Raw genomic sequence first — 143,474 nt, 5'->3', positions numbered from 1 at the left:
ACACACACAGACACACACACACACAGACACACACACAGACACACACACAGAGACACACACACACACACACACACACAGACACACACACACAGACACACACACAGAGACACAGACACACACACAGAGACACAGACACACACACACACAGACACACACACAGACACAGACACACACACACACACAGACACAGACACACACACACACAGACACACACACACAGATACACACACACAGACACACACACACAGACGCACACACACACACAGACACACACACAGACACACACACACAGACACACACACACAGACACACAGACAGACACACACACACAGACACACACACACAGACACACACACAGACACACACAGACACACACACACACAGACACACACACACACACACAACAGACACACACACACAGACACACACACACACAGACACACACACAGACACACACACACAGAGACACACACACACACAGACACACACACACAGACACACACACAGACACACACACACAGACACACACACAGACACACACACACACAGACACACACACACACAGACACACACACCCAGACACACACACAGACACAGACACACACACAGACACAGACACACACACACACACAGACACACACACACACACGTACTTGTCCCGAGTCTCGTGAGTCTGAGCCTGTTCTGACTCCAAAGCCAGAAGCTAAGAGCCTCTAAGGCACTGCGGCTCTGCCATGAGGAACCACAGTTGCCTTCCCATCGGCTCGAAGGGGAAGGGGCAGGGGCAGTGTGCTCTCCCGCTCTCGGCTCCGCAGGACACGTGGAAACACAAACCAGCACGGAGGCATGCCTCTGCCTCTCCCGGTTTCCTGTATAATTTGACTACGAAGCCGAAGTAACCGTGAACGACTGGGTTGGTTTTTGTCGGTAAGGGTTTCCTGGTGACGACCAAATAATCTAGTTCTCTTTTGATCAGGGCTTCCCTGGTAGCTCTAGGGTAAAGAATCCGCCTGCCCATGCAGGAGGCGTGGGTTCGATCCCTGGGTCGAGAAGATTCCCTGAAGAAGGAAATAGCAACCCACTCCAGTATTTTTGCCTGGGAATTCCCATGGTCTGGGGAGCCTGGTGTGGCCGCAAAGAGTCGGATACGAGTGAGTGATTCCACAACAAGAGACAACCGAATAATCGAGTTTCCTTTTATCAGTGGTTCCTAATTGGGGGCAACCTTGCCCCTGGAGAGACCCCTGGCAACGTCTGGAGACACTTCTGGTCATCACAGCCCACGGGTGGAGGTATGGCCAGAGCCCAGCAGGCCGAGGTCAGGGCTGCTGCCCCGACCAGCAAGCCCGGGGCAGCCCCCAACAGGGACCGTCCTGCCCCCAGCATCAGCGCTGCCGGGGCCAGGGGAGTCGTCTGCCGACAGCACCGCTTCTAGTGCGCTCTCCGATCTCATCCAAGACACGGAAGGAAACCAGGCCCTTGGCTTTAGTGACAGAGGTGGTTGCTTACAGAAAAGTTCTGTCTCTACATTTTATGAGCTGCAGTGTGGAAATATAATTGGTTGTTTCTTGTTTCAGGACAAAAGTTGGTCTTGGGCACATATGTGAGGGGTGGCTCTGGGGAGCTGGATATTGTTGTCGGGACAGAACTTGGCCTGGAGCACGCAGCCTGGGTCCTGGCTCTGCACGCACCTGCCGCGTGTCCCTGGGAGTGCTTGTCTCCTCGGGGTGGAAATAAGCACCCTCAGCTCTTTTCTGGCCCTGACAGCTTTTATTCTCTAACAAGTCTGTGCACGAGTAGGTGTGGAGCTGCTGAGGCATAGCAGGAATAAGGAAGAAGAAACCGCGGCGCTCCGCCTTCCACGCCCAGTCGTGCTCCCCGCATGCATGCGTGCCTGGCTTCCCATCCCCACAAACTGAGAAGCGGCTGCCGAGCAGGGCGCGGGGAGACGGGAAGGCTGGCCAGGGCGAGGCCTCCATTTCCCGGCAGAGTAACGCTGCAGAACTTGCTTCCACTCTGGGATCAGCGGAGTTGTGTCGTTGTTGTGGTTCAGTTGCTCAGCTGTGTCCGAGTCTGTGACCCCGTGAGCTGCAGCACGCCTTGCTGTCCTTCAGCCTCTCCCGGAGCTTACTCAAACTCATGTCCGTTGACTTGGTGATGCCATCCAACCTTCTCATCCTCTGTCTCCCCCTCAGGGGAGCTGTGGGTTGCCAGTTATCCTCATGAAAGAAATGATGACGGACCCTGGCATTTTTGATCCCATTCTTTGAGAAGTTTTTTTTTTTTTTCCTGGGAGGGATGATAGCTCCCTTTTTTCCCTTTGATATTCATGAAAGAGGTTTGAGTTGTTTTGTTTGTTTTATTTTGCTTTCTGAAACAATTGAGAATAGGTGATTGTAAAAATACAGATTTCGTTGTCTTTGTTCCATCGCCAAGTTGTGTCCAACTCTTTTTGACCCTATGGACTGCAAGGAGCCAGGCTTCCCTGTCCTTCAGCCCCTGAGGTCACAAAGAGTCAGACAGGGTCTTCCCTGGTGGCTCAGTCGGTAAAGAATCGTCCTGTAATTCAGGAGACCTGGGTTCGACCCCTGGGTTTGGGAAGATCCCCTGGAGGAGGGCAATGGCTACCCACCCCAGTATTCTGGCCTGGAGAATCCCATGGACAGAGGAGCCTGGCAGGCTACGGTCCATGGGGTCACAAAGAGGTGGACACGACTCAGCGACTAAACACACACAAAACTATAGATAACAGACCTGTTTTCTAGATCCTGTAGACACATGCTAAGACATTTAAGTACGAAAAGGGGTGTACAGTGAAAAATAAGCTCTGGGATAGATGTCCCCTCTTTTCTTCTCAAAATGCTCTCGGAGGAACTGGAGAAGTTGGGGACTTGTAGCTTTAGGGGAGCAAACACCAAACTTTGGGGCTCATGTGACAGCCAAGGAAAGAAAGCCAGAGGGGCCAGTGTCCAGGAAGATGACAGAGTTCTGGGCAGACATCCACAGCGAGAGCGGCCACTGCACGCGACTTAGATGGTTGCCTGCTGCTGTGTTGATAGAAGAAGGGGAAAAAAATCAACGCGCAGGAACAAGGCAAAAAATTGCGACTTTCAGAGTTACAGGCTTGAGTTCTACTGGTTTCCTTCTGGAATAATCCACACCGGTGTGTTAAGCCAGCCACTTCTGTTTTTCCGTCCATGTCATTTTCAGAGTAAGTGCTTGGCTGATGCAGGGAAGTAACACGAGTGAGAGAATAGGACAGAGTTTCTTGGGCTTCCGTGCTTTTGTAGAACTCTGCGGTCTTCCTGTGTTTAAAGCCAGTTCCAGTTTGGATGGAATCATGTCCTCTAGGGGCTGACTGCACCCCCAGCTACTCAGGGCAGGTGTATTATGCTTGAATCCCAGGGGACTCCCGGGTGTGTGTGCCCCCCGGGATTCTGTGTTCATGACGTCAGGGGTAAGGGCCTGTGAATGGGGCTGCAGGGAAGGGAGGACCCCGCATTGCACACTCCTCCTCTGCTCACATGCACGTCTCATTGTCCCTAGGACTCCACTCACAAAACCCAAATTCATGCTTTATGTTTTTTTTTGTTTGTTTGGTTTTTTTTTGGCACCAAGGCATGTGGGATCTTAGCTCCCCAATCAGGGATCGAACCAGCACTCCCTACATTGAAAGGCGAAGAAGTCTTAACCACCAGACCACAGGGAAGTCCCTCAAAACCCAAATTCAAAGGCAAAAGTACTGAAGATTTCACGATGGTGACAGCAAAGCCTGAAGCCCAGTGCGGGGCCCTGTGAAACGGCACAGGCTGACGACCCGTGAGGCCGTCCTGCAGGTCTGGGTGTGGACCCAGGACCACTAAGGACTCTGGAAACCGTGAGAAAAGGCGCCTGAGCCCGAGGATGGGAGCACCCAGAGCTAGAAGGGACCTGGGTTCCTGATGACTTAGAAACACGTTTTAGGCGAAGCAGCTTGTGGGAACGTAGTCCCCTGACCAGGGGTCAAACCCACACGCCCTGCACTGAGAGTGGAGTCTTAAACGCTGGACCACCGGGGAAGTCCCAGTTGGGCAATCTTGTTGTCAACATTCTCAAGTGCCTGCAATCCTGAGACTCACAGAAGTTTACGGCTGGAAAAATCCCGCAGAAGTTTAAGCCTGGTCTAGCCCTACCCGGGAGGTCAGTGAAGCACAGGCACGATCTGCTCGAGGTCAGTACTCAATGCAGACCCGGACGAGGAGTTTGATCTCCTGCCCCCTCCCCTCACCCCCGGTGGCTCACACTAATTTATCGCAGGTCCTATTCCTGCAGCCTCCGCTGATTGGTTTATGTTCACTGGACACTCTTTTCGGGATAAGGGTACATTATTTTCTCGTATTTCTTTTTCCTATGCTCTCCCCTCCCCCAAAGCTGCTGAGTCTCCAACTGAGATCAGTTAATTAATAGGAATTCACTTCCAAGTGGCTTCTCCCGGGTGACAGATGTGCAGAGCTGGATATGGAAGGGCGTCTGGTCTTCTTCTTCCTGATACGTGTTACACATCAGCCTTGAGCTGAGGCTCAGAAATGAGCCCAAGTGATCCGGAAAACACTTAGAGCTGCAGAATGTCAGATTTAGAACATAGCCTTGCAGTTCTCTAAATATGCTCCAGGGAACCCCAGGGGCTGCCTTCGGCTTGACCATCAAGAGCAGGTGGGCTGGGAAACTGAGCAGACCTTCGTTCCCTCCCCTGAGTTTTTTTTTAATTCAATCGGGCCTCTGGGAAGGATTTCTCATGAGGAAAGTCTTCAATATTACAAAATGGTTTATGACGATGGATGTGGTTCATCTAGAATATGATGAGATGGCTGGATCTGGAGAGCTATCTGGGGCCATGAGACAGCAGCTGTCTGGGAAGGGTGATGAAGCCACAAATTAAGACAAACTCAAACCCTGCTGATCATCGACTGTCCAGGTTCATGGAGAGAAGCTCAACGTCTAACTAAATATGGGGAAGTGGAGGGTCAGCAGGAGAGGAGAGGGACTGTAACCTCCCCATACCAAGCTGCCCCAACAGCTAGAGACACAGCAGGGCTGGAAACCTGGTCTGCAGATGCCCCCGGAGTCACCTCGTGCAGGGGACCTGGTGTCTCTGAGAAGCAATGTGTGGGGCTTGGCTGAGAGGTGGAGCTGATGGAACCAGTTCTACAGTGGCTACTCACCTGGGGAAAGAGGGGGACAGGACCAACACGTACCGAGTGACCACGGGGTGACGGACACAGAAGACGTATCTGTGCCCTGGCCCCAAGCAGGCTCCGCCAGAGCCTCCCCTGGGGCAGGACCACCCCGCCTGCCTCTCCTCTGAGCCTCAGACAGCAGCAGGAGCAGCCACAGCCGCAGCTTGTCCCCAAGGTGAAGGCCTGGAGAGGGTGAGGGACTAGGGGCCACGTCCGAACCCACATCTCCCGAACCCCACACCACGCGCCAAGACTCTTCTTATTTTGTTTAAGGCTCAGGAAGTCAGCAGCTGCCAGAGGCACATAAGCCCTCCAAATACTTGAAACCCAGTAAAAAAAAAAAAAAAACAATTTGGAGTTTCCCCTGGTCTCTTTGGGAGGTGGCCAGCCTCCCCTGGTGACGCTAGTGGTAAAGAACCCTCCTACCAAGGCAAGTAGACATAACAGACTCGGGTTCGATCCCTGGGTCGGGAAGATCCCCGGAGGAGGAAATGGGAACCCACTCCAGTCTTCTTGCCTGGAGAATCCCCATGGACAGAGGAGCCTGGCGGACTCAGGAAGATCTCCTGGAGGAGGAAATGCAACCTGCTCCAGAATTCTTGCCTGGAAAATTCCAAGGACAGAGGAGCCTGGCAGAGGCTGTGGTCCACAGGGTCGCAAACAGGACTGACGCGGCGGAGGACACATGCATGCTTGCAGAGCTTCCCCTCCACGCCCGTTCTCACGGGGACACGGCTTCACGAAGGGGATCTGGGTCCCATCTCCCCACCCAGAGGCTTCCGTGAGTCACCACACGCAGCCCAGCCCGGCTGGAAACCACTGCTCATCCCACCTCAGCCGCGGGCGGGTCTGGGAGCGGCCATTCCTCAGGACACACGGGGCCTGTGAACCAGCGAGGGGCAGATAGCAGTCGTGTGGGTGCAGGGCGAAGCGTGCGTGAGAGGCCTATCTGCTGCCGGGCAAGGAGTCTCCAACTGTCTCTCAGGAGACGGCGTGTCTCCATAGCATGCCGGTGACTTCCGGAGCTAGTTCAGTCCAGTTTGTTCTCCACGTGTGAGGCTTCTTCCTGCTGGACCCTGGCCAGCCTCCTGATCCTCTAAACATTCTCCGCAGACCCTGGGAATCATTTGAACAAATGGGCGTGATGGGGGTGCTGGGCGGGGAGGGATGATGGGAGGAAGGATGGGTGTGTGCAGACTCTCCTGGGATGTGTGACGGTTGCGTCTGAACACTGGCCTTTTCAGCCCCCAGACCCACCGACTTTGTTCCCTGCTTTTACGGGATTTTTTTTTTTTTTTTTCCTGGACCACACATCATGTGGAACCTTAGTTTCCCAACCAGGGATTGAACCCAAGCCCCCTGCCTTGGAAGTGAGGAGCCTTAACCACTCAACCACCAGGAAATCCCTGGGATGTTGTTGAAAAGTTGGTGGTACTGATGGTCTAACGGGAACTTGGGCCTGGCCGTGGAGTTTGAATATTAAGGCTTGAACTTGAGGTTTGCTTTGCCAGTTCTAGAGGTAAACACACTGTCCTTCAATTTAAAAAATTAAACCATAAATCTTTGTGAAGACATTCGAACTTAAAGGAGAAGCTGAACGAATTATTCCAAGGGAGCACAAAAACGTACAAAGAAATTCAAACCACAGCCTCCTTTCTTCAATTTTTATCTAGTTACTAATTTACGATCATCTCTCTCCCAGTGGAAAGAGATTAGTTTTTGGACATTGCTTCTAAAGAAGCAGCTTCCCTGAGGCAGTTCAATTTGAATGTTCCTTTTTAAATTTTTTTCAGCTCCTCCTCAGCAAAGGGCAGGGCAATTCTCAGCAAAGTACCTCTGGGCAGATGAACACTCAAACTGAGGACTGGGAAGTGGGTGGGCGGCCCTGGGCCCTGGGTAGCTGGAACGGCTGCGGGCTGGGCTGCAGAACTGGCCGCTGCCTGCCCCGCCCTGCCCTCTCCTTACAGGGACGAACACCTATGAGTCCGTCCCTGCTCCCCGGCCCTGGGCCGGGCTCCAGGACTGCGGGGCTCATTCCTGGGGTCGGGGGTGGGGGGCTCTGGTCTCCTGGTTTTGCGATCTGAGGGGAGGGGTGGGGGTGTCCGTTGTGGAAACAGTGTTCTCTGATGCTTTCTGACCTGCAGGGCTTCCCGCCTGCCTGTTCTTGGTGGAGGATTCGGGTCAAGGGCTGACGAGGCGAGTGCAGACGGCCTGCCCCGGGCAGCCTGCGTGCTCAGGGAGCCCCTCGCTGCTTGGGATGGCTGTGATCACGAGCACTGGGCCAGCAGGTCACCAGGGCCGGCCGCGACTCAGGCCGTGTTACCCGCGGGAGGCTTGCCTTCGTTTGCTTGTGATGAGCGGACACCTCTAGCCCCAACTGTGTGCTTCTTTACCTCGCCCACCATTGATCCCCCTGTCTCAGAGCTGATTCGGGTCACAGGACACTCAGAAGCACCAGGAATGGGCCAGGCTGGACTTCTTGTCGGGGGGGACATTCTCTCTCAAGAGCTTGGAGATTCGGGGACAGCAGGTGGGGTTTTCAGGGTTTAGTGACCAGCCAGCGTCTGAGCTCCAGGAACAGCCTTCTTTAGGATTGCGGTTAAAGGGGCCAGGAAGCTGCTGCAGGAGGGAAATGAACCATCCTTGGTCGCAGACAGCCGCCAAGTGGACACCATTGAAAGACTCCGCCAACAGTCCAGAGGGTCCCATGGAACGGCCTCGGGACAGCTTTCAGAGGATGGTGTCTTCTCCAACTGCTGGGCCTCTGCCCGCATGTCAGCCAGAATCTGTGAACACTGCAGTGCTGGGACGCCTGGGGCGAGGCTGGTGGCCATGGCAACAGGATAGAGAGGTCCCCGGGGCTGAGACAGCGATGAGCGCCAGGCAGTGGAGGTGAAGGTCGGCCGGCCTGCAGCACGGAGCCACCTTCCTGCCACGGATGAAGTCCTGGAAAGTCCATCACAGACGTGGACTTGGGTCAGACTCCGAGCAGCGGGTGCAGCTCAAGCCGGGAGCTGCGAGACCCCAGCCTAGAATGGACCCACCGGGCCCATCAACAGTGAATCAGCAGCAACGGTGCTGGTCACGTGCTGCCTGCCTGCAGAGGGCGGACCCTTGCTGAGATATTTACATGGGAGGTGCTCTCCAAAGACACAGCGTCTGATGAGAGAGTGAGTGTTAACTCGCCCCACCTTAGGTCTCAGCCTCACACATTCACAGCCTCAGCCTGTGAATGAGAAAGCAGAACCCACCCTGTGGAGAGGGGTGGCCTGTGCGAGGGAAGCCTGCCCCCCGGAGCCCTGGGCTCAGCGCAAAGCTGCGGGTTCCAGGCCCAGCGAGGCCGTGACCCCTCACGTGACTTCTCTGTGCCCCGGTCTCTTCACGCATAAAATGGGAGCAGTGAGGTGGTCAGGGTCCCTCCGGCTCTGAATTTCCGTGTGACTGTGGGTGGTGGAGTAACAGACTGCGTGGCACTTTTACTGGTTCTGTCTTCATTTCTCTTTCTGTCTCCTGAAGCCATCGGCCGGAGTCGAGGACAAGCTTCACAATTTGATGGCTTTCATTGTCTTCTCTCCCTCCCCCATCCCCTTCTTCTCCCTTCTTTTCTGCCTTTCTTCCTTTTTTTAAATTTAATTGTATTTTATACTGGTGGTTTCCCTGGTGGCTCAGATGGTAAAGCGTCTGCCTGCAGTGCAGGAGACCTGGGTTCGATCCCTGGGTTAGGAAGATCCCCTGGAGAAGGGAATGTCAACCCACTCCAGTACTCCTGTCTGGAAAATCCTACAGACAGAGGAGCCTGGTAGGCTACAGTCCACGGGGTCCCAAAGAGTTGGACACGACTGAGTCACTTCACTTTCAATTTTATATTAGATAAAATATAAATATTTATATTTTCAATTTCATAGTAGAGCATCTGTTGTGGCCGTTCAGTGGCTCAGTCGTGTCCAGCTCTTTATGACCCCATGGACGCCAGGCTTCCCTGTCCCTCACTGTGATAACAGAGCATGGTGACTGAGTGTTGTGTTCATTTCAGGTGTACTGTGAAGGAATGCAGTTACACATATGCAGGTATCCATTCCTTCCTGACTTTCTTCCTAACTCTTGCACGTGTCATCAGCTGCAGAACTTGGTGGGCATTTTGCTAAGGTAGACAGTTGAAAAAGTCGCCGTGTCTCCTCACCTGCTGCATGACCCCTACCCTCCTTCAGGCTAAGCTCCCCCGGCTCACTTCCCTATCCACGCTCCCAGCGCAGGCGCCCATCTGAATTCCAAGCTGCTGGTCCCACGCCTTCTGTTGTCCCAACCCTGACACTGAAGCATCTGAAATTGTTTATCTGAGGCACTAACTGTCAATCCTAGGAAATGGAAAAAAAAAAAATCAGTGCCTGGAGATTCAGATGCAATTGACCTTCACTGACATTTTTAATGTTCCCCACATGATGCAAAAGTAGAATCGCGACGAAATGAAAGCAGAAGTGTCAGCCCCTCACTTTGCGACCCCATGGACTCGAGTCCTCCAGGCTCCTCGGTCGTGGAATTCTCCAGGTCAGAACACTAGAGAAACGAGAGAATACTAGAAGAAATGGGTTGGCATTTCTTCTCCAGGGGATTGTCCCGATCCAGGGATCAAACCTGCAGCCCTTCCTAGAGATCCAGACTCGGAACGTCGGCCATAATTGTAGAGATTCCTCAGCAGAGCGTGCATACTCTTCCTCCCACACCAAACCACAGAGGGACGTGAACCTGGGGTGGAGCCTGAGGCAGCCAGGAGAAAGGCGTTTGAAGTCTTTTTTAAATTAAAAAAATTTACTATTTCAAGTGAATCAATGGAATGTGTTTATTACAATATAAAAACAATCTCCTCCCCAAGTATCTGTGTACAGCTGCAGCCTCAGGAAGGTGTCCTGGGACTGCTGGGGGACCTGGGAACACGCCCCACCCCACCCAGGGGCGCTGCCCCCGCTCCGGCTCCCACGGCGCCCGACCCCGAAACCCCACCTCCTGCTCAGACCCTCCTGCTTCCCTCACGCTCACTCACTTCCGGTCTTGACCTGTTCCCGCCACTGTTCCTCTCTCACCATCAGCTGTCTCCTGCCTTTATTTTGGTCTCTGCCAAGTGTGGGTCCAAGGTCAAGGGCTGCAACTGTGCTCAAGGTCCCCCCACCCCATACCCAGGACCTCCCACCACACCCTCATCTGTAGACCCCACCCTCCGGGATGGACCCCACCCTCCTGGGTAGACTCCACCCTCCTAGAAAGACCCCACCCTCCGGCATGGACTCCACCCTCCTGGAAAGACCCCACCCTCCGGCATGGACCCCACCCTCTGGGTAGACCCACCCTCCTGGGTAGGCTCCACCCTGCTGGGCAGATGCCACCCATAACATACAGTCCCACCACCAGCCTTCTCCCTGCAGGCTTTTGGGCAGTGGTGTTTTGGAGTGAAAAGGATGCCAAAGGGTCCCCTCAGTTTCCTGTCGTCTAGCCTCTCCTGGGCTCTGGAGTCAGCACTTGTTTAATCCCCTCTTCCTGCAAACTTGTCCCACTGATCCAGGATCCCCCACCGCCTACCTGCTGCGACACAACACCCTTCATCACCCCCTTTCTTGCACATTCGGTCTTTCCCTCACCAAAGGATCGTTTTGTGTTGTTCTTAGAACTGGGCTTACGGTCTTCTGCTCCCTACACCCTTCAGAACCTCGGCTTCTTCCTCCAGCTCCCAGAGCAGCCCCACCCCCCTCTTTCCCTGGAGGGTCTCATCTTCCCCGGCCCCAGCCCTCTCCCCTCTCCCGGTCTGGTTACATGCGGCACCTGCATGGCACTTTGGCAAGGTGTTTGCCAGCCCCGGATGGCTCAGACGGTGAAGAATCGCCTGCAGTGCAGGAGACCCAGCTTCGATCCCTGGGTGGGGAAGATCCCCTGGAGAAGGAAATGGCAACCCACTCCAGTATTCTTGCCTGAAGAATCCCATGGCCAGAGGAGCCTAGCAGGCAGTCCACGGGGTCGCAAAGACTTGGACATGACTGAGCTACTTCATTTCCTTTCTTTCTTTCTTGCAAGCCCCTGCTTGAGCCGGGCAGGGGAGATCGTGGACAGAGAGGCGGAGGCCACCCACTTCCCCCTGGACCCAGCAGGGCCTGGGATTTTCTTTCCCTGCCCAGCTGCTCTGATCCGAGCCTCTGCCCCTTGGGACTGCCTGCAAACACAGGGCCTATCTCATATGGATAACCACAGAGAACCCACGGAAATGGAGATCAATCACTGCCTTGTGGCTCGGAGAATGGGAAGCTGCAGAGACCCAAAGGTCTCTGCACAGACTGTGGTGGAGGTCCCCGGAGAAGATCCCCGAGAGGCCAGGGAACATCTGGGCCAGACACCACCTCCGAACTCAGCACCCAGCACTCCTTTCACTCCCACCGACTTGGTCAGCAATTTTTGTTGGACTTAAAAAATAATAATTCATTGAGGTGAAACTCACATAACATCAACTTCACCAAAGTAGCAGTCTCGTGGCATTTAGCGCATTCACAATGGCGTGCAAAAACCACCCCTGGCTGGGTCCAAAATGTTTTCATCACCCTAGGAGTTTCCCCCGGTCTCCCTCCCAGCCCCAGCAACCACTGAGCTGATTTCTGTCCCTGTGGATTCATCTATTCTTGAGGTTTCCTATAAATGGAATCAGACCATATGTGACCTTTGTGACTGGTTTTTTTTTTTCCCTTTAGCATCATGTTTTCACGGGTCATCCATGCCATGGTGTGTATCAGTACATGCTTCATCCCTTTGTTCTCTTTAAAAATTTTCCATTGTGGTCAAATATGCATAACATAAAATTTGCCATCAGATTTATTTTCAGCGTACAGTTCAGTGGTAAATATTAAATACATGTGCTTTGTGCAAGCATCACCTCTGTCGTCTCCAGAACGCTTCATCTTTCTCAGCTGAATCTCTGTCTCCATCAAACACTATTTCCCACCCACCCCCAAGCCCCTGCTCCTGGCATCTCCTGCCATGTGTGTCTCTATGATTTCTACTCATGTCTCATTTGAGTGGAATGAGAGGCAATTTCTTTTTTTTAGTTAAAACAATCTTTTGGCCGCTCTGGGTCTCTGTGTCTGCAGGCAGGTTTCCCGTGGTTGTGGCGAGCAGGGGCTGCGCTCCAGGTGCCGAGCTGGGGCTCCTCGCGGTGCTGGCTTCTCTTGTCCCGGAGCACCGGCTGGAGAGCGCGCGGGTGTCCTTTGTTGTGGCCTGCGGGCTGCAGAGCGCAGGCTCAGAGGTTGCGGCGTGCGGGCTTAGTCTCCCGACCTGGGATTGAACCTGTGCCCCGTGCATTGGCAGGTGGATTCTTCTCCACCGGACCACCATGGAAGTCCTGAGAGACCCTTCTTAGAGTAAAAACGGGCTTTCATCAGGCCTCTGTCTCCTCACACAGCCCTGAAGCTCAGGACTCCCTGCGTGTTGCCTGCTGGCGAGGATCCTGTGGGGCTTGTACAACAAAAGACAGCATGCGGACTGGAAATCCCACATCACTGGAGACTCGGGCCGATGCTGCTCGGGAACCAAAGGAAAACCCGGGAGGAAGCAGTGCCTTCCTGTCTCCTCCTGGAAGACCTTCATCTCTGGGTAGCACTTTCACTGTGGCTGTTAGCGAGTCCAAGCCTGTACTGTCTCTTAGCGACAGGTCAAAATATCAAGAGAGGAGTTGTGCGGTAAGAAGAGTGACTATGTGGAAAGGCAGTAGATAGAGATGATGGTGGACTCATGTCCCGAAGAACCATCTGTCTGAGTTAGAATTCAAGCTTTTTGATACTCAAAGGGGAGGGAATAAAGTCAAACATTTCCTGGTTCTTTTCAGCTTCCAGAGGGAATGTGCTAATTTCTTCCTTCCTGCAGTAGTTCACAAGTAGGCCTGATCGGGATGTTTCCTGTGAGCTGAACAAAGGTATTTTAGCCTAATGCTCATTACCTGGCAGGCAGGGTCCCCAGAGATGAGCCATTATGTATAATTTAAGCTTAAAGGCAACATCCCTTTAGTGGTTAACTTGCAGTCTTATCCCACCGCTGACACCTCCAGCCTCATGGGTCCATCAGATCATTTGGCTCCCGGGGTGGGTGTATGTAAACTGAAGTTTGGACCTCCTGAAGGTGCCACTCGGAGTTAATGTCCTCTGTACCACCCAGTGCATGGGCTGGAGCAGTATTTCTAGGTGTAGAATGTTTTGCCTTCAGGATCAAACGAGGCATAGCCAGCACTGTTTCATTCTTTGTGGGAAGGGATATAAGATGCAGAAGTTTGTATTTTACCTTGGAGGGTACATTCAGGCATTCTGTAGCCACTGGACTCCTGAAAATATCAATGACATGTAAGCCCCGAATCTTCATGGGATCTATCTGCCATCCTCTCTAATGCATGTATTTTACCAAGGTGAACCTGTTATTTCTTCTGTCCAGTCTCCATGATGTCATCATTTTCTGTAGGATGTTCAGGTGGTCCACATATCTTCAGACTATTTTATGAAGAAGATAGGAGAGTTCTTATAGCCATGGGCAAAGTGCTAATTGAATACTGTTTTCCATCCCACATAAATGCAAACTGTTTCTAATCCTCTTTCTTGATTGGAATTGAAAAGAAAGCATCTGCCAGGTCAATCATGGACCAAATCCAACACAGCCCCGAGAACAGCGGCTATTTGTTTTGTTTGTTGTAGGTTATAGTCATTCCCTCAGATCTATTCAACTTCTGTAGAGACCAGACCAGTACATTAAATGGAGATAGAATTGGTACAATGACTTTGTACCCCCAAGGTCTTTAATGGTGATACAAATTTCTGCCACCCCTCTCAGAATGCAATATTGTTTTTGATTTACTGCTTTGATGAACTGGGATATTTTCAGAGGTTTCTATTTGGTGTCCTCCTCTACAATAGGACTACTGCCTTGCTGGACAAGGATATTTTTAGAAGGTTCTGTTTGGTGTCCTCCACTACGATTGGACTTATCCCAAGGATGAGGGTCCCAGTGTTGAAGATAATCCAGCCACTAAATACAGTCATTATGATTGTAAGCAAGTGGCCACACAGGTGTGTTGGTGGAGAAAGCAGGACCATCGTGAGCTGGACACTGACCAGGTCTCATTTATTGCCAGGCCCCAGAGGCCCCCATTCTAAACAGAGGGCCATGATGACACTTTGGATCTCCAGGGGTCAATTTGGACCCAATAGTTCTTACAGTATCTGGGTCTTTCCCTTTCCCCAGTGATTACTTATAATTACTTACTAGGCAATGACCTTCTCGGGGGTGTTACTGATATAAGTTGAGTTGTGTTCCCCCCTCAAAGAAGACAGGTTGAAGCCCCAACCCTCATACCTGTGGATGTGACCTTGTTTGGAAATAATATTTTTTGCCAGTTTAACCACAGCGGGATGAGTTCAGTGCGTGAAGGTGGACCCCCTGGAGCCATTATAAAAAGGGACAGTTTGACCACAGGGAAAGGCCTGCCAAGAGGAAAGACGGTGTGAAGACACAGGGAGAAATCCACGTGAAGCTGGGGGACTGGGGTGGTGTGTCTGCCAGAGCTTCCTGGAGAACCTCTGGAAGCCAGCAGGAAGCCAGGAGAGGTCACCTGTCGGTTTGAGAGGGAGCCTGGCCCTGCCCACACCCTGATGTCGGACTTCTGACTTCCACAAATGTAAGAGGATAAACGTCTCTTGTCATCAGTCACCTACTCGGGGTGCTTTAGAAAACTAACCCAGCTCTGATTACGGTGGAGCTGGCAGTGGCGTTGCAGAGCTCCACCTCTTCAGTCGGGGGCTCCATATCTGAGGGCTTCCCAGCTGGCACTAGCGGTAAAGAATCCATGGCCAGTGCAGGAGACGCAAGAGATGCAGGTTTGATCCCTGGTCCAGCAAGATCCCCTGGAGAAGGAAATGGCAGCCCACCTCCGTATTCTTGCTTGGAAAATCCCATGGACAGAGGAGCCTGGTGGGCTACAGTCCACGGGGTCGCAGAAGAGTCGGACATGACTGAGCGACTAAACACCAACAGAAGCATCTAGGAGCTGAGAGGAGAGGTGGGGAGCTCCTGAGGGGCCCGAGAAAGGCTGGGGAACCCTGGGTTGAGATGCAGTTGTGGCCTCAGTGGAGGGAGGAAGGCATCAGTGCAGGTCTAAGGAAGGTTCAGCCAGGCCGATGGGGAGTCCTAATGCCAAAGCCTTTCTCTCTTTTTTTTATTTTTTGGCTTGCAGCTTGTGGGATCTCCATCACTGACCAAGGATTGAATCTGGGCCACATCAGTGAAAGCCTGGAATCCTAACCACTCGGCCACCAGGAAACTCCTACCAAAGCCGTTCTTTAGAGGAATCCACATGTCCCAGACATAAGGATCTCCCCCTTTTGAATACAAGACCCTCCATTGCTTTGTTTGTGAATCTAGGCTGATGGTGGCGCTAGTGGTAAAGAACCCGCCTGCTAATGCAGGAGACCTAAGACATGCGGGTTCTCTCCCTGGCTTGGGAAGATCCCCTGGAGAAGGGCATGGCAACCCACTCCATTATTCTTGCCTGGAGAACCCCATGGAGAGAGGAGGCTGGTGGGCTACAGTCCACAGGGTTGCATAGAGTTGGACACGACTGAAACATCTTAGCACACAGCGCTCAAGGATCAGATGAGACAGTGCCTGAGCATGTAGCCCGCTGAAGGTGGCAAGCCATGCCACCCCCTTCCCCTGCCCAAGGCAGATGGCACAGAGTCACCAAAAATTTTTGTTTTTTTTTCCCCAGGAGGGACTGATTCAGCTGCTGAAACTTGCTATACTGTCTCAATACAGTATAGCAAGTGGTCTCTGAAACAAAATCTAATCCCTAAGCAGGACCTAGGCACCGCCCGGCTCTCTGTCCCCAGAAGAGTCTTTGTTGAGACTTCTAAGATGTTTCAAGGGCTTATGAATGGGTAGCTGTGTTTAATGAGTATATTCTGTAACTTCCAGGCATTCTGTTAGATGGTATTATCCAAACAGTGCCGAGCACAGCTTCAGTTCATTGGGAGGACATGGAGCACACTTCCTTGGGTTCTCTGCCAAGTCTTGATTTAGGGAAGTTGAGGGCGGAGGCTCTGGTAACCATGGTGAAGAGAGGAGGTAGGACACTTGGGTGTGTGCGCAGGCGGAGAGTGGGTGGAGGTGGGGAGGATCTGCTTCTCCACTGGGGGAGGGAAAGGAGGAGGGCCCCACAGGGTCACAGGTCTGTGTCCCCTGAATGCAAGTTAGGAAACACTGGGTTACGGTCTTCAACCCCAAAGGCTCCTGCCTTTAGGAGTAGAGTGAAGACGAAGGGAGAGGAACAATTTTTCTTCCATCTACTCTTGTCTCTGCCGCTCTCCCACCTGATCAGACTGGACTTGTGCAGCTCTGGGTGGCATGGAGTGGGTGTGCCTCACAGCAGCCTGTGCTGGCTTCACACTTGTGTGCACACAAGCACACACAATCACACACACACATGTGCAAAAACGTGCACACAACTCACACACACAGGTGCAAAACCACACACATGCACATGCAAGCACTCACACATACACACACACAAACATACATACACTCATACACAAACATGCACACACAGTCACACACATGTACAGAACACACACAACTCACACACATGCAAAACCACACACAGATGCACACTAAACACACATACACACACTCATACATAAACATGCACACACAATCACACATACACACATGTGCAAAAACATGTATGCACAACTTACATGCACACACAATTACATATGTATGCATGAAAATCACACACATGCACACTCAAGCACTCACACGTAACTCACACATAAACATACACACGATGTTTTCAGCAGTTTTCCATAGGAGTGGCTGCAAGGAGGCAGGCAGTGTCTCCACTGTCAATCAAGCTCCAGGCCGGGCCCTGCAGGACTAGCTCACCAGCTAACACACCTCACAACGTCTCATCGTGATACCGTCTTCTCATTGTTTTATGCAGACTTTTTTTCTCTTTGCCCAGAGGGAGGAAGCAGACCGCACTCCCTTCCCTTCCTCCTTTTCCCTCAAAGCTTCCGCATGTACATTTTCCTGTTTAACCCCTCGGTGTCAAGGAGAGAGGACTCTCGTAATTTCCAGGCATACAGACTTCTGTCTGCAGGCCCCGAAAGAGGCTCGTCCTTGCCTTCACCGCCTCCGGGAACTCCCTGGTTCCAGCCTGGATTCCTCCTTCTGGAAGGATTTGTGTCCCAAACGCCTCTCTCCGTGTAGGCTCTAAGAGGTCATGACGGCTATCGTTTAAAGTTTGGGATTTCTGCATTTTCCTGATGCTTCTCCCCGCTTGCTCCCTCTGCGACTTCTGCACATCCTTGACTTTTGCTGATTATTTCAGAGAACTGTCCTTTTGTGTTTAAAGGGGTAACTGTTTCCCGTGTGTGTTGGGAGGGGAGAGGAAGGCAGGTTAGGCTAGGACAGCAAATACTGGGGAAGAATATAGCCCTGTCCCTGCTCGGCGAGGCAGTTCTCTCAGTGCCGCCAATGAAGCAGCATGGGAGGGGTTGTCTTCTTTCTATGATTTTATTTTTTCTTGACGTGTAGTTGATTTGCAGTGCTGTGCCTATCTCAGTCCTATAGCAGTGACTCAGTTGTACATGAAGACATTCTTCTCTGATAGTCTTTTCCATGGTGGTTTATCACAGGATACTGAAATCATTCCCTGTGCTATATAGTAGGACCCTTCTGTTTATCCATGAATGTAACCGTTTGCATTTGCAATATCAGCTTCCCAGCCCATCCCTTCCCCTCCCCGCTCCCCCTTGGCAAGCATAAATCTGTCCTTTATGTCTGTGAGTCTGTTTATGCAGGCTGGGCCGATGGGGTCTTCTCACCTGCCAGACCTGAGCCCTGGGTCTTCTCCTCTCCTGCCAGACAGGAGTGAGATGGGATGGGGTGATGGGGTGCTATGGTGTGCTGGGGAGGACTGCTGTTTCCAGAAGCAGACGGGAAATAAACTGCACACACCAGGAACAAGAAAGAGAGAATGAGAGACAGAGCTATTCTCTCTGTATATACACCTATGGGAACATAGGACATGGTTTACTGATTGGTCAAGCTGGAAGGTCACCCATAACCGTGCCTTAGTGGTATCCCTCTGTTCCACCGTCAGAGGGTTCAAAGCGGGCATGTTTTGCAAATTCTTAGCCCTACAGACACACCTACAGAGGAGATGAGGCTACCGTTCTCATCACGGGGACGGGAAACCAAGGCACGGGATTCCTCAAGTTCCCAGAGCCAAGTGGGTACTGAGCTTCAGATGACGCTTTGGGCTTCCTGCCTGCTGCAGCCGAGCCGCACCTTTGACTGGAACCGAGTCTCAGCAGGGAAGGAGGTTTGTGAGGTTCCCGGGAGGCAGAGGTTGGTATTGGCACGCCCTGTGCGGGGCCCTCGCCTGGCGTGGCCGGGGGAATGCTGCGGGAGGCGAGCCTGGGAAAGGGAGGGGAGAGCCGTTCCGAGCGGCCAGCCTGGGATCAGCTGCGTCATCGCTGCCGCCTGCCCATGACTGGACTTGCCATTGCCGGGGGACGGTCTCACTCCAGCCGTGGCCGCTAAGGACAGAGCAGAGCTCATCTCTCTGCAGACGTGAGCCGTGCTAGCACGCACGTGTGTGCATCTTCATTCACTCAGTCTTGACCCCGTGGATAGCAGCCCGCCAGGCTCCTCTGTGCATGGGATTCTCCAGGCGAGAATCCTGGAGTGGGTTGCCATGCCCTCCTGCAGGGGATCTTCCCGACCCAGGGATCGAACCTGCAGTTCTTAACGTCTCCTGCGTGGGCAGGCAGGGTCTTTACCCTATTTATTTAGCCACATTTCCTTTTTATGCATGTAGAAGAGTGATACACGGTTTAAAACATTCTATGTTCAAATAGGTCCAAGAGTTCTTTTAACATGTTTAAAATAAACATTCTAAGTGCTTAGACAGCACTGTGACATGCGCCGTGAGCAGCCAGCATTTTCTCGTGTGTGGTGCTTTATTTAAATAACCCTGTGTCTTACACTGATGGAGTCTCAAAGTCCATGAAATATGGCAGTATTTATGTTTTCTGTTTCAATTGTCATCAATCTGTTTCTAATCTAGTCGTGGAAAAATATGTGAGCCATCTTGCCATGGAACTATTTTCACAATCTCATGGAAGCCTACCAAGTTTTCGTAATTTAGCTATGGAACTTTCTTGCTTTTCAGAGAGGAGGTTCTGATACCGTAAGGCTATGTTTCTGGGTGTATTTTTGGTTCAATTTTGTTAATCCCGGCTTTTGTCTTAAATAAACAAATGAAAAATATATAAATAGATGACATTAACAAATAAAGAAAATACATGTAGAGAAAAATTAAAATGTCCGTATTATAAAACATGCACTTTGAAGAATGAACAGTCATTTGTGCAAAGTCGATGTGGCTGCGATAAAAGTTTTCAGTTGGAAAGCCTGGCTTGTCTGCTCTTGTACTGACTGACCGGTAGGTAGAGATACGTGTGTCCTTGAATGCCTTTGTTTACTAATATAGTTAAATAGAAAAAAAAAATTAAACTTATCATGGGTGCAGCAGGTGTATTTATTCGCAGTATCTTTCCTTTTAGAAAAACACTATGATATCATGAAAATATTTCAACTTTAAATGACTTCCCACAGGCCCGGAGTTCCATGCGGGACTCGTCTGGACACACAGGGAAATCAACCTATTCGGGCCTGAAGGACGATGGACTTTGGTTTTGTCCACGTGGAGAGACAACAAACGCCTCCCAGAAAACAGACCCTTCTTTCTGTCTTGCTCCATCCTCTCAGTGCTGGCGCGGCCCCACGGGCGCTGGGTCTGGGCTGATGGAAATTTCCAGGCTGGGAGGAGGCGGAATTTCCAAGGAAGCAAAACGCAGACTCCCCTAGTTGTGTACACCTGCCGCCCGAACTAAAACAAGCCCCCCGACCTCGGATTTGGTGGGTTGTTGGCCTTTTGAACAAACAACCCCTCCCCCTGCTCTGCCCCCCAGTACTGAAGCCGAGATCTCAGGGTCCCCCTCCCTGCCCACTGTCGGGGAGGAGCCCAGGTCCTTCCTCCTAAGCGCATGCTCCTCCCTGCTGAGTTTGCACCCACCTTCCAGCCCCGAGGGGAGAAGGGCTTCACTCTGTGGTCAGGGGGCTCCCCGTAGGAGAAACTCCAGATGGTGCCCCATTGCCCTTGAGGCAGATCCGAAGTCCTAAGTGGCTTCCGGGATCCTTCCTCATCTCCCCGGGCTTCTGTGTACCTCCCCTTGCGTCCATCCCCGTTCCCTGACCTCTCTTGTCAATTGCCCCCCCAACTCTGATCTTGGTCTGGTCCCCCAAAACTTCTCAGGCTTTACCCGACCTCTGGTATCCACACGAGGCCTAGAAAGGGTTTGATCTCCTTTAGGGAGTCCTACACATGTGCAGCCCAAACCCCCTTGTCTTGATGGGAAACCCATTTCAAACCAACTTCAGAACCACATTCAGGGTGTAGGAAGCGGCAGGCCGGGGCTCACAGGTTCTGTCACACGAGTCCAGCTGCACTAGGAGGTCTGGGCCTGGCAGCGGCTCCTGGTCCTGGGAGACCACTCTTCAGAGCTTTGGCAGTGTGGACAGGGCAAGGCAACCCATTTCTGCCCTCCCCGTTTGTCACGGGAGGGCATCTGGACTCCACCTGGGCCAAGGCTGAGCTCTACACGTGCGGTTCTCCCCGGATGCCGGCGGTAAGAGCCCACAGGCCCTGCCGCACCCTGGGTTCTCCTCCGAGGGACAGGCTCCTGCCTGGGCTGGCAGGCGGAACGCAGTGTTTATCAGGGGCGGGGGGCTTCTCCTCGCGAGGTTCCTGTGAGGGGCCACCTTCTTCCTAACCTCGCGGGACACCTTCCCTTCCTGGCGGTTCTAATACGTGCAGAACCTGGGCTTGGCCTCAAGGTGACTGATCCTGCAAGACGTCTGATCCCCTCAAGATGTCTGATCCCATGAGCAAACATTTCTATCAGCCAGCAGGTGACTCGACTCTGCCCATGGAGGGGACTTGGCCCTGGATGGTGGCCAGAGTCAGGACCACCGCAGAGGGACAGAACCCCAGGAGGCTGACCCCCAGGTGGGCCCTCCAGAAGCAGACCCACGCAGATGGAAAAGGGAGACCTGCACGCACCGCTGAGGAGGCAGAGAGTCAGCTCAGAGCAGACCTGGGTGTGGGTGAGGGAGCAGGGGCCCTCTGTGCCTCAGTGTGTGTGTGTGTGTGTGCAGGGGTGTGTGTGTGTGCAGGGGTGTGTGTGTGTGCAAGGGTGTGTGTGTGTGTGTGTGTGGTGTGTATGTGTGTGGATTGGTGTGTGTGTGTGCGTAGATGTGGGGGTGTGTGTATGGTATGTATGTGTATGCATGCAGGTGGGTGTGTATGTGTGTGGATTGGTGTGTGTGTGTGCGGGTGTGTGTGTGTGCAGGGGTGTGTGTGTGTGGGTGTGTGTATGTGTATGCATACAGGTGGGTGCATATGTGTGTAGATTGTGTGTGTGTGTGCATGTGCGTGGGTGTGGGGGTGTGTGTATGGTATGTATGTGTATGCATGCAGGTGGGTGTGTATGTGTGTGGATTGGTGTGTGTGTGTGCAGGTGTGTGTGTGTGCAGGGGTGTGTGTGTGTGCGGGTGTGTGTATGTGTATGCATGCAGGTGGGTGTGTATGTGAGTGGATTGGTGTGTGTGTGTGCGTGGGTGTGGGGGTATGGGCATGTGGGCATGTGTGTATGGTATGTATGTGTATGCATGCAGGTGGGTGTGTATGGATGTGGATGGGTGTGTGTGTGTGTGCGGGTGTGTTTGTGTATGGTATGTATGTGTATGCATGCAGGTGGGTGTGTATGTGTGTGGATTGTGTGTGTGGGTGCGTGTGCGTGGGTGTGCGGTGTGTGTATGGTATGTATGTGTATGCATGCAGGTGGGTGTGTATGGATGTGGATGGGTGTGTGTGTGTGTGCGGGTGTGTTTGTGTATGGTATGTATGTGTATGCATGCAGGTGGGTGTGTATGTGTGTGGATTGTGTGTGTGGGTGCGTGTGCGTGGGTGTGCGGTGTGTGTATGGTATGTATGTGTATGCATGCAGGTGGGTGTGTATGTGTGTGGATTGGTGTGTGTGTGTGCGTGTGCGTGGGTGTGGGGGTGTGTGTATAGTATGTATGTGTATGCATGCAGGTGTGTGTGTGTGTGTGTGTGTGTGCATGCACAGGTGTGTGTGCATGTGGGGGGCTGTGTGCACATGCCTGTGCAGAGTCTATAGAACCGTGCGTGCATGGGATGAGCCCCAGGGCTGGATCAGTACCTGCTGGCGAGCTTGCTCCGCCTCGTGGCCGCTTCCCAGGCGGCCCGGTCTGTGGCGCCCAGCTCATGGAGCACGTGTCCGCTCAGGTGCCGTCCTAAGGACTTGTCTGTCTGGTCTCATTGCACCCTCACTGTAGCCCCTGTGGTAAATACTTTTGCCCCCACGTGGAAACAGAGGTTTGAGGGCTTCTGCTACATCTCCAGATCCTGAAGCCTGGTCCCTCTGATGCCACTGCCCACGAGCTCTCCTGCCATCACTTGAGTCTCGGGACTCAATGGAAACAGGGCTATCTTTTTGGCAAAGATGAGGCAGAGGAAGGAGCCCAGGAAACACCTCTGCTCGTCTCAGCTGCTAAGAGAAGCACGAGAAGATTGACAGGACGCTGAGAGTCAGGGACGGCGGAGAGCTCCCTCGGTCTGCTCCCGTTCGCCTCCTCTGTGTTCTGCCCCATCTGCCCTCTCCAGCCGGAAATCTTCAACTGGCGGCCACCGGGTCAGGTCTGGACTCCTTAAATGGCTTTCCCAATCCTCCCAGAGCCCTTCGCTGTCTGAGCAGCCGACCTAGATCTGTAGCTAGAGAGGTGGCGATGATGCCGATTCAATGATCACCTCTCGGGAAAGACCACTGGACCTGTGCCTGCATGAGGAAGGCACGCGGGCGTTACGGTGGAGAGGACTTGGTGTGAACGACTCAGGATGTGGGACCAGCACCGTGACCTCAACACAGCAGCCGCCTGGCTTCTTGTTATTTCCTGCAGAATCCTCCAGCTGCTGGCCTTCCCGGGGCTGGGATCAGTCTGGCAGTCTGCGAAGCCCGCCCCTTTGGACCGCTTCTGATAAGACGGTGGGGCTTCAGGGAGAGGCCTGCGCCCACCCAGCTTCCCATGACGTTCCAGCCTCTTGCTGCTGGGAAAGTACTTACTGAGGGTCTGGCTAGAGCTAAGAGAGCTTGTGAGGCACAAACAGTCTTTATCTGCAGGATGAGGTTAGTTTCTGTTTGGGCCTGATGTTTTCGTAAGAAGGAAATCGCTTTCATAAGAATCAGATTAGGTCCAGGAAGCATCCACCGGGCAATGAACAGCTGATAGAGGCAGAGCCGCAGGATTTTCTCGTTGGTCACGACTGCCACCTCCTGGCCATGCTTGTGAACTACACAGTTTGGACTTCTGCATGCGTGCCAAGTCCCTTCAGTCTTGACTCTTGGCGACCTCATGGACCGTAGCCTGCCGGGCTCCTCTGTCCACGGGTTCTCCAGGCAAAAATACTGGAGTGGGTTTCCATGCCCTCCTCCAGGAGATTTTCCTGACCCAGCGATCAAACTCGGGTCTCCTGTATCTCCTGCGTTGCAGGCAGACTCTTTACCACCGAGCCTTCAGGGAAGACTTAATTTGTTATGTGGGAAGAGGTAGTTCATACAGTTCTCTAGCTGGTGTTCCCCGTCAGAGAGGTTGTGCGACTACAACCAAGGGTGCCTCAGTATTACTGATACATCCAGGCTGGGGCAGCTTGCGGGAAGCATGACCTCCCTGCAAGCGCAGTGATGGATTTTGGAACACAGCAGCTGGGGACCTCCAGTGATTGTAATCCCTGCAGTCAGAAGTCTGAGAGGCACATTCGCATGTTGCTGCAGACACACCAGATCGGAGATCACATTTCTCATCCTCTCTTGAAGCTTTGATGGCCTTGTGTTGGCTCTGGTCAGTATGGCATTTATGTAAGCTGTATATACAGCTTTTAGGAAGAGTCCTTAAGAGAGGGCTTATTCCTTCCCCGCCCTTTCGCCTCTTTTGTTGGCTGGAATGTGATGAGATGACTGGATCTGGGCAGCCATTTTGGTCCACGAGACAGAAGCCATCTGGGGAGGGTGATAAAGTCACAGAATAAGACAAACTCAAGCCCTGCTGATCACAGACTGTTTGGGTTGAGAACTGTTTTTCTAACTTGTGTAAATCACTACTTGATTTTCTGTCCCTTGAAATGGAACTTAATCCTCATACATTTCATAGGTTCTTTTCAATTAGGATAGTGAAGTCTGAAGGTTAAAGAGGTAAATATTTCCCAGAGGCTCAACTGTGGCACAAAGAAAGGTGTAATTATCCAAGACTATTGCTGGGAGGTGGTCTTTCTTCCATCTGTTGCGGGAGGGGACAGGTCTCCCCTTCCTGTTGCTAGGAAGTCATCTCTCTAGGTTCTCAAGGACCTGAGAAGGAAGCCACAGATGCCCATCCCGGAGAAGTCTTTGAAAACAGCACGTGAGAAAGCACCTGCCCTCACCCCCCACTGTGTGCCCGGCTAAGAACAGTGGCCCCAGAGGCTGGCAGAGTTTGCTCCATGAAGGGACCAAAAGGAAACCAGCTTGATTTTAATCATCTGTCAAAACTGTTGAAAATGAACTTTCTCTCAGCTAATTCTTTCTGAAGCTTTCAAAGCCTGAGAACATAATAAAAGCTACCCTTTGTCGTGTTTTTCATCCATTTTTTTGGCCATGGCACAGGGAGGTAGCTTTTGGAAGTATACGACTGTCCTCTCTGATGACTTTCAAAACATGGATTTGCTCATCCAAACTTTTTTGCTTTATCATCCACAGCATCTTTAACCTTTATGTGCATTTTTGATATATGACTTCTCAGACTTAGCAAATCCTGTGCTTACTAAGTGTTCCATAGGTCAGGGGGCAGGGGGGACGAGTGGTAAGTACAGTCTTTTAATCTCTGAGACTGTTTCCTTGTTTGCAACATGGGGTTAACAACAGTCTCTAGCTTGCGGGATTGCTGTGAAGCTTAAGCTTATTAGTGCATGAAAAGTCTCAGAGGCTCAGCAGAGTCCTGGGCAAGTGACAAGGACATCGTCTCCACTAGTTACTGTTACTATGACTACCCCGCCGCCTGTCCTGTGCTGTCCAGGGCGGCGGTCACTGGCCACCTGTAGCCGCCAGGCACCGAGTGAGTTGACAGTAATCCAAAGCGAGGTGCGCGAAAGGGTGCAGACCAGACCGTGAAGTCTTAGTATGAAAACAAGAACATCACATACGGTCCTGACAATTTTTTAAAACTATTGATTGCGTGTTGAAATGATGACGTTTTAGCCATATTGTGTGAAACAAAACATATGATTGAAATTAATTTTGCCGGTTTCTTTTTCCTTTTTAATTTTGCTTGCTGTTTGCTCTTGGCCGCGGTGAGTCTTGGCTGCCGCGTGCCCTTCCTCCAGCTGCGGTGAGTGGGGCCACGGTGCTCGGCTTCTCTCGCCGCACACGCGGGCTCTCGGGCACGTGGGCTCAGTGGTTGCAGCTCCTGGGCTCTCACAGGCTCAACAGTTGTGATCGGGCTCGGGAGCTCCGAGATGCATGGAATCTTCCCAGATCAGGGGCTGAGCCCGGGTCTTCTGCTTTGGCAGGCGGATTCTTTACCCCCAGGGAAGCCCTCTTCTTCGTGTTTTGAAATACGGCTTCCAGAAAATCTAAAATGTCACAGATGGGCTTCTGCATCAGATTTCTCCAGGATGGTGTGGGTGTCGGCCGACAGGTGGGGTGGGGTGGAAAAAGTGAGCCAGAAAATGGTGGTCCACATGGTCAGTACGGTGGTCAAGATTCAGACAAAGGAGACAGAGATGCAGCGGAGGAAGTCTAATTCCTAGGGCACTGTGGACTCTGGTACGGTTTAATTCCACAGATGATGTCTGGGGTTAAAGGGCGGTCCTCACAGGGACCAGCTCTCTGCCCTGTGAGTCTGAAGATAGGCTGAAAATCTGTGGGCTCAGAAAAGAGGGGATCTGGAGAGGGCACGCCATGATCTCCCAGGGGGAGACCAAGCCCCAGGGCGGAGCATGTATTTGACAGGAAACCACACAGCGGGTAGTTATCAAGGACCTCAACCGAGGGGGTGGTAGTGGAGGGGTAGGAAGCCCAGTCTGGTGTCTCTGCTGCTACGGACACAATTCAACCCCACAGGTGATGGTCACCGTTCACTCAGGGCCAGGCCCTCTGTTAGAAACCAGACTGAACATAGAGCCTGCCTGCAAGGCGGTCCCAGTGACGTGAGGGGGACAGAGACAAACAGGTGATCCTGGCCCAGAGGGATTAGCGCCGTGATGGGATGGGAGGGAGCTCACTGGCGGGAGAGCGAATCCATTCCCTCGGATGAGGGACAGCTCCCGGGAGACAGCGACATCCCAACAGAGACACTCTGTGGGAAGCAGCCAGGTAAGAAGGGAGAAGCAGGTTCTAGGTTGAGGGAGCGTCCGTGCAAAGTCAGGAGAACTCTGTGCTCCAGGAGGTGTGAGCCGACCCCGGGGAGCTTCACGGTACCGTGAAAGGAGGGGTGCTGGCCAGCGGAGAGCGGCCGGCTTACGGAGTCTCAGCATCGCAGAGCAGGAGTCTGTGGGCACAGGTAGGAGGCTTTGGAGAACTCGACACAGAGGAGGGTGTAACCAGGTCTGTGCTTTCGAAACGTCTCTCTGATAACACTCCGGGGTTCCGGTTCTGGTTCTGGGTAAAACGGACAGATCACACGTTGCTGCTTCTAAGCAGTTCAGTCTGTGTTCTTTGCTTTCATAGCAGCCCTAGCAAACTAGCACATCATCGTCTTATGTTTCTTTCTTAAACCACTCATTCCCATCTCACGGGCTAAGTCACTTCCTCCCAGTTAACTTGCTAGTCTGAACTTTTGCTATATGCCTTTTGGCTCATGACCCTGAGTTGAGATTAATATCTGGTTTTTGTGGAGCCTAGAGAGAAGAGGACACAATTTCTCTGAGTGGCTAGCTAATAACTCATAAATATTGTCTACGTAGGTAGGACATTGTCCCCTACGCAGTTCACTCTTGTCCTATGTGTAGTAAAGATCTAATATGCTGTAATACATTGTAAAAGGATGTTTGCTCCTTGGAAGGAAAGCTCTGACAAACCTAGATAGCATGTTAAAAAGCAGAGACATCACTTTGCCAACAAAAGTCCATATAGTCAAGGCTGTGTTTTTTCCAATAGTCATGTACAGATGTGAGAGTTGGAACATAAAGAAGGCTGAACAACAAAGAAATGATGCTTTCAAATTGTGGTCCTGAGAAGACTCTTGAGAGTCCCTTGGACTGCAAGGAGATCCAACCAGTCTATCCTAAAGGAAATCATTCCTGAATATTCATTTGAAGGACTGATGCTGAAGCGCCAATAGTTTGGCCACCTGATGCAAAGAACCAACTTGTTGGAAAAGACCCTGATGCTGGGAAAGATTGAAGGCAGGAGGAGAAGGGGGTGACAGAGTGTGAGATGGTTGGATGGCATCACCAACTCGATGGACATGAGTTTGAGCAAACTCTGGGAGATGGTGATGGGCAGGGAAGCCAGACATGCTGCAGTCTATGGGGTCGCAAAGAGTTGGACACGACTTAGTGACTGAACAACAACAATGCTGTGAATTACCCTGGGTTTGGAGTTTCTTCTGCTATACACCCCACCACAAGTTTCCTTTGGGAGGAAGGTGAACGGGGAGCCGTAGGGGTTGGGGGGTGTGTGTGGTCCAGACCGTAAACAGACGAGAGTCCAGGGCTTCTTGTCGGGAGGGGCTGAGGGAGGGAGTCCAGGGTGAGAGCAGAGCATCCTTCCTGTCGTCAGGGAGACAGGAAAACAACAGAAGGGGGACAGCGCGGAGGTTCCAGGGAGGTCCAAGTGGACCCCACGTGTCTGCGGGGAAACTGAAGGAGCCGAGGTGGGAGCACATGGGGAGGAAATGGGATTCCAGGCTGGGGGGCTCAGCAGAAGGGACCCCCGCCCACCAGCAAAGCTGGAACGTCTCAGGCGTCCGCTTGTGGGTTCCAGTGAAGACGCTCTCACGACGAGAGCTGAATCAAACGTCACTGACAGAGCCCTCGACTCGCATGTGACGGGATCTCTGCAGACTCTCCTCCTGCCGCCCGCTGGTTAATTTCTGGGGCCTCTGTCAGCAGAAGAGCAGTTCTTTCCTCTCTCATTCTTGGGCGCCTCCCCCGGGCGCTGACCCACGCTCTCGGGGTGCAAGAAAGCTGAGCACCGCTGCCCTTGCGGGTCCTGGGGGTGTGTGGCCCCGTGCCCAGGCCTGCCTCTCCCCTCCCGGCTTGGTGCTGGGACCCTCCCCCCGGTTCGTGGAGAAGCTGTGTGGTATTCTTCCCTCTGGTGCCGGTACCCCATTGCCATGGAGACCCCACAGCATGCCATGGGGGGCCTGGAGGCCCTGAGTGCCTGGCGCGCCAGCTTCCAGCCCAGACTCCCGCCGGCGCGCTCTCCCCCGGAGGCCCGGTGCACGTCTGCAGGGCCGGGTGGGGGCGTGGGGCCCCGGGCCCCTTCCCCTCACCCACAAGGCAGAGCCCACATCACGACTTCCACCCCGAAGTATCCAGAAGAGACGACGCGGTGCCCTTGGGTCCAGGGAAGATCGGCTTCCTTCCACAGCTGTGCTGAGTCTCAGCTTCTGATTTTTAGGGCCGTTTCTCCGGCATCTGGGAGTGAATTCCCTGAGTGGGGCAGGTGTGACCCCGCTCCCAGGGCTGACCTTAGGGGCTCATTCCCAAGTCCAGGGTTCTGGAGCCTGAGTGTGGCTGTGAAACAGTGAAGTCAAAACACGTAAAATATTGAACAGTGAGATCCAATTAAAAAAATGAACAAGAAGCAAACAGCTGCAGACAGCCCTCAGGGTATGTGAAAGGGAAGGGAGAAAACACAACTCAGACAAACAAACAGTCTGGTACCTTTGGAGGCAACAAAGGGAAAACCCAGCTCGATGATGAAAAACTGTGGACAGGGAACGAGGCAAGAGTGAAGTCACCTTTCTCTTCTAAATGACTGCAGACCAGACGTGTGTCACCCAGGATGGTGGAGGGGGTCATCACTGCGAGTGCAGGCATGGGCAGGTGACCACGGATGGTTTATTCCTTCTTTTTTTTTTTTTAAATCAAATATATTGACATACAACTGTGTGTATGTTTAAGATGTACAAGGTATTAAGCAATGCAGCCATGTAATGATTGCTGTCAAAGTGATATTTACTGCTTCGATCACATTGCGTAACTCTTCTTTCTTTTTGGTGGTTGGGATAATTCATTTTCAATAGGGGAGTTTCATCTTTAAGCTGTCTTTCGGTATCTTCCATTTCATGACCAAAAATGAGGTGGGAAAAGGAAAAATAGACAGGAGGTGTGAGGTGTGAATGTTTGCATCCCTCAAAAATTCAGATGTTGAAACAGACCGCACCCCTGTGCGGGTGTTGCCAAGGGAGGGCTTTGAGGAATAGTTGGGTCAAGAGGCTGGGCTCCCCTTGGGAGGGTGTGGAGTGCTTATCAAAGAGGCCAGAGGGAGCACCCCCCCCCCTGCCCCCAGCCCTTCCAGCACTCAGGACACAGCGGCAAGACAGCCATCATCCGCCTAGAACCAGGAGTCAGGAGGGCTGTCCCCAGACACCCTGGACTTGCAGCTTCCAGAGATGTGAAAAGGGGCGTTTCTGTTGCTCCTAAGCGGCCCACTCCATGGTGTTTTTGTTCCAACAGCAAAACGAACTAAGGCAGGAGGAGAGGCTACAAGCACGTGACCCTTTTCTGGGGATAGGCGTGACTCGGAGTCTTACTGGTCTAGCTGGAGGAGCAAGCGCAGGAAGGAGCCGGCGGACCCCGGGCGCCCCGAGGGCCCCACTGCTCCTGTCGTGGGCAGCAGGGCCGCTATGTGCCCACTGATCCCTGACGGCACAGGGCTCTGCTTCTTCACCTCGCGAACCCCGACTTCCTCTTCTATGAAGTGGGCCATGACATTATCCCCCATCGGCTCACTAAGCATTGAGACGGAGGTTGGGCTCCCCCGGGGCACAATGATAAAGAATCTGCTTCCCAGTCCAGGAGACGCAAGAGACTCGTGTTTGATCCCTGGGTGGGGAAGATCCCCTGAAGTGGGAAATGGCAGCCCACCCCAGTATTCTTTCCTGGAAAAATCCCACAGACAGAGGAGTCTGGCGGTCTATGATCCATGGGGCCTCAAAGAGTCAGACAACGCTGAGTAACTGAACATAGAGTATCTAGCACAATGCCAACACATACCAAGTGCTCAAAAAATTGTTAGCTTTTAAACTGACGATATTACTATTGCAGTTGTTCTGCCTTCTCAAACGTTATTTTTCTATATCATGTATTTTAACCTTTTTAGTCTACCTTTATGTGGAATCCTTGATTCCTGATGGGAAGAGCTGACTCATTTGAAAAGACCCTGGTGCTGGGAAAGATCGAAGGCAGGAGGAGAAGGGGACGACAGAGGATGAGATGGTTGGATGGCATCACTGACTCAACAGACATGAGTTTGAATAAACTCCCAGAGTTGGTGATGGACAGGGAGGCCTGGTGTGCTGCAGTCCATGGGGTCACAAAGAGTTAGTTAGACATGACTGAGTGACTGAACTGAACTGATGTGAAATCCTTGCTGTAACCCTTTGATTATTTCAATAACATTCTCCGGCCCCTTCTCCAGTTTTCTCCAACCATTTCTGAGTAGAAGAAAAGGAGGGGAAACCACAATAAAATGATATGAGCTTGTGTGGCATGGACTTTTTCCTTCTTTGCATCCTTGGTTGAGTTTCAAGGAATCCATAAAAACTTCAGCTGGAGGAAGAAATTATTGTTTTCAGCTGAAATAACATCGATGCAAATATTCTTTTTTTTCAAGAGTGAGGGGCCAAGAAATTGAAAGAAAGAATTTGGTGTTATACTACCTTTTAAAGGAAATCTGGGTTTGGGGAGAAAAAAAAAATCAGGTTGGTACATTTGAAGGCAGCTGAGGGCTTCAGCTCCAATGGAAAAACTGAAGTTATTTACAAACTAGATGTTAAGTGGCTGATCTCCAAATCCCCTGGGACCCCTGCTTGCCCAGATCAAATGATGGGGAAACTAGACAAAGGAACTTGTCTGAGAAAGCTGGCTGAGAAAACTGTAGCTGATTCAAACCTGAAATTGAACCGCTGGGATGATAAGTTTTCCCTCCTTAACAAGTCCCAGTTAAAATCAGCATGTGGCCTTTTCCGTTCTCTCACTAGCTATTTTGGGTGATTTTTTCTGGAGGCAGACGTAATTGTTACATTTGCAGATGTTACATTTAATTCTTCACATCCCCGATGTGTATCTTTTCTTTCTTTCTTTTTTTAAACAGGAAACAAGTTTAATTAAAAATTACATGCATTTTCTTTCCTAGGCTTTTTTTTTTTTGCCTGGAAAGTTTCTGTTTCAGGGGAAACTTGTCCCTGAATGTTTCCCTTAAATTCTTTTCAGGGTTTATGTAGTTCAGCGAACACGTGCCTAACCCAGATCTACTTAAACCAGCCACACTTAGAAGATATCAAGGTGCCAAGGAATCGTGTCAGGACTTAAAAGGAATGCGGGCTTCTGGGTGAGGTCAGGGCTCAGAGACAGTTTGCACCCGACGATGTCGAAGGGAAATTAGGAAGCAGGCCTTCCGCTCCAAGGTGAGTACCCATCTGCTTTGGACTGAATGTCTGTGTCTCCCCTAAGCTCATAGGTTGAGATTCTAATCTCCATCGAGATGCTGTTAGCGGGTGGATCTTTGGGAGGTGATGACATGATTCGTGCTTCTATAAAAAGGGACCCCGGAGAGCTCTGGCACCGCCCCCCTTGTCATGTGACGACACAGCAGGAGGACAGCTGTCTGTGGTCCAGGAAGCAGGCTCTCACCAGACATCGAATTTACCGGCAACTTGGTCTTGGTCTTTCTGAGCTCCAGAAATAAATGAGAAAAATGTGAGAAACAAATGTCTGTTGTCTGTAAGGCACCCAGCTTATGGTATTTTTATTATGGTGCTCTGAACTGACTCACGCACCTCCTGAACAGAATAATAACTCACATTCATTGAACTGCATGCCTGGCACTGTTCTTTCACTTACTTCTCAAGGTATTTCTGTAAGTAAGGCAGGTGTTATTACTGTTGGCACATGCAGATGAACAGAGAGGCTTAGAGAACCTGAGGTTCTTGCCCAGTTAACAGCTGAAAAGTTGGCCTAATTCTCGACGCTTCTTCCACAACTCTTTCCTCTCTGTACACTTTCTAGCCTCCCCAGTGTCCACTTAGGGGATGGTGTGGTTCCAGTGGGACTAATGCCATTCCAGCTCTCGGGGTGGGTCATGTGACACAGGCAAGCCAATCAGCACCGGGGCAAGGTGACTGGCCAGGAGTGGTCACGTGCTCCAAACCACTGCCCTCAGAGTAAATGCAGGGCTTGGGGAGGGAGGCCGCTCTCCTCTGTACTTTGGACAAGTGTGAAACTATCTACTGTTGTAGAAGGACTGTCGGAGGGTGGAGCCAGTCTTCGGGGAGGCCAGGGGTAAAGGAACCGCAGAGAAATAGAGGAGACGTGCTGATGACCGCGTGAAGCTTTCTAGCGAACCGCGGCTGAAGCCTGAACCGCGCGGCCTCAGCAGTGAGCGCTGAGCTGTGTGTAACCAGAGGAGCTGGTCTCCGCTCCTTACACACATTCCAAGCGGGCCGATCACACTGACCCAGTGGATCTTCAGCTTTCTGCCTGAACCTCGCCTGGGGAAGCTCTCCTTGGGCACCGACATTCCCTTAAAGATAACACACACACACACACACACACACACACGTTCCCTTAAAATATAAGGAAGGGCCTACTTGGGCACCGACATTCCCTTAAAAATAACACACACACACACACACACACACACACACGTTCCCTTAAAATATAAGGAAGGGCCTACGGACACCAAAACGACTAGAGCTCATTTATTTCCACTCGAGTCCCTTGGTTTGGAGGCATCATAGCATAAGCTTAAATCAGAGAATTTTCTTTTTTCTCCAGAGAGGTTTATTCAGGAGAAATTTTTAGAATACTTGATGGTGATTTTGAAACATTGGCAAATCACTGATAAGAAATAATTAAGTTAAATTCTTTGGCAGGGCCCCCGCTCCCCTCCCCCCTACCCCCAACCCTGCCCGCTGGGCACACATGGGTGACCAGTCTAAGAGAGCTTGCTGTGGGTTGCCCACCTGCCCCCTAATACCTCCTGCTTCCTGTGTTGGCAGCTCCAAGCTTCACCCTAGTTATGATGTTCTGCCTGAGTTATGATAATTATCCTGGCATTTCTCCTACCAGGACGGCTTGTACTTTTTAATAGGAGAGTCATAAACAAGGAAAAACTTTCTCAACTTGCAGGAATGAAACTTGGTGAAATGTAAGGGCAGACACATCTGGGGGCCGAGAAACACTTTTTCCTCCTCAAATCACACCCTTAGTGCAACTGCTGTGAACTCCTGTGTGCTTGGCCAAGGCAGGGTCAGCCCACGTGTGTGTGGGAGTCTCTGTTTAACTAAACCTAGAGCCTCGAAATCTCTTTCTTTCTCCCCCGCCCTGTCTCCCCGGTCCTCTCTCTCCCCCCTCTCTCTCACACACACGTACACACACACTGTCAATGAATTTTAAGGAGAGAGCAAAGAATAGAAAAAGGAACAGCTGAATAGTGGAAGATGAGACATGCACTGCTTCTTCCCTGTCCCCATCTTTGGAAGGCGGCGACAGCTGTCCTGAGCCAGAACCTGTGAATTCTCGGACTCCACCCGGGGCCCCTGCTGGACGTGGGGATGTTTCTGGAAAGGGAACGGGAATGTCTGGCTGGGAGGAATGGAGAAGGACCAGCAGTCCAGTCTGCCGTCTGGATCCACAACAGTTCACCCCCACCCCCACCGGCCACGTGTGTGCCCTGAGCTTTGCCCCTGAGCCTGGCATGGCCACAGCAAGCCTTTACCCCGGAGCGTTTTAGGCGTCAGCGAGAACACTGCTGTAATTTTGTCTCTCCACAACCCAGGAAACCTCAGATGCTGGGTTTAAGGTTTTGATTCACCAGGCATTTATGGCCTGCTATTCCGGGTAGTTCAACTACAGACAGATGGTAATTAATAGCAACGGGCATTTTAAAACCATGCATTTCTTTCCTCTTTTCATCGCTAACACAGTGGCACCTTGACGGTTGTAAAAGACCTGCAAACAAGACGGTCAACCCCAGTCTCCCAACTCCAGCCCCTTCGCAGGAGCAAGAGGGACAGAAGCAGAAGCGGGGAGCAGGAGGGTGTGGAGGGGGGCAGGCCCCCCCGGGGATTCTGCTTCCAGGGACAGGAGACCTCCGGGCGCCCCATGGGCTCTGGCAACAGGAGGTGACCTCGTCATTTATGGGGGGCGTTGAAGGAGGCGGCTCTGCACGTGCGTGACATGGCCCTGGTGGACACGTGAATTTTTAATATTTCAGGGCCCTGCAGGCTCCCTGAGGGCAGAGACAAGGTCTCTTTTGCCCCCTGGTGTAGCCTAAGTGCTGAGCAGAGGGCCCGGTACGTGAGTGGCCGGCAGTGACTCGGGGGGTGAATTAATGAGCACACGCAGGAGAGCCGAGGTGCGCTGGGGCCAGGACAGCCACACTCCGGGATGAAGTTATCAAAAGGTTAGTTTAGAGGAGACTGTGATGTCTGCGTGTGAGGTTTCACCAGCTTCCGGGCCTCACGTCCAGAGTGTGGGGCTTCCCGGAAGAAGGGACGGGTCACCCCCAGCTCTGCCCATGCAGGTGGGCCGTCACCTTCCTGCATCTCTCAGCATCACTTATGCTCTGGCAGCCCGAAACTCTGTGGGCAGAGGAGCTCACACTATAGCTGCAGGACTGTACCAGGATTCTTAAACGAACCACGAGGCACTCCTTGTGGGCCAGTTTCTTTATTTGATCCTGGGCTCCCAGGAGCTGGAAAGAGGTGAGCTTTGTCAGGAGAGCACTCGGGGTGAGAGACGGTCCCTCAAGACTGCTGGGTTGACCCCCAGGAGCTCCTGGGAGGCGGATGCTCCGGGGCCTTTGTTGCATCCGTGGAGTGCGGGGACCTCTGGTCCTGGGGCTGACATCAGCGCCGACCCCTTCCGGGAGGCTTGCTCTGTGGTCCGCTGGTCCTCCCTCTCGGCAGGGTCTGCGGGAGGAGCTGCTGTTGCCGCGGGACAGCTGACGGCGCTCCGAGACGCTCAGGAATAGAGTACAGTGGCGTTGGCGCAGCTCAGGAGTAGAGGACGGTGGCATTGGCGCAGGCCACGGTGGCCTGGTCCTGGTTGTGGAGCTCCAGCAGGACCTGGTAGTCCCCCTGGGGGGGTGCGGGGAAGCAGCAGCTGTGAGGCCGCAGAGCCATCGCCTTGCAGCGGGAGCCCACCGAGCCGGCACGGGCAGCCTCCACGCTCGACCCTGGGGGTTAGGTCAGTGGGACGAACCGCGCCCGCCCTGCGGGCCCCCAGGCTGGCCGGGAGAGCAGAGGGTGCCCAGGCTGGCCGGGAGAGCGGAGGAGTCCCGGGATGGCTGGCTACGCCTGAGATGCCCGAGCTCCAGACGGCGCTCCCGCGGTGGGTGGGCCGATGGGGTGGTGGACTGGCTGGGGCTGGTGTGTGGTTTTGAGTAGCGTGCTCAAGGCAGGTCACCTGAGCAGGTGACCTCGGGGCCAAGACCTGAAGGAAGTGCGGGAGCTCGCCATTCCCCTGGAGGCTGGGGGCCCCGCGTTTGAAGAGGCGGACAGGACTCCCGGCAGGAGAGGGGAGGAGGCAGGGGACGGCCCCACGGGCCGTGGGTAGGGGGGCGCTGGCCTCCACACGGGGGGGTCGCCTGTCCTGACGTGGCTGTCGGCAGGGTCCCTCGTTGGAAGGAGACGGGGGGAGACGCGGAGGAAGCGGTGGACCAGGTAGGAGGCCCTGCAAGAGCCAGGCAAGAGGTGGGGAGGGTTCGGAGCAGCTGGGGGACGGGGGGAGAAGTGGGCGTTCTGGCTGGATTTGCAAAGAGCTGGGACGGTTTGCCGAGGAGACCCACATGGGTGGGGAAGAGAGAGGTGAAGGGTGACCCCAAGGATGCTGGCCTGAGCAACAGGAAAGACAGGGTGCTGTGTGCTGAGACGGAGGAGACAGCTGGGGGGCAAAACTCCATGGCCGGAACCCGGACGCGCCACTAGAGAAAGTGTTCCTGCCTTTCGGGGGCCCTTTCTGGCCACAGCCGACCAGAGGAGCCCCTCTGCCTGCGGTCAGGGAAGGCCAGCCAGGCTGTCAGCGGCGCAGCAGAGAGGACCCAGGCAGGAGCCACGTCTGCAGCGCTCGTGGCCGAAGCCGGCGGCTGTGGACGCTCTGTCCCGAGGAGAAAGGCTCTGCGTGGCGGAGGGCGGAGGAAGCTCCTGGAACTCTTGGCCCATCTCTGAGGAGCCGGTCACCCAAGGGAAAGCATGTTAGTTGCTCAGTCGTGTCCAACTCTTTGCGATCCCATGGACTAAAGCCTGCCAGGCTCCTCTGTCCATGGATTCTCCAGGCAGGAATACTGGAGTGGGCTGCCTTTCTCTTCTCCAGGGACTCTTCCCCACCCAGGGATCAAATTCAGGTCTCCTATGCTTCAGGCAGATTCTTTACCGTCTGAACCACCAGGGAAGCCCCCGTCCAAGGAAGGGAGAGTGTTTAATCTGTATCAGCCGGAGGGCAGGGCCAGATTAAACCACCGGATGGACGGTCCATGACTGGTCTCAGGCTAGGAGAGAAGAGCTTTCTAGCAATTAGCAGAGGCCCAGGAGCGAGTGGGTTCCTGAGCACTGATGGGGTCTCGGGTGTAAGCGCTGCTGAAGGCGACCTTCGGCACCCTTAAAGACTCTATGACAGTCTAGGCTCCCTGGGTCTGCTCAAATAGCAGCAGCTATGACTGCAGAAGCAGTGTTAGGGGTATCAATCACAGACAGAGTAAAAGCCAGAGAATTAGGTCTGGATAAAGACCAGCTCACACGTGCACCTGAGTGGGTTTCCTCCTCACTGTCATCATCATCATCACCATCATCTACTCTTCACTGCTCCTGTGCCTTTAAGAACACGCCACACAAAACTGTTGTAACCCTACTGAATCTTTCATCCTTGCTTTAGACGCCTAACGAAGGATGCAGTATTTGAAGGAAGAGGTTCGGGATTCTGAATCCCAAGATATATTAATACATACTCTGCTCTAAGGGGTGAGAGTGTTCAGGCACCTGTGCGCATCTGTGGGCAGGCGAAGGGATGAGGCACACAACAGGGGCCTTTCTGCGGTTTGGATTTGCCAGGTAGGAGACCGTAGTTGCACCCTTGGCACTCACATGGTTCAGGCCATACCTGCAAGTTGGCAGCCAAGTTGGAAGCTTATAGAGTCTCTAAATTCTAAGTCAGAAAGCAGCTGCCGTAGACAGATGCCGCTGCAGGCAGGACTTCAATGGGGCCAAGAACTGGTTGTGAGAAAAAGAAAATAATATCGACACACAAGACTGGCGGCTGAGTGGGAAGTTTCCAGTTGAGCAGGGGTGGAATTAGCACACAGCCCACCTCTGGGGGTTTGGTGTGAAGAGGGGGGACCTGGGGAAGGTCTTCTGAAACCAAAAGTCTGCGCACCATTTCTGTCCCATGTTAGGAAGCAGCGTCTCTGCGGCCTGCAGGCTGGCAGCTGGCCAGGGGTGCCTGGGCTGGCTGGGCTGGTCTCGGGCCAGCAGAGGAGCCCAGGTCGGGATTAAGGCCTCCAGCTGCCCGTGCGGCTCACGTGATGGGTCACACGTGTCCACTCTGGTTCTCTCCCCTGCAGGCCTGGCTTGGGGGGTCAGGATTGGCCAGGTTCTTGCCCAACAGGCCCGGAAAGTCTTAAAGAGGTAGGAGGACCGGGCAGAGGGCTCCTGACAATGCTTGAACAGGCAGGCAGGGGCAGGCAACCTGACCACTGTCTTAGCCTCACAGTGGACAACATCTCAAGGAGCATCGTTAGTGGGCCATGGATACAGGTAACGCATTCACCCACGTATCCTACGTGAATGCAATAAACCTCGTTACATCTCTGTTTCATTTCTTTCAAAGCGATCCTATGACTTTTAAGTTCTTTCTCTCTATTTATTGCAGTTGTTAAGAGTAACTGCTTTTTTTTTAAAAGTCAATAATGCAACACAAAATTTAATTGCTTGCAAATTTCGAGTTGATGGATTGGGGGTGCATGGGGGAGGATCCACAGAAAAATGGAGAAAGAAAAAGAATTCAAATAGCAAAGATTTAAAGCAAAAACTTTGTGGGAGGAATTTGGTCTCACATCCTAGAAGGGAAGAGAGTTTGCACAACTTGCGTGTTACCCTGAAAGGCCCGAGGATAAGACTCTGGAAAGCTGGACCTGCCCCCAGCTGCCAGAGCATCGCTGGAGAAAGACCAAGGTGGTCTGACGACTTGGCGGCTTGAAGCAGAAGAACCCAGAGGCTGGGACAGAAAGGGAACACGCCCAGGGGATGAAACGAGTTCAAGAGATTCTTTATGGAGAAGGAGGTCCTCTTCTAGAGTCATACTCAGGCTTTGTAAGATGAAAAGGATGAAATTGAAAACCAAAAATGAGACTGACTACATTTCTGTGATTCTCGTGATGTTTTTCCAAAGGATGCTCTCAGGAGTGGCTATGGAGCATGGATCGCTATGTCCAAGCTGCTGGAATTCAGCTGTTTCATAAAGTAATGGTATTTTAAATAAAATGGAATTGTTGGAAAAACAGTGAAGGCGCAAGACGTGGGCATTTTATTTACGGGGTGGGAGCTTGTGAGCATTGAGCAAGCATGGTAACTGGGGAGCTTAGCGCGTTCTGGGCTGTATCTGTTGCCTTCTCTGAACGGCCAGCCCGCCTGGGGCTGCCTCCCTCACCTCTAACAGTTCTGGCCACGCGGAGGCCTCTGGACAGAGTCCTCCAGCAGGACAGGGTCCCAGAGCCCCTCTCTACAGGCACTGTCTCCACAAGGGGTGCCCCAGGGTCCCACAGGACAAAAATGTTAAACACCAAAACCCGAGCGTCAAGCTTTAATTAGCAAGTGCCCACGATGAAGTAACGCCTTCACCCAGAAAGGGTCTTCTCAGTGACGGGCTATGCAAAAACTTGAAGGTTTTCGTTTAATTCCCCCTCCTCCTCCTCTGCTGTCTCTCTCCCCCACCCACCTCCTCCTTTAAGAAACTGCTCGATACAATAATTAAGGAACAAAAGAAAACAGCAAACCAAACCCTTACCTCGGGAATTTCAAATCCAGGATTATTGATAGGGCCGGCATAATAAATCTGCTCTGGAAAAACAGACAAAACACACATCACGTCACTCAATCATCGAAAACAAAATTGACTTGCTCTATTATCTGTGCTTACTGTGCCCTGGGGAGCCAGTGATGGAAGGAAAAGGTTTCTGACTGTGGTACATAAATCCCTAAGTGAGACAGAATCCAGGCTGTAGCAAGTAGCAGGAGACACGCAGGTCACGAGAGAGCCAGGCAGAATGAGGATGCTGAGGCTAGGCTGGCCCTGGGATGCTCAAGGTTAACTCCTAAGACAACTTCCCGTAACTGATCGACCCTGGATAGTTACGATTCCTTTGGGCTCAGCGCCCTCGTTTTTAAGGCGGGTATAGTAAGGACCACAACAGAGTTGCGAGGAATGAAGAGAGTTAATCCGTTTAAAGCACTGATAATGACGTTTGGAAAGCTTTGCTAAAGTTAGGAACAGAGATGCTGCGTTTGAGACAATGGTTGGTGTGGGACGTTTGGATGACAAGATCTCCCCGAGGCTTCTCGCTGATTCTGTGACTTCTCGGTAGCCTTTCAAGACAATCCCTTGGCTGCTGTTGGCAGGGGTGGGTTTCTGCTTCGTGCAGCTCAAGAACCATGACTGCTAGGACCACGAACCTCTGAGAGCCCCTCAGGGAACGGGACCCAGCTGACAGAGGAGCAGAGGCCCAGCACAGCAGTGAGTGCGCCCCTCCCCGTCAGGTGCGGCTGGATTCTGCTTGGATTCCCTTGGGCGCGTTTTATACCGACCTCATGATTCTATTTGGTGTTCTAAGGCGGCACGGTGCCAACGGCCGCGCCCTGGAGGCAGGACCCAGCTCTCCTCCCCACTGAGTGTTGGTGGACGAGTTGCCTACCTCTCCTGTGAGGCAGCATCTGCACTTGCAACACAGAAGCGGGAACGCCTCTCCTGCCGGCCGCAGAGAGGACTAGGAGCTGAGTGTGAGCTCGTGGAGGACGGGCCCGGGAAGGGCAGAACCAGCAGGTCTTCCCCGTCCAGTTACTCACCGTACTCACCCAGTGTGAGGGAGAGGGACGGGAAGGTGCCCGTGGGGGACGCGGAGAAACACACCAAGGCTGGGTTTGGGAACCTCTTCCTGAACCAGTGTGAACAACTGCTAAGTTCTACTGGTGTCTTCTCTTTTTTTGCTTCCGTTTAAAAAAATGGATGAGTGCTGTTTTTTGAAGCATACCAAACAAATGCTATTTAGCACTTTGTTACGCTCATTTAATGCTCCGAGATCTGCTGATTTGGGCTTCACTATGAGGGACCTTTGCTGGGTGAGAGATTGCCATGAACTTGGTCTTCACTTTACAGTTTCAACTGGAGCTTTTCTGTGGGCCCATGAAGTTCCTGAGAATTGCTGCAAGTAACTCGCAAAACTTTTTTTTTTTTTAACCTGATGAAACAACACCTAAAATTAAATTCTTGCTCCTTCCATTTCCAGATCATCTCAGGTTCTTAGATTCCTTTAATTAACATCCTCACACTCCAGGGCTATAAAAAGAGCCGCGTTATTATCTGTACCCACTTCTTACTTTCCTTCTTTGGGAATCTTGATCAGTTTTTAATACGGAGTGGATAGACATTTTCACCCTCCTGCTTCTTAAAACTTGAAGTCGTTTCTGCCAGTCGACTTTTTTGGGGGACCCAGATATTTGTGTGATTGGCACACAGTATCTTTTAAGAGAGGAAATTGATTTTAAAATGTGGAAATAAAAGCTCCCAAAGAGTCGTGGACCAGACGGCTGCCCTTTCACTAAGAGAGTAATCTAATGTTATTTAAACTTGGCCATGTTCATTGTGCACTTGCAATGGGGCATTTATAAAACTATGAAATGAGCAACCTTCTAAGGCTTACTCACTCAGGGTCCTGCCACGCCCCCTCTCCAGGCATTTAGAGATGTGCTTGTTAACCCCCGTCTTTCTGCCCTAACATCACGCTGGCCTCCTCCTATAAGGACTCATTGACAATCTTAGCCTCTTTCTCTGCCAAGAATGATCCCAACAGACACATGGGTTGTGTCCCCCACTTCTAGCCAGATAGTTTCTCCTCTGGGCAGGGGACTTGGCTGGTGGGAGCTTTTGGGGGTCTGGGAAAGGGCAACAAGAAGAGTCCAAGAAGGCAAACCTTTTCTGAGCAGTGGTAGGATCCCCTAACAGAGACACTCACATCTCGCCCCAGCTACACCAGCAGCTGTATCACCTGTGAAGTTCTCAGAACTTCTTGGAGGGCCTTTTCATTGGAAACATACAGAGTTTGAGTTTTCCTCTGATGAGGCATAATTACCTGGCCTCGTCACAACGTCAGGGTATGCGCAGGTCAGACAAGCTGTGCTGGTTCTCCATTGGGATGCTGTACTGGCTACTAATGCCCGCTCCCTTCTCCTACAAGACGTCCATGTCCTGGTTTCTAGAACCCACAGATACCTTACAAGGCAAAATGGATTTCGTGATTGCAGTCATGTTCAGGATTTTGAGATGGGGAGATTATCTTGGATTGTCTAGGTGAGCCCAGTGTAACCACAAGGGTCCTCATAAGCTGGAGAAGATCGGAAGAAGAAGGGGGTGTGAGGATGGAAGCAGAGAGGAGGGGAAGTGGCTACAAGCCACGGAATGCCAGCAGCCTCCAGAAACTAAAAACCTCAAGGAAACAGATCTTTATCCATCCTCTGAATTCTCTAGAAGGAACAGAGCCCTCCTGACTCTGGTTTCAGGCTTCTGGTGTCCAGAATCGTAAGAGAGCACCTTTGCGTGGCAGGTCACTAGGGTCACAGCAGCAGCAGGGCGCTGATACACTGACCTTGGGTTCAGAGGGGAGACGCTAGGTGGTTGACCGCAGAAGGGCCAAGAGTGGCGGCTTACATACACTTGAAGTGAAGTGAAGTGGAAGTCGCTCAGTCGTGTCTGACTCCTTGCGACCCCATGGACTATACAGTCCTTGGAATTCTCCAGGCCAGAATACTGGCGTGGGTAGCCTTTCCCTTCTCCAGGGGAATCTTCCCAACCCAGGGATCGAACCCAGGCCTCCTGCACTGCAGGCGGATTCTTGGGCTCCCAGCAAAGACGTCTTTGGAACCATGACACCCACGTACTCTAGTATTTCAACAAAAGAGAAGGTACCTGGGCTAGAGAATGAAGTTTCCAACACACGTTCCAACAAAACTCAGGACAGGTGGTTAAGAAAAATGTAGGGCCACACAGAACCTACCAGGTCAGTGATGCTCAGTACGGCTTTCCACAAAGGCTCGACTGCCCTGTGTCTGCATCACTAAGTAAAGCAGCCGCTGTCCACACGTGGCCACTGAGAACCTGAAAGGTGGCTAGTGTGGCTAGGTGTATAATTTAATTTAAGCGTAAGTGATTTCAATAGCCCCCCGTGACGAGCGGCTATCACACTGGACACTGCGGTTTTAGGTCAGCACTGTCTCATGGAAATATCATGTGAGCCACGTCTGTAATTTGCATTATTTTTAAAAAGGAGAAAGAAACAAGTGGAATTAATTTAACAACACATGTATATTAACCCAAATATTAAAATCATTATAATTTCAGTGAGCCTATTTGCAAAGCAGGAATAAAGACACAGACAAAGAGAACAAACGCATGGACACCAAGGAGGGCAAAGGGGGTGGGATGGTGAACGGAGGGCCCGGCATTGACATATGCACACTGTGGATGTTATGCATAAAATGGGTGACGAATGAGAACCTGCGGTATAGCACAGGCCGCTCTGCTCGATATCCTGTGGCGGCTCAAGTGGGAAGCAAACCCGAGAAAGAGGGGTGACTGTGTGCGTGTGGCCGGTCCACGTCGCTGTGCAGCTGAGACCAACACAACATCGTAAAGCAGCTAGACTTCAGCAGAAACATTTTTTTTTGCAACAAAAATGTAATTAATACATTGCATACAAAATGCAAATTTTGAATTTAATTTTTTTAAAAAAATCTAGGTCCCTGCAAGGAAATCCAACCAGTCCATCCTAAAGGAGACCAGTCCTGGGTGTTCATTGGAAGGACTGATGCTGAAGCTGAAACTCCAATACTTTGGCCACCTGATGCAGAGAGCTGACTCACTGGAAAAGACCCTGATGCTGGGAGGGATTGGGGGCAGGAGGAGAAAGGGACGACAGAGGATGAGATGGTTGGATGGCATCACCGACTCGATGGACATGGGTTTGAATAAACTCCGGGAGTTGCTGAATGACAGGGAGGCCTGGCGTGATGTGGTTCATGGGGTTGCAAAGAGTCGGACATGACTGAGCGACTGAACTGAACTGAACTGAAAGGCAAAGAAAGTGTTAAAGAGCTTAAAGCCATTGACAATGAATGTTTATCTGGCAGAGTGAGACCAGGTAACAATTAAAGGGGAAAAAAAAACGATGATGCCTATAAGACAGAGACACGCATATCAAAGTTAAGTTAAACTGGAAAAAACTGATCAAGCCTTTCAAAATCCTATTTCAAAAATGGCAACCGTTATGATCATATTGAAAGTAAAACATGCATGAATTAAAATATGCCATTAATAATTTTATCTTGAAGTTATGTGAATCATCTCCACTTGAAAGAGTTTTTCAACAAAATTTTTAAAAAGACTATAGTTTCAATATATTACCAACATAGAAAGTATCAATGAGATTTTTAAATTCTTTTTTCATACTATGCTTTGTACAAAGTCTTCAAAATTCGGTGCAAACTCTGCACTCAGAGCTCATCTCACTTGGATGGGCCCCATTTCTGACTATGAGGAGCCACACGTGACCAGTGGCTCTTGGACTGGTCAGGGCCAACGACGGAGCCATGGACGGCCCAGGAGGTGAAATGATTTTCTCCAACTTCATTCCTCCTACAAGAACTATGTGTCTTTGTCACCCAGGTTTTCTCTGTAAGAGCTGTAACTTCTGGCAGCAAGAAGGGAGGGAGGATTTAAATTTTTTTTTTCTTACCAATCTATTTTTGAATTTCTGTGGATAAACACTTAATATAAGTCTCAAAATACAGCTTGTGAATTGGTGGGCTGATTGCATTGCCAGAAGGAGAAGCGAAGAGGATGGCGATGGGAAGAAGGAGGAGAAACTGAGACAACCTTCAGAAACCCAGGGCAGCCACAGGGAAGGACGACGTGACCGGAAGTAATGGAACAGACATCACAGAGAGCGGTCCTCCTCAGGCTGGTGGGCTCAGGTGTTCATGCACACCAGAGCTCTCAGGATGTTGGTTAAAATGCAAATACCAGCAACCCACGGGGCCCAGGTTTTGGGGTGGGACAGGAGAGCTGCCAGTCCGCCTTCTCAAATAGCTTCCTAAACGATGATTACACAGAATTGTGAGTACTGGCTTCCCTGGTGGCTCAGACAGTAAAGCGTCAGCCTCCAATGCGGGAGACCCGGGTTCAATCCCTGGGTCGGGAAGATCCCCTGGAGAAGGAAATGGCAACCCACTCCAGTGTTCTTGCCTGGAGAATTCCATGGACAGAGGAGCCTTGTTGGCTACAGTCCACGGGGTTGCAAATAGTCAGTCACGACTGAGTGACTTCACTTCACTTCAATTAGATTTAATGAAACTCCACAGCAGGCTGAGAATTTGTAAAGTTTCCCGTATTACCTTAGAGGATTAAAAACACTGTGGTCCTTTGTTGCTGTTCCGTTGCTAAGGCATGTTTGACTCTCTGCCACCCCACGGACTGCAGTGCGCCTGGCTTCCCTGCCCTTCACTGTCTCCCAGAGTTTACTCAAATTCATGTTCAATGAGTCAGTGATGCCATCCAACCATCTCATCCTCTGTCATCCCCTTTTCCTCCCACCTTCAGTCTTTCCCACCATCGGGGTCTTTCCCAAGGAGTCAGTTCTTTGCATCAGGTGGCCAAAGTATTGAAGCTTCAGCATCAGTCCTTCCAAAGAATATTCAGGACTGATTTCCTTTAGGATGGACTGGTTTGATCTCCTTGTAATTCCAGGGGCTCTCAAGAGTCTCCTCCAGCACCACAATCTGAAAGCATCAGTTCTTTGATGCTCAGATTCTTTACGGTCCAACTCTCACATTCGTACGTAACTACTGGGAAAACCACAGCTTTGACTATCCAGACCCAGGTCCTATGTCACTATTAATCTCAATATTCTGGGCTCCACAAAAAGAACTGATGGATTTCAAAGGACAAGTTCAACGTATTCTTGGCTCATTTACAAGAGGCTTAATTTTGAGGATGGAGGGAAGCTCCCAGGGCTACAGGATTCCTTAACAGGCAATGTGTCTTTCTCTTCCTTCCTTCCTTCCCTTCTTTCTTTTCTTTCTTTCCTTCCTTTCCTTCTCTCAGTTAAAAAAAAAAAGTATAAGGTGATCATTGTTTCTATTTTTTTTTTTTTGTAGTTCAAGGGTGGGTGTTTTCTGCCAATGCAGTAATAAACCACTGTTTTTCTTGATTCTTTATGAACTTGCAGCAGCGGCAGCTGCCCAGCCGCTGCAAGCAGGAAACCCACAGCTGCTTGAAGTATGCAGACAAAGAATAAAACATGAGGAGAAGAAAGGCTGATGGCTGAGTTGCTGCTGCTTCCAAATTCCAGTTTCGTGAGAACTGCAGGCGAGGGTCTCTCCCCAGAGGTGGAAGCGGGCTGCCGGGGCTCTGCTCTCTCAGCCAGCAGAGGATATACAACCTGGACCTGAGTCAGGTTCCCACTACCTCCAAGGAAAAAAGGTCTTAAACGTATAAGCCCCCGAGGCTCTGCCGCCTCTCCAGGCCTTGTTAAAATGCAGACTTCCACTCTGAGATTGATGACTTCAGGGGCTTGGAGCCCGTGCTCGAGAAATCCCTCATCGCCTGCGGGCAGTTGCTGCCATTTATCACTTACTGAGTCCTGTGTGCCAGACTCTGTCCTGAGGACTTTGTATAATTGTCCAATTTATCCTTACTAAGAATCCCGTGAGGTCTGTGTAGAGATGTGGAAACTGAGGCTCAGACACACTGAGTAATTCTGCCTGAAGTCACACAGCCATAAGGGACAGCGAAGGTCTGGTTCTGTGTAAGCCTGGCCTCCAACCCTGTGTTGGAAGAGACTGAACACAAAAGCCCAGGGACCCGCAGGACCGAAAGCCTGAAAAAGCGGAGCAACTTGGAGACACAGGAAGTCTTGCTGTTGTGTACTTGCTCAGTCATGTCTGACCCTTTGCGACCCCACGGACTGTAGCCGCCAGGCTCCTCTGTCCATGGGATTTCCCAGGCAAGAAGACTGGAAAATCTCCTCCAGGGGATCTTCCCGACCTAGAGATCGCATCTGCATCTCCTGGGTCTCCTACATTGGCAGGTGGATTCTTTATGGCTGAGCCACCTGGGAAGCCCAAAGATAAGTAGGTCTTGCTGAGATTTGAACTCAGATTGCTGGATTCAAAGTCCAGAGTGCTAACCATTACACCACAGGGCCACTACAGGAGGTCTACAATGGCCCAGAAATCACGGGTGTGCAAACAGGTAGGGGACGCTACCCCAGAGAAGATGCATTTTAAAATTGAGGCCTCAGACACAGCCACTTGCTCCCCTTCTTTTAGAGCAGAAATCAGTGGCTCGGTTCCTGGGACTGCATCTGTTACTAACACGTACCGTGAATGCAGAACAGTTAAAAGTGAGGCCCCAGGTGGGGCTACGGGTGTGTTGACAGAGGCTGTCTGGTCCTCGGCACAGATTTCCGGTGGGATTCTTGAAGGTGGCCTTTGCCTGGAAGGCATTTTGTCTTGTTTTCTACTACAGCTGTGTGAGGTATAAGGCATTTTGCAGAAAGTGTTTGGGGCATTTTTCCCAAATCTAGGTAATTTCCAGATTTCCTTCGTCTCTTAGACCCACAGAAAGCAGCACTTGGAGATGGTGAGGCAGCGGACCTCTGGCTGACGAGATGTGAATTGCTGACTCGACAGAGCTGTCAGGACTCACTTTAAACAGCTGGAGACAGTGAGGCTGAGAGGCCTTTGCAATCAGTAATCTCGGGGCAGGGCCAGGCTCACGTGCTCAGCGTGAACCCGGACAGACAGGAAATGCCCACGTTTGTGAAAGGGAGAGTGGGGAGGCGCCCAGCCCGAGCGCCCACTCAGCTTCCCGCTTTGTCTTCCTTGCAGGTGTGAGATCAGTGACCTTTGTTGCGGAAGCCCTACAATTCCAGCTGCTGTTAGGAATGACAGCTGCCTCCTGGGCGATGTCATGTCAGACCTGAAAAATAGCTCTCAGGGGATCTTCTCTGTTATGTATTGAAATTCACCTAATTATGATGTACTCCCCGCTTTGGACAAACACTGGACGCAGGTAAGATCGGACTGACACAAAAGATGAACCAGGGAGCAATGATTTCTTTGACTAAAGGACTCATCAGCTTGCAAAAGGTGTCAGGGTCATGTTTATCTTAACTCCAAGCTTGCAATGCCTTTAAAATTAAGTCCATATCTAATGTTTTCATGTAGCTTACCACACTGGTCATTTTTCACAAGGTGCCACTACTAACACTTAACAACAATTTTCTCTTTGCAAACACCTGATAAACGCATTTCATTTGATGTCCACACTCACCCTGTAAGGCATGTCCTGTGGGATGGGCTGTGTGGTCATTTTTATACAACATGTGATGATACATGAGGTCAACCTTATCTGCAGGGGAGGGGCACCCTAGATGCCGGTCTGAATATCATGACCTTGGCCGCTAGCTCCTGTCCACCTCTCTCTGGGCCCCAGCCGGCCATCAGTCGGCCAAACACCTACCTCCTTTCCTTCTTCCACAGAAAGAAAACTTGGGTAGATCCACTTCACAGACGGGGTAGGAGAAGTTCAGGATGGACAGTCCTTTACTGAAGAGCGCGACGTCCAGAAACAGCTGCTCGATGTCCTCCCCTGGGGGCAAAGGGGAGGCCAGCTTTCCTGTTAGTGTGGGTTTCGCTGAGCATCAGAGTGTGCAGAAGTCATAAAAGCCTGAGCTGAAGGACCTTTCATCACCAGAAATCTGTGCTATATGGCGAACAGCTTTCTGTTTTGGTAAAACAGCATTTGGGCAACGCGACTGGGACAAGTCTGTGGATGAAAGTCAGCCCTTTCATGGACTTCACCTGACTGGAGCAGCTAGCTGACCTGTGCCCCTATCCTGATGCCGTGGACCCTGGGGACCTGCCTCCTACGGATTCTCAGCTATGTGGTCCCAGGTGCCTCCCTCGAGAGCGGCAGGCTGCGGTCCAGCCTGCAACCCCCACCGCTCATGCCCATTATCACCCAGGAAGCTTCTGGCCGCCCTGCATGGCTGGCTCCCGACTCTCTGCCTTTTTCTCCTTTCCTCCCTGTTTAGATTCCACTCACTCCCTTCCTTCTAGTCCTGTTTCTCCCTACAGCATTCCTGGAGCTGTTGGTATGGAGCCCAGACACTGTGCAAGGTCTGGAAATACCGAGATGCCTGAGAGGTCTTGGCATCCGGGAATGTTCCCTCCATTTCTCTGGAAAGAGTCCACGTGCTCAATTTATTAAATCCTTCTGCTCTGGTTTTGAGGAAACTGTGAGAAAGGAGAGAGTCTAGCAGCTATAGCAACATTATGACCAACTGGGACAACCTGGCCACATAAAAATAAAAATAAACAACCTGAAAGCCTTCTGGCCTGTTGACTCAGTGGACAGAGAAGATGTCCTGTGTCTTTGCCTGAGTCCAGGTTTAAGAGCTTAGATGAGCTATTTGTGGAATGAAATAATGCAAAGATAAACCATGCTGCTGGTACCAGACTTGTTTGTGGCTGAGACAACTAAGCAAAAAAGCCTTCTCTTGAGCAAACATTGATACTTAGGCTCAAAATATTTTCTCTTTTTTTTTGCTGGATATACTGATTCCAGGTGCTTATAGCATCCAAATGAGTGTCTAGGGTCTCTTCTCACAAAAGAACAGCTTTAAATGAAAGTTCTGCTCTATCTGGATATTACCCAGAGAGAGAAATGGAAATGGAAATAGTTAATTCCAGAGAGTGATGGGATGCAGCGGCTCAGCCACTACAGTAAATACGAATAACTGGGTGTCTGGGCCACGAAGAGGTTGTGTCGTGTTTTATATTATGACAATAATGTTTACTTACTCAGAACCATTCCAAATCTAATGTTGAGATTTGGTTTTAATTGTCTGGAACACTGGTCGACAGAAAAGCCAAAATCTTGCAATGGGTCTGCCAAGAAGAAAAGGACGGGGTAGATGTGAGGACACCACACGGTCTGCAAGCTCACACTCAAGACTCACACCCATTCTGTGCCTTTTTTCCACGTGAGTCACTGAAACGGGTTTGGCAGCACACAGCCCAGCACTCTCCTTGCCGAAGTCCATGATGCTTTCATCCGCCCCTCCCCGTCTCTGCAAACCCGACGCCGTGTTCACTGACAACAGGTCTCAGGCTGAGAGATGAGCACAACGTCCTGGTGGGTGGGTTTCATCTTTTCTTTCTTTTTCTAACTTTTTGGCCACGCCACGCAGCACATGAGATCTTAGTGCCCCAACCAGGGCTCAAACTCCCGGCCCCTGTGGTGGAAGCACAGAATCTTAACCACTGGACCACCAGGAAAGCCCTGGGTGGGTTCTGTCTTTACTCGTTAAAACTCCGATTATTGTTTGCTTTTATTTCCTGAACTTTTGTCCTTAAAATTGATTGCCTCAAATATTTCACAAAGTATTTTGTACTATATTTCAAGCAAGGGAAAGTAGGTGCAACTTTTCAAAGTTAAGACCTGCCTTTATCACTCCGTCCTACCCCATCCTATTCAACACAGCAATTGTTTCCAAATAGCCCACTATCTGAAAGGTATTGTGTCAAATAGAAAAGCTACAAAACCAATATTTTTTACGTATAATTTCTGCTTATTCCGAACGTCCCAGTGGTCCGTCTATGCCTTAGAGAGAGTCAAGAAATGCTCTGCTGGCCCCAAGTTCCATTTCCCACATCAGAGTCCACGCTCCATTCCCCAAGATCTTGGCGGCAACGTCAGCGCCACCCAGCAAGTTTTCCAGCAAGTTCCAGGCGCTTTCTCCTGAGTCTCCTGGTCTTACGGGTTCAGGCCGTTGTCTACAAACTAAAGTCGCTCATTCCCACTTGTTTTGTGTGAAGGTTTCTCTGTGATGTGCTAAGTCGCTTCAGTCATGTCTGACTCTATGTGACCCACGGACCACAGCCCACCCGGCTCTTCTGCCCATAGGATTCTCCAGGCAAGAATCCTGGAGCAGGTTGCCATGCCCTCCTCCAGATTTCCCACATATTTTTCTGCTTCTCTGAGCTCTTCAAACAGCTGTGTCTGAAGTCTGTTTACGGCCTACGAGCATGTGTGATTTTGTGCCTTGACGTTTGACTTGCCTCACAATAATTAACCTAAACGCAGACCTCCCGAAAGGCAAGAGCCAGAGTTTTGTTTCATTCGTGTTGTTTCATTTTTAATTTCCTTTTTCCTTATGTTTCCTTCTGGGTCCCAGAGAAGACAGCTGATTTTAAGTAAGGGTCTGCGTTATATGAGTTGCAAGCCATGCACTTCATGGGGTTTTCACTTAATTCTCCAGACTCCCCTGTGCCTAGCGCAGAGCCTTGAGGTCAAACATGAAGTAAGCACTCCATAAATGCACATAATGCGTGGATGAATGGGTTATGTATTAAGCTATTTTCTCTCAGCTTCAAATTAGCCTTCAGGGCTCTGCTGTGTGAAGCTGGGGGCTCTTTGCATTCACATTTCTACTTTGCCACCTGCCAGAGATGCGCCAGAAAGAGACGGGCTGAGCGGGAGAAGGACTTCTCCTTCTTACACTCCTGCTGATGCTGGAGTGTGTCCCCTGCTGAAGGCCTGTCGCCGGCAGTGGCGGCTGGTTCCAGAGTCCAGCTCTCTTTTGTACCTTCCTGGAATCAGCTGAGGCTCAGCTCTGCCAGCCCCAAAGCTTCTGTGGCGATGGTAACTCACCCCTTCTCCAGCTGCCTGCACCTCAGCCCTTCAATGGCTCTGCTATCAAACTTGCAGATTCTAACAACCTTCACCTCTGTCCTCTGCTCACAGCCCTTGGGCGGCAGCTGCTTCCTCATTGTTTTTTTTTTTTTTTGCTTTTCTGGTTCTCTAACAATTGCTTGTGAGAGCTGGACTGTAAAGAAAGCTGAGAACCGAAGAATTGATGGTTTTGAACTGTGGTGTTGGAGAAGACTCTTGAGAGTCCCTTGGACTGCAAGGAGACCAAGCCAGTCCATCCTGAAGGAGATCAGTCCTGAGTGTTCATTGGAAGGACTGATGCTGAAGCTGAAACTCCAATACTTTGGCCACCTGATGCGAAGAGCTGACTCATTTGAAAAGACCCTGGTGCTGGGAAAGATTGAGGGCAGGAGGAGAAGGGGACAACAGAGGATGAGATGGCTGGATGGCATCACCGACTCAATGGACATGAGTTTGGGTGAAGTCCGGGAGTTGGTGATGGACAGGGAGGCCTGGCGTGCTGCGATTCATGGGGTCGCAGAGAGTCGGACACGACTGAGCGACTGAACTGAACTGAACAACTGCTTCGCCAACACCCTGTATTAAATTTTCTGTTGAAGTAACTGACGGAGTTTCTGAATTTCTGACTGGACCTGGACTGATGGAATGAATGACAATCTTGAGAGACAGGCCTGGTCATCCCCGTTCACAGATGGGAAATAAAGACTCAGAGAGGCGGCGCTGCGTTAACCAGGTTTAAGACCGAGAGAATGGCAGAGTCAGGATTGAAACTCAGACTTAAAACCAGCAAATAAGAAGTGGCCGCCCAGTATCGCACAGAGGCAGGCACAAAGCGGAGCCGTGAAGCTGGGCGTTAATGATCTGATTAGTGAGATCACCTGCGGTATTCTCTGTGCAGGCCTGTGGCATCTGGCAGTTCTGTTTCATGACTGGTTTCAATTTCAGCTTAGCTATGAGCTCACATTTGTTGGTGGGAGCATTCCAGACAGTTTAATCATCCACACTGCTGACCTGGAAGATGCATAATTGTCTGTGGTATCTGCCGTGGAAATGATCACTATGCTATTCAGCCCTGCGAATCTAATCTAAGTGCACTTTTGCTTGATGAAACTCCTATGATTTGGTCACTAATTTCCTGGGGGGATAAGCCATTTTCTCTGATGCCCATTTCACTTGTTCATCAGCATCTCTGTGCCCTCCTGGCATTTATTTCAGCTTGGAATATGGGAGCAGGGCTTAAGGAGACAATTTTCCCCGCTACGTATTTGACCCTCAGTGTTAAAAAAGAGGCCAACCAACAGAGGCTTAGGAAAGTGCATCCTCAAGATTGTGAACAAATATAAGTTGCTATTTGAGGAAAAATAAAAGGGTATAAGCATGTGTCGATTAGCTAATTATCAGGCACAGAGCCACACTGTGTTGATCGATATTTTAAAGGCATAGCTGGAGAGAATAAAGTGAGGCCAGAAGAAGGAAATAAAATATCTCCCTGGTACTAGAAAAATATTATTGTGAAGAAAATCATCTTAATAAGGAACAAAGTCACAAAGAAAGCAGCGGGTTGCTTCTCTCTGAGGATGTGACTATAAAACAGAAAGATAGACTGCTTAAAAAGTGATTAGGGCTTTGGTGATATTTCCTAGCAGTTATTTCAATTTTATATTTGAGAGTGAGTTTTTATTTAGTTATTTATTTATTTTTTTGAGGATGAATCTTATACTTTAGAGTGAACATGCAGTTTGCAGTTGTTTCAGGGAAAATAACATCTGTTCCTTGTCCCCTAAGCCCACCCTCACACACTTACGATATTTTCACTCGGGCACTTAGCATGCTCTGTAAAAAATATTTTTTATTTTCTTGTGAACCTCTGCCACTCCTCTACTAGATGCTTCGAGGCGAGCTGCGCAGCCTCAGAGCCCGGCATCGCGTGCTGAGACTATACTATGTAGGACTCCTCTGCTGGTCCAGTGGCCAAGGCTTCTTGCTTCCATTGCTGGGTGCACGGGTTCAATTCCTAGTCAGGGAACTAAGATCCCACACGCCACTTGGCATGGCCAAAAGACAAAATAAATTAAATAAAAAACAAAGACATTCTTAAGAAAAAGATTATACTAGGTTCCAAGTAGTAGTTTGTCGAATGAATAATAGGGATTATATACAGTAAACTCATCAAGAACTTGAAAGCCAGATTTCTCAACTTTGTCACTATGGACATTCTGGGTCAGAAATCCTTTTGGGGAAAATCCTTCTTCTTTTTTTTTTTCCTGTGCGCTGTAGGATATTAGCTACACCTCTAACCTACTAGACCCCAGTAGCATCCCAGCCCCAAGTTCAACAAAACAGGTTACGGATTTTACTAAATACTCTCTTGGGAATGAACTCGCCTAATGAAGAACCACTGCTTTGAAGAGCTGCTTTCTCAGCTGCCAGACAAACGTCTACAGAATCAGCTACCAAAATAAAGAAAGTGGGCTGCGTTTTTAAAGCAGGTCTCCTTCTATGGTGTGGGAGTTGATTGGAGACCAGGGTGGGGAGTTTTTCCTTGGGCACTTGCCCCGGGTGATTTTGACCACATAGAAACCGGATTATCTGAATTTGGATCTTCTGAAAGAATAAACCTGGGGAGTTAGCGAGAGTGGTGTTCCTGGGCGTCAAGGGCAGAGATAAATATTTCTTCCTGACGCTTCACCGTACAGCAGGGAATGAACCGAGGAAAGAGGAGAAGCTTTGGGGTGAGAGGTTTCATCTCTTCATCGAGGTTTCTTTTTCCTGAGCCTCTGAGCTCTACCTCTATCCTGCCTGCTGAGTCCTCCTGTACGGCGCCCGCCCGAGAGAGGGCGGCAGTTACAGTGGGGGAGCTGCCCCGCTGCCCCCACGCCCCGGGGACAGGTGTGCCTGGAAGGCAGCCTCCTCCAAACAGCGGACACGAAATCCCCAGGGAGAAGGGTGAGGGAGCGGCTGGGGAAGCAGCCAGGAGCATCTGCCTTCTCGCTAAGGGCGCTCACATGCCTCCTGGAGCTGGTTCGTGCTCCTTCATGGAGTAGAAGAGACTTAGATGGACAGGAGCGGCTTAGCGTGTGCAGGGTCTTTACACATCTCGGCCCCAGAGCCATCCTGGGGCCTTAAGATCTGTTGGTGGCCTGTGCTCTCCCGGGAGGGGCTGGACTCAGGCGGTCATCTGGGAGAGGATGCGCTGGCCTGGGGCGTTTCTGACCAGTGTTGGGCTCTCAGCTGGAATCTGGGCAAGAAAACAAACTCCAATGGCACAGCCTCGGGAAGTGCAATTCCTCTCTGAGGTCAGTGGGGCCTGATGTGGCCAGACGGGTGCATCGGGCTGGGCTCCCCGCTGGTATGTCTCAGGCACACGTGCGTCCCCAAGTCTTCAAGTCCACGGCAGTCACTCTGCTCTCTGCAGCCTCTGTGCTGCTGGCTGGGTGGTCTGAGGGACACAGGAGGGGACTAGCCTCATGATGCTGGTCCCATTTTCCAAATTTCATAGCTCTGCCTGTTGTTGTTCAGCCACTAAGTCGTGTCCGACTCTGTGACCCAGTTGCCTGCAGCACTCCAGGCTTCCCTGTCCTTCAGCATCTCCCAAAGTTTGCTCAAACTCATGTCCATCGAGTTGGTGATGCCACCCAACCATCTAAACCTCTGTTGCCCTCTTCTCCTTTTGCCTTCAATCTTTCCCAGCATCAGGATCTTTTCAAATGAGTCGGCTCTTCGCATCAGGTGGCCAAAGTATTGGAGCTTCAGCTTCAGCATCAGTCCTTCCAGTGAATATTCAGGGCTGATTTCCTTTAGGATGGACTGGTTTGATCATAGTGGACACGCCCACAAATCACATATCTCAGCTGGTTGGATAAATAAACTGAAAAGAGGCAAGGTTGAGCAGTTGGATGAAAGCAGGAGGGAAGCTGAACTTTCACGCCGGCTCTGGTGGGTGCCAGCAGTCACTTGGGAAACTTGAGTTTTGAAGCCAGTGACTGATTTCCCCTGCACTTGGAAGACTCTTTGGAAAGGTGTTAGCTCATATTAACTTAATCATCTTCATAACAGAGGTATTTGCTTTGGCACTTAGGATGGAGTTTCTCAGTGTGGATGAAAATCTAGTCTCAGGCCAAATATTAGCAGATGTACCTCTGCGGTCTTTCAGAATTCTTCTGCAAATAAAACAAAATAAATATATCTTGCTTTTGACTTCTTCCTTTAGGTTGGGTGGTTACTGGTTTTGCAAGCTGGTGCTCTGTTACCATACAGGCCCAGTTGTGCATGGATCTGAAAGTTTGCCTTCTTATATGGCTGTGTTTTGATGGGGTGTTTTAATTTTCTTGTGTGATTCCTATGATAACATTCAAGGGTCATTGTGGATCCTTAAAAAAAAAAAAAAGATGATGACGGAAAGGCTTCTGTGAGATGCCATGGCTGGAAATCCGTTACCATGGCAACACAAAATTAATTTCCTCTTTTCTGTCCTTGACGTGCTGTGGTGTGTCCCTTTCCCCCTTGCCCCATCCTCTTTTCCTGCCTTTGAAGAGAAAGAAATGACTTACGAGGTGGTAAATGCATTCTAGCTAGTTGTTCTGTTATTTCCCGGTCTCTCCTTTTTCCCCACCTGTCAAATCTTATTACTGCAGAATAGTATGGCAAAGCTCCCCGATGGGCCATTGTATTTCAAATAATAGCAGTTCTGCCCCCATTCCAGTCTCCTCGGTCAGCATTTCATTGGGAATTGACTCACACAGCCAAAGGAGGGTATGTGATCTAGATTTTTGTTTCTTCAGCATGGTTATGTAGGAAAGTGAAAGTGTGAAAGTGTTAGTCACTCAGTTATGACCCTGTGGTCTGTATAGCCTGCCAGGCTCCTCTGTCCATATAATCCTCTAGGCAAGAATACTAGAGTGGGTAGCCATGCCCTTTTGCAGGGGATGGTCTTGATCCAGGGGTGGAACCCGGGTCTTCCACTTTGCAGGAAGGTTCGTAACCACCTGAGGCACCAGGGAAGCCTTGGCTATATAGACTGGGTGTTCAAAAATGCTTAGCATGACGTCAAAGAGGACAAAACGCAATGAACACCCTCACAGCGGAACGGCTACTGCTTGTAACACAAAGGGCAGGAATGCACACATCCCACAGCCTGCCTGTAAGCTGGGCGAATGCGTTTTTGAGTGTGAAGGTTTCGGCTGCCAAATTCAACATTCTGTATCCTTTATCTTGTTTGCTTCTAACTGCAAAAGAAACGGGATTTATTGGAACTCATCACTGACAGATACAGGGTGTGAATCTGCACCATCTTCTGGCCTCTGAGTTCCACTCCCCAGGGGTAACCAGAGTCTGGCTTCCACGAGCTTAGGAGGAGGTGGTTTTTTATATTAGAAACATTTGAGGCCAAAAAAGAGATAAAAAGCAATGAAGATGAGCTTTCATCAAAAACACCTTGCCAAATGTCTCAAGGGAAATGACGACCCATCTGAAGCTCTCACAATTACCTTTTGCATCCCAAGAGTAGATGGACGACAAACACTGAATGCAGTTTTACTGTGTGTTGCCATGGGGGTATCACACACCCTGTGCTCAGTCAGTCAGTCATGTCCGACGCTTTGCAGCCCAGCGGTCTGGGGCCCGCCAGGCTCCTCTGTCCATGGCATTTCCCAGGCAAGAATACTGGAGTGGGTTGCATTTCCTGCTCCAGGCGATCTTCCTAATTTAGGGACTGACATGCATCTCTTGTGTCTCCTGCATTGGCGGGTGGATTCCTTGCCACTAGTGCCACCTGGGAAGCCCTGGGGGCATCATGGTGCCACATAAACCCTAGCCTGAGAGTGCAAACAAACTTGAATTGTCTTACCACTGACAGTGCATACTAGTGGCTGAAGAATGGGAAATGCAACTCAACTTCTCATTCATTTTACCGAGGACCTGATACATGGCCTTGGGGATACACGGACGAACCAGAAAAGGCTTCCGCTTTCATCTGGAGTATAACACTTCCATCACCTAATTATGATATTACACAGCCAAAACATAAACTCAATAAAAGATACATGTGTACTCTAAATCTCTTATTTTATAGCCAACATAGAGTCACACAGTCTTTCGTGTGCAAGCCGTGTCTGCCATACACTCACCCCACATTACTTGGCCTGATCCCTTGGCAGGTTAAAGTCAATCTTAGTGGTGGGGTTGCTATTCATAGCTTCAACTTCCACCACTACAGGCAAGACACAGACACAAAGAACCTTCCTGGTGCTGGCCTTGACAATCACTCCTGACCTCACGTCCCCTTTCCCACCCCAGCAACCATAAATCACTGCCTCAGCAACATAATTCTGTCATCTTGAGAAAGTTACATATGTAGAACCATACAGTATGTAAGTGTTCTTCTTAACTTGTCATATATATATATTAAGATATAAAAATATGTACATATTTATTTTTTGCTATAGTGGACTTACAATATTGTATTGTATTAGTTTTCTGCATACAGCACAGTGATTCAATGTTTTTAGACATTACAAAATGATCAGCACGTATGCAATCTTTTAAGATTGGATTTTTTCTTTCTTCAAGTGGCCCTGGAGACCCATTCAGGCAGCTGTGTATCTCAGGAGCTTTTTTCCGAAGTGTGGATATCTCACAGCCTAGCTACACACCTGTCCTTCACGTGGAAGGACATCAGTCCAGTTTGGGGCCATCACAAACAAAGCTGTCATGATCCTTCACACACAGGTTTTTGTGTGAACATAGTCTTCATTTCTCTGGGATACATACCCAGGACTGAGGTTCCTAGGTTCTATGGTAAGCGTATGTCCGGTTTTTACAAAAAACAGCCTGTTTCCCAGAGTGTGCATTTTACATTCCCTCCCAGTACGGTAGGCAGGTTCTCTTGGGAGAAGCTTGTTCCCTGGGAGAAATCAGGAGAGGGGCTTATGGTCACTATGGGATCAACAACTTCTATGCCCACTCAACCTTCCAGGTTCAAGCAAAATGCCCTCCATGACATGAGATGAATGTCCCCAGGAAGAGCAAATCCTGGAAGCCATGAGTTGGGCGTGCAGCAGCGGATCATTGCTGTCAATGGGTGTCGGGGGAGGGTGACTTGAGTGGCCAGCCGCGATGGGGGTTTCCTTTCTCAGCCTCCCCTGCTTCCTTCCCATCGTGGTCTTCAAGACCCCCAAGGTGGCTTTGGCCACACTCTGTCACACGGAAGCCAGCAGAATTCTTAAGACTCATTTCCCCTGTGCTTCTAGTATGAGATCAATTTATTAAACATTTCTTCTCCCTCGAGTGCTGCTCTCCCCACACTTGGTAAGAAATTGTCCACTGCTGCCTCCAAGCCCCCATCGGAGCCACACGACGAAACATCAATTTACACTTTTCCTAGGAAGCAAGACTACTGATGGAGCTGATGGTCTATCTCAGTCTGTCGGGCTGCCATAACAAAATACCACAGACTGAGTGGCTGAAATGGCAAACAAATGCTTACTTCTCAAGGTTCTGGGGGCTGGGAGTCCAAGGTCAGGATGCTGGCTGATTCGGGGCCTGGTGGGAGCCCTCTTCCAGGCTTGCAGGCTTCTCTATGTGTCCCCACCCAGCAGAGACAGGAGAGCATCCACTCTGGTCTCTTCCTCTTGGAAGGACACTAATCCCATCATGGGTCCCCACCCTCCTGACCTCATCTAACCCGAATTACCTCCAAATGCCATCACCTTATGGGCTTCCTCAGGAGCACAGTGGTAAAGAACCCATCTGCCAATGCAGAAGACATGGTGGGGAAGATCCTCTGGAGGAGGAAATGGCAACCCACTCCAGCACTATTGCCTGGGAAAATCCCGTGGTCAGACGAGCCCGGCGGGCTACAGTCCATGGGGTTGCAGAGGGTCAGACACGACTGAGAACACACACACACACACACACACACACCCCATCACATCGGGGTTTAGAGCCTCAGCATATGAATTCTGAGGAGACACATTCAGTACATAACACGGGTAAAGACCCTCCTCTTCATGGTTAGGATTCAGACAAGGGGACAGAGTGACTCTGTTTCTGAGTCCGACCACCCTGATTTAGAATGAGTGTGAGTGCCCCACGAAGGCCTTGGAACAAGGAGGGACCTGTTCCAGGGGGCCCACAGACTCATTCTTTATCTGAGAATTAGAGGCACAGTGTCTCCAGGACACGCAGTTGACTCTTCCTAGAGAGACCACGGAGCTTTCCTGAGAAGGTGTCTGTTGTTGTTCCGTTGATCATTCATGTCCTACTCTCTGTGACCCCATGGACTGCAGCAGGCCAGGCTTCCCTGTCCTTCACTATCTCCCTGAGTTTGCTCAGATTCATGCCCATTGAGTCAGTGATGCCATCTAACCATCTCATCCTCTGTCACCCCCTTCTCCTCCTGCCTTCAATTTTCCCCAGCATCAGGGTCTTTTCTAAGGAGTCAGTTTTTCCCATCAGGTGGGCAAAGTATTAGAGTTTCAACTTCAGCATCAGTTCTTCCAATGAATATTCAGGGTTGATTTCCCTTAGGATTGGTTGGTTTGACCTCCTTGCTGCCCAAGGGACTCTCAAGAGTCTTCTCCTGACAAGGTGGAGAGGTTCCCTAACATGAGTTTCTACCAGGATGTCTTGTACTGATCAGGGAAGCAAAATTCCTCATTCCCAGAACGAGCTCACCACTTTTCCCCCCTGCATCGCTCACATTATGCAATGAAGCCAGACGGAGTCTGCTGGACATTCCAACTCTGCAAAAGAGCTCTCCCTGATGGGAAAAAGGGAGAAGTCTCTCGTCTGCGTGGCGTGGACCACCCAGGAGTAGGATCTCGTGGCATGAATGATACAGGTCTGCAAGCAGTCACTGCCAGATGCCAGAGGAGAGAAGAACCAGCTGCCTCTGCCAGCAAAATAAATTCCCAATTGAGAAGAGCAATCATTTCTCTGCTTCCTGAATCAACACAATCCTATTATATTTTCCTCCTGTTTAGAGGATTAAAATACTTTTGCTAAAGCTATAAAAAGAATTCTGTTGGAAGATGGCAAGCTGAAATGAAAAATAAGATGGGAAAGCTGACTTCAGGTTGATAAACGAGAGCCGTGTGCCTGCTGAATAACCACAGCCTCCTCACGCCCGCCGACCTGCACACGAGTTCAGGGCAGCCCGTGAGCCGATCAGAGCAAAGTTTCAAGCAGGCCTGACTCAACACCTTACCCGTCTCCTTCACGCCATCGCTGGAACCATTTGGATATCGTTCAGCCTTTCCTTGCCATCTGCTCGTGTGTTTTCAGAACATAGCATTTAAAAACCTTTACTGTATGGAAACATTACCAGACAAAACTGGTGAAACTAGAGAAATGCTGCCACATACCTTTGCCCAGGCTTAAGCCTCAGAGAAATGGAAAGAAAAGTCCTGGGCTGGGAAGATTTTATCTGAGATCAGGAGACGTAAATAATAGATGCTCACAACAGTTTGTAATTGTGAAAAATTGGAAGCAACCCAAATATCTATTAGAAGGAGAATGTATATAATTGTAGTCTATGCACAAATGATATGTTCTACAGCTGTGAAAGTGAATTCACCAAAGCTACACATACTAGCTATCTCTTGGAATAATGCAATACATTGATTTCAAAATACACTGTTAATTCAACTGTCACATAATTCCATACATTTTAGGTTAGATGTTTCTATGTTGTCATATTGCATGCCTACAAAACTATTTTGCATCCCCTTTCCAGATGTTGTGTTTGCTATGCTAGTGACGGCCTTCAGCACCACGTTGAATATAAGTTGTGAGGGTGGGCACTCTCATTTGCCCGATTCTTGGTTTTAAAGAGAATGCTTCCAACGTTTCACCATTCAATGTGATGCTCACTGTAGAACAGTATTTTAGGTACATTTCTTTAAAGAGCAGGGAGCTGATTTTCAAAATCCAAGCTGGCAGATCCTCAAAAAATTAAAAATAGAACTACCATATGATTTAGCAATTCTACTTCTGGGAGTACATCCAAAGGAAACACAAACGCTAACTTGGAAAAGAGATCTGTACCACCATGTTCATAGCAGCATCACTTACAATAGTCCAGACGTGGAAATGTCTTAAATGTCCACTGGTGGATGAGGGATAAACAAGTGTGATTATATATATATATATATATATATATATATATATACACACACACACACACACACACACATATATATATATAAAATGTTACTCAGCCATTAAAAACTGTGAGATAATAATGTTTGTTGTTTTAAGCTGCTAAATTTTAGGGTGATTTATTATGCAACAATAGGAAACAAATGCATTCCTATTTCAAATTAGATATCTTTATCATCCTTACATTCATTGCATATTTAAATTTATCAATTCTTTTGTCCCAGTCCATCTTGCAATTCAGAACTTATTTCTGGGATCATTTTACTTCTTTCTGAAGTGTCCCTTAGAAAGTTTCATTACTGAGAGTCTTTTAGTGGCAAACTCTAGATTTTGTTTGTCCAAAAAAGTCTTTAATTCCCTTGTCTTGGCATGGTAGTTACCTAAATATATAAGTCAAGGTTGATTGCTCTTTTCTCTTCTGAGTATACTGATGTTGCTATATTAAAATCTGCTATCATTCTAAATAAAATTTCTTGCTATGTGATTTTTCTTGCTCCTTACACCAGTTATCTTTTTCCTTCGTCAACACGTGGTTTTATTCCAGTGGGTCTAGTTGTGGTATTCCCACATGGAAGTTGTGTGCAGTGAATTTGGTGGTTGAGGTCTTTCATTCATTCTAGAAAATTCCAGTATTTTTTTTTCAGAAATTGCCTTTTTCCTATTTTTCTATTTTGTTTTGTAGCTGAAGCCTGTATCTCTTTATTTCTCTGTGATACAGTTTGAATAACACATCCAGCCCTTTTATCCAGTTCGTTAGTTCTAAGTTAGTGACACACGGATCCTTGTTGCGACAGGCAGGATTCTCTTTCTTTTTCAGTTGCGGCAGGCAGCTCACAGTTGTGGCATTCAGGATTTAGTTCCCTGACCAGGGACTGAACCTGCACTGGGAGCACAGAATCTTAGCCACTGGTCACCAGGGAACTCCCCCTCTCTAAGCTATTTTAAAATCTGTGTTCTAACCTAGCCATGAGACTTTTTATTTCAACAACTAAATATTTTAAGGGCTTCAAACAGAAGAATCAAACAGATTCTTTTTCAAATCTTTCAGATTTTTTTTTGGACATTCTATTTTTTCCTTTCTCGTGTTTCAGATTCTCTCTTTCACTTCTTTAAACAAATTACATGTTCTCTATTTTATATTCTGTATCTTACATTTTCCAAATCTAATATACTTAGAGGTAGAATTCTGCATTTTGTTTTTCTGCTGACTTTCCCTTATGGTGGTTTATTTCCTTGTGGCTTTAAATTTTGGGTTGTAAGCTGAATCTTCAGAAATCGTGTGAAAGCTGAATTGAGAGTATGTGTTCCTCTGGGGAAAACTGACATTTTCTTCTGCCAACATGTCTCAGGTATTCCCAGGTAAGGCCCACTTGAATGTAATTTCTAGGCTTGGGAGTTCCTGGATCATGAAGGGACTATACACTTGAGCCTCAAAACTGTGTTGATATCAGGTCTGGAGCTCCTGGTTCTCAGGGAAGAGTTATTTCCTCCAGAGGCCACGCAGAGTCAGATGAGTTTCTTTGTTTCTCATCCACTGTTTGTTGGGGCTATCGCTCTTGGCAGGTCCTGGCTTCACGATGGGCTCAATTCCCATTTGGCACAGCATGGGCCATGGTTGCCAGACGCCTGCACAGCTGCTGAAGCCCCGCTCCGGCTCGTGGAGGCTGACGCAGGGCCTGAGCGCAGACACAACCTCAGAGCCCTCTTTCTACTCTGCTTTTGTGTTTTCTTTCCGTTTTGGCTCCCAGAGAGCTCCCGTTCTTTCAGGCAAGCTCAGCTATGTGTATAAAAAGATTTGTGTCATTTTACCCACAGATTTTATAGCAAGACAGTTTTCCATCATGTGGAGACCGCAGCGTGCCCATTCCAAGATGCGCTGGTCACTTTTTATGGGCTGTCTTGGTCTCTTTCACCTGTGTCCTGTTTATGGAGGCTTCTGTGGATAGGAGAGACTTCAGTGCACAAGGACACTGCGGCAGGGCGTTTATTCTCTCCAAAGTCCTCCTGACAATTCCTACGGCTCTGCCTGAGGGCCTTCTCTGGCTGTGGGGGTGAGCTTGTTCTGTACACAGTCAAGCCGGATGAGCTGGGGAAACAACGTACCCAGGAACCACCATGGCACACAGAAGTCGCCAGACCAGCACTCCAGTTTCTCCTCCCTGCGGATCTGACCACCCCAAGGCAGGTCTCCCGGGTCTCCCAGGAGCCCAGAAGGACTGGGCTTCAGCTGCCCACAGGGGTGACCCAGATCGGCCTCCTTGTCTTCCCTGACTCACTTCTTCACTCTCTTCCGGTTCTTCCCAGAATCGTTTCTTGAATACATTTGCACTTGATTCCTTGTGTCACTGGTCATTTCTTAGGAAACCCTATAACTTAAACCTACTCCTCTAAGTTGTAACGACTATTGATGCTACACATGGTGCTAAATGTTGTGGACTCAAAGATAAAAGCAAAGAAATGGTTTTATCTTCAGAGTCGTTCATATTCAGACCTCCTGCTTTCTTGCCGGTTTTTTTTTTTAAATAGAAATATACATTTTAGTGACGACTGTAGGTAGCAAGAAACAGTTCAACAGATTTGGGTCAAAATCTAGCTAGCAAGGTCGGGTGTCGGGATGCTGACAGAAATAGCATGACCTGACATGCTTGAACACTTGATTCTTGGGCTAGCAAGAACACTCCAAATTGAGGAAGTCAATTCCTTACCTTGGGGGCTTTTCACTCGTGGTAAAGGATCTGCCTGCCAATGCAGGAGATGCAAGAAACACGGGTTTAATCCCTGGGTTGGGAAGATCCCCTAGAGGAGGAAATGACAACCCACTTCCATATTCTTGCCTGGGAAATCCCACAGACAGATGAGCCTGGCGGGCTTCAGTCCACAGGCTCACTAAAGAGTCGGACATGCCTGAGCACACACACATATAGCTAACTTACATATTTATAATACTTGGGGATTCAGGTGGAGGTCTTACTTTGATACAGAGCATAGTGATGGTAAAACTGAACAGTAAGATTTTTTTTTTCCCCCAGATATTCTACATCCAGGAAGGGAAGCCCTTCAGGACTAGGTGTCAAAAAAGAAAAAATAAAAAGGCGTGACCAGACCAACATCTCCTCTCTCCACAGCAGAGGCTGTAAGTTGCTACGGCCTGATTTACTCCTAGCTTTCAGAAGTGTTTCGTTGCCCTTCACAGCGTTAAAGAACTCTTAGGTTGGTTGCCATGTTCACAAATCAGGAGGCTGAGCTTCTAGATTAGGAGCTTTTCTTTCAAAAAAGTAGAAGGTTGGATGTCTTAGGTCTCCAATCAAATAGAGCGGAACAGCAGTTTCCTCCTTGAGATGAGATGAGCTCTAGTCCTTGTAACTTTTACTGTATGTTACAACTGACCCCCTTCCTTCACAACTTGCCTTTTCCATGAAGGCATCTGAGCATCTGACTTGGGCTCTGGAGTGGGTGAGAGGTAGGGAGATGACGGGTCTGGAAGGCAGGGAACAGGGGTCTCCGCTCTCTGGCTTCTCCTGTCAGTGCCTTCCTGAAGGTCCGCTCCCCCAGGAAGGCGGTGTCCCTGAGACCCTGGGAGCCGGCAGCCTTTGCATAGGCGCCTCCTGCTCCTCATTTTGGTGACTGGCTCTAAAACCTCAGACACGACTGGACACAATACTTGCTGTTCAACCGCTGCTTCAAATAAACCAAGAGCCATTGGCAATGCTCTGTTCTCCTTGGGGACTTTTTTCTGAAATGTGCATGTTCACTGACAGAAGTTCATTTAGTTAAAACCGAAGCTAAGTGTGAGGCAGAAAAGCTGTGCACCCCGGAAGAGGATCTTCCCGCCCACTCCCCATCCGGCTTGGATTTCAGCAGCGCCGTGCTGGTCAGGCTGGAATTTGGATGCCAGAGAACCAGGGCTCCAGTGCTGTGCTTCCAGAATAGCACCATCCAGGATCTAGACCCGAGCCTGCAGATCCCCGGGGAGGCTGGGGGACTTGGGCGTTTTCCTTGATGGCAGAAGCTGGCTGCTCTCAGCAAGCTTTCCTACACATGGAGAAGGGACCGGAGGAAGCCGGCTGCCGGCATCCAGCGGTGGGGCTTCAGGGGTCCGAGTCACCTGTCCTGCTTCCATCAGGTGTCCTCCATGATGGTCATGTTTCCTAAGCGCTGCTAGAACCCTCCACGGCCTCATCCACAGAAGGCAGCTTTCCTCCGAAACAACGTTGCCCTCACTGTTGTGTGAAACCCTGTCACTTCTATGTACAGTTGGCGGTGACAGAAGCTTTATGGAGCTAAATGGTCCTCTCAGTACTGTAAATGAGCCCCCTTAGGTCTTGCAGACACAGAGGCTCTTGTTTTGCCCAGGCCTGGCAGGAAGGGATGTGGGCACATCGCTTTCAGAGGAGGCCCGCCTAGAATGAGGATCCTTTGCACGTTGGGGGTGTGAGGAGGAAGGAGAGGGTCTGGTCGCAGTGTAGGTGGCACCCTTGATCTGAGATCGGGGGGGTTCACACCGTGGGGTCCACACAGGAGGCAGGGCTGCCCCGGGGGTCCAGGGACGGCGCTGCGGCCACGCAGCTCTGTGGCTTGTGGTCGGGACACGCTGCTTCCCTGGCTCCGAGTTTCCTCTTCTGGACGAGGAGGCGTTTGGAATGAAGCCCCGGGGTTCTGTCTGGCCAGAACAGTTCCCAGTTCTGAAGAGGTCCGCTGTCTGCCCCGTGCCTGCGGGAGGTGCGGGGGTGGGGGTGAAAGGATGCTGACCCCTCCCCACATGCCTGCAGAGCACCAGGCTTGTGGAGAAATAGGTCGTCATGGGACAGACCCTGGCTGCTGGGCTCCTCTCAAGGCCGAGTAACATGCAGGACCACAATAGACGGCCACAAGGCCCCCGTCAGGGACGGATGCCTCAGTCCCACAGAGCGTGAGGCCGACCCCGGCAGCTGCTCCAGGAACTCCGCCCAGGCTACAGAGTGCCTCCTTCCACTCTGCCTCCAGCTGCACAGCCTCTGCAGACCGCGGGCGGGGAGACCAAGTCCTCTAGCTGGCCTTGGAGCTGGAAGCAGAGTGCGGGCCAATGCGGGGGTGGGGGGCTGTAATGCCCTCTCTGGCCGGGAGGGGGCGGGTGGGAGGGGGCCACCAGGGACTTGCTCCCTTTTGCGGACTGGGGTGACACCAGGCAGTTTCTGGGACCAGGAAGAAAGGCAGTGCCCACCGTGTGGGGCTCCTGAAGATGTCCTCTCTGGGGATTCTGTCTTTCAGAGTCACTTCGCCGGCCTGTCTGGGTGAGGCAGCCTGAGCAAGATGAGAAGGAAGTTGCGTCACATCACAAACACTGGATGAGTATGAAGCCTTGTTCTTAGTTCTTTGGGGATCCAGAATGTTTCCACCAGTTTGGATAGGCTAGAGAGAACCAGAGATTTGTTTCTATCTTTGTAAGGAGGTAGGAGTGAAGACAAAGCATCATGAATAAACCAGGAAAAAAATATATATGTGTGTATATATATATAATATGTGTATAAATATATATATGAACACAAGGGCTTGGAAAAAATTAGAACAGAAGGATTGATCAGCTCAAATGGTCTTATATAAAAACTGGATTGAAAGCTGGACGAAAGTCAAACCAGAACCAGCAAACACACAGAATATACAAGTGAAAAGATAACCCAGTGCTGTTCTAAGAGAATAAGTTTGCTAAATATGGTAAAGGTGAGCCTCAGCTGTGCAGGAGATAATGGCTTCTAAATGGCTTCTAAATGATCCCCTCATTGTATCTCTGACATTAGAGTGGTGGGTGTATGTTTCTAGCAATGCTGACAGGCCAGGTTAATGCATAATGATGCTAGGATGGCTTCACAATGACCCAGAGAAACATGCATCAATGGCTGAAAAAGCAGGACACAGGGAACCCTGAGACAGGAAGGGGCTGAAAAGGTCTTCAGGATGTAATAGGTCAAGTTCAAGTTCAGAGACGTCAACTTGCTGGCTAGCCACCAGGCCCAGGATCAACTGATTGGTAATTCAAAACCTATGTCCTGGCTGGTCTGAATGATAGGCTTTATGTTTGGTCTAGAACATACCCTAGGAAAATATTGACCTAGGTATTGCTGTAATCGGGCTTCCCTCGTGGCTCAGATGGTAAAGAATCTACCTGCAATGAGGGAGACCTGGGTTCGATCCCTGGGTCGGGTCCCTGGAGAAGGGATTGGTTACCCACTCCAATATTCATGCCTGGGGAATTCCATGGATGGGGAGCCTGGCGGGCTTACAGTCCATGGGGTCACAAAGAGTTGGACATAACTGAGTGACTAACACTTTCATACTTTCATTGCTCTAACTCCAAAAAAAGTAAGAATACAAGGAAGAATAAATATCAGTGTAGAGACGATTAAGTAAAATCCACAGTAGAGATGGTTGGGTGGCATCATGGACTCAAGAGACATGAGTCTGAGGAAGCTCCGGGAGATGGTGAAGGACAGGAAGCCCGGTGTGCTGCAGTCCGTGGGGCTGCAAAGAGTCGGACACGACTGAGCGACTAAAAAACAACCATATCTTGACACCAGTTTAAGAAAAGGGTCCTAGGAAGTGAACAGTCACTGTGATACCCTGTGCTTGCTTTGTCGGATTTTAAAGATTTTAAAGCATTTAAGGAAATCGGTTATATTTGTTTACCTGCTTAAGACAATTCTACTAGTAAGTTTGTGACCCATGGATGTATGCCTGTGATAAAACCAATTTTTTAAATTTATGAAGTTTTGATTTATTAATTATGCAAGTAGAGTTTAATTGTTTAAAGGGATATTTTTCATAGAACTTGATGGCAGTTTAGTCACTACAACTGTGTCGGACTCTTGTGACCTCAAGCACTGTGGCCTGCCAGGCTCCTCCATCCATGGAATTCTCCAAGCAAGAATACTGGAGTGTGTTGCCATTTCCTTCTTCAGGGGATCTTCCTGATTCAGGGATTGAACCCTCATCTTCTTCATTACAGGAGTCTTTATTGACTGAGCCACCAGGGAAACCCCTTAATAGAATATGAAGCACAAAATTGAACGCTAAACACACAGAAACGCCCCCAAATATGAAAGACCCCAGCTACAGGAAAGGATGCTAAGGGTGAACAGTTGAAGGGAGCCCTGATCGTTCTCTGGGTTTCTACTGGGGGCTGATGCAGCTCCCACCCGGCCAGAGGAGAGACGCCAGGCCTCACTCAAGGGAACCTCACTGTGGCTCCCGGCAGCCGGGTGAACCCCTCACTGGGAGCTTGAAAGCTTGGAAGCAGTGCCTTCTGGGCCCCGGATCTTTTTCTTCCTCCTCCAGGCCATTGGCTGGTTACCCCTCCCTTCTGTCCTGGAGGCAGAGAGGCTCTGTGGGGGATGCTGGTGCAGAATCTCAAGAAGGCACGGAGGCACCGCTTGGCCTTGTTGGGTTCCCCGCAAGGAGGCAGGTCCCTCACAAGGAGGCGGGTCCCACACAATGCCGGCTTGCCCTCTGCCTGCTGCTCGGGGATGCCCCCCGGGTTGCACCCAGATCCCAGGCAGACGGGTGAGTACCATAGCACTTGGTCCCTGGAGGACTGGAGAGTGCTCCCTGGAGGACCACAGAGGGCTCCCGAGATGCTCACTCGGCTACTCTACATCCTAGAGGGAAGTCCTGGAGCATCACAAGGCTTCCCAGAGAAGGAGCCAACACCCAGCCAGATGGCACACAGTTCCTGGGCAGGTGGCCCTTTTCCTTCAGTTAACCTCCTCTCCCGAACCGTTGTTTGGGGTTGAGGTTTGGAGGGGAGAACCCGCCCCCCACCTGTATACAAGTCTCTTACTTTTTCTGACCCCCCCATCTGCCTGCTTGATGTCAAGGCATGTTAACGGACAATACTAGGATCTACACTCACGGCTGTTGCCAGAAAACACAACTTAGATCTCTGCTCTCCAGCTCTTACCAAAAACCCCATTACAGCAGTAACAGCAGCATTGGCCACAACAGCATTTATGGGCAGGAGGAGTCCTGGACCACGCGCCACCCACTCCCATGGGCACCCAGCTTCTCCATGAGCAGCCCAGGCCTGCAGGTACCACACTCAGAGATGCTCCCACTGCGGCCCTTTGCAAAGTCGCTCCCCGTGGTTTGATTTTGTAAATGGTCTAACGTTAGTTGCTCAGTTGTGTCCGACTCTTTGCGACCCCATGGACTGTAGCCCGCCAGGCTCCTCTGTCCATGGGATTTCCCAGGCAAGAATACTGGAGTGGGTTGCCATCCCATTCTCCTGGGGCTCTTCCTGACCCAGGGATCGAACCTGGGTCTCGCATATTGCAGGCAGATTCTTTACTGTCTGAGCCATCGGGGAAGTCCCAACTTCTGGGAAGCTTCCCCTTGGACCCAGCGAAACTGACTTTGGACTCTTGGCCTCCAAAACTCTCAGGATTTAAGAATCCTTTAAAGCCGCTCAGTGCAAAGTGGTACCTTGTTATCGCCACTGCAGGAAACTCACACACACTATTGACTATCACAGAGAGGAAGCAGGATTGCCCAGGGGCTGGAGTGAGGTTTGCGGGCTCCCGACCCCAAGCTCACCCCAAGGCTTCACGCGGCCTCCCCTGTTGTAAGTTTCCAGACCTCCCTGCCCCCACATGCTGGTTTCACTATTCCCCTCCCTGCTCTGTATCCCCCAGTCTCTAGTTCATCTTCCCATCACCTGCACTCTTTGATCCACCTCCGGTCTTTGTGTGACAGAAGCAGCAAATAACCGCACTGGTGGGCGTTTGGGCAGGTATGCCAGTGGAGGGGGGGGGGGGGATGCGGGGCGGGGCGCGGGCTGGGCTTCCTCTAGCCTTGGAAACGGTCTTAGGATTTAACAGAAGAAAGGCCCCCCCGACTGCTTTCATTCCCCCTTTTGCTTTCATAAAGACTGTCACCCTCTTCTCTGCAGCAGCACCACCATTTGGACAGAGCAGGACTTCTGCTTTTTCAGACACTTCTGCTCACTTCCTGGTCTAAGCCCAGCACCCACTAACTGCTTGTGAAGTTCCTTCTTTCACCTTGAGGATTTTTATATTGTTCAGAACAGTTTCTAGCCTACAATCTCCCCTTCCCACTGAGATCATAAAACGAACAGAGAAGGGGGAAAGGAAGCGCTAAACCCGCAAGACAGCGAATCCTTGATTGCTGATTCTTCCACATCTGGACAAATGCGATGTGAACACACCTGTACTGGGATCCTAGGAGCCCCTGTGCCCAAGGACATCTGAAGCACAGGCCTGGACGCAGCATCACAGCACACGGTCTTTATGTGCCTCACTGGTGTGACGCCTTGAGAGGCTGTCCTGCAGTGAATGCAGTAGCCGAGGGGGGCATCTCCATCGGGGAGGGGGTGCAGCCATTCGGTCCCCCGCAGCTTGATGGCTGGCAAGACAGGAGGGAGACCCATCTCTGGAGGAGCTGTCAGGACACCACTTTCCTGTCTGCTGACCCCGGCGTACACCAAAGTCTCCCTCTGACATTAAGGCTGTTGAAATGAGGCTAATTTAGGCTCCCAGCAATTCCTTCCTGGATTATTGATTTTTTTTTTTTCCTTTTGCCACACCATGCATCATAGAGGATCTTAGTTCCCAGACCAGGGATGGAACCTATACCCTCTGCGTGGAGTCCTGTACCAACATCTCTGGAACTGACCGAACCCATAGCAGCTGCTGCCACGAGCCTCCGGCCAGTGGCCAGTTCCCTGACTCCATATTAGGTAACATTTCTACCCTGTTAGCATCCACCCTACAGCATCCTAACCCATCACCTAACGCCACCCTTCCAGTAGGAATTTTTTCTGTCTCGAGGCTATAAACATTGGCTACTAGCCCTTGAAAGGGTTGGCTCTCCCTGGAGCCAGCCCGCTGTTCTAACAGTGTCTCCCACTCTAATAAATTTTATTCTCCTTTCACCCTGCCTGGAGATTCTTTTCCAACCCCCGCACAGGCCATGGCATGTTGGTGATCATGCCACATATCTGTATCTGTCCTAGAAAGAGGCTTGTTACACGGTGTAGGTTTATGTGACGACGGAACCTGAGACGTTCAGAGTCTGCCGTCTGCGAGCCGGAGCCCCAGGAGGGCCGGTGGTGTGGCCTGAAGGCCTGAGACCCAGGGTGGGGGGGACGGCAGGTGGGAGACGGGCACCCCAGCCTCACTGTCGGGCAGAGAGTGAGTACTCCCTGCCCCCGCCTTTGTGCGGGCGTCAGGCCTCACTGGTCGGGAGCTGCCCGCCCGCACCGAGAGGACCATCTGCTTTACTCAGCCCACTGGTCCAGTGCGCATCTCCTCTGGAAACATCTCAGAGACACCCAGGACACGAAGTTTACCCAGCCATCTGGGCATCCGTGCCCTGGCCACACTGACACATAGAATCACTCATCACCCCTGGGCTCTGCCCACCCTGCCTACTGCATCGCTCACCCTCCCCCGCGTCCCAGCCCTTCCTCAGCCCCCGAGTCTATGCCTCCTCCCCAGCCTTCGCTCACGTGGTCCTCGGCCTAAACATTCCTTCCCGCTCCCATCCCTGCGCCATTTGCCTTCTGACAACATTCTAGACGCCAGGTGATTCAGAGTGGGCCTGGGATGAATGCATTTTAACTCCACAAATATTTACTTACTGCCCGTTCTGTGCCCTGGAGGCATCACTCTGCTACCTGGTGGCCTCAGAAAAGTTGCCTGACGTCACTCACCCTCTTTGTTGTTTCACTGCTCATGTCTGACACAAGGGCATGGCACCCCACTCCAGTATTCTAGGCTTCCCTGGTGGCTCAGACGGTAAAGAATCTGCCTGCAATGCGGGAGACCTGGGTTCGATCCCTGGGTTGGAGGATCCCCTGGAGGAGGGCATGGCAACCCACTCCAGGATTCTTGCCTGGAGAATCCCATGGACAGAGGAGCCTGGCGGGCTACAGTCATGGGGTGGCAAAGAGTCGGACATGATTGAAGTGACTTAGCATGCACTCTCAGTTTACACATCTGTAAGTAAAAATAATGCTTAGAAAGTACTTAGTGTGACGCCTGACACATATACCCTTCGTGAACACGAGATGCTGTAATCACTATTCTCATCATCCTACATGGTTGAACTCAAGCTTGAGGACAGGTTCCCTGGTGGCTTAGACTCAGCCTCACCCTCTGCAGCCATCACCACATCCCTGGTGCAGGACACCATCTCTAGTCCAGCCCTTCCCACTGGGCGTTTACCCTGACGCTTGGCTCCTCTTCCCGCCGCTCTTGGACCAGAGCTGCGTCTCCTCCGTTCCTTCCACTGTGTGCTTAGAGCAAGGCTATGGCCGTCACTCACTGACTCCACGGAGCAGCTGCCCCTTCAGAGGGAGGAGTTCTCCCCGGGTGGCAGCGACACGATCCGTTTCCCTGGAGCGTCTGCTCCTTGCAGTGGCAGGGGAGGTGGTTGCCAGGCTTGGACGCAGGCTGCAGGCTGGTCTGAGGGGTGGACCAGCCATGGCAACCATTTATGGGAGGGTGAACTGGAAAAACAAATCCTGAGCAGGGCATTCATCTCAAGTTTTGCTTCTCCTCTTGCCCTGAAAATGAACAAAGGCCAGCAGAACGCATCCCATCCCCAAGGGAAGAGCAAGAGGAAGGCGATGAACACATCCAACACCCAGCCCTTCCTTCTCATCTCCATTAAACAAAATTGGTGTGTATTTCAATCTTCAACGTTTCCTCTTTTCAAAAGAGTCAAGTCTGGACATCTGTGAGGCAGCTCCTTGGGCGGCAGTCGGAGGGCCCAGCTTCTGCTTGGTGTAACACTGACGCCCCCCTCAGCTTACTGTGGGGCTGACGTGGATACTCAAAGGGCATCTGCTCTCCACCACCTACAGTCTGAGCAGCATTTTCCCCCTTTCTACCGCCAAGATGTCATGTTTCACAAGGTCATGGCTTTGTGAGCCAGTCCCTCTCATCTTCATTCAACATGCAACCCTGAGACTGGGCTCATTTCTCCCCACTCAGGCCCCCTTTATGAGCCGAATGTGTGTATATGTGCCCAGACGCTCAGTCCTATCCGGTTCCTTGCAACCCTATGTACTGTAGCCTGCCAGGCTCCTCTGTCCATGGGATTTCCCAGGCAAGACTCCTGGAGTGGGTTACCACTTCCTCCTCCAGGGGATCTTCCTGAATGGGTGGGCCCTGATCCGATACGACTGATGTCCTCATGAGAAGGGACGCAGACACACGAGGAACATGCGGGCACAGAACAAAGAGCAGGTGAAGACAGGAGGAGGAGGAGGCCACCGGCAAGCCCGGGAGAAACGAGGCCTGCTGGCACCTTGGTCTTGCAAGACTTGCAGCCTCTACTGTGGAAGCCCCTCAGTCCGTGGGGTCCACGGCATTTTGATGGCCCCTGCGAACAACCATACCCTCCAAAGACTCGGTTCAGACCCTGACCACGGCGGCTCCCTGCAATCTGTTCGCTAGGCTGCAGTGTTGGTTGGTGTCTACACTTGCCCGGTGGGGAAGCAGCCGTGGCTCATTCCCTCTTATCATGTCCAGAGCTAGAGAGAACCGTGGCATCAGCAGCTGCTGGTGAGTGTTTGTTGAATGAATAAATGATGCAGCTGCTGTGAGAGGCACGCTGGCAGTGTCATCAGAAGGACAGGAATCTTCTCCTTTGTCGTAAATGATCTTTTCACTCAACTTGCAAACGATGTAACCTGGAGCGGTGCCCCAGGTGAGCAATCGGGGGAGGTCATGGAAGCTTCACCATGATGGCATCACCGACTCGATGGACGTGAGTTTGAGCAAGTTCTGGGAGTTGGTGGTGGACAGGGAAACCTGGCATGCTGCAGTCCATGGGGTCACAGAGTTGGACACGACTGAGCGACTGAACTGAAGTGATGGCACCTTCTCTTCCTGACCCTGAACTGGTGAGGTTTCACGACTTGGTAGACTCACAGGTCGGTCTGCTGTTTTGGGGGCTCTGAGGTTAGTGACGTTATGCATGGTAGCCCCCTAGGACCCTCTGTCCATGGAATTCTCCAGGCAAGAATACTGGAGTGGGTAGCCATCTCTTTTCCCTGACCCAGGGATCGAACCCAGGTCTTCCGCATTGCAGGCAGGTCTTCCTTTCCCTTCTGATCTAGAGAATCACTGTGCTTTTCCGGCCCTCTGGCCATGCTCTTCAGCTCTCTCCTGCCCAGACCGCGTCTCCTGCCCGGGGCTCCCCGCTTGGCACCTACCCATTCAGCCGCTATGTCCCTGCCCTCCCCCCACCCCCATAAAGCGCTCAAGCATCTCACACATGTGGGCCTTGCCTTTCGCGTAAACAGAACCCGAGGTTCAGAAAGCACTCACCGCAGCTCTGGTAGAGCACTTGCAGATTCCCGTTCCTGCAGGCTGTGTGCGTGGGCCAGGCCTCCCCGCCAGCTCTCTGGGGGGACAGCAGAGTCCAGATGAGGAGGGCGGCTGCGAACCCTTTCATGGCGCAGAGACCCTGTGTGTGACCAGCACGATAACAGGGCCCAATAACAGCGCCGTCCATGTGCTTCCTCCCCCCTCATCAAGGGGTGACATGATCAGTTTCACTTCTCCTATTTTATGCTCCTGGGGAACCACTGTGAGAAGCAACAGACAGTTGGTGGTGATTTAGTCTCTAAGTTGTGTCCAACTCATTGCGACCCCAGGGACTGTATGGCCCATCAGGCTCCTCTGTCTGTGGGATTCTCCAGGCAAGAATCCTGGAGCGGGTTGTCATTTCCTTCTTCAGGGGATACCCCCCACCCCAGGATCGAACCTTGGTCTCCTGCATTGCAGGCAGTGTCCAGATTCTTTACCGAGCCACTAGGGAAGCCGAAAGGCAGCTAGCAGTGGCCTTTGAATGCAGTTCCCTGAAACTTTGGAGCTTGAATCAATAGGAGAGGCTATTCTGGGTCTGGGGTGGGTGATGTTTGACTTTCTGTTCTCAAAGAGTGGGGGCAGCAAGTAACGCATGACCATTTGGCTGGGCCCCCAAACAACCCTCCTTGTAGCCCCGCCCTCCCCACAGCCTGCCCTTCCTTATAAGCGGCCCCTCTTTGCAGCCTTGCCCCCAGCACAGACCCACCCTCCCTAGAATCCCGCCCCCAGGTAGGGCAGTGAACTCAGGAGAGCGGAACCACAGGCCTCTACGTGTTTTCCATCAGCGGCATACTGTCCCAACGGGGCTCTGATGCGGGGTTATGGACCCGGGGTCTGGCTGGGGCCGGCCCGTGGCGTCTGGCCTTTGGGGCTGCAGAAGGACCTCTGAGGTCTGCAATGAGGCTCTTGCCCTGTCAGCTTCTGCTCCGGGATTCAGACTTCAGCTGGGGGAGCAGGGCTGTGCCCCGAGGGGCAGCTGCTGTGGCCTCTGGAGAGGAGATGCAGGCAAGAGCCCTGAGACGGGCACTGGGTTCTGTTTCTGGGCTCAGCTTGGTGGGAAGGGCGGGGAGGGGTGGAGAAGTCAGGGCTTCCCTAGGAAGCCTGGGGCCTGATGGTTGGGGTCAGCAGCAGGATTACTGATGTCACGGCCCGCTTCCTATTCAAAGCCAAGAGTCTCCCTCCCTGCGCCCATTCTCCGGCGTCCTGCATTGTGACAGCGAAGCTGCTCACCCCTGGTCCCCAGCCCAACCCCATCTCCTCCGTAGCTTAAGGAAACCAGAGTCAGGGCTGTTTTGGGGCCGGCAGATTTTAGAAGCCACAGCGAACACTATTTCCCCTGGGAGGAGAAGCATTTCTCTGAGCGCACTGGGTAAATTGACTGTTTCTGCTGATGGCTTAAATAGGAATTAAAGTAACTTCAAAACTTTTTTTTCTGCAGTAAGTGGAACTTAATTACCAGTGAAATAAGTTGACTTCACTGATGGATACTTTGGATTTCTTGGGAGAGGAAAGGGTGTGATCATCTGGGGACTGGTTCAATGATGTTGCTTTCCAACAGAGTTGCTCAAAGTCTTGGACCACAGCAACAACTTGCACCAAGAGCTTGTTAGAAATGCAAATTCTTCCGCTGCAGGCTGAGTGAGACCCGCTGAATCAGAAACTCCTGGGCGGGGCTGGCACTGTGTCTTAATAAGCCCATCAGTCAGGTCTGACACCCATTCAAATTGAAGAACCACTGGCTTTTTTGTGAAACCCAAGGGGAAATCTGAGCCCCAGAGGAGAGGTTAGTTAGTTCAGTCGCTCAGTCATGTCTGACTCTGCGACCCCATGGACTGCAGCACGCCAGGCCTCCCTGTCCATCACCAATTCCCGGAGCTTACTCAAACACATCTCCATTGAGTCAGTGATGCCATCCAACCATCTCATGCTCTATCATCCCCTTTTCCTCCTGCCTTCAATCTTTCCCAGCATCAGGGTCTTTTCCAATGCGTCAGTTCTTTGCATCAGGTGGCTGAAGTATTGGAGTTTCAGCTTCAGCATCAGTCCTTCCAATGAATATTCAAGACTGATTTCCTTCAGGATGGACTGGATGGATCTCCTTGCAGTCCAAGGGACTCTCAAGAGTCTTCTCCAACACCACAGTTGAAAACCATCAATTCTTCAGTGCTCAGCTTTCTTTATGGTCCAACTCTTACATCCTTACATGACCACTGGAAAAACCATAGAGGAGAGGAGAGGGGGGTAAACTTCTGCGAGAAGAGACAAGGTTGCTCTGCAGGGTCCGAGTAGGCAGGAGGGTGGCGTGCTGTGAACAGAGTTGAGGAGGTGAGAGCTGGGGGCCCTGGGAGCCAGTGACTCCAGGACAGGGACATAGAGCCTTTCTCTAGGGACCTCTGAGGGCTCCTCGTTGAGAGGGCTCTTAACAGTCAGGGTAAAGAGCAGCTGAGGCCACGCTCCTCCACCCCTGGGAGCAGCCTCACCCACTGGGTGAAAGACCAGGGGAGCCGGGCAGGAGAGATGCCCCATGAGCAGCCCCAAGAGGGAGGCCAGCTCATCTGAGGACTGGGCTGCAGACTTGAGTAAGTCAAAGGACCTTGCCATGAAAAGAGTCATCATTCAGAGGCTGTTTTGGCATCTAGGGGCTTTCCAGGTGGCGCAGTGGTAGAGAATCGGCCTGCCAACGCGGGAAACGCAGGTTCAGTCCCTGGGTTGAGAAGATCCTCTGGAGAAGGAAATGGCAACCCACTCCAGTTGGTGATGCCATTCAAGCATCTCATCCTCTGTCCTTACGTGTATGTAACTATGTTACATGTATGTATTGTTATGTGCATGTAAATAGTTACCTGCATGTAAATAGTATGTGCATGTAAATAGTGACCGACTATACCACCAAGCCTTGGGGTTGACTTCCAGGCCCTGGACCACGCCCTGCTGAAGACCCCGCACTGTTCTGTCTAGTTCAGATTTCCCTTCTACTCTTTTAAATAACCCTCTTCCTCCCTGTCGCCCGCTGCTTTCTTTCCACAGAGGTTCACTTGGCGATGGTGGGGTTCTTTTCTTGCCAGGGAAGAGTGTTCTCATCAGGGTGGCTGTCAGTGTCCGCGCTCTTAAGAAAACTGATGTTTCAGGAGAGACTTTAAGGATGAGAGGGAGACGGAGGGCAGGAGTGCAACGACGGAAGTGGAGTGAGGGCGACGCCCCACAGAAGGTAAGGTGACTGCAGGTGAGCGGGTTCTGCTGCAGAGCGTGAGGGAAAGGAGAGAGAAGGGGTGGGGGGAAGAGAGCGAGGTGCGAGCTGCCGACAGGCCGCCGCTTCTGGGGAGCGAGCCCCGGGCGGCCGGCGGGGCGAGCCCAGGGCCGTCTCAGGACGGACTGGATGCTGGAGTTCTTGCTGCGGGGACTGGATTCTAAGGTGCTTCCTCACCACCCCGTGACCCTCACGGGTTCCCTAGAGACTTAAAACACTCCAGGAAGGCGTGTGTGCGCAGTGAGAACAGGACAGGGTTTCACGCTGGCCTCAGCTTATGTTCCCCAAAGCAGTACAGCGCCCTCGGGAAAGCGGATCAGCCTCGGGGCGCACACTGCCCTTCTGCGGTGCACGGATGGGGCTTCCGGCCGACTTAAGCCGTTAATATATTTCACGTGCCGACAGCGGGCCAGCAGCTCTGACGACACAGGACTCTGTCTCCCACGCCAGTGTGTCTCCACGGGCCACTGCATTCGACGGAGGCTGCTCTCCGGTATTCGTGATACTGGGCGATACTTCCCCCTCCTGGAGTGCTGCCGCTTCGCTCCCTCCTGCTGTGGGCTGACCCTCGTCTCTACCACCCTGCGGAGGGAGGGGACAGGCGTGATCTCTTCTCACTCTGACTTCCAGATTGAGCGCAACCGAAATAGCAGCCCCTCTCCTGTGCAGACGGCAGGAAGCCCTGCTACTTCCGGTGTAACACCGTTTAGTGCCCCCACCCCCCAACCCCCGCCACTCCAGGGCCGAGCCGTGAGGTTTTGCTCGTCAACTCTTTTCACATCTACTGTTTGTCGTGTGGGCAACATGTGCATCTCATAGGGTTGGTGCCAGCCAGCGAGGGTCTTCAGTAGCGTCTTCCCACAGTCTCTCAGGCCTCTGGGAGGGTCACCCCTAGGGAAGTGTGAGACCTCACCTTTTTAAAAAAATTAATACTTACATTTTTAGAGGAAAGCAGACACGGGGAGAAATGCTATGTGCTAGGCTCAAAAGTTTCTCAGTAATCTAGTTTGCAGACACTTCTGTTCAGCCAAAGCCAGGCCCTGCATCCCATGGCAGGTGACTAAACGGATGGACATAAATGCCTTCTCATTAGAAGAAGTCTCTTCCCCACTAGAAATGTGAAGTCTGCATGGAAAACAGGCCCTTGAAAGTTCAGAAGAGAGAGCCCGCAGAAGGTGGCCAGTGAGCCGCCCAGCCCTGAAGGGGTCTAATGAACGTTAGGCCCCTTTTCTGTCACCACTGGACGCCGCTGAAACGTTAAGGGTCAGACCATCTCTCGGCAAGCCGCTTAATACTCACAAACTGAGCTCTTTGCTTTCGCTTTGAAGCCTGGATGTGTCAGCTCCGATTGTAGGATTATTGATGAATAAAGCGGGGAAAAGGCACTTTGTACTTTCCAGGCAAAACCATGCTTTCCACGGTTGTGGCCTCTGCTCACCTAGAATTTAATTGTGTTAGGAAGCCACAGCCCTGCGTTGTCACTTCACGCTCAAAAAGCTGGTCTTTCCTTTGTTCGAGCTTTTGAACCTTAAGATCGGAGACTTCCCGGCAGGGAGTCAAAGATGAAGTCACTTAAAAATAGTCTGTGCATCACCGGCTGATTTCCTTGTGACTGCATGAGGATCTCTCTTCCCGCTCCTGTCTGCCCGCCGCCGCCCGGGATGGGGCTCCTCGGGGTCTCCTAGGATCCCCCGGCCGCTCTCAGATCCAGAGCCCTTCAGTGGGCCCCAGAACGTGGCCACAAGGCTCGCCGGTGGTCTGGTCCCTTCTGCTCCAGCCCCTGCTGGCCCCGCCCTCTCTGTCTCTATAGCAACCCTGCTCCCTCTTGAGCCCGCTATCCAGGCCGTCCTGTTACCTTGCGAGGGCTGCTCATCCCTCTGTCTCACCTTAATGCCTGAGCTTCCTTCAGAGCTCAGCTCGGCCACCCCTGGCAGCTCCCTCCAGAACAAGCTTGTGCGCCCGAGGGCTCGTTCACAGCGCTGCTCCTGGCCCCCACGTGGTTAAGGGCAGAATCCCTGACGGTATGTTAGAAGTCTTTCTTCTTCCCTCCCTCCTTCTCATCCCTTCTCCTTTCTCCTTCTCTCTTCTCCTCCTGACTGTTGTACCCCTAGTGCCTAGCACAGAGCAGGTACTCAGTAAAACACTTTAGACTGAATGGATGAAATACAGAGGATGGGTGTGACCCAATAAGCTCCTCTTTTTGGCCTTGGAGACTGGACTTCTGGACTCAGTGAGTCATCTCCCAGGGAGGGCAAAGCAAGAGCTCGCCCTTGCCTGAGAGTCTGGGCTCCCCATGAAGCTAAAGTGTGATGTCATTGTTTCTCGAAAATACATCACAGTTTCTTTTTCTCATTCTTAAAGTAATACATCCTAATTGAAGGACTTTGGAGATAGCCCTCCCCTGCAGGGAGATGGGGCAGGGAAGCTGGACAAAGAAGAAAAATAATCACCCATAATTTCAGCATCCAGAGATAAACACTACTGACATTTTGTGAAATGTTCTTTGGTATTCACACACACAATCACAGTGTACAAACTGCACACACTGTAACACACTACAGTATTTACACTGGTCATCTACAATCCCTTAAATGGCAACCCACTCCAGTACTCTTGCCTGGAAAATCCCATGGACAGAGGAGCCTAATAGGTTACCGTCCATGGGGTCGCAAAGAGTCGGACACAACTGAGTGACTTCACTTCACTTTCCATGACATGACTTTTAGTAACTGTATAGTGTTCTACTGCATGGATTGATCATGATTTACTTAATCAGTTTACCCTTTAGGCATTTAGACCATTGTTAACAGCAACATAATGGGAGATACTGCTGCAGAGAGTGTTCTTCTTTCTATATTTTTGTGCCGCCATGATTATTTCCTCGGGGTAAATGCCTAAAAGTGAAATGCTTTGTGAAAAGAATCACCAGATTTTTTTCTTAATATATATATCTTTTCTATTGGATTATAGTTGACTTATAGTATTTCAGGGGCACAGCAAGGTGAAGAATCACCAGATTTTAAGGCTTTTGATACATCCTATCATACAGTTTTCCAGAAACAATATAATGATCCCCTCAGCAATGAGGTATTATTATTTTTAAATGGTTTTTGTTGATTTAGTAGATAAATATTGGTTCCTCCTTCAATTTATTCATGTTTATTTCAGCACTAGTACAGTTAAACACTTTTGATGTTATTATTATTGGTCATGTGTATTTATTCCTTTGTAAATTCTCATGTATGTCTAGTGCCTATTTTTCTATGATGAATGTCAAATTTACACAAGAGAAACAGAAAGTAAGAGGCTGCTGAATTTGATCTTCATGAAAATCCAATCAACAAACATTTACCGCGACCTCCTTTTTGGCCCAGTGCTCTTTATCTTTGGGGTAAATGGCTATATGAGCTGGTGCAGGTAAGGAAGACCCTGCCATGAGGTTTGTTTGAGACTTAGGGTTGCCCAGAGGACGACGCAGACTGTTAAAGAAAGTATAGAAATATTTAGTGCTTGTAATATGGAAAAATAAGAGTTCTTGATATAAAATATTATATTAACATGAATAATTTCTCTGTAATTGTAGATGATTAAACTAGAAGTCAGGTTTCCCAGGCAGTGCTAGTGGCAAAGAACCCTCATCCCAGTGCAGGAGACATAGGAGATGTGGGTTTGGTCCTTGGGTCAGGAAGAGTTCCCTGGAGGAGGGCATGGCAACCCACACCAATATTCTTGCCTGGGGAATCCCATGGACAGAGCAGCCTGGTGGGCTACAGTCCATAAGGTTGCAAAGAGTCGGACATGACTGAAGCGACTTAGAACCCACGCACGCAACTTAAACGTCATGTAAAGAATTCTTCAGGGGTTTCGCTCTGGCTGCCACTCTTGACGGTGAACTTGTGGCCCCAGACCGTTGCTGCTGCCGTTGCCACTGTAGCTTGGAGCATATGATTTGCTTGTAGAGCCTCCAAATATTTGGTAAGAGCAACTGAAGGTGTGTGACCCATTCCTCATACTCTGAACAAATTGGGAATACTATTGCTCAGCCTCACCTAAGCACCCACCAGGAGAGGAAGCGATACAAGGGGCGGGTGGAATCAGGCTGACCTTCATCCACATCCTGGCCCCACCACAGACCATTGTATGACTTTCGCAAGTCCCAGACTTTCATCTATCGAAGGAAGCTTGCTAAATCCATGTTTCAGGCTTGAAAACAAAACTAGATTGAGTAGGTATGAAAAAGTGCTTGTTACATATTTGGCATAACAAACTTGGTAATCTTTACAGAATAACTCTCACTTTATAAACTAGGGGCTAGGTAAGATACATGAATGACCACAGTACTTTTATAAAAGGATGCTGGTGAGGAAAAATATCAATAAAATACTAGTTCCCAATAGTACGATTCAGAAGATTGGAGCTTCCTAGTGAACAAATAGAAACTGCTCTTTTAAGTTAAGTGAAAGTGTTAGTCACTCATTTGTGTCCGACTCTTTGCAACTCCATGGACTGTAGCCTGCCAGGCTCCTCTGTCCATGGGATTTCCCAGGCAAGAATACTGGAGTGGGTTGCAATTTCCTTCTCCAGGGGATCTTCCCGACCCAGGGATTGAACCCAGGTCTTCTGCTTTGCAGGCAGATTTTTTACCACTGAGTCATCAGGGAAGTCTTAAAGGAGAATAATTTGCTCCTCGTTCACTTGTAGAATAAAGTCTGTTAGTTTTTTGAAATAATGACCAGAACATAACTTTATTCATGATTATTCCAGGCTCCCTGGATACTGTATTTTGTAAAAAAAAAAAAAAAAAAAAGTTTACACATCACAGTATGAACACTGACATAAGGAACACGTGTTTTTACCTTAATGCGTCTCTCTGTGTTCCTACTACAGCCTCATAATAGCCATGTTAGTAGGCAGTCAGGTAGGTGTCTGGCTTCTCTATTGAAGAAAGAGACTTTGCCATTCACCTTGAGTCATCACTGCCTTGAATGGTGTCTAACCCATAGTTCATGGTCCTAGCTGGCTTAATAATAATAATAAAACAACTTAATATTCGCGAAGGCTTCAAAAATGATGGACACTGTGTTTTATGTGGATTTAAGGTAGGCGTTATATAATACCCATTATGGAGAAGAAAGAACTGAACTTTAGGGCAATTAAGCAATTTGCCTAAAGTCACATGAGGGCAGAGTCCAGACTCAAATCTGGGGCTCACATCCAAATCCACTTTCTGAAATGTAACACTTATTACTGCCATAAACAGAAACAACTACATGATAAAGAAATATATGCAAATTGAGAAGGATGAGGTCTCTTGTCTAAATCCCCAGAGATTATCAATGGCATGTTTAGGACTAAAATCCTTTCACAACCTGAGCCTCTGTGCTCACCTTTCCTCCTTCCTGGGGGTGAAGAATTAGTGTGCGATATCCAAATGGGTCATTTGTGCCATCGCTTCTCAGCCTGTTCTTTTCTTTCCTGACTTCTTCTGGGTTAATACAGTATTTCTTTAGTATTCCATTTTATCTCTGTCCACTTTTCAGCCATCTCCTTGTTTTATGTTGTTAGTGCTGGTTTTAGGGCTATGCAGTCCAATAGGTTAGTTTTTAGCTACGTTAGCATTTGAAATGGAGCTAAAACGAACAGATTATGCTGATGGTTTAAGTATACACTCATTTTCAAAGAATTAGTATAAGAAAAGAACGTAAAATACATAACTGAATTTTTTAATGTTGATTGAATGTTGAAATGATAGTATTTTGAAGATGCTGAGTTAAATAAAATACTAACATTAACTTCCTCTTTTTAATGTTTCCAATGTGGCAGCTAGAAAATTTAAGGTTACATATATGACCTGCATTTCTGGTTTACGGTATATATCTGTTAGACAGCATTGCTCTAGGGATTATAACATGCATCCATAAAAACTTGCAATAAATACATTTTCATTTAATCTCTTTCATTGTTTACTCTATCACAATCATTTAACTTCTACATATGTTATAAACTTAATAGTGCATTGATTTTTTTCTTAAACAATTGTTAATAACTGTGACGATTCACAGACTTTACCTTCCTTGCAAGCTAAGGAGCTTAGCTGTTACTGTTTCACGGATGTGGGCACAAGACGTGAAACTCGGGGTCAGAAACAAAGGGCTTGGTTACTCACAGTATAATGAGCAGAATAAGCATCAGTGTACTGGCCTTGATTCCTCTTGCCCCAAAGCCCAAGTGGACAATGTGATAGCCCAGATGGAAGCTACACACAGAGGTTTGTGATGTAGCTAGGGAAACGGTCAAGAAGCTTGTATTGTTTGAGCAAGAAGTGAACACTGTAGCCTTGGAAGATATACTATGAATCTTATGCTGAAAGTCATATATGTAATCATCACAGCAGTCCAATAATCTGTGGTAGGCCGTGAGGGAGGGAGAGTCCAGAAGTGTGTTTCTACAGCATTTGTGTCTTTTACAACGACTACATAGCACTTGATCAATTTAAAAAGAAAATTTAAAGGTAATGTTCAACCAGTTGGTGCAAGTGGAGATCATTACTTTCATTTTTAATATGATTTCCTCAAAACATAAAGAATATCTGCAGGGTCTCCAGTCAGCTTCCTGTTCTGATGCAACTATTTTGTGTTTCTTTAATTTTCGCATTTTCCACGGCAAGAGCAACTTTTACAGTGATCAGCTTTTTTTATTTTTGTGAATGTGTGTGTGTGTGTGTTCCTGCGAGTAAGCAGGGGATGTTTTTCTGCAGCTGTAATGACTTGTCTTTGGCAGATTAATATAACATGTTAAAGCTGCCCTGTCAGGAAATATTTAAATAAATCCACATGTCTTTGTTGCAATGCAAATTGTGGAAATACATAAATAGTTTCTCCTTTACCAAACAGGAGAAATAATCTCTCTTGAGAATACACCAGTGTTGAAAATTTCCCCAAGGATGGAGCTTCAGACAGTTGGAGAAACTGGAAAACACACACGTGCAAAAAGTACTCACATCTTATTAGCTTAACCTCCTTTGTGTCCACGGCCCAGCCACGGGTGGAAAGGCAGAGCAAACCCGTTTCTGGGAGGCAGATACAGGGCCACCCAGCCCTGGATGGCTTTAGATCAGATCCCCCAGACTTTCCTCACGGGGGGCAGGGAAGCCTGCCTGTATCACATATTTTTATTTAGAAGGTCAGTTGCAACAAGGAAGAAAAGCTGAAATAAACTGCTTTCTGCAACCTTATTTATTTTTTTTGCAACAACTTTCACATCCAAGACTGAAGATTCCACTTAATTCAAACTGGAAACAGATTTTAAAATGTCAGGGACAGCTGCAGAGTGATTCTCTCAAAGTCTCAGGGCTCAAAATACTTGTCAGGCTGGGAGAACAAGGACAAAGATGCTGTCCTCCAGCTGTTCAAGTAGAAATATGCCTCCAGAAGATTCTCCCTGGATCTTCCCGCCCCCCACCACCCCGCGCTCTGACAGACGGTCTTCAGCCTCCAAGGGGCGAAGTCAGAAGCTGTTCTTGACTTGCCCTCTGCCTGTGCCCCGGGGCCGTGTGGGGTCTGCAAGGAGCGCGGGCCTGAGGGGGATAGATCCTGAGATGCCCACCCCGAATCCTGGCTGCCTGGCGCGGAGGGTTGTCTCTTCCTGAGCCCTGCTTCCCTAACCTGTGTCTTGAGCATGACGGTCTCCCTTATCTCAGGAGAGTCTGAGGAGTCAATGAAGTGGTCCATGAAAAAGCGTCTGCTATATAGTAGGCGTTCAATCAACGTTAAAAACAGAGAAATCTCCGCCCCCGCCCCCAGCAGCCTCTGTTTTGTGTCTGGTCTCAGTCCCGCACCTCCTCGGCTGTTTTCACCCCGTCCCCCCAGCCCTGGACTGTGCACCCCGCTTCCTGAGCTGGTGGAATCATCTCTGCTCTGGTCTCCTTGCCCAGGGTCTCTCTTTCCAAGACCTCCTCCTGCCGTGGAGACGAGGCATTCTGAACCCCACACACACATGTCTCCCCAAGGACAGACCCATTGTGCGGTCTTTTCTCTCCTCAGGGTAGAACCAAGCTCCTTGGTTGGGTAGCCTTGGCTTTCCTGGCTAATGATCCCAAAGCAGCTCCGAGCTTGCCCTTCAGACTCTCCTGTCCAGCCTTCCTGCTTTCACCAACTGGTTTGCCCCTTTCAAGCAGGTCGCGTGGGTTCCCACCTGCATCCCTGGTCCGACCCACCCTTCCCCAGCCTTCTCTCCAGGGGCAAGCCTCAAAGGGTGTGCTCTGCCTTCCACGGTTCCGTCTCCCCTCCTGATGCTATAGCTCCGGCTGGGGTAATTACTCACCATTTTTGCTCATAGCTTCACTCTTCATTTGTCCTTTAACAAGTTTTTATTAAAGGCCTACGACGTGCTAGGTGGGCTTCCTTCGTGGCTCAGTGGTAAAGAACCCGCCTGCCAATGCAGGAGACACCGGAGACTCGGGTTTGATTTCTGGGTCGGGAAGATCCCCTGGAGAAGGAGATGGCACCCCACTCCAGTATTCTTGCCTGGAGAATCCCATGGACAGAGGAGCCTGGTGGCCTACAGTCCATGGGGTCACAAAGAGTCTGACACAACCGAGGGACCAAACATGTGCTGGGCGCTGGGCATGGAAGAGTAAAGAAACCATTTCCTAGGCCCATTTGCTTAGAGAGTTTTTTCCCAACTCACTTCATAAATACCTGGAGAAGGACAGGAGTAAATCCAGGCTTGTGTGGAGCCTAAAACTCACAAGTTACAGGTCTTCTTTAAGAAAAAATTAGCAAAATTGTAAATAAAAATGAATATTTACATTGACTATTTCAAGTGACAGAAGAAATGATATATCATTAAATTTAAAATCATTAAATTAAAAATAATAAAATCATTAAATTTTAAATGTCAACAAATAGCAAGATATTGCAAAATTTGTAAAAGTAATGTTTTAGTTGACTCTTGATATCTGCTTTTCCTCTACAAGTGCTTGGTCCTGTATTTTTGTGAGTTTCACTCTCTTCAGATGGCAACTTTGTCATATTTTTCTATGAAGAGACTAGAAAGATAATTTAGACTTTCCTCCAGCATTGTTGATTGATGTTGGTCAGGTTTTTTTGAACTATTGCTAGTTTGCAAAAAATGATTATGTGGTTTCTCAGTTTGTTACTGGTTAAGTCTTAGGGCTATTGTCAAATTTGGGAAAACATCTGTTGAGTTTCATTCATGCAATAAAGGGTTTTCTGTTTTATTTATTTGTTTTTTTTTTTTTTTTTGAGAAATAGCTTCAGAGGTGAGACTTTTTTTTTAAATTATTGAAGTATTTGTTAAGTCACTTCAGTCGTGTCCAACTCTTTGCGACCCCCCCAGACTGCAGCCCACCAGGTTCCTCTGTCCATGGGATTCTCCAGGCAAGAATACTGGAGTGGGGTGCCATTTCCTTCTCCATACTGAAGTATAGTTACTTACAATGTTTCAGGTGTGCATCAAGTGATTCAGTTATACTTGTATATATATTCTTTTTTCCAATTATTTTGCATGTTATCAAAAGACATTGAATATAGTTCCCTGAGCTATACAGTAGATTTTCAAGGACTCTTTAAAGGACTTTTCTGGTTTTTTACACACTGATTAATCTCTAAAAAAAAAAAAAATCTTTGCATTGGAAACACTCATAAATCATTTTGTCACCAAGGCCTTGGTTTAGTGGCTTCTTATGAGTTTTAGGTTATTGTTGTCAATTCCACTATCTGTGGTTTGTGCCAAACCCGTAGGAGTTAAATATTTTCCCATTTTCCTTGTAGAATGGACTCCTTTTCATTAATCAGATTATCAAACAACCCAAAGAGTCTATTCTTTATTTCCACTCAAAATGCATTACTTCCTCTTAATGAATTACTACTTTTGGTTTAATATAAAGAACAAAATTGCTAGAATTTACTTCTCAATATCAGAATAATTCATACTGATTACTACATTGTTCAACTTATGGCTTTTGTTTTATATTCAATTAATTTTTTGCTGGATTTTTCTCTTGGTTTTTTAATAAATAAATTGAGTGATGAGAAAAATAAATGCCTTTTTTCTATATCCAAATTAGGTCTCTGAAATTTTTCACTTGTTTGATTGATATATTTCAAAACCTCTTGCAAATTCAGTGGTAAAACAGTCTTTTCAAGCTTTATTGAAAACATCTTTCTCTTTATAAAAAAAAATTTAATAAACAAAAAGGGGATGTCTTGTGAATAAGTGTATTAGCTGAATCACCAAATAGATTTCTATAGGCAAGTGTTTCCATTTTGACTACTGAACCTCCCACTTATAATTTTAAATGTCTGATGATAAGAAACAATTCCCACAGGTTCCATTTCAAACCTTGTTTCTCCCCCATGACCTACATACTTCTGTCTGATGCTATGGAGAACCTATAAGGCAATGACCTCCAGGCTCTAATCTACTCAGCGCTGACAGGCTAGCAGAGGGCTGGAGAATTCCTGGATGCAATTCCTGCATGAGAACCACCTGCAGGAACTCCACATATGCCAGTGGCTGGAAACCACAAAAATACATCCCAGTTAGTCAACCAAATGGATGTCCAGTTCAATCTGCCCTTAACACCACCTCCCAAGTGCAACTGGTCCCTCCACACACTGGACAGAATGGGGAAACGTGATGGAGAGTTTGCCAAAGTAGAAGATGGAGGTCTTAACCAACCTGGGTTTTACAAGTTTTATAAATTATGACAAGTTGAAGACGCTGCTGAAGCCCTTCCAGTGAAGGTCACAGAGCTGACTTCATTTGCTCACAGCAAGACTACAGGCAAAGGGCAGACAGTCTTCTGACCTCCAAGGACTCGACATTTAGAATAGTGTTTCTTGGGGTGAGAACCCCTGGACCAGAAGCATCAGAGTCACTGGGCTTGTAGTAGTGCAAATTCTTAGGCCCCATCCCTGCTAAACCAGATCTAAGAAGGTCTTTAGATGGCTCTGATACAGACTGAAGGTTTGAGAATTACTGCTTCAGAACTGTGCTATCCAACATGGGAGCCACTATTAAAACTGATGAAAATTAAATAAAACTAAAAATTTCTAGTGCTCAAGAGCCACATGTGTCTGGTGGCTGTCATCTTAGACAGTGAAGAAACTGGACATTTTCATCATCACAGAAACTTATGTTGAGCAACGCTGCTTTAGAAAACATATCCTTCAGGCTTTTCCCCATCCCAAACTCTCCCATTCAGGGCCAGTTATATAGCTCCGCTATAGTATTTACACTCTATTAACAGTATTTATTTCTATGTGTACTTGTGGGATATCAGGTCTCTGTGCTATCCATCTTTCTATTCATAAAAACTGGCCTTCAGTGTAGCATGTAGTGATTACCAAATAAACGTTTGTATAACACACAAAGCATTAAAACATTCCAAGACAAGCTATTCTTATCAAAGGATGGAGGTGTTTTTCCTGTATTTCTTCTGTAGTTCTGATTTGGGTGTTTATATGCCTTATGTAAGAATGCTCTATATTTAGTATGAACTGTCTGAATTGGAGGGGATTAAATCCACTTTCACTTAAGGAAGACTAGTGGCCTCAAGTTTCCACTTCTACTCCAAGAGATAAATGACAGCACCTTCTATTTAATGAGTGTGGCTGGTTTGCAAGCATACTCCTTAGTGACGTAATACATATGTCAGGCGTGCTAAGCCGCTTCAGTAGTGTCCAGCTGTTTTCCACTCTATGGGCCGTATCCCGCTAAGCTCCTCTGTCCATGGGATTCTCCAGGCAAGAATACTGGAGTGAGTGGCCATGCCCTCCTCCAGGAGATTTTCCTGACCCAGGGATTAAACCTGCATCTCTTACATCTCCTGCATTGGCAGGAGGGTTCCTCACCACTAGGGTCACCTGGGAAGCCCAATACATATATATGTATGTATGTGTGTGTGTGTATGTGTATATATATATATTCAGCAATCTCAGGTAATTCTTGAAATAAATAACACAGGAGGGGAAAAAAATCTCTGATGGTAATGCCATTCAGTCAATAATGCTAAGATAAGACCCAAATTATTCCACCTACTTCAATCATTTTTATCTCGCTCACGAAAAGAAGATAATTTAATTTCAGGAGATTGGAAGCATTGATTGAGCTGTGAGTCCCTGAGGCATTTATTACACAAATGAGACCGATGAAAAAGAAATGTGTTTTTTGTCTTCAATTTCCATACGAGATTTATAGCCAAGCTTGGGAGAGTTGATGTCCCCCCATAAGCTGACACCCATGGGAGACAGCAGATGAGGGTGTCGCAGAGGAGCTGACGGAAGGTGGCCCTTGGGTTTCCTGCTGTCCTGTGAGCACTCCATCCTGCCATCTTTGTCCTGAAGCCGCAGGCTGCGAAGCCAAGGAGCAGCCGTCGCCCTGTCTACTGCATTGCACAGACCTCAACAGATTAATTACAGCCATTATTACAGGGCACACCAGCTACCCAGGAGTTTTCCCTTTAGGATGAAAGAGATTTTAAAAAACTTTAAATTCAGCTCTAATAAATGTCTCAATTTGGGCTTAGTGGAGATGAGAATGGAGGAGAATTTGTCTCTGTGCATTTCAGCCTTTTTCAGGGCTGAACTACAGGGAACAAAACAAAGGCGCTTTCAGGGCCAGCCTCTTCTTTCTTCCCAACCCTGTAGCATACCTGTCTAGTGCGTTCTTCACCCTGAGCCATCCAGGTGCCTCCCAACTCCGACCACATTTATGTACCTGCATCTACCAAGGTGAGGACCCTCCCTGAGGGAGGGGGAGGCTGGCAGGTGGGCAGTGGGGAGGAGCCCATGCTCCGCCCAGGCTGGGCCCCATACAGGACTAGAGAGATGAGTCCATATGGGCAGGGTGAGAGGAGGGGCCTGGCCAATTCTGCTCACGTAGGATGCTTCATCCCTGCTCTTTTCAGAGAATGTTTAGAGTTTTCTCATACTTGGAGTTTTGGCTTTCCATGTGGCGCTGGAGGTAAAGACTCTGCCTGCCAAGGCAGGGACGCAAGAGATGCAGGTTTGACCCCTGGGTTGGGAAGACCTCCTGGAGGAGGAGGAAAATGACAACCCACTCCAGTATTCGTGTCCTTCCTTGGACAAGAGGAGCCCAGCGGGCTATAGGACATGGGCTTGCAAAGAGTCAGACACGACTGAGCGACTGAGCACACACATTGGATGCTGCCAAGTCTGAACAAGGGAGAGAACTCTGAAAGTGAGAAGCAAGGCCAATTTAGCTCCACTGATAAGAGATGTGTGTAAAAAAAAAAAAAATCAGAGGTCTGGACCCATGGGGACGTGAGTTCTAGGGACAGGCAGACCCATTTCCAAGGCCCAGCTCTGACCTCCATGAGCCTCAGTTTCCGTGTCTATAAACAGTGAAGCCCGATAATGGTAGTCCCTTCTCCCCTGCTTGACTGAAGTTTCCCTGATGCGCTCGTGGTCCACGCGTTTATCACAATAGCCCATAGGTCACACTGTGCTATTTGGCCATTGAAAGTGAAGGTGAAGTTGCTCAGTCATGTCCGACTCTTCACAACCCCGTGGACTGTAGCCTACCAGCCTCCTCTGTCCATGGGATTTTCCCCTGGCAAGAGTACTGGAGTGTCTGTCCAGTACTGGACAGTACTGGAGTGGGTTGCCATTTCCTCCTCCAGGGGATCTTGCCGACCCAGGGATCGAACCCAGGTCTCCTGCATTGCAGTCAGACGCTTTACCGTCTGAGCCACCAGGGAAGCCTTTTGGCCATTGGACCACGTCTAATTCCTCTCTTTTCCCAAGCTCGTCTCTTCCAAGCGTGGCCACAGGCCCCTGCATCTGCACAGGTACAGCGGCTCCTCAAACCTGTAGACCCTCGAGCTGACTTTGGGGCATCCCTGCTCAGTCCTCTGTAGGCTTCCCAGACTGGGGAGGGGGCACTTCAAGGACTAGCTGGATCCTCTTTTCTCTGTGCTCTTCCACATGGAAGCACAACTAGGAACCCTGGAAATAATGCAAGAGAAAACTAAAGGAAAACTCTGAAAGGAAGAAGAAGAGAAATTTGTTCGGGGTCCTGGGACTGGAGGAGTAACAGAGGTAGACATCTTATGTCCCCTCCACCAAGAGAAGACCACCCAGGCCTGGCATTTCTGGCATTTCCCAGCCCAGCCCAGCAGTGAAGGCAGCCCTGGGAGGGTTGACCCCTCCCCTACACCCAACAGGGGTCCCAGTGACGACACCCACCATCCTCAGCGGACCCCTGGGAGTCCTTCCCACAAGCAGTAGGGGAACACGCTTCCCTGACAGAGGAACCAGTGAACTTGAACACAGAACAATAAAACTCATCCGTATACATGACAGAAAGAAAAACGGGCAGAAAATAAATGAACAGAGCTTCAGGGATGATGGGGTAGTAAAAAGGATTCAACATCTGTATCATCAGAGTCTGAGAAGAGCAAGAGTGTGGGCTGAAAGAGGGTTTGAAGAATAATGCCTGAAAACTCCCTTCATTTGGCATAAGACACAAAATTCGCAGACCCATGAAGATAAGAGAACCCCCAAACAAGATAAGCCCAAAGAAATCCACACGGAGATCTGTCACAATTAAACTCAAAATGAAAGACAAAGGCTTGGAAGCAGTCAGAGATGAACAACATGTTATCTGTGGGGGAAATTGATTCAGATAAGAGTGGATTTCTCCTCGGAAACCTCAGAGGCCAGAAGGAAGTGGCATCATATTTTTCAAGTGCTGAGTGAAAAGGACTGTCAATCAAATTCTTTATCGGGTGATACTATCCTTCAGGATGAAGAGGAAATAAAGACATTCTGAGACAAAGGAGCATGCTGCAACTGACCCACCCTTAAAGGCTGACTAATGGAAATGCTTTCAACAAAAGGATACAAAGGAGGATCAAAGACCAACAGGAAGGAAGAGGGACTAATGGAAAGAGTAGAAATACAGGTACATTCATGGACTATCCTTTGCGATTTGCAAACTGTGTAGTAAAGAATGACACTTCCCAAAAGAAAGGTCTGGCCTTTGCCCTTGGCACTGGGAGGTAAACTCTATGCCTTTGGAATAGCTTCTCTGATAGAAGTGGCTTTGTTTACTGGGGACCTTGGGTCACACCAGAGAGTCTTTGCTAACAGTGGTTTATGGTGGGGGCTCTGGGTCACCTGGGCTTCCCAGGGCGCTAGTGGTAAAGAACCCGCCTGCCAATGCAGGTTAGACATAAGAGATGTGGTTCGATCCCTGGGTGAGGAAGATACCCTGGAGGAGGGCATGGCAACCCACTCCAGTACGCTTGCCTGGAGAATTCCACAGACACAGGAGCCTAGCAGGCTACAGTCCATAGCGTCGCACAGAGTCAGACACGACTGAAGTGACTTAGCACACACACATGCACTGGGTCACCTGCTATCACAAAAGCGGCAAATTTAAACACTAACATACCAGTAATTACCTTAACTGTAAATGATCTAACTATACCAATCCCTAAGGGCAGAGGCTGGTAGAGGATCTATATGCTACTTCCAAAAATATCACTTCAAACTTGATGATGTGGGGTGAAATTAAACTGATAGGAAAAAATATGTCATAAAAATATTAGTAAAGATATCACAAGTAGTTACATTACCTTCTGATAAAGTGGACTTCAGAGCAAGAAGAAATTACTAGAGAAAAAGAATACATTGCATAATGATAACACGATCAATCCACCAGGGAGACATTATGATCTCAAAGGGGTCTGCACCAAGAATAGCACTTCAAAATACATGAGTCAAAACTGAAAGAGCTGAATGGAGAAACAGACAAATCTGCAACTACAGTTGAAGACTTCACCTTCTCAGCAACAGATAGAATGAGTGGACAGAAAATCATCAAGGAAATAGAACATCTGGTCAATGCCATCAATCAACAGACCCTAAATGACATACATGGAACACTCTATCCACAGATTAGAGATTACATATAGATTTTTAACACCCCCCCCCCGCCCAGAATATTCACCAAGATATATCATACTCTGGGCCATGAAACAGACCTCAGAAATTTTATTTCTATTTTTGGCTGAGCCACACTGCTTGTGGGATATTAGTTTCCTGACCAGGGATTGAGCCTGGGCCCTTGGCAGTCTTAACCTAACAGAGTACTAACCACTGGACTGCGAATTTAAAAGAATTGAAATTATGCAGAGTGTGTTTTCTGACCCTAACAGAATCAAACTAGAAATAGATAACTGAATGACAACAGGAAAATCTCTAGACATGTGGAGATGAAACAACACACTTCTAAATAATCCATCATCAAAGAAGATGCCTCAAAGGAAATTTAAGAAACAATACAGGACTGAATAAAAATGAAATGCCAGGAACCAAAAAATGTGAGGTGCAGCTAAAGCAGTGCTGAGAGGGAAATTATAGCATGAAGTGTTCACAAGAGAAATGAGGAAACGTCTCAAAGCAATAATCTACATACATAGTTCAAGAAACCAGAAAAAGAGTAGAAAAATAAACCCAAGAATAATGAAGGAAATAATAAAGAACAGAAATAGAAAATAGGACAATAGAACTAATCTATGAAAGAGAATACTGGTTCTTTGAAAAAAAAAATCAATGAAATTGAAAAACGTCTAGCAAGATTGACAAAAATAGAAAGAGTGAAGACACCCAGCACCAACACCAGGAATAAAACAGAGAATATTGCTCCAGATCCTTCAACCATTTGAAAGACAACAAATGAGTATTATGAACAATTTTATGCTGGAAAATTTGAAAACTTGAAAGAAATGCACAATTTCCTCGAAAAGAATGAACCACCAAAGCTCAGGCAAGAAAAAATAGATAACTTGAATATACTTATAACCACTAAAAAAGCTGAGTGTTCCAAATTTTCTGGCATATTGAGTGCAGCACTTTCACAGCATCATCTTTTAGGATTTGAAATAGTTCAACTGGAATTCCATCACCTCCACTAGCTTTGTTCATAGTGATGCTTCCTAAGGCCCACTTGACTTTGCATTCCAGGATGTCTGGGTCTAGGTGAGTGATCACACCATTGTGATTATCTGGATCATGAAGATATTTTTTGTACTGTTCTTCTGTGTATTCTTGCCACCTCTTCTTAATATCTTCTGCTTCTGTTAATGCCATACCATTTCTGTCCTTTATTGTGCTCAACTTTACATGAAATGTTCCCTTGGTATCTCTAATTTCCTTGAAAGAGATGGGAATACCAGACCACATGACTTGCTTCCTGAGAAATCTGTATACAGGTCAAGAAGCGACTGTTAGAACTGGACATGTTACAACAGACTGGTTCCAAATAGGGAAAGGAGTACGGCAAGGCTGTATATTGTTACCCTGCTTATTTAACTTGTATGCAGAGTACATCATGAGAAATGCTGGGCTGGAAGAAGCACACGCTGGAATCAAGATTGCCAGGAGAAATATCAATAACCTCAGACATGCAGATGACACCACCCTTATGGCAGAAAGTGAAGAGGAACTAAAAAGCCTCTTGATGAAAGTGAAAGAGGAGAGTGAAAAAGTTGGCTTAAAGCTCAACATTCAGAAAACCAAGACCATGGCATCTGGTCCCATCACTTCATGGCAAATAGATGGGGCAACAATGGAAACAGTGGCTGACTTTATTTTGGGGGGCTCCAAAATCACTGCAGATAGTGACTGCAGCCACGAAATTAAAAGACGCTTGCTCCTTGGAAGAAAAGTTATGACCAACCTAGACAGCATATTAAAAAGCAGAGACATTACTTTGCCAACAAAGGTCTATCTAGTCAAAGCTATGGTTTTTCCAGTGGTCATGTATGGATGTGAGAGTGGGACTATAAAGAAAGCTGAGTGCAAAAGAATTGATGCTTTTGAACTGTGGTGTTGGAGAAGACTCTTGAGAGTCCCTTGGACTCCAAGGAGATCCAACCTGTCCATCCTGAAGGAGATCAGTCCTGGGTGTTCATTGGAAGGACTGATGCTGAAGCTGAAACTCCAATACTTTGGCCACCTGATGTGAAGAGCTGACTCATTTGAAAAGACCCTGATGCTGGGCAAGATTGAAGGCGGGAGGAAAAGGGGAAAACAGAGGAGCAGGTGGTTGGATGGCATCACTGAATCAATGGAGATGTGTTTGAGTAAGCTCCGGGAGTTGGTGATGGACAGGGAGGCCTGGCTCACTGCAGTCCATGGGATTGCAAAGAGTCAGACACGACTGAGCAACTGAATTGAACTGATTAAAGAAACTGAATTTGCCATAAAAACTATTCTGAAAAAGAATGCGTGTGTACTGTGGTAAGCTGCTTCAGCCGTGTCTGACTGTACTCAAAATGCAACAGTCAAAAAACCCCAAACAACCCAATTAGAAAATGGGCATAAGACAAGAAGAGTTACTTCACCAAAGAGGATTTACAATTACTGAGTGTTAGGCGCTCAGTCATGTCCGACTCTTTGCAAACCCATTGACTGTAGTCCATGGGATTCTCCAGGCAAGAATACTGGAGTGGGTTGCCACTTCCTTCTCCAGGTGATTAGATAGGAAGCACATGAAAATGGTCAACATCAGTAGCCAGCAGCACGAACAACACTGCACTATCGGTCACGGCAACTTCATTTAAGGGCTAAATCTTAAATCAACCCAGATGTTCTTCATAGGTGAATGGTTTAAGCAGGCTAGTGCATGCAAACTGTGACTTGGATAAATCTCCAGGGAATTATACTGAGCAAAAACAAAAAACAAAAAACAAAAAACCCAGTAGTCAAAATATACATACTATATTATTCCATTCATATCATATTCTTTGAAATGACAAAATTTTAGAAATGCAGGGCAGATTATCCGTTGCTGGAGGCTTGGGAGTGAGTTGGTTTGGTTATAAAAAGGCCCGGTGTCTTGACTGGTTGTGGATTTCTGAATCTACAGGTGATAAAATTGCATAGAGACAGACACACACAGGAGTACCAGTAAAACTGGGGAAATCTAAATAGGATCAGTAGGTTGTATTAAAGTCAATATCCTGGTTGCTATATTGTCCTACAGTTTAGAAAAACGTCACCGTTAGGGAGACTCCGTTAGCACATGTGAAGCACCAACATTACTTCTCAGCCGCGTGTGAATCTGCACTTATCTCAATAAAAACGTCAAAAGGAGGAGGAGGAGGAGGAGACCTAACCCTCCCGGGAGGAACGATGTTTGGGAGGCCCTAACGAGACTCCTGCGTCTCCTAGGGCAGAGGGCGCCCAGGGCTCCTCGGCTCTGGGACCAGGGGCCGCCCGCCTGCCTCTCTCGGGAGGTGCCTCGCTGCCAACTTCCCACGCCCAGATGACACCCTGTGGCCAATAGTAGGTTCAGTTCCTTTCCCAAAGCCAGTGAACGTTAAACAGATGACTATTCCTCTTCACTTGGCATCGTCACATCATCACTGCTTTCTAAACATCTGCGGAAGGAGGAAATAAACAGTTTGATAAATCCTGTGGAATTTACCAGAAATCTTCAGGGACTAAGCCCTCTGGCGCGGGCAGATGCCAGCAGGGAGCCCCCTAGTGGCCATCAGGCTGCTCTGCAGCTTCTCGCCGGGCTCCTGGCTATGGTTTTTCCAGTGGTCTGGTACGGATGCGAGAGTTGGACCATAAAGAAAGCTGAGCGCCGAGGAATTGATGCTTTTGAACTGTGGTGTTGGAGAAGCCTCTTGAGAGTCCCTTGGACTGCAGGAAGATCCAACCAGTCCATCCTAAAGGAGATCGGTCCTGAATATTCATTGGAAGGACTGATGTTGAAGCTGAAACTCCAAAACTTTGGCCACCTGATGTGAAGAGCTGACTCATTGGGAAAGACCTTGTTGCTGGGAATGATTGAAGGCAGAAGGAGAAGGGGACGACGGAGGATGAGATGGTTGGATGGCATCACTGACTCAACTCATTATCGACATGAGTTTGAGTAAACTCCGGGAGTTGGTGATAGACAGGGAGGCCTGGCGTGCTGCAATTCATGGGGTCGTAGAGAGTCGGACACGACTGAGCACAGAGCATGCGTGAGTCAAGAGGCAGGTTTCCTGGGCTTCCCTCTGCACGGACATCGTGAGGCTGGAGCCTGCTCTGTTCTTTGGCACCTGGTCTGTGCGTGCTGGGCACTGACAGACCCTGGGCTCCAGGGTATAAGCTTCCTCAGTCGGGGGACCAGCGTGGGAATGAGAAGCCATGCAGCTATGCTCTTCGTGGGAGTGTCTCTTCACCAAGCTGCATGGTGGCAATCCACTCAGCCTTGGAGAGGGGCGCCCAGGGAGGCAGGCTGAAGTCCCCGAGCAATGCCACATCTGTTGGACATATGGCAGAGTTCACTGTTGCCAGAAAACAATGCACCCGGAAGGACTTGGCGGAGCAGATGGGGTGAGTTGGGGCCCTTTGGTATCCAGGGTCAAGCAAAGGATACCAGTGCAGAAAAGAACTGCTGGTGCTTTCTGTTCCAGAAAATCATCCGAGGGCCTCTGGAGAGGCTTCGCCATCCTGTCTATCCATTCTGGTACACGCTGGGACAGTCATCTCAGGATGCTATTTTGGCCCTGGGAAGCCAGATGGACCCAGCACAGGATGGCGAGCTGGAGGTGTTGGAGGGGAGCGGATGAGTCATTCAGTGTTTCCTCAGGAATAGTCAGGAGCGCTCACATCGAGGAGCCCTCCCTCAGAGCTGGTGTTTTTCTAACAGCTTGGGGCGTAGCTGGCTGTGTCTGGTGCTATGTGTGTGGGCCCCAGTCTGCTGTTATGATGCTGAATGAATCATAATTAGTGTACTATAAATTGGAAGTGGAGACCAAATAGCCCATGAACTTTAATGCAAAAGTCTGGAATTACTTTTTTTTCCCCCTTAGTCACCATGCGGTGCATCACATCCCCATGACTTGTTTATTTTATAACCCAAAATTTGTACCTTTCAACCCCCTTTCCCCATTTCACCCACACCCCATCTCCTGGAATTACATTAAAAAAATTTTTTTTAAACAAGATTTCCACTCCTGCCCTGACCCTCCACGAGCTCCCACAAGGATGAAACTGCACTCCATAAGGGAAGCGCTCAGTAGAACCAGGTTCTACCATGGATTCTGCAGAAGTTAAAAAAAAAAATCCAAAAGAAACAGGTGAGCCACGGGTTCTGCAATCAGACTGTTAGAATGTAGTTGAGATGAAGCATCAAGGAACAAGTTAGCTAAAAATACAGGGGCGTGGAAATTTGAAGTATGTTGTTGGGTATTTGTTGAGATGCTGTTTTACAGAATTTGTTGAGCATTCCTTTCTCGCAGCAGTTTTTTCCTCTGTTGGGGGAAACAAACATATATCTCTCCCTCATTTCAGTCTGATGTTGTGCTTGGCTCAACACACTGAACTCAGCAGGCTTTGAATTAATGTTATTGATTGATTGATTGAAATGTTTGACTCAGTCTAAACAGTCTAACCCCCCGTATTCTGTTTCCTTGGTGGGCTGTCAGCTAGAACACCAGGGATGCTCCTTTATGGGCCCAGCTCCTGCCCTGGTGAGGTAATGTCACACAGACCCAAGATTCATCAGGTGACCACCTGCCTCCTCCTCCTCCTCCTCCTGGGACCACCTTAAAGAAAGTCATCCTAGGAGCCTCGGTGGGGCGGGGTGGGGGTGGAGTGCGTAGACCCATTGCTCCCATTAGAATTATGCTTTAATTACACGGGGTGATGGATTTATGATGGTGGATTAGAAAGTGGTTTCTATAAACAGCGTATCAAAAGAACATTGTGTCAGATAGACTGGACTATGTTTCAGTGACACATGCACGCTGAAATCTCAAGGGGGTAAAAACAGTAACAGCTTATTTCTCAACCACTTAAGGGGCACTGGATGATGGGTGACTCTCAGGGTACCCACTCTCCCCGGGTTGACTCAGCAACCCAGGATGCTGCCGCCACCTCAGAACGCTCTTCTCAACAATCACCAAGGCTGGGGACAGAGGGCTGGCCAGTTGAAGCCTGGTTCCTAAGTACTTTCGTTTAGAAGGGACTCGAATCACTCCCAAGCATGGCCTATTGGCCAGAATGTCACACGGACCTACCTGATTATAAGAGGTGGACATTTGGTGAGCGGTAAATGTCACACTCCAGATACAATTTAGCGTCAAAGAATTAACATAGATTTCAAAGTTACCTAATTAACAATCTTGTCATGGCAAGGTAGTCTGAAACAGAATGCTGCATATTTGTAACCTCAGTTGCTCACCCAAAGTACAATTAAGCTGATATGAATTTATGGTAAAGAATATTAGCTAAACATAATAATTAGTTCCTGCCCAGTCAGCTTTCCTTCCATAAATAAATCATGCCACTCAGGGCTGTCAAGCATTGCTTAACTCTGACAGTAATTGCATTTTCTTTTCATTATTACCATAAATTTGTGTGTACAATGCATACTCTATGAGAAGTGAAGGGTTGGGGGTGGGGAGGTTTCTTTATATACGAAATCAAAAAGATGCTAAATTTTGTTTTTAAAAGGAAAACAAAGGATCTAATTCCCAAGAGCTTATCACCCCAAAGGACAGTGTCATTGCCTCATCCTCTAGATCCTCATTTCCTGTTCTAACTATTCAGTTGCTTCCTTGAGGACAAAGCTTCAAACATACACATGACCATCTTGTACTGCTACATCTTGATTTTCTCTCCAAGATTTGTTTTTATGTGTTGAATTTCTACCATGGGGGGATGAAGATTTGGAGCTCAAATTCACACCTGCCTATTTTACATGCCCCATCATCCCAATAAAATTATATATCATTTATTTTATAAATTTATATTATTCTGACCACAGACATGTAATTCACAGCTGAACCTCGTCAAGCACCGTGATTATATTTCCTTTATTGTAGAACTTTTTGCTTCTCCTGGAGTTTATAGTTGACGTATTTTTACATTGTTATTGCTCTCTTAGTTTTCCCTGTCGCTATCAATAAGACTATTGTGTCACTATCAATAAGACTCTCAGGCTCTGGAGAGTCCCTTGGATTGCAAGATCAAACCAGTCAATCCTTAAAGAAATCAACCCTGAATATTTATTGAAAGGATTGTGGCTGAAGCTGAAACTCCAGTACTTTGGCCACCTGATGCTAAGAGCCAACTCATTGAAAAAGATCCTGACGCTGGGAAAGATTGAGGGCAGGAGGAGAAGCGGGTGGCAGAAGGCGAGATGGCTGGATGGCATCACTGACTGAATGGACACGAATTTGAGCAAACTCTGGGAGATGTGAAGGACAGGAAGCCTGGTGTCCTGCCGTCCATGGGGTCTCAGAGAGTTGGACACGACTTATCGACTGAACAACAACGGCATCAGTAATTCATTCCCGTTCAGCCAAAGACTTCCCTCCCGGTACATTCCACCACATCTGCCAGTTTCAGCATCTAGAAGAGATTCTATAGGAAACCTCTGTGCCTTAGTCTACCTTCCTTTCCTTCTCACCTGCAGGACTGGAAGCTTGCAAACTACCTTTTTCAGACTCCATTACCAGCTGAATGCTACTTAAGTCTGCCAGCTGGAGGCATCCGCAGAAGCTAGGAGTGAGAAGATCAAGGCCGTTATGTTTCTGACAGGCCCTGTCTCACGCCAGCTCAGTGATGGTGGAGGCTGCCTGCCTGCTGCCGGGTGCCAACGACCGCAACACGACCTGCATCTCCAGGTGGGCAGGCTCTGGTCTGGGGTGGCCTGAGCTTGACGTGGGCTCTTGGGGCTGCTGAAGAGCATCGCAGGTGAGTGGAGTGGGCTCGCCTGAGGTCTGGCTCCTGCAGAGTGGGGCAGCAGCTTTCTGCAGCTCTGGATTTCAGGACCCGCCACTCTCCTGTTTTGCTGTTCTGGCCTTTATAACAATCTGGCAACCTAACTCCCCATAGCAAATCTCCAGCCTTTCAAAATACCTAACGTGATTTCTGTTTTCTATTTTGGACACTGAAGGATACAGCCAGGGCCAAGCCTGCGGTCCCGAGACCTTGTGATAAGAAAGAAAGAAACAAAATATAGAAGTGACTAGGTTATTGACTGGCTCAGTAATAAATCTCTTCAGACCAGTGCCATCCAATGAACATACAACACGAGCTACATTTGCATATTTTTCTAGCAACTACACGTCACAAGGCCTCCCGAGGTGGTGCTAGAGACAAAGAACCTGACTGCCAGTGCAGGAGATGTAAGAGAGGCCCAGGGCTCCACCTCCGGGTCGGGAAGGTCTCACTCCAGTCTTCTTGCCTGGGAAATCCCAAGGACAGAGGAGCCTGGCGGGCTGCAGTCCACGGGCTCGCAAAGGGTTGGATGTGACTGAGCGACTAAACAAGGCTTTGCTTTGGATGACTCAGCTTCAAGCCCCCGTGGCCGATATGCCAACCCCTAAACAGTCTAACAGGCGGTGCTCTCGTGGTTCAAAGCTCCGATCAGGACTCCTCCCGCCATAGGTTCCTCATCCCTGAATTGTGAGGAATGGGGCAGGGTCCAGAGGACTGTGTCCACTGGACCTGTCCCATGTTGGCTTTAACACCCTTGAACATCCTAGTCACTTTTATACAAGGGCTCCCACATGATCATTTTGCGCTGAGCCTTTCAAATCATGTAGCTGATTTTGCCTCTGACTTATGTGGTTGCTATGTTTCTACCTTTTAATCATGTATCTTTCTGCCTTTTTGTTCAACTTTCTGGGGCCTCCCTAGAGTGTGATCTGAACTCTTCCTTTGAATATGTCATTGTTTCAATCATATCTTTTAATTTCCAAGAGGCTTTTTTTCCCCTTTCTTCCTAACATTCCTTTTCTTGTGGCATACCTTTCTCAGGTATGTAATATCTTTTTTTCCCCATGCACCTGAGGATATTATTGATAGTTTCTTAAAGTTTCCTTCAGCTTCTTGATTTTTTTCTCTTTTGAGTTATTTTTCCTTCCTGTTTTGTTTGGGCTTAGTATTTTCATGTTAGAGGTAAAAAAGTAGGTATTTGGTTTGGAAAAAGACAAAGGACTCCCCCCGCCCTCCCCGCCCCCCCCCCCCGGGCTCCCACCTTGACATACAGGAGAAAGAGAAGATAAGAGATGATACAAACATTTTAAAGGCAAAAGAGCAACATGGAGGAGGCTCCCATGTGGGGAACTTCATCTCTGGAAGTTGGGAGAATTTGTTTTTCACACGGTGAAGTATTGTACGGGCAAGGGCTGAAGATCAGAAGGAAACATTTGGTGCGTCTGCACTGCAGGAACCAACAGATGTTGAGAGCACTCAACTGCAGGGAGCACTCCCAAGGCCAATCACCTAAATTTGCCTCCAGCCAATCAGTCCCCAGAAGGGTGACCTTCTCATTGAATGAAAGTGAAAGTCGATCAGTCTTGTCAGACTCTTTGGAGACCCCCTTGGACTATACAGTCCACGAAATTCTCCAGGCCAGAATACTAGAATGGGTAGCCTATCCCTTCTCCAGTATATCTTCCCAACCCAGGGTAGAACCCGGGTCTCCCACATTGCAGGCGGATTCTTCACCAGCTGAGCCACAAGGGAAGCCCAAGAATGCTGGAGTGGGTACCCTATCCCTTCTGCAGCGGATCTTCCTGACCCAGGAATCGAACTGGGTTCTCCTGCCTTACAGATGGATTCTTTATCAACTGAGCTACCAGGGAAGCTATCAAGGAAGACCTTCTCCTTGAGCCTTGGCCGAATCGGGTGCCAGACATGAAGCAGCTGAGGATGTCAGCTGGGGTTCTGGTCAGGGGCAAAGACAGGAAAAACAGAGGGAGGGGTCAGAATGCGCTGGAGGGAGACCCTGCCCCCAGCGTTTCAGGAAGTGAGCGGTGTGCCCTGCAGTCCTGGGAGAAGGAAGAAGCTGGCTGGGGTCAAGGGACCAGGATTCCCTGTGGTCTTCTCTCCTCTCTGCCCATTACCCCAACCCCAGGTGACACCCTCAGCTGCTTCCTTGACTGCTACCCGATTCGGCCCAGGCCCGACGAGAAGGTCACCACGCGGGGGACTGACGGGCCTGCGCCTGGGAGACGAGCGGGCTTCGGAGCTGTGAGTCAAGGTTGGTTTTTCATTTCTCCGTCCCTTTCAGTTTCAAATCCAGCAGCCCTAGAAGAGACTGCAGTCAAAGAGGGAAGTTTCAGTGGCGATATATATAACCTGGGTCTTACGGCGAAGCCTCTGGCACGGTGCCTCTTTTACAAGACTGCGGTAAGAACTCCGGGCGACGCGGGCCCTGCCGCAGAGCCCGCTCCAGAGCAAACGCGGACCCTGACGTCACCCCGCCGTTCTCCGGGCAAGGCCCGCACCTGCTGACCACGAGCACCAGATGGCGGTGTTGGCCCGCGAGCCAGCGCCCTGCGGGCCCGGAGGGCCGGGCGAGCCTGACCTGAATCCCAAACATCCCGGATCGCTGCCGCGGATTCCACCGCGAAACGGCGGAGACACGCGGCGCATGCCACCGAGGCCAGGGCGTCGCATCCCACGGCGCTGCGCGGCCCGCAGCAGACCAGCAGTGTAAAGGGTGACTTTAGGAAACGACTTAGAAATGCCGAGTCTGGGGGGCAGCGAGCCCTGCGGACGGTCCCTCCCCGCAGCCCCGACGTGGAGCCGGCCCGCAGCGCGCGGGGGAGGCCGGCGCCGGGGGCCCACGCAGCGGCTGTCCGCGCGGTGCGCAGATGGTAGGAGCCGCGGCGGCCTCCGGAAACCTGCGGCGCTGGACCCTCGCCACCCCGGCCCCGGGGGCTGCCCCACCCGCCGGGCTCCGGCCACCCCCGCGCCTGGAGGGGCCGTGCGCTCGGGCTGCGCAGCAGCTGCGGGAGCTGGTGGCCAGCGAACAGGCCCTGGTCGGGGGCCCAGTTACACAGTCGAGGGTCGTGGGACGCAGGGAGCGCTTCCCATGGTCCTTTGGAGAAGAAACTGTCGGGTGGGCCTATACCTCCCCGCCCTCTCCCCCACCCTGAGCATCGCAGGGCGCGGCCCTCCAGCCCCGGCCTCTGCTCCGCGCCTATCTGGGCCGCGGATGAGCGGAGGCCGAGGAGGCATTTCTCATCGCAGTTCACTTGGCTGCGGGTCTGAAGGCGTCCCGGGTGGGGCGGGGTGGGGGGGCGCTGGGACCTCGACTGCAGGTCCTCGACCCCAGACCCGGCTGCGCCAGGGGCCGCCGCTCCCCGCCCCGCCGCGCTGCTGCTGACCCGGGAGAGCCGCTGCGTGGCCTGGTCCCTTTCCTCCTCTGATGTCCCGGCACAGCTGGGGGCCGGGCTTCCTGGAGCGGGGCGGCCGGGGGGCAGGCGGCCGGGGAGGGTGGGCAGCGGCTCGGGGAGCGGGGCGCCTGTCAGTTGAGTCGCGATGGCGGCAAGCGCACCCCAAGTGCACCCCGAGCTCGGCCTGGGGTCGCACCGTGGCGCTGCGGGCGCTGCGGGCTGCAGGCGAGACCGGACCGCAAAGCAGGGGCCGGTCAGGTGGACGACAGTGTGCGAAGATGCTAGCACAGGCCAGCTAAGTGGGCTGCGAGGGGCTTGGGGGTCCAGGGGAGAGGCGGTGGGGTGCGTGGGAACGGAAGGAGGTGGAGGCAAGGGGCCGGATGAAGGGGTCTCACCTGGAGGTGGGGCCGGGGAGAACGCAGCAGATGCTCCTCAGACCCCCTGACGAGCAGGTAGACCCACTGTAGGCATGGGGCCGGTGTTTCCTGAAGCCCTCCCCAGCCGCCTATTACATAAAAACACAGATATATACGGAGAAATCACTAGCCAGAGAACATCACGGTTTTTGAGGGGAAAAGTTCTGTCCAGGATTGGTTTTTTTTTTTTTTTGCCATATGAATATTTTTTACATAATTGTGTATTAAACATGCATACATACATAGCATACATGGTGTATGGTAAAAAATTTTTTTATTGTACTTAGATATTTAAAAACAAGATTTCTAATTATAAAAACTTGTATGTACATGTTTTGGAAAATAAGGAAGTAAGTGAAGACAAAAATAAAAATCCCCCAGACTCCAAGCACATTATAATCCTTTTCGTATGATTTCTTAAAATATTTTTACTGTGCATGCCTCATTTAGTTGAGACCATATGATATGAGTTTTTAGACATGGTCAATATACAAACATTTATGGAAGGCAATGTGGAAAGCGTTGCCTAATCTCAAGATAGGTGGCATCTCAGGGGCTTGAGGGTTCCATTGAGCTCCCCCTTGAGCTCACACTTGAGGTGAGAGAGTGTGGAGCTCACACTCCAAAGGCATCTCCCCTCCCCACCCCCACACGCAAATGTCCTCCTTTCCATTTATCCCAACTTCCCATCCTGTTTGTGGGAGGGCTCCAGTTGTGAAATTCCTTATTATCCACCCACTCGGAAAATCTATGCAGCCATTGCCTTGTAACTGATACCATTCTTTTTGGTGTCTTGCTGGAAACATTAATTAATTTTAACACCTGTTACAAAGGAACAAAAATCAGACTCACCTAAGCGTTTTCCTCTGACACATTAAATGCAAAAAGAATATGGAGCAACATCTACAGAATCTTTAGGAGAAGGTGTTTGTGAACCAAGAATTTTGTTCTGTGTCAAATTATCTTTCACGTTTAAAGCCAACAGAAAGACATTTCCATTAAGTAAGAAAATACGCCACCTGGTACATTTCTTGGGGGAAAAAAAGAATCCTTGCGGGGGATTTCCATTTGTGGCAGTGAAGAAGTATTTTATATCAGGATAACCTGTGTGGGGAGGAACTGCGAAGCTGGATAAAATAAAATGTAAAGTAGCCTGAGAGCCTCCGAGAGTCAAGGTTGCCAGGATTGGAAGGGCCAAGCGGTTAGGAGAGAGCCCTTTCTCTCAAGCTGCTGCTCTCCCCTTGGAGTATCTGCTGACTCAGGCCCTGTGACCATGGGTGTGGAAACGGACAGAAAGTGGCAGCTTGAGGCTTGCCACAGGCAGGATGGTCGGTGTTCAGAATGCAAAGCTGCTGGGACTTGAAGGGCCATTAACGCAGAGAAAGCAGAACCAAAGGGAGTGGACATTGAGTCGGCATGCAGTTTCTCCTCAAGGTGTTTCCTCATTTCTGCGGACAAAATTGAGACTAGCTCCACAGATGCAGATTCCCAGCAGATTCCCTCCAGGTCTCTTCATAATGAACAGTATTACGTGAGAACTCAGTAACTCCGTTGTGTCTGACTTTGCAGCTGCAACCATGGACTGTAGCCCACCAGGCTCCTCTGTCCATGGGATTCTCCAGGCAAGAATACTGCAGTGGGTTGCCATTTCCTTCTCCGGGGAATCTTCCCAACCCAGGGATCGAACCCACATCTCCTGTGTCTCCAGCGTTGGCAGGCATATTCTCTACCACTGAGCCACCTGGGAAGCCAAATGATTAGGAAGCTAGAAATCGTTATTCTGATACAGTGGATCTACCAGAAATCTTCCACAAATGCAGTATGGAATGGTGAAATATTAGAAGTTTCCTTCAACATCATGTTTTACACAGTACTGCATATTGTAACCGCTTCTGTTTAACATCGTTCTAGAGATCCTGACTGGTCCAGGAAAAGGAGTGGGGAGAGGGGAAGAGAGAGGGGCAGGAGATGGCAAGACGAGAAGAGATGGACAAAAGGAGAAAGAAAACAGAAAACAGGAGGAACCGAAAAGGAGGCAAGAAATGACACGCGCATTATTTTCACATAGTGTAATTTCTTACAGGGTAATCCGAAAAAAAACAACTGTGGACAAATTATGAGATCTGAAAACATGTCAAAAACTGGGTTGATTTAAAATCAGTATAAAGAATCCAGCAGTAAACACCTTGAAGATACATTAAAATGATACTACTTTTAACAGCTATAAAATCTTGTCAGCCAATAATTTTGTTGTTGTTGTTCAGTCGATAAGTCTTGTCCAACTCTTTGCAACCCCATGGACTGCAGCTCGCTAGGCTGCCCTGTCCTTCACCACCTCCCAGAGCTTGCTCAAACTCATGTCCATGAGTCAGTGATGCCATCCAGCCATCTCATCCTCTGTTGCCCCTTTCTCCTCCTGCCTTCAATCTTTCCCAGCATCAGGGTCTTTTCCAATGAGTCAGCTCTAATGATAAATCTGTCAAAAGATTATGGGTGAAATTATAAAACTATATGGAGAGTTATTAATTAGGAGAAGCAAATTGAGAGGTATACCATATTTATGAATAGGAAGACTCAATTTGTAAAGATACTAGCTTACAACCAATATAATTCATAAATTCAATACAGTACTATGGTTTGAATCAATGCTGATTTATAATTAATAATAATTCTGAAATGTATGTGAAAAAGCAAAGATCCAACAATAACCAAGACATCCCTGCAGAAGAAAAAGATGTGGGGGAAAGTGCTTTATCAGACACAAAGTTACTGTAAAGTTATAATCATTAATATAATGCAGTGTTTGTTCAGATCAATAAAAGAGTAGACCAATGAGACAGAATTGAGATCCAGAAGCAGACCCATTCACAGAAATGCGATTTCCAGTGGGGGTCAATACCAATTAATGGGATCGAGGTAATTTTTATCTATGTGGGGAAAGATGAATGCTTTCCTCACACCATATGCCAAAATCAATTGCATTTGGATTAGAAAAAAATTTGAAGAGCATGTCCTTATGTTCTTGCAGTAGGAAGAACTTATTCATCAAGGCTATAAAGGAATACATAAAATAAAAACAGTAAAGGAAGAGATTGATATCTTTAATCACTAAGAGACAGGCAGGGGCCAATCAGGCAAAGCGTCGTAGCCTCTAGAAGGAAAGTTGGTGGTCCTACTGAACCTTGTGGGGAGACACTGAAGGGTTTTGAGTAGGAGATTATTATGATGTGATTTCTATTTAAAAATTCCCATTGGCTGCTTTGTGGAAAATAGACCACAGAGGGCAGGAGTGGAGGAGGGGAGCTGGTGAGAAGATTATTAGAGCAGTCTTTGTCAGGAGATCTTGGATGGGGGCACTGTGGCAGAGACAGAAGGGAAGAGATTCAGACGTACTTAGGGAGGAAAGCAGAGAGAGTAGGCGTAGGTTATAATCGAATGAGCCAAACAGAGGAAAATTCTGAGGGTTTTGGGCCTGAGCAACTGGGCAGCTGTGATGCTATTTACTGAGACGGAGAACCCAAGGAAAGAACTATTTAAGGAGTGGCTGAGAAACAATTTGAGAGTTCTGTTTTGCCGATTAGTCAACCAGACAGCAGGGTAAAGAAGGCATTTAGGTGTACAAACACAGAGCTTGCCACTGAGGTCAGGAGTGGGGAGACCTAAATTCAGAGCGTCATCAGCATACAGATGGCACTTACAGCCAGGGGTGAGGGAAGGTAGTTTGGGGTCACGACACAGGGTGTCTATATGCCCCTGGGATCGAATCTTGGTCTCATGCATTGCAGACAGATTCTTCACCGTCTGAGCCACCAGGGAAGCACCTGTCTAGATGCCAGATAAAGACATTGTACTCAGTCTTGGCTCCGTCATGCCTGCGTTGACGTTTAGCACAAATGTGAGCTCAGAAATATTTGATGATGAAAAGTCTCCTGGACTGGTTTTGCATTAGTCATCCTACTTTTTTATAATGTAAAAAACAAACAAAATTTTAGGCTTTCCCTACTGATTAATATCAGCCAGTATTGGGATGTTTCAGCATTTGTATTTAGTATTGGCAAACGTCAGACAGAATTCAGAAGAGTAGGGCTTTCCTGTTAACTCTGCTACTACTAAGATATTAAGACCTTGGGGTAAAGTCGTTTATTTAGTCTATATTTTTTAGGTATTTCTCACCTTTTAAGACAAGGGTCTTGGCCCAACTGATTCCTAAGATTCTGTGATTATAATGAAGTTCAGTTCAGTTCAGTCACTCAGTCGTGTCTGACTCTTTGCGACCCCGTGGACTGCAGCACACCAGGCTTCTCTGTCCATCACTACTCCCAGAGCTTGCTCAAACTCATGTCCATCAAGTCGGTGATGCCATCCAACCATCTCATCCTCTGTCACCCCCTTCTCCTCCCGCCCTCAATCTTTCCCAGCATCAGGGTCTTTTCCAGTGAGTCAGTTCTTCGCATCAGGGGGCCAAAGTAATACAATGAAAGTTGCATAAAAACATTTATTAATAGCAATAGCATTCCTGTTAGGGGCAAATGCCTTTGCTTTAAACAATAGCATCATAAATCACATGGGGTTAGCAGGAGAAAAGGAGAGAGAGAGAGCTAAATGTGCTGTGCTAGAAATAAGCCATTCTTGGTATGGATGCTGTGAGAGAGGGGCTGGGAGGAGGGGTGGAGGAGGGGGGTGGTTGGAAGGATGCTGAGGGCAGAGCTTTGCTTTTGTTGGTGGGACAGGTGAGTTTTCTGTAAGTAGGCGGCCTCAAGCGGTTTGGGAACAGGCTTATACTCTGTTTGGTTTCCTAGATTTGCCTTGCTGTGATGTAAATTTCTTTGAGTTTCCCTAACTTTGGGTCAGGTCTGCCGGGTTCAGTATTGTGGTGAGCCTGGCTTTCACTTTATGGCTTGCTTGGTGAATTTCGTTTTTTTGTGAAAATGAAGGAAGGCACCATTTCTATATCTGGAATAATTTCAGGCAGAATAGAAAGAGGATGGAGGACACTGTGATGTGATTCACAACTTATTCAGTAGGAATGAGGGGCTTACAGCCAAGAGTAACCATGGGAATATAGGGCTCCCCTGGGAAGTCACATAAATCTTTGGCAGAACATCACCGTCTACAAATCATGATATTGTTCAAGCCAAAGGAATTAAAAGATCAGGGTGACCCCAGGTTCTTGCCGGCTCTCACAACCTCTCTATTCATCAAACTTGCTGATTTTTGGAGGATTACTCAGCAAACAGAAGAGTACTTCATATAATATTTAGTTTGCCATGAAAAACCTTTTTTGCAGTACTTGAAGCAATTCCACATATGTATTTTTAAAATTTCTGATTGGTGTTAATAGAGAGATTTATAAAATCTTTCATGTGGTCATTTATGTTTTTGTATAGGTCTTAATGGAGTTTGTGGAGAAAAATAACCTGAGTTTAAAAATGTGTGCTTGTATTTACAAGTGAGTCAAATGTTAAAGACAAGATATTTTCCAATACAGAGGAAGCAGCAACAGCAGTTGTGGTTTTGGTTATCCAAGGTGTTTCTTTGTTTTTCTCTCCAGCAAACAAAGAATTATTCAGCAACAAGAGGGAAAGAAGTGAGAAGGTTGACCTTGTTTGAAGGGTGCTCCAGAGTGACCTAAGTTGTTTTAAAATTTCCTCTTAGTAATTATATCTGCCATGCAATTTTCCCCTAATTTCTCCAAAATGAAAAGGAAAAAATAACTGACTTCTGAATTTGTCTGAAATTTTTTTTTGTAAGGAGTATAAAAACAAAAATACTTCTGCTAGTAACTTCTACCCACTGATTCTGCAGAACAATAGAAGTTGAAAGAGGAGAGTGAAAAGTGGCCAGATGGTAAGCAAGCTCTTAGCAGCTCCAGTGGCTGAGCCTCTGGGCTGGGAGAACTCCGTCTGCAGGGGCTGGAGGGTGGGCATCAGGGTGAGGCAGGGTCGGGACTGAAGCTGGGCAGGGGAAGCCTTCAAATTTCTCCCAAAGGGGGTTGAGATGGTTCCTAACCCATGCCAGTGAGCTCATCATAGTCCTTTCTCCTTTCATTTTGGAACACATTAGTCCGTACCTTGACATCCATGAGTTTTTTAAAAAAAATTTTATTGGAGTGTAGTTGATTTACAATGTGGTAGTTTCTGCTGTACGTCAAAGTGAATCAGTTATACATGCCCAAGTATCCATTCTTTTTTAGAGTCTTTTCCCGTATAGGTCATTACAGAGTTTCCTGCGCTCCACAGTAGGTCCTTGTGTTAAGTGTGAGTCACTCAGTCGTGTCCGACTCTTTGCATCGCCATGGACTGCAGCCCACCAGGTTCCTCTCTCTCCATGGGATTCTACAGGCAAGGGAACTGGAGTGGTTTGCTATTTCCTTTTCCAGGGGATCTTCCCAACCCAGGGATCAAACCTGGGTCTCCTGCATTGCAGGAAGATTCCCTACCGACTGAGCTACCAGGGAAGCCCAGTTAGGGGGAAAAGGGAGATGAACTGGGATTGACAAAGACATACACTCTATATCAGAACGATGATAAAGATCTACTGTGTAGAACAGGGAACTCTACTCAATACTCTGGTTTAGGCCTGTATAGGAAGAGAATCTAAAAAAGAGTGGATGTACCTATAACTAATTCACTTTGCTGTGCATCTGAAACCAATGCAAGTGTCGATCAACTATGCTCCAATTAATAAAAAAATTAAAAAAGCACTTGCACTTTAAAAATGGATGAGGTAGGATTTCTACCTTCTTAAAAATACTACTAGAGTTACTAAAGAACTTGCATTTACAAAATAATTGATAAAAATGTTCTTCTGGATTGTGTGAGAGTATAGACAGGGACCACTGATAGACTCAGGTGTGTGACATTAATCACACGTAACTTCTCTCTTTCCTGCTCCATCAGAGGCTGGGCTCTCCTTGTTTTCAATCTCTCCATTTGATGCGGATAAATCTTTAGTCTCTTGGTTGGTTGGCCAAGAGTCTCTTGATCAAACCCAGGTCTCTGCATTGCAGGCAGATTCTTTACCATCTGAACCACCAGGGAAGCCCAGTAAATCCTTAATAGTTATCTATTTTATCAGGAAGATCCCCTGGGTAAGGGCATGGTAACCCACTCCAGTATTCCTGCCTAGAGAATCCCAGTCCATAGGGTTGCAAAGAGTCAGAGACTCAGTGTGGTGGTTACGAGTGCAGAGCTGGGGCTAGGTTGATAATTTTGGAATCTTTGCTCTATCACGTGTTGTCTGTCAGACCTTAAGTAATGCAACATCTTTGCACTTGAAGTTCTTCATTTATAAAATGTGGATAATAACATTCCCTTCATAGGGCTATGAAGGGGATTACACGTGTTATGAGAAAAATATTTAGCAGTGTCCTGCTCATTGTAAATACTGTAATTGTTAGTGTGTATGCATGACTGCTGAGTCACTTCAGTCATGTCCGACTCTCTGTGGCCCCATGGACTGTATCCCGCCAGGCTCCTCTGTCCATGGGTTTCTCCAGGCAAGAATACTGGAGTGGGTTGCCATGCCCTCCTCCAGGGGATCTTCCCAACCCAGGGGTCTAACCCTTGGTTCTTATATCTCCTGCTTTGGCAGGTGAGTTCTTTACCACTAACATCACCTGGGCAGCCCAGTTATTAGTGTAGATAACTCCCAAGATTTTTATTGGTATCTAGGTATTGCTGCAGTCCATGGGGTAGAAAAGAGTCAGATACAACTGAGCAATTGAACAACAGCAACAAGATATTGCTTCCATTTTTCTGTGAGCATAATTAATGTTCTGATGAACATTCACTTACAAAAGTCTTTAAGGCATTTCTGGTTATTTTCTCAAGGTAAATTCTCAGATACGAAAACATTTGGTAACAAGGTATGTGCAATTTCAACATTTTTATTCTTATTTCCAAACTATGAGAAAAGCTTTTCTCACCCCTCCTACCAGCAAAACACTAGGCCTTTCCACTGAAAAATAAATATATGTGTGTGTGTATCCCAATTTGCCGAGGTACAGGCATGCAGAAATAGTATTTCACTGTTGTTTTTATTTACATTTATTTGACTAGGGCTCTTTCCTTGATTCATGGTCTAGCCTACTCTTCTATAATTCTAGTCCCACTTGCTAGTCACCCCTATTATTTCAGGCAGCTATCTTATTCCCTCACTGGTGGAAGCAGATCACCAGTTCTTTCAACCATTTATCATATGCAGTAATTTCCAGAACAGTTTGCCCTATTCGGAACGTATTCCAGTTTGTCCTTGTTCCTCCTGAAAGATGGCGCCAGAATCAAGCACAGTCTTCCACGTGTGGTCAGACCAGCTGCTGCGTGTGCCAAGGAATCAGATGGTTCAGTTATAATGTGCTTTTCTTTTGCAAGTCCATTACTCTGCCGTTCGCTTTCTGTTTCTATTGAGTCTTGTTGTGACTTAGAAAGAATCTGGACCAGAGTAGTTTTTGGCCGATGGGTTATTTTTGAAAGTTGTATCTTAAATGACTTTTTCTCTCCTGTTTTCTGCTGCTTTAACATCGCATGGTGTAACTGTTATCTTTAAGGCTCTGAATTCGATGTCTCTCTTAGGGTAGCACTGGGTTGTACTAGCTATGTCAGCATCCTTCCTACATTTTGCATCATCTTGTGAAGTGGATAGTCAATGCATTCTTTCCTTGTAGAATGACTGAGGCATGCATTGGAGAAGGAAATGGCAGCACACTCCAGTGTTCTTGCCTGGAGAATCCCAGGGACAGAGGAGCTGGTGGGCTGCCATCTATGAGGTCGCACAGAGTCGGACACGACTGAAGCGACTCAGCAGCTGCAGCAGCAGCAGAGGCAGGCTTGAGATGAATAGCGGTAGGTGGATCCGATCCTGAGAGATTTGATTCAGCCAACAAACCACCTTGGAACGGGGGAGAGGAGACTTTCTGGAGTTTCTCTTACTGCTCTTTGGGCTTATCAGAGGCTTTTCAAAACACACGTTCAGTTCAATTCAGTCGCTCGGTCATGTCTGACTTTGCAAACCCATGAATCGCAGCACGCCAGGCCTCCCTGTCCATCACCAACTCCCGGAGTCCACCCAAACTCATGTCCATTGAGTCGGTGATGCCACCCAACCATCTCATCCTCTGCCGTCCCCTTCTTCTCCTGCCCTCAGTCTTTCCCAGCATCAGGGTCTTTTCCAATGAGTCAGCTCTTCGCATCAGGTGGCCCAAGTATTGGAGTTTCAGCTTCAGCATCAGTCCTTCCAATGAACACCCAGGACTGATCTCCTTCAGGATGGACTGGTTGGATCTCCTTGCTGTCCAAGGGAGTCTCAAGAGTCTTCTCCAACACCACAGTTCAAAAGCATCAATTTTTCGGTTCTCAGCTTTCTTCACAGTCCAACTCTCACATCCATACATGACCACTAGAAAAACCATAGCCTTGACCAGATGGACCTTTGTTGGCAAAGTAATGTCTCTGCTTTTTAATATGCTGTCTAGGTTGGTCATAACTTTTCTTCCAAGGAGTAAGCATCTTATAATTTCATGGCTGCAATCACCACCTGCAGTGATTTTGGAGCCCCCAAAATAAAGTCTGACACTGTTTCCACTGTTTCCCCATCTATTTCCCATGAAGTGATGGGACCGGATGCCGTGATCTCAGTTTTCTGAATGTTGAGTTTTAAGCCAACTTTTCCACTCTCCTCTTTCACTTTCATCAAGAGGCTCTTTAGTTCTTCACTTTCTGCCATAAGGATGGTGTCATCTGTATATCTGAGGTTATTGATATTTCTCCTGGCAATCTTGATTCCAGCTTGTGCTTCTTCCAGGCCAGCGTTTCTCATGATGTACTCTGCATATAAGTTAAATGAGCAGGGTGACAATATACAACCTTGACGTACTCCTTTTCCTATTTGGAACCAGTCTGTTGTTCCGTGTCCAGTTCTAACTGTTGCTTCCTGACCTGCATACAGGTTTCTCTGTGGAAATTAATGTCCTATGCTCATTCATTTTACTACCTGCAAAGCTTACGGAAGAAAGTGGTGGGTCACTGAAATCTTGAGAGAAGGTAACATCACACATTTATGTGTGAAGGTGGTTTACAAATTCCAATATGTTTTATCCCATTCATTCTAAGGTCTGGGAGTTATTATGACCTCTGAGAATGTTTTAAGGGAAGAGCCCATGTGTCAGAACCAAGAACCGACTGTTTCATTTGAGTGTTGTTTTTGGAACCGAGTAATGAGACACAAAATACCAAACATGGGGTAGTGTGAAGGTAGGGATTGTAGAGTGACAGGATATTTGCTAAACTGAGTATCTGACTTGATTCCGAAAACTAAGGTTTTAAGAGCTGTCTGGACTGTTGAATCTCAGAGGGGAAGCAGAAATAGAGGATTCAGTCTAGTGGGCTCAAGTGCTGAAGAATAAGAGAAACACATGCAGGCATTTGAAACACAAATTCACTTGCCAAGGTTTCCCCGTGGTGGCCAGCCGGTGTCAGTCTCCTAAGACCACGCCCTCTTCTACCTTAAAGCCATTGAGTCACGAGGAGGTTTTGTGATTTTATGAGATGACTGATGTATAACAGGTTCAGATCTGGAATGAGAGACATCAAGAAGCCTAGGGTAGGGGAGGGAAGAGGGATGAACGTGATAAGGGAGAACTGTGATTGAATTCAGCCACGCAACCCTAATCCAAAATGGTTATTTGTGACTGGGAATAGAAACAGCCTGGTACTTTGAACTAAAATTAAAAAAATAATAATTTTAACTTTTAAGAAATGCAATTTTGATTTTTATTAAATGCTACACTAACCAAGCTCTCTGGTGAGAACTTTAATGACATGGTGAGCTCTTGCATATGCTTCTTCCATGGCATGTTTTCTAGTTGATGCTAATATTTTAAACTTTTTAGTGTGAACAAAATGTCTTACCGATAAAACCTTTTTTTTTTTAAGCACCTGCAAATGCCATTTTGTTGGTAGAATTTGGACTTTAAGACCTCAGCTTTCCCTCACTGGCAATGGGGTTCTAAAGAGTATAATGGCTTGTCCATTGTTACAGTGGTTTACCTTAATTTTGCCAACTCACAGATCTAAAATATGCTATCGTATGAAAAGAACTCCATTAAGGACAGAAGAGGAAACACAGAGGAAATCTAATCTCATTGCCTCAGCCTTGGACCCCGCTCACTCTAGGGAGAATCTTCCCTAACACACTGTGCCTTTCGAAGGCAGATCTGCTTGGAGATGCATCTCCTGGTGTTGGGTTTGCCAGAACATTCTAATAAAAGGAGCATGGTTCCCCACTGAACAGGGGTGTTAATTTTTCATGGACTTACACTGTGGTGAGGAGCTTGAAAAGGGTGAGAGCGCTTTAGGAAAACAGTGTTGAAACAAAATAAAAGGAGTCTTGCTCTGGCCCAAGAAAGAACATAGAGACTATTGTTGAAAGCTTGCTTGTTAGCAGAGACAGAAGTTAAATAGAGAACATTTTAATGCAATTAGCTCTTCAGTGTGAATTTCCTGGGAAAGGGAGGAAAGCTGTGCCAAATCTAGCCCACTTAGGATCAGACCAGCAGCTCCTTGGAGACGGGCATGATCGCTTTTATACTCTGACAGGAGAATCTGCTGGATAGAGTTTCTTGACCAAAGGCAGAGATGCCTGCCATGGCCTGAGCTAAGTCATTGGCCATCTGGGCCTCTGATCATCCCCCTGTTAAGTGAGAACATGTTGAAATTCTTCTCCTGTTTTAAATTTACCCAAACCTACATCAAAGAAGTTTAGCACACAGTATTTTTTACTTTAAATCTGAATTGGAGCTGTTTTGTTCAATAGAGTCTATATTATTATTCACCTAAAAAAAAATCATGATTTTTCCTGTTTCTTTATATTTGCATGTGCATGCTGAGTCACTTCAATCATGTCCGACTCTTCGAAACCCCATGCACTGTAGCCTGCCAGGCTCCTCTGCCCATGGGCTTTCCCAGGCAAGAATACTGGAATGAGTTGCCATTTCCTCCTCCAGGGCATCTTCCCAACTCAGGGATCAAACCCGCGTCTCCTGCGGCTTCTGCATTGCAGGCAGATTCTTTACTGCTGAGCCACCGGAAAGCCCTAATATTTACATACTTAAAGGAGAAAAAAGTGGCCTAAATAATTATTCAGTCTGCCAGTATTATTTACTGTCAATTAACCACCACTTGGCCTACGAATACATAATGGTGAGAGGTACACGGGTACTCCTCGCCACTTGGTCTTACTTCACGTTTGGACCTGTTACGTATAGTCTGTTACACAAGGTTGAATTCATCGTTCTGTTCGCCCGGTGGTCACTGACCACCGCCGGACATAGTGTTGACGACAACGCGGAAGGGCGCTTCTAAGAGGCTCCCCACCCAGCTCCTGGGCCTCACGCCCTTGTGGACTAGACCCAGTGCCTAGTCCCTAGCGAACAGGACCTGCACAAGTGGCTGCCGTTGGTAGACGCCCTCTGTCCCACTGCTCCGAGGGGATCAAGTTGCCGTGCCATGAGCTGCCCTGGAGAGAGCCCCGGGTGGAGGGAGCTGGGGGGCCCCTGTGGCCAGCAGCCAGGGAAGAGCTGAGACCCTCAGTCCAACATCCCACAAGGAGCTGACCCTGCTGGTCACCACGTGAGTGAGTTTGAACGTAGATCACCACCACTCGAGCGTGTGCAGTGACGCTGTCGGCATTTTCTCTTGGATATGTGTGAGTTACTGGAAAATTTTCCAATTGGCCAAACCAGATCTTATGGCCACGCTTAAAGGCCAGGGGCAGGGAAGTGCCAGGAAGCCACTATGAGACCCAACTGAGTCATGTGGCCAAGTCCAAGGAGAGACAAAACATATCCTGCTTGTGGAAATGGTGAAGAGGTAGCAAATACGTTGAAATAATCGTCTAACATGGGCTTCCCTGGCAACTCACTCCAGTATTCGTGCCTGGGAAATCCACGGACAGAGGAGCCTGGTGGGCTACAGTCCATGGGGTGGAAAAGAGTCGGACACGACTGAGCAATTAAACCACCATCACTGCCAGTCTAACACACTATAATCAATATCCTCTCACACCAGTAGTGCATGAGTTTCTTATATGGCCACATGCTAACACTGGACAGCCACATTTTTGCCAACAGAATGGGCATAAATTCATTTTAGTGTATGTATTTCTGAGTATTGGTGAATGAAGTTGAATATTTCTTAATATTCTTATTAGTTTTTGAGTTTCTTCCTCTAACTATCTGTCGAGCATTTCAAAATTGTTTCCTATATTTTTCTTGTTAATTTGTAGGAATTTCTTCCATACGACTGATGTTACCCCCAGTTCATTATAGATGTTGCATTTCTCTTCTCCCATTCTGTCCCCTGTAAATATACTTTGTGGTGTTCCGAACAGAAATCTTCAGTTTTCTTGTCGTTACCATCTTTTTCACCTTATGTCTTTGGAGTGTTAGTGTTAGAACTTCTCCCACACATCCTAATGTCACAATATTTTTAAAAATATTGCTTTACTGTTTTGCTTTTCATATCTAGGTTTTCAATCAATTTAGGTCTGTATTTTTACATTTCATTAGGTAGACATATTTCTTCATGCTGTGAACCAGTTTTCTTAACATCAGTTACTAAAAATTCCATCCTTCCCTACAGATTTATAATGCTGTCTCTATCATAGAATGAGTTCCCACACTTCTTTTGGTTTGTTTCTGAGATTCTTATTCTATTTCATTGATCTGTCTTTTCTGATACCAACATTACCTTTTTCCTTTCAAACTACTTCATCTTTGAGGTAAAACAATATCTGGTTGGGCAAGTTCCCCTGCTTTGTTCTGCCAGATAACTTTTCAGATGAATTTGTCAAGGTCATCCAAAATCCTATCGGAATTTTGATTGGAACTGAACTTAACTTACAAATTTAATTTATAGATCAATTTGGGAAGAAATGTTTTGTTGAAACAAACTCTTTGAAAAAAAAAAACAACGGCAAACAAGTCTGTTGAAAACATATGAAGAATGAACAGTGTCTGAAATCTACATATTGGAGCAAACTTCTTTGGGTTGGATTGGATAGTCTTTCCTACTTGTCTGGAATAAGCCTGAGATCTCTCGATGGACTTGACTTGGATTACCTTGATAGAAGCAAAACACCCAAGAAGGCATGTGTGTATTTTGGAATTGTTCGTTAGTGGTAGGTGGTAATAATCCCTTAGCAAGAACACCCACCGTCTCTACAGTCTCTGATTATGAGTGAAGGGCTTATCCTGTTCAGTGATCTGTTTAGTTCTTCAAAGCGTAATGCCACATCTAGTTCTGTATTTATCATTTAGAGGAGCTAGTTATAGCTCTTCAGACTCGCCCGGCGCTGCCTGTGCTTGGCGAGGTTATCGAATTATCACGCCGTGTTAATGAGACCAGGCTCATGAGAACCATCTCGTTCAGAATCTCTTCACTTCCTGCTAACCCTGGCCAACCACCTTGCGAATGTGCATTCTGAGGGCCAGGGAGACTTAGAGAGTGTGCTTGAAAAAGTTCAGATTCTTCACCACTCCTGGAAAACACCTCAAGAGTCACAAGCTCACTAATGGCCTAATTTTCATATAGAAAGGACAGGACCTGATCATTAGCTGTAGCTCATTTAAGGGAGTTAATGAGGAGTAGTAGAAAAATGAAGAAGCTAGAAAAATACAGCACAAGGGTGGTCGTAAATTGGCTTACTCATCTTTGTCCAGTAAGAGTCTATTCATTTTCTTTAACCCTCCAAAGAGTGTCAAAGGGGTGAACCGTTTGAATATTTAGCAACATGTTAAATTCAGTTCAGATTCAGTATTGTCGGTTTAAAAAAAAACACACTGTTTAATGAGTGCATTTTGAACATATAACTCATTGAGAGGATAAACATGCCTATTCAATGTGCTATTTAAGAAAGAAATGTCTTAAATGAGCCCAGAGTTGTTAAACTTAGCTCCATAAACGTTCAGCAGTTTTATACTTTTCCCTTGCTTTGTCTGCATATCTCCCTTTTCTTTCCAGACTTGGGTTCTTTTTAAAGTCACTGTCTTCTAAATCATGTAATTTTAAGTAACAAGACAGCTAGGTGACATATTGCAATACAGGAATTGTTGAGTCAGGTCTTCTTAATAATTTCACAACTGTTAAAATCCCCATTGGAAATATGACTAATTCTCTCTAATTCTCAAAATTCTTCTCCAGAGAAAAATCACATTTTGTGCTACTCGGATGTCAAAAACAGCTCCCTTGCGGCTCCTAACTTAGCTCATTGTGGGCTAGTCTAATAGTACGCTGATGCTCCAAACCTACGGAACTAAAAGCTCTCCTTATAACTGTGTTTGAGCGATGAACAGGGCAGAAAACACCATACAGACCCGAAGGTGAGTTTTAGCTAAAGGAATGCTTTGTGTGCAATCCAAACAAGTGGGTTTCTGCTTTTCAAGGTGCTTTTAAAACTCCTCATAGAGGTTGTCCACATTCATTTCACCTAATGGAAACCTATAATTTCCAGGTGAGTCAGATTCCATTGCCAAATTGCTGAGAGATGGGAGAGATCTCTGAGACTTTTGAATACACATGTTTTTGGTTTTGTTTCTGTTTTTCTTTTCTTCTTTTTTTTGCAAAACATAACCAGAACCGCATGCCCAGTTGGAATTGCTGTTATGCTTGCCTCTAAATAATTGCAATAGCTGATCTTTCTCAGTGTTTAGTATGTGTTCTTCCTAAGTTGTCTATTTCATCCTTACAATAACCCAATAAAACAGGTATGATAACATTCCCTATTTTACAGGTAAGGAATCAGGGGTGCAGAGCAGTTGAGTAGCCTAATTTTGGGTGTAGGAAGCCAAGTCTCTAACTAGAGTCTCTGGTCCTTGTGGCCAATGATGTCAAGGTCTCGCTCAGATCACCCCTACTCTTTTTGGTGTGTCTGTGGGTTACAGGCTGCTTCTTGGGCCGCACAGTCTGGAAGCAGGAAGTGCTGGGGGAATTTGTGCTCTCACTGAAGGGCAGGTGGGTACAGAAGAATAAAAGTTCCAGCTCCATCGTCTTGCGGACTGCTCCCTGCTCCCAAGCTCCCTGCAGGACCCTGCCTGCATCTGCCTTAACTGCCTCTTCCCTTCCTGTCCTGGTTCTGCCCCCAACCCCCCTACCAGCCTCCCCCAGGGGCCCTTTCTCAAAGAGTCATCTGTACCTGAATCCTCATCTCAGGGTCTGTTTCTGGGAAGCCCAATTAGAACTCTCCTCTTTCCCATGGTTTCACAGAACAAACTGTTCTTGGAGTATGAAAATGGAATTTAGGTTAATATGTGCTCAGTCCTCTCCATCTCTTTGCAGCCCCATGGACTGTAGCCCACCAAGTTCCTCTGTCCTTGGAATTCTCCAGGCAAGAATACTAGAGTGGGTTGACATTCCCTACTCAAGGGGATCTTCCCAACCCAAGCGTCAAACCTGCGTCTCTTGCATCCCCTGCATTGGTAGGAGGACTCTTTACTACTAGCACCACCTGGGAAGCCCAGGTTAAGATATTCAAACTGAATTACAGAGTGTGAGTTTCAGAACTTGAAAAAAAGAAAGAAAGCTAAATCTTGATTTTTAGCTACCTTTCCATCAGTGTGTAACTTCCATGGAGACCCCGGAGTTTTGTCTATCCTCCCAAGCCCATCATTCCAGGACATAGCCAGGTACCGTATGGTTGTCAGTTGAATTGTTCAGGAAAGGATAGCCAGATCTCAGTATTCTTGGGGCATCTTTTTCTTCAGTTCAGCCAGCTCATCTTTAACACTCTGTCACTCAAACTCTACTCCATCCTTTCAGGCCTTCTGATGTTTGTCCCTGATGCAAAAGACCTGTCTACCTTTGAAAGCAGGATGAAACCTATTAGAATGTAGAGCTGTTCCTAAGAGAAATATGACTTATCCTAGGGCAAAAAGCGGTTAGCTTTCAATGTTAGGAGAGAAAGTCTCAGCTTCTGAAATTCTGGGGACGTGGAAGCTGGGGGACAGGGAGGCAGGTCTTAGGGAAAAGTGTGTGTGTGTCTGAGTCTGTGTGTGTTAACCCCACTCTCACACTGTGAGCCCACGTCAGCCTGGCACGGAGTGAAGAGAGAGAGAGCCTCTGTCTGCTTCCATCCAACCCTGGGGCAGAGTGATGTTGGAGTGGTTTCTCGATGGCCAGGGCCTGCAAGGGTTTGTTCTGGTGGCAGTATCTGCCCAGGGACTGGTGATCACGGATCCTAGCAGTGAGGCAAGAAGACGCAAGAACAGATGCTCTGTGATTCAAGACCTACTCCACGCAGCAGCCACCGCAGCGGCCCCGAAGAGCAAACCGTGCTCCCTTCTGAGGATGCTGAGGGAGGGGGGCGAAATTTTAGGTTTTGTCGTTCGAACAGGTTAGGGCTTCTCATCTCTCTGTGGCCTTTACCTTGCTCACCACTGTTGTGTGCGGTCTCTGATTTCTCTGACCTTTTTACATGTGCAAGTAAAGTGCTAAAGGCAGGACCGCCTTGCTCCATCGGACTGGAGTTTCCCTGTCCTCAGCACACTCTACGTAAAAAGGAATGATTGTCAGTCTGTAGCACAGAGGTAGTCCCATAAGTATTTTTAAAATCTTAAAGAGGAGGAGATGCAAATGAAGCAATGGGGCTGGTCTTCCGCTGGTGGGAATTCCACGGAAGTCGGCGATGTGTGCAGAAGCAAGAGGAGAGCCTCAGGATCCCTTTGGGCAGGCGAAGTGATGTGGCAGCTCCTGGAACCTGGGCAAGAGGCAGGAAGCACTGTGCCTCCAAAAGAAGCCCCTTTGGGAAGCTAAGAGCTGGAGTCTCTTGGAAAAGACATCAAGAGAAGTGAACATGAAGGGCTGGTGCTTGCCCGAAGGACCTTCCCCCACTGCCTCCTGTGTGTGGCAGGAGAAGATGCTCTGGCTGGGCTCAGGCAGAGCTGGCTGCAGTGTGGGGACCAGTGATTGGAGTCCAAGGACAGCAGAGACCAGGCCAGCAGGCATCGTGCAGACCTGAGCAGGGGTGGCTTTGGGCCTGGGGAGACTTCCCAGGGGTTCCCGGGAAGGTGACCTTGCCTGGAATCCTGACTCCTCTGCCCCTAACATTCTTAAGGCAAGACTCATATTCAGAGGGGTGGCACCCTGGTAAAAACTAAATCTCTGCTGTATTCCCCGAGACAAAATGTTGGAAACTACAGACTTCCCTGGTGGCTCAGTGGTAAACAATCTGCCTCTATAATACAGGAGATGCAAGTTCGATCCCTGGGTTAGGAAGGTTCTCTGGAGAAGGGAATGGCAACCCACTCCAGTATTTTGCCTGGAGAATCCCATGGACAGAGGAGCCTGGTGGGCTGCAGTCCATGGGGTTGCAAAGAGTCAGACACGACTGAGTGACTAACACTACAAACCCAAATCTAAAAAACACAAAGTTAGACAGGGGAAGGAGCTGATGATCTTTTGCTGATGAGCTGGGCTTGTGAAGTTTCTCATGTATCCAGGAGTCAAAGGCTGCCCACGGCTCTCCTGGCAACCCAACAGGTATGAGGAGGAGCAGAGTGAGAGCGGGGTCAGTGGGCTGGCCTCGCGAAGACTCGAGACAGGACAGAGATGCTCCTGGTCTCCAGCCCCTTGCCAGACCTGCTGAAGCCTTCTGATCCTCCAAACCCTTTCTGCTAAGTGAGCAGGACCACTTGTTCCCATTATGAGGAAACAGACTGAGGGGAGAAGAGCTGATACTGGATCTCCCCACTCGCTGCCCAAACTCTTCACTGCGTCTCCCAAGGTTTTATTAGGAGCAGAGGGCTGTGAGTTACAGAAGTTGAGACATCCGCTGAGAGATGCACCAGAAAATAGGCTGGTTTTGGGTTTTTATGTTTGGTTTCGCTGCTGGAGGGAAGAGAACTGCTTCCTGAGCTGGTCTCCCTGAGATGCTGACCCTTTTTTCTTCCCTGGGACATGAACATCCTGGACCTCTAGGGTTTGGAGATGGGCGGGAGGGAGGTGCTCTCTTCTGTTGGGTGTTGCTAGGGAATCTATGGCTCTGACCTGGATGCTCTGTGTTCTCTTTCATCAATGTGGGGGTCCCCAGTCTCTGCAGGCACAGCTCATGACCTGAAAGTTTGTGTTTCTCCAGAGCTCAATCAGGAACAGACTCAGGTTCGGAGAGGCAGCACCCTGGTAAAACTGCTAAGATCAATTTTGCAGAGCTGAACCATAGCACCATCTCAGGCTGTGAAGTTTCTCAGCCACTTCTGATCCAAAATTCTTCTGCTCACAACATCAGTCTTAGGCAAAGGTTCTGTGTTATTTGATATTACAGATAAATATCACAGTGAAAACAAAGGACAATTTTAGAACTTTTTTTTGTTTGTTTCTGATTAGCAAGCCCTCGTCCCCATTCTCTTAGACCTTGCCAAGCAAATTTCTTTCTTGTGCAACTATTGAAAATGCCTGGATATTTCTTACAGAGCATGAGTGGAATGCTTGAAGGCAGTGATTCCTGAAGAAAGGATGTCCGGTGAGACTGAGATCCCTGGGTGCTCTTTCCTGAGGTTCTAATTGAGTTGAGCTGGCTGGTCTAAGGAATCTGTTCATGTAAAGAGCTTCCCAAGGTGATCTGCCCAGATGTCAGAGCCAGTGGCCGCAGTAATACAAAGAGCTCTGGAGAAAACTTGACCTTCACTCCCAGAGGGCCTTCCTTGGTCTGCCTCCTGTAAGACCAGCCCTGCCCTCTAGGGAAAGTCCACCCTGGTACCAGCCATCCTCATCCACCCGGCAGAGTCCCTGGTAGTGAAATAAAATGTAGCACTTTAAGAAAAAGGTCATTTTGCAGTAGCCCAACAGAGGAGAATTCAATTAATGTGAAAGTGTGTTCGCGTAACTCACCATCCATTCTGCTAAGCTGCTTCCAGACCTGTCATCTGAGGCCGGAAGAGCTTCTGGCAGGCAGAGAGAAACTGGGTCACCAGGTGTGAGAGCTCAGAGGCTTTTCCAGCACCTCTTAGCTCACGTGTGCCGGGAGGAGACTGCTGGAAACTCACGCGCACACTGCTGGGACCTGCAGAGCACATCAGCCTTTGGGAGACACACTCGGTCTTGGGTGAGCGGTGCCCCGGTGAGTTAGCTCACTGGGGTGAGGTCCTGCCGTCCCCAGACCAACAGTAGCACTGGGTAGAGAGGAGATGGGAGGCTGAAGTCGGACCTGAGGTTCCCTTCTCTCTCCTTTCATCGTCGCACGGTCAGGGGCTCACCTCTTCCTGGGTCATGATAACCCTTGAGTCTCTGGCCCTCATCTCTTTGGAGAGCCCCCCTACCTGAATTTCTCACTGCCTGCTGCTGCTGCTAAGTCGCTCCAGTCGTGTCCGACTCTGTGCGACCCCATAGACGGCAGCCCACCAGGCCCCCACATCCCTGGGATTCTCCAGGCAAGAACCCTGGAGTGGGTTGCCATTTCCTTCTCCAATGCATGAAAGTGAAAAGTGAAAGTGAAGTCGCTTAGTCGTGTCTGACTCTTAGCGACCCCATGGACTGCAGCCTACCAGGCTCCTCCGTCCATGGGGTTTTCCAGGCAAGAGTACTGGAGTGGGGTGCCATAGCCTTCTCCTCACTGCCTGCTGAACACATCTTAAAGTAGAACACGTCGCCTGGAGCCCTAAACTGTTCCTCACTCTGAACTTGCTTCTCTCGCCACGCTTCCTTCCAGCTCCCATCACCATCATTCCCAGATTTCAGAGAATCCTCCTGCTGTGGGCACGGGCCACTTTCTCCCCTCAATGCCATCCTCAGGGTCAGAATCTTCACCCTCTCCTCCATTAGGCTGTCTCCTCGACGACCGACACGCTGGCTGACTGTCACTCCTCCGGCCAGCCCCCTACCTTCTCACGGATGCTGCTTTCACCCCAAGAAAGCTCCCCTTTGCCTGTTCCTCATTTCCACATTCACAGTGTGGCCCTTCAAGATGTCAGACGTCCTCAGTATTTCTCAAGCCTTATTCCGCCCTTCTCCTGGGCATCTCTTGGATGATCATGCATCCCGTAACCCCCTAGCTCTGCCCTTGAGTGCTGCCTCTTTCTTTCAGGCTGCCCTTCCGCCAGTCTTTGCTTCCTGAAACCTAACAAATGCCACTGGCGTTTTCCCCGATGTCCTTTTTTTTTTTTTTCATCTGGGTAAAGGATTGCCACCTCCTTGGTTAAATCTGACAAACAGAATTTAAGGGGAGAAATGTGATGAACTGTTTGCAGAATTGCACAGGAGCCCACAGACATACTAATCCAACCTACGCATAAATCCATACCGCATCCCATTCTTCAAATCTGCACTTCTCCTTGATTGCTGGGACAGGGTGGCAGAGATGTAGTGATGATTTCAGTTAGTTGGCAAGGCCATTGAGAACATGCGGGGTGGTTAATAGGGGGGAGGGAGGGGGCGGCAGATCGAACATTTCTAGATTTAATCTCATTCTTGTTGCCTTAACAACTTGATGTAGCTTTCAGAGATGGCCTTTTTTTTTTCCTTCTTAATAATCCTTTTGGAAATCAGAGTTGTCATAACAATAGCACTGAAAATAGCCAACCCTCTGTCAAATGACTTTTGTTGCTGGTTTTTCTTTTCATGAAAGGCCAGCAGAACTTTCAGATTAAGATCCAATAAGGCAAAAGAGAAGAGGTCACTTGTGCTAAATGGAAAGATGGCATGTCTGTGTGTGTATAATCTAGTTCCAAACCCTGAACATGGAGATGGATTTATACTGCTCACACTTCTTCAGTCTATTCCACCAGCAGCTTTTCACGATAAAGTGGAGTCTTGGATGTGGTTTTTTTTTTTTTAATTTATATATCATGCTTAAACAAAAGGTTAACTGTCTGGAAATGATTTTTTTCTTAAAAGCAAATTTTTAGTCCCGCGTTTCCCACCTGCTGGTCCCTGGGCCAATGTGATAAATTTGCAGCACCCGGCTTGCCTGGACGCCTCTCTTCCTAGCTGTAACACCTCTTCCTTCTTGGCTTCCCTCCCTCTTTTCCTCGGCTCCCATGGTCTTCAGTAAGGGATTTATATTGTTACAAGCGTGCGAGTGTGATTTGTTTTGCAATTTGCTGCCCTGGATTATAAATGCTCCGTGACTCAAACATCTCTCTTTCTTCTGCCCTCGCCCTCGCTGTTCTAGGCTCTGTCTTAGCCTGTTCCAGCTGCTACAACAAAACGCCGCAGACCGGGGAGCTTGTAAACAGCAGAGATCTGTTGCTCTCAGTTCTGGAGGCCGGAAGTCTGAGATCAGGTGCCGGAACAGCTGGATGAGGGCTCTCTTCCGGGCCGCAGGCTTCTCATCTGTCCTCCCATGGAAAGAAGGGCGTGATCTCTCTGCGCCTCTTCCCTGACAGCACTAATTCCGCTCAGGAGGGCTCCCCCTTCACGACCTGATCACCTCCCAAAGACCCCGCCTCCTCATTCCATCACCTCGCAGGTCAGGCTTTCAGCAGGAGGATCGGGGCGGGGGGCACACACGCGCAGACAGCAATGGGTTCAGTCAAGGCAGCGTGAGCGGTAATCGTGCCGGGCGTGCGGAGTGTGCTCAGCGCTGCAGGGTGCTTGCCCCGACCACTTCCCCTGCAGGGCGCATCTGTTTTGTGGGTTGTCTCTCAGGGAAACAGTGATGGAATGTATTCTGCCATGTCCTTGACATTCAACCAGTGTTGACTTGGATCCCATTTCAGGGCAGTTAAGCCAGTTGGCTGGGGTGTGGAAAACCTTTGGTGGTGCTTACACTGGGAGGAACGGGATAGTGTGTTCCTCTGGGCTGTGGGCAGATGCCCAATGCCATTAGCTGTCTCCACAGGAGTGTAAGCACAGCTCAGACTTCTGCATCCTCCAGACCGTGGGTGCTGACGTCCACGTGGGTTGTGAATATAGAGAGAAAAAGCTCTTGCATTAAGAAACCCCCATGAATCTTCCCCAGTTACTCGGATTCCCCTTGGGAGTCATTGTTGGTCATTTCATTTTTCTTACTCGACTTTTAAGATTCTTGGGCAACGAAAAAAAGAAATGCTTTTTTCTTTCTTCTTTTTTTTAAGTTACTTCCCAGTGGCAAAGCTTACAAAGAAGTAACGGGGCTGAAAAATGTGAAGTGGGGCATAAATTCTGAAACACCCCAGAAGGTGTTGCGTTGAGTCAGTACTGGCAAAATCGATCTAAAGCATAACTCCTCCAAAAGGGGAAAGCACCCTTCTTGTACAAAAAAAGATACAAAATTTCTGCACACACTCAAATTTATGGTTCTTAAACGATTTTGTTGAATGCTGACATGTGATATACATCATCAGTATTTTTGGTTTCTTATGGGAAGTGAGAAATGGTGTGCTAATGAATTATAGGTTTGATGCAGTATGGAAAAAAAATGCTTTTTAGTCAGTTTTCTTTGGTTTGTTTTAAATTCAGTTATTGTCCTGCCCTGTTACAAAGTGTAGCATTTGTCATTGCTTTATAGGTTTGGATTTGCAAGGCCAGCACTCAGGAGGTAGTTCAATGGCTACTGCCTATCTCTCCTACAATTAGGAGGTGTGGATGAGTGGGCATAGAGCCTTACCGTTCAGTTAACAAATGTTAACAGAAAGCCAGAGTGTTTTCCATTAGATTTTGCTTCTACATTGCCATTTAGCCCCAAAGTAGCTTATCACAAAAATTGTAACATAATAACTTTCTCTAATACTAATAGTTGCCATGCTATAAAATGGTGATTTTTTTTTTCCTAGAGTAATGTAATAAAGAATATAAAATTCCTAGCTGGGATTCTTTCTCATTGTCTGGGTTTCCCCTTTGTGCTACTACTTTACCAAGGAGTAAACTCAGAGCAAGGGCTTCCCCAGTGGCTCAGACGGTAAATAATTCACCTGCTAATGCAAGAGATGTGGGTTTGATCCCCAGGTCTGGAAGATCACCTGTGGAATAAAATAGTAACCCACTCCAGGACTCTTGCCTGGGAAATTCCATGCACAGAGGAGCCTGGCGGGTTACAGTTTATGGGTTCACAAAAGAGTTGGACATGACTAAGTGACTTAACGACGACAAACTCAGCACACGAGTAAGGGACCAGCAGGAGGAGCAAGAAAGAAGGGGGAGCCAGAAGGAGAAGCCCTAGAGAGCTGGCCACAGCTCTGTGAGACTGTGTCTGTGTCTCCTTCAAATTCATGTGTTTGGGGTTGGGGGGGAGACTCAAGAGGGAAGGAACATTGTTGTATGGCGGCAGTCAACACAATATTGTAAAGCAATTGTCCTCCAAGCTAGAACATGGACGCAACCTAGATGTCCATTGACAGATGAATGGATAAAGAAGTTGTGGTACATATATACAATGGAATATTACTCAGCCATAAAAAGGAACACATTTGAGTCAGTTCTAATGAGGTGGATGAATCTAGAGCCTGTTATACAGAGTGAAGTAAGTCAGAAAGAGAAAAATAAATATTGTATACTGACGCGTACATACGGAATCTAGAAAAATGGTACTGAAGAATTATTTGCAGGGTGGCAATGGAGAAACAGACATAGAAAATAGACTCATGGACATGGGGAGAGGGAGGAGAGGGTGAGATGTATGGAGAGCGTAAGGTGGAAACTTACATTATCATATGTAAAATAGACAGCCAACGGGAATTGGTGGTATGTCTCAGGGAACCCAAGCAGGGTCTCTGTATCAACCGAGAGGGGTGGGATGGGGAGGGAGGTGGGAGGGACGTTCAAGAGGGGGGGGACGTAATGTACACCGATGGCTGATTCATGTTGAGGTTTGACAGAAAATGACAAAATTCTGTAAAGAAATTATCCTTCAATTAAAAAAATAAATAATTTTTAAAAAGTGAATTAGGAGATATGAAAACAAATAAAAAAAGAAGAGAGAGACCAGAACTCACTCTCTGCCACCTGAGGACCCAGTGAGGAGGCAAGGTCTGCACACCCGGAAGAGAGTCCTCATCGGGCACTGATGCTGTTGGCACCATGGCCTCGGACTTCCCAGCCTACAGAAGCCTTAGGGATAGAGGTCTCCTGTCTAAGTCCCCCAGTCTGTGGGGTTTTGCAGCCTGAGCTGAGAGAGCGGGAGCAGAATGGCCTTTGCACTTTGCCCCGCTGCGGAGGTAACTCCACTCCATGCAACGCGTATTCACAGAGCCGATGGGTGCAAATAACTTCCGTCCCGGGGAAGCGTTTCACCCGCTTCTTTTCAGTGTTTTTCCCTCTGACGTCGGTAGCTACTTTACATGCATGCCTACGTCAATACAGTTAGGCACTTAAGAAGACTCTGAAGATTTCCTAAGTTCTCTCTCTGTCCCCTAGTACCCTGCCCTGAGAAATTTAGCAGCTTTGGTCTCACCGAATATTGACCTTTATCCCTCCACTCAGGAACTCCACTGGGCTCTGAAGTTCCCCTTCTCTGTACCTCTGGCTGCAAGCGTACCACAGACATTAAACTGGCCATTGCTTTATTTGTCTCCCTTCTCTCAGAGATTACTCTTCTGGGATGTCTACCAGTCAGTGACTGAAAACCAATGTCTCATATATTTTTTTTCCAGTTGTTTAAGGTAGAAAGCTAAGTCAGGTTCCTGTTAATCCACTGCGTGGAAGTGGAAGCTTGCATCCCACATGGAAGGCATCTATGCACTTGGGAAGCCAGGCACACCACCAGAGCTGGGTTCTGGAGAAAGTGCCCACTGCAGATTCTGGCCACCAAGCGCTCCAGACCGGGAAGCAAAATCCTTTCTTCCTATAAGTTCTCTCCAATGCCCTCTACTGACAAAGCTTAATATCATGCCATCTGGTAGAGAAATATTTTAAGGGCCCATATCCATTTTCCTAGAGCAGGTAATGAAGTATGAATTTCGAGCTAAGAGGCGATAAATTGATAACCAGCATACATATTGTGGAAGGTTGCTATCTATCAGTATTTCAAAATTATGTGGCCATCTGATAAGTTTAGATCTATAACATCAATTAAATGCTTTCCACGAAAAATTCTGAGCTCAAGTTTTAGGTAACTAAGATTTATTTCCATGGAATTCTCCATGCAAGAATACTGGAGTGGGCAGCCCTTCCCTACTCCCGAGGGTTTTCTCAACCCAGGGGCCCAACTCTGGTCTCCCGCATTACAGGTTGTTTCTTTACCATCTGAGCCACTAGGGAAGCCCGAGATTTATTCATTTCTAAGAAGGGAATAGCAGCTCCATGCTTTCCTAGTAAAGAACAAGACAAAACCTTATAGTAGCATGCTGTATTTGTCTCCAGTTTTCCTTATTATTTGGTAGAAGAGAAGAAAAGGAGAGGACGGCAACCAGTTACTTCTCTGTGCAGGTGCTTTGCACATAGAATTATCTGAAACCCTCACAACCACCCTGGGATAAATTTTGGCCCATGTGCCATTTTACAGATGAGCAAAAAAGATTGCAACAGTATGCATACATAAGAATCTCCTGAGAACTTGGCTGCTGATGAAGATGACTTGACCAGCCCATGGTGGGTTAGGAATGAGGCCCAGGAATACACATTTTATATAAACACCCAGGAGATTCTGTTGCATGTGGTTCATGGACCACATTGTCAGAAATACATATTTCAATAACTTGTCCAAGGCCAAGGGGTTTAGGGACAGGCTTCAAATTGAGCGAACTATTGTCTCTAACAACGTCCATCCCTTTTCCTTCTGCCACATCAAACTACAGATTAGTAGCGAGAATAGGAGCCTAATTTGGGGACTTTAGCTAGTTAGCTTCAGGTCCACCTTAGAACTGTGTACAGCTGTCCCTTGGGATCCATCAAGGGTTGATTTAAGGACCCTCTGGGGATGCCAGTGGCCACAGATGCTCAACTGTCTTACAGCTGGCCCTTGGTATCCATGGGTTCTGTGTCTGATAATCCAAGTTCTGCAGATCAAACAGTGTTCTATCTAGGGTTGTTTGAATCTGCTGATGCAGAACCCGTGGACACAGAGGGCCAACTGTACCGGGGAGATGACAGTTAATGAACAAGCGGCGAACCCAGAACTAACAAACTGTGTTTCAGGAACAACGTTTTCTCGGAAGAGCACCGGGTGAGTTAGTTCACTAGTGTGATGATGCAGTATGTTCCCTCTTTTACTCTCACTTCATTGACAGACCCTCAGGGTGACATTAGAAAACTCAGTTAATAGTCAGTGGGTGATCTCCTTCTTTATCTAGGAAGTTGATGGCAATTGATTAAAATCATACTATTAAATTATCAGTTAGTGTGAATATTCAATGATGAAAATTTCTGAGACCACCAGTTCTCAAAGAAACTTATCTTTCAAAGTCAGTTGTCGAATGTTAGTCAATAATGCTTCTTTTCTGAAGCAGTTCCAAATGAAATAACTCTAGATGTTTTCTTGCTGAGTGATGTATCATGCAGTATTAGAGATGAGAGCATGGAACTAAGCTGTGTTTTGGGTTGGGCAGGCATACCTAATTTTAGAGCATTTGGAGATTGATGCATTATTAAAGAGATGCATTCCGCTTGTGGGTGACTCATTTAGTCTTGGTTCTGCCCTTGGTGTGCAAATGTGACATTTGGAGACAGTTTGTGTAAGTGATGGAGTATCTTTTTCTATAAAAATGGAAACAGAGCATCTAAGACAAAGAAACGTTTTGTGTAAATCAAATAAATGGGCCTGAATAAAACTCTCTATTAGGATTATGACATCCTTGACACATAAAGACTGGTTTTTGTTTACCTTTGTTTGATAAAGAGCTCTACTTGAAAAAGGCATGGTCTTTTCATGAGCAGAATAACTCAATTTCATAAAGGTTAATCCATAAATGTAATGCAATTTCTAACAATCTCTTAACCAGATAAATTGATTGTAAGCATCATGTGAAAAAAAAAAGAGTGTCCAGGAACATGGATTAAAAAAAAAAGACAGGGGAAAGGTGGAGGAATTATTTCTATCAGATTGTCAAAACATATTCTAAAGCTACAAAAATTAAAACAACATGATGTTGGTGCATGGCTAGAAAAACAGATGACTAAAACAGAATAGGAAGACCTTTATGCACACATACAGGACACAGGCTTGGGGTGACCTTGATAATCATCTGGGGAAAAAATTGGATTCCTGTTCTTCATATTATATACACAGAAATCTACAGATTGATTAAAATTTAGATGTTAAAAATGGGAATTAAGCATTTTAGAAAAATATATAAAATTTTAAAAATTAAATAAGGATGTCCTCCCTAAGAATGAAAAATGCCATAAAGGAAAGACCGATAAATTCAAGTCCATAGGAAAACTAATCGCCCAACCGGAAAAATGGACAACAAATGGACAACAGATTTGAAAGGCGAACTCATAGTAAAGGAAATAGTTCTCAAACAAAATGGCATTCAATTTTATTTATAGTGAGGGAAACAGTAATTAAACCCATAATGACACATCATTTTTTGTACCTATTACATTAATAATACATGCTGCATTGGCAACAAAGTACGGAAGTGGACTTTCTCCTCCATGGCTGGTGGGAATGTAATTTGAGTGCAGTCTCTATGGAGGGCAGTTTGGCAATACCTTGTACCTTTTGACCTTCTCTGTATTTATCTCAAATATACTCACATGTGGGCTTCCCTCGTAGCTCAGTCGGTAAAGAATCTGCCTGCAATGCAGGAGACCCGGGTTCAATTCCTAGGTTGGGATGATCCCTTGGAGAAGGAAATGGCAACCCACTCCAGTATTCTTGCCTGGAGAATCCCATGGACAGAGGAGCCTGGCGGGGCACAGTCCACAGGATTGCAAGAGTTGGACACGAGTTGCTGACTAAAACCACTACTATACCCACATGTGTGTATCTAGCAGAGCATCCTGTGTTGGAAACAATTTACAATCCGGTCAAGATTGTAAAGAAATCTGTATTATATCCATATTAGGGTATGCTACACAGTTGTTGAAAGGAATGGGGCAGCTCTTTACATATTGATACAAGAGATACATTGTTTAGAAAAAGACACAGAACAATGAGCATAGCATGTTACTGTTGAAATGTACGCCTGTGTGTGTGTGTACCGGCATGTACAGTGTATATATGTATGTGTAGATACATGTTAACATGTAAAGTGTCTCTGGAAGAAGAAATTGGTTACAGTGGTTGCCTCATGGAAGGTGAACTAGGAGTCTGGAGGAGACAGAGGGAGCACTGTGACTTTGACGGCTTTGTTTTCGATCTCTTTCTGGCGTTTTGCCATGAGAAAGGATTACTTATTTTTTAAATGGTTCTGATTACTGATTGCTTTGGAGAACTTCTAAGATGACCTGGTCTCAAGATGACTTCCCCAGAATTCATACTCTCCTTTCCCAAGAAGTAGGAAAGACTATACTAGAAATGAGTATACCTTTGTTCTTTTTCTTTTGGTTGTTCCGTCATGTCTGACTCTTTGCGATCCCATGGACTGCAGCATGCCAGGCTTCCCTGTCTACACTATCTCTTGGAGTTTGCTCAGACTCATGTCCCTTGAGTTGATGATGCCATACAACCATCTCAGCCTCCGCCACCCCCTTCTCCTCCTGCCTTCAATCTTTCTCAGCATCAACATCTTTTCTAATGAGTCAGCTCTTCACATCAGGTGGCCATAGTATTGGAGCTTCAGCTTCAGCATCAGTCCTTCCAATGAATATTTAGGGTGAATCACCTTTAGGATTGACTTGTTTGATCTCCTTGCTGTCCAAGGGACTCTCAAGAGTCTTCTCCAGCACCACAATTCAAAAGCATCAAGTTCTTCAGTGCCCTGCCTTCTTTATTGTCCAACTCTCACATCTGTACATGACTACTGGAAAAACCATAGCTTTGATTGACTATACAGGATTTTAATCTTGGTTCCTAAAGGACAACCATAAGTATTTCAGAAACAATCCTTGCATTCATGCAAAGTACATCCTCATGAACATCCCATTTTGGTCTCAGGGCAGTGCTGAGAAAGGTACGAGAAATGATCCAGACACAGCTCCAGGTGTGGCGAGCCCAGAGTCCCACAGCCGGTCATCGCTGAAACCAGCATCAGAGCATAAATCTGTGTTTCCCTTCCCTTGCTATTTTATCCACTATGCTGGATAATATGCTAATAATAGTGACATTTGAGCACCTACTGTATGTGCTGCGCTTAGTCACTCAGTCATGTCTGACTCTTCGTGACCCCGTGGACTGTAGCCCGCCAGGCTCCTCTGTCCATGGGGATTCTCCAGGGAAGAATACTGGAGTGGGTTGCCATGCCCTCCTCCAGGGGACCTTCCCAGCCTAGGGATCCCAGGCCTCCCACATTGCAGGTGGATTCTTTACCATCTGAGCCACCAGGGAAGCCCAACAATACTAGAGTGGGGAGCCTATCCCTTCTCCAGGGGATCTTCCTGACCCAGGAATCTAAGCGGGGTCTCCCGCATTGCAGGCAGGTTCTTTATCAGCTGAGCTACCAGAGAAGCTCTCACCTACTGTATACCAGACACTTAAATATACTATGCCACTCAATCTACTTGTTTTATCACTGTGTTATGTTTTATCACCTTTACCTATTCTTTATATTTATCATCTTTCATTTCTCTAATGAGAAATCTGAGTCTCGGGGAGTTAAATAAGTTGTACAAGTTCAAGTGGTAAGAATCCAGGGCAGGGATTTGAACCCCCACTTGCTTAAAGTTGGGTCTTTTTCCTTTGCTGCAGGTGTTGCACACGGTTCTTCAAATGAGCGCCTGGTGGTGTGTCCATGTCCCTCTCCCGCAGGTGAAACGCTGTGTTCAACATCTACCAGTCACTCGCCTCTTCTCGAGCCGGGTTCTGTGCATGGAGCCGGGTTACAGCAGCTGTTCTTGTCGCCAGAGGACAAATGCTCACGGGAGCCATCCCCCACATTGTGGGGGTGTCCTGGCACCTCCCTTCTCTGCCCTGGACTTCCGGGTGGACCAGGGCTGATGCCACACACGTGTTTCTGTCAAGCAGGAGGCATCCCATGCTTCTCATTCACCTCGTGATTTGCTTTTGCTCTTTCAAAATGAAAATGGCTTCATTTTTTCAGTTCTAAAGACAATATGTTTTCTTAAAGAGTAAGAGGCAGACAATAGAGAGTGATAAAGTGGAGAAAATGAAAATAATCTGAAAGCCCATCACTAAGACCTAAGTACTGTTCACATTTTGACAAGTGTACCATCAGACTGCCTGCTAAGCACAGAGAATAGATAGGGAGGACTCGTGTATACAGACTGAATCATTTTTGGATAGTCTACTTTTCTCACTTAATAAGTCACAGTCACTTATGTTATTAAATTGCTAACTTTCATCAATCTATGGTGGTTTGGTCACATAGGTAAACTACACTTAACTAACTTGCTCCCTAAGTTTTGCTACTGTGAACAAGGCTGTAAGGTAACCTTTTAGCATAACTATACACTCTAGTCCTGTTATTTCTGAAGGACCGACTCCTATAAGTGAAACTGCTGAATCTGGAGCTTCTCTGAATGAACTCAGAGAAAGAAACTCGAACGTGGGGTCCCATTATAGATGCGACCAATAAAAAGGACTTCCTGCTCTTTCAAGGACTTCTCACTTTTCTTAGTAGTATCTGTACCTGTGTTGTGATTGTCTGTGTTTTCATTGCAGTTTTTCTTGCCTTGCCTGTGCCTCCGTTTCTTTCCTTCTCCTATTTTCCTTTATGTAACATTTATCTTCTGGAAAAAACAACGGTGGCTACCTTGGACTTTGTTTTACCGTAACTTTTCTTTTTAAACGAATTTGCGTTTGTGGTGTCTGAGTTTCCTTCGTGAAGGCGGCAGGGGTCTGCAGAGCAGCTTTAGCGCAGCCATCTGTGTGTACGGAAAAGCAGAGACAATTAAAACCTGTTGACAACTTTGGGCAAAGCTGCAGGCCTCATGTTCTGTAATTTATGTGCAAAGCTGAAGAACAATCAGTTCAAGCTGGTTCTTCAAAGAGACACAGCCTGTTACATGCTTTTGGCAGTTGAGCCTCTTTGCACCACAGCAAAGGGTATCTGAGTCCAAGGAATTCTGAGATGTGCTGGAGAGGCTTGTGAGCCGGGCCTGCGACAGCAGACACACTCTGCCACGAGGAGATGGGAGCTGCTGCTTTCTCCGGTTTTCGTCTAACTCCGCTTCTGACGAGTAGACGGGCGTGTGCCTAGGACCTCCACCTACTTGCGTGATGTGTCTCTGTCAGAAGCAGGAAGAATCCTTTCCAGTATTTGCCATGGGTTCTGCTGATGTGGTTAGGGACACATAGGTGATATGGATGCTTGGGAAGACAGTGGTATGTGTTTAAATTTCAGCTCTGCTGTCTCCTAACTGGGCCGCCTTGGTTTACTCTGTTTCTTATGCTTTAAAATGTAGAAAAGGACACCTAGCTTACAGGATTGATACAATGGCTGAGGTCATTTTTTTTTATCATCACTTTTTTTTTTTTTTTTGACTGCATCGGGTAGCATGCAGGATCTCAGTTCCCCAGCTAGGGATCAAACCCTCACCCCATGCAGCAGGAGCAGGCAGTCTTAACCACTTGGACTGCCAGGGAAGTCCCCAGCAGCTGAGGTTATACAGAACAGGTTGGCCACCTTTCCATCTATCCTGTCTCATCTCCCTGTTACCTTCCACATCCTCTTCTGTGGTCCCCACCCCCATCCTGCCGCTGAAGCACTGGGCCCGGATCCCAGCCCCATCTCTGTGTCTAGATCACTCTGTGTCTTAGGAGGCTTCTCAGGAATACTGACCATTTTCACTACCTTAGAGCATTTCTTCCTTTGGCTTTTTTAAGAACACGTTGATCGTTCCTGCTCCCTCTGCGGAAGCTTCTCCTCAGTCTCCGGTGTCTTGTGTTCATCCTCCCCTCTATTTGAAAGCTGATGAGACAGCTTTCTTCTCCACGATGAGACAAAGGACATTGGTATACCTCCTGGTCCTTTTCTGTCAAGTGGGGTTATGTGACTAGCTTTGACCAATGGCATGTGAGCAGAAGTCACACCAGGGGTTGCTTCTGGGGGTGGGTCCTTGGGTCCTGGGTCCTGCAGAGTGCTCTCTTCCCTGTCGTGGGCAGTGACAAGGTTAGTGAGGGGCTTGCTCTGTTGTTCTGGGTACTCGAGAGCAGAGCCCTCTGCTGACCTGTAATATCCATACAGCCAGAGTGAAACAGAATCTTTGCTGGCTTTATTCCCATTACTTGTTACCACAGCAGAACCTAGCTTATCCTGACTAATACAGACCTCTCCCACTCAGGCACATACTCTTTTGAATAGTGTAGGCAACTTTTAAAAGACATTTAAACACAAGGGACGTTTTATACCCCTCTAATAATGTGGTGAGGTCCACACTAACCCAAATAAAGAGGAAACCAACCAATATTCTCCACTGAACAGGAAAGATCTGCATTAAGATGACTTTCTCTTTGTTCCGGGACCATGAAGTTGCTGGCAACTCTTCTCATCAAGGAAAAGAAAAGCCTCTGGTGAGTGACGCTGTTGGGGTGTCTCCTGTCTCCAGCTCAGATCTCTCTTGGGCTTTGAACATATCGTTGATTGCCTGCTTTGCTTGGCTATCTCACTGGCAGCCCAGACACCAGAGATGCAAATGTAAAATCATTGCTTTCCCTGCTGTGTTGTCTGTCTCAGCGAGTATCTCCTTGCCCACCTAATTGAATCATCCTGACCCCTTTGTCTTCTTTTGCCCTCACACTAAATTTTTCACCAGACCTGTGGTTTCTCCCTCCCTCCATCTCCACTAATATACTTTGTACCTGCCACATTTATTTATTTATTTTTTTCTAGATCAGTATAAGCCTTCTCAGGAGTCTCCTCGTGTCAAGCCTCTCTCTTTTTCCTGTCCACGGTTGGCATTGCGGCCTGAGTGATATTTCTACAAGCAGATCTGATCAAAATACTTCCCCGTTGAATGCCCTTTCATGGTTCCCCATGGCTCTTAGAAGAAAGATAAACCTTTAAAATGTCTACAGGTCTCTGATTTGGTTCCTGCATCTTTTTCTGGCTGGTCTTTGACTTGTGGTCCGTGTGCAGCCACTATGAATGTAATTGAAAGCTTCATATTTTAAGAAACCCTCTTGGCCTTTTTCTCCCCAGCTGGAACATTCTTCTCCTCTCGTTTCTCGCCTAACAGTCATTCTCGTGTATTCATCCCTCTCTTAGATCCTGCTTCCTCTGGGACGCCTTCTTTGACTCACCCAGGCAAAAATAGGTGGCCTCTGTGGATCCTGCTTATGACCTGTTCTTGTGCTCATTGCTGTATAATGCTGTCACAACAGACAGTCCCTGCCCCTCGCTGAAATAATACGCGCCAACCGTTTGCATCTGTGTCATCTAATCCTCACAACAATCCCTTGAGATGAATGATATTCCCATTTCAGAACCAGGACACCAAAGAACGAGAAGTGAGGTAAGCGGTTTAAAAGTCAGTCAACTCGTTAGTGACAGTGTGGGTCTTGAACACACATGTGTCTCCATCTTGCGGTCTTAGGCTTAACCACCGGGGTGTCCAGGACAACCGCAGTGCTCGTAGGAGACCAACATGCATTGCTCATTGCTTCATTCCCAGGACTTAGCACGCTGTCTGGCACATAGCAGGTGTCAGTCACTTGGCTGAGTAAATGAATAAAGGAAAGAGGATGAAAAGTTACCTGGGTAATGATGGCTCACACAAAAGCTTAGCTATGACTTTTTTACAGCTCTAATGCACAGCAAAGCAGAAAAATGGGAAGGAAAATCGGATAGCATCAGTTTGGTTTCTAGATAGACTCTTCGGAAACGTATCAGGGAAGATGCAGGAAGCAGGAAGTGGTCTGCGTTGCCTTTGAAACTGGGAGACAGCTTTCTGCGGAACAGAGCTTGCTGGGCTCACCGCCCTGTTCTTGCAGGTCAGGGTCTCATGGAACTTGAATAAGCTGCTGACTCACGAAAGAACCTTCCCAGCTTCCGCACCACTTGCCAGGATGCCGTACATTCCCCTATATTTCCTTCAGGACAAAAGGATATGCAAAATTCTTCTCCTGAAATAAAAGAAAACCAGCATTTATGGGAGAAGAAAAGGTTTCTGGTAAGTTCAATACCAACTTGCATTTGGGTAATGTTTAAATATAAGAAAAAGACATTTTTTCTTTTTTTTTTTTCCTAAGTAGGAATTTGTGTGTGGCAGGTAACACTGGTAGGGTTTTGGGTACTTTTGAATTTATATCATCGTTGAAGTGAATTTATACCAAGGGTGAGGCTTAACATTCTAAGTTAAGATCTTCATCCAAATGACACATGCATATGTGGAATAAAATCAAGGGACTTCCCTGGTGGTCCAGTGGTTAAGACTTTGCCTTCCAATGCAGGGGGTGCCAATCTGACCCCTGGTCAGGGAGATAAGAGCCCACAAGCCTCACAGTCAAAGCACCAAAACACAAACCAGAAGCAATATCGTAACAAATTCAATAAAGACTTTTAAAAAGATGGATGTTTTAAGGATGGTGAAAGAATCCACCTACAATGCAGGAGACCTGGGTTTGATCCCTGGGTTGTGAAGATGCCCTGGAGAAGGAAATGGCAACCCACACCAGTATCCTTGCCTGGGAAATCCATGGACAGAGGAGCCTGGCAGGCTACAGTCCATGAGGTCGCAAAGAGTCGGACACGACTGAACGACTAAACAACAACAATTACTAATCACAACTCCTAGGCCGTACACTGGCTCCCCAGAACCTACTCATCTTATAACTGAAAGTCTATACCCTTTGATCAATATGGCCCCCACCCCAGCCACTGGTAACCACCACCAGCTCTCTCATCAACGTTCTCTCTTGATTCAGCACTCCCACCATTCCCTCTTCATACTGTTCATGGGGTTCTCAAGGCAGGAATATTGAAGTCGTTTGCCACGCTCTTCTCCAGTGGACCACGTTTTGTCAGAACTCTCCACCATGACCCATCCATCTTGGGTGGCCCTACACAGCATGGCTCAAGGTTTCATTGAGTTAGACAAGGCTATGGTCCATGTGATCAGTTTGATTAGTTTTCTGTGATTGTGGTTTACATTCCCTCTGATGGATAAGGATAAGAGGGTTATGGAAGCTTCCTGATGGGAAAGACTGAGGGGGAAACTGGGTCTTGTTCTGATGGGCGGGGCCATGCTCAGTAAATCTTTAATCCAATTTTCTGTTGATGGGCGGGGCTGTTCACTCCCTGTTGTTTGACCTGAGGCCAAACTATGGTGGAGGTAATGAAGATAATGGAGACCTCCTTCAGAAGGTCCTTCGCACACACTGCCCTCAGTGCCCCTGACCCTGCACCAGGCCACCACCGACCCACGTCTCTGCGGGAGACTCCTGGACACTCACAGGCAAGTCTGGGTCAGTCTGGTGATGGACAGTGAAGCCTGGCATGCTGCAGTCCATGGGGTCACAAGGAGTCAGACACAACTGAGTGACTGAACTGAACTGACCTTTCCCTCTCTCTCTCATCATCCTTTTACCTCCCATCTTCCCTCAGCTGCAGCAGTGTTCTTACCTTGTCCAAGCTGATAACATTTCAATTCTATTCTATAATCAGAATTAAATCTGTGTGCTTTATCTCTCGGTGGATTCTAAAACTGGAAAGCTAATAAGCAGCATTGACATTATTAAGACTCTATAAATGTTGACTTCAGAGATGAGGGGAAAGCTAATGATTACATTTTCTGCCCTGTAGGTCCAGAGTCATGCTTTCTGGGCACTTGAAACAGAACGTTCCCAGCTTCAAGGTCATACAGATTCTTCTGTTCTTACACCTTATCATTCATATTGAAGTCACTTTTTTCTTGCCCCCAGTTTGGGACTTTTGACTTTTTTTCTTTATGTTTACCAGGTGCTTCTAATTGGAGTTCTTTTTTTCTTACTTAAAAAGAATCTTAGGTCTCCGCCATAACTTCATAGGTATCCAGCCCTCCAGTAGTTACTAGTGTTTGGAATCCCTCCCCTCCCTCTGCCCCCACAATAAGGTACCTGCCAGGATGCCCTGGGCTTCCCTGGGGGCTCAGATGGCAAAGAGTCTGCCTGCAGTGCAGGAGACCCGGGTTCGATCCCTGGATTGGGACGATCCCCTGGAGAAGGAAATGGCAACCCGCTCCAGTATTCTTGTCTGGAAAATCCCATGGATGGGGGAGTCTGGTCAGCTACAGTCCATGGGGTTGCAAAGAGTTGGACACAACTGAGCGATTTCTCTTTCTTTCTTTTTCTTTCTTTCAGGGTGCCCTAATCTGGGCCTGTTGCTTTCCAGACCTGCATACCTTCATCATCCTTGGGCTTCTCTTCACTGACTTCCTGGATGAAAGGCCAGTCTGACTCCGAGTCATCTTTTTGGTCTTGTTGATTTTATAGGAAAATACACTCAGAAGACTTTAGACAGACAAGATGATATACAAAGCGGGTCTCTGTATGTCTGAAAATATTTTTATTTTACTTTCAAA

The 143,474-nt window shown here is 48.4% G+C and overlaps 2 protein-coding genes, 2 long non-coding RNA genes and 1 other non-coding gene across 5 annotated transcripts; 3 read left to right on the top strand and 2 right to left on the bottom strand.

Annotated features, from left to right (window-relative positions):
• Positions 1–35,294: 35,294 nt before the first annotated feature.
• On the bottom strand, positions 35,295–75,309 carry LY86 (lymphocyte antigen 86). Its single transcript, XM_043449565.1, has 5 exons — positions 75,117–75,309; positions 49,761–49,847; positions 48,418–48,546; positions 39,634–39,686; positions 35,295–35,714 (listed from the first exon to the last, which is right to left on the bottom strand). The coding sequence occupies exons 1-5, from the start codon at positions 75,301–75,303 to the stop codon at positions 35,631–35,633; spliced, it is 540 nt and encodes a 179-aa protein (XP_043305500.1). The 5' UTR covers positions 75,304–75,309; the 3' UTR covers positions 35,295–35,630.
• On the bottom strand, positions 47,027–47,098 carry TRNAQ-UUG. Its single transcript has one exon. It is a non-coding gene; the product is annotated as a tRNA-Gln (tRNA).
• Positions 75,310–78,312: 3,003 nt separating the features above from the next.
• On the top strand, positions 78,313–121,302 carry LOC122429338. Its single transcript, XR_006265955.1, has 3 exons — positions 78,313–78,366; positions 101,881–102,091; positions 121,212–121,302. It is a non-coding gene; the product is annotated as an uncharacterized LOC122429338 (long non-coding RNA).
• LOC122429336 (translation initiation factor IF-2-like) lies at positions 104,274–106,405 on the top strand. The gene is made up of 2 exons (XM_043449564.1): positions 104,274–104,331; positions 104,488–106,405. Exon 2 carries the CDS (start codon positions 104,944–104,946, stop codon positions 105,586–105,588), a length of 645 nt encoding a protein of 214 aa, XP_043305499.1. The 5' UTR covers positions 104,274–104,331; positions 104,488–104,943; the 3' UTR covers positions 105,589–106,405.
• A 16,945-nt stretch (positions 121,303–138,247) lies between the features above and the next one.
• Positions 138,248–142,289, top strand: LOC122429339. Its single transcript, XR_006265956.1, has 5 exons — positions 138,248–138,300; positions 139,400–139,488; positions 140,183–140,429; positions 140,908–141,086; positions 142,231–142,289. It is a non-coding gene; the product is annotated as an uncharacterized LOC122429339 (long non-coding RNA).
• The last annotated feature ends 1,185 nt before the right edge of the window (positions 142,290–143,474 follow it).

The sequence above is a fragment of the Cervus canadensis genome, chromosome 28 (assembly GCF_019320065.1).
Source record: "Cervus canadensis isolate Bull #8, Minnesota chromosome 28, ASM1932006v1, whole genome shotgun sequence".
Classification (NCBI taxonomy): domain Eukaryota; kingdom Metazoa; phylum Chordata; class Mammalia; order Artiodactyla; family Cervidae; genus Cervus; species Cervus canadensis.
The sequence above is the reverse complement of the archived record's forward strand: the minus strand, read 5'-3'. Positions and strand labels throughout refer to the sequence as shown.

Coding starts and splice junctions, on each gene's coding strand:
- LY86 (XM_043449565.1), bottom strand. CDS start 75,303: ATGGACGGCGCTGTTATTGGGCCCTGTTATCGTGCTGGTCACACACAG. Junction 48,547..49,760: donor TAGATTTGGAATGGTTCTGA/GTAAGTAAACAT, acceptor CTTTGCCCCCAG/GGGAGGACATCGAGCAGCTG. Junction 39,687..48,417: donor CTGTGGAAGAAGGAAAGGAG/GTAGGTGTTTGG, acceptor CTGTTTTTCCAG/AGCAGATTTATTATGCCGGC.
- LOC122429336 (XM_043449564.1), top strand. CDS start 104,944: ATGCCGAGTCTGGGGGGCAGCGAGCCCTGCGGACGGTCCCTCCCCGCA.